At 41.3% G+C, this 144179-nt stretch overlaps 6 protein-coding genes across 9 annotated transcripts; 3 read left to right on the top strand and 3 right to left on the bottom strand.

Annotated features, from left to right (window-relative positions):
* Positions 1-1402: 1402 nt before the first annotated feature.
* On the top strand, positions 1403-28532 carry LOC133120106 (sterile alpha motif domain-containing protein 14-like). Of its 2 annotated transcripts, none has more exons than XM_061230225.1 (10): positions 1403-1576; positions 6082-6134; positions 14935-15092; positions 17338-17683; positions 18539-18626; positions 18899-18967; positions 20183-20342; positions 23022-23135; positions 24215-24370; positions 26393-28532. In XM_061230225.1, the coding sequence occupies exons 2-10, from the start codon at positions 6095-6097 to the stop codon at positions 26546-26548; spliced, it is 1287 nt and encodes a 428-aa protein (XP_061086209.1). In that variant the 5' UTR covers positions 1403-1576; positions 6082-6094; the 3' UTR covers positions 26549-28532. The 2 variants fall into 2 exon arrangements, with proteins under 2 accessions (XP_061086209.1, XP_061086210.1); XM_061230226.1 differs by having other exon boundaries at positions 17344-17683.
* A 1094-nt stretch (positions 28533-29626) lies between these two features.
* Positions 29627-57618, top strand: med24 (mediator complex subunit 24). 2 transcript variants are annotated; one of them, XM_061230143.1, is made up of 26 exons: positions 29627-29752; positions 32969-33168; positions 34317-34399; positions 34676-34714; positions 35014-35087; positions 38245-38465; positions 38644-38755; positions 39830-39980; positions 40597-40710; positions 40850-40903; positions 41168-41250; positions 41547-41633; positions 41947-42046; positions 43943-44085; positions 44977-45014; positions 45372-45454; positions 46630-46808; positions 46974-47073; positions 47649-47824; positions 48410-48674; positions 49132-49313; positions 49409-49502; positions 50224-50323; positions 54307-54387; positions 55015-55163; positions 55560-57618. In XM_061230143.1, the coding sequence occupies exons 2-26, from the start codon at positions 33039-33041 to the stop codon at positions 55674-55676; spliced, it is 2955 nt and encodes a 984-aa protein (XP_061086127.1). In that variant the 5' UTR covers positions 29627-29752; positions 32969-33038; the 3' UTR covers positions 55677-57618. The 2 variants fall into 2 exon arrangements, with proteins under 2 accessions (XP_061086127.1, XP_061086135.1); XM_061230151.1 differs by having other exon boundaries at positions 40850-40897.
* A 1584-nt stretch (positions 57619-59202) lies between these two features.
* Positions 59203-62706, bottom strand: csf3a (colony stimulating factor 3 (granulocyte) a). The gene is made up of 4 exons (XM_061232448.1): positions 62372-62706; positions 61167-61274; positions 60908-61048; positions 59203-60595 (listed from the first exon to the last, which is right to left on the bottom strand). The coding sequence occupies exons 1-4, from the start codon at positions 62474-62476 to the stop codon at positions 60407-60409; spliced, it is 543 nt and encodes a 180-aa protein (XP_061088432.1). The 5' UTR covers positions 62477-62706; the 3' UTR covers positions 59203-60406.
* Positions 62707-75165: 12459 nt separating this feature from the next.
* On the bottom strand, positions 75166-88054 carry LOC133122994 (26S proteasome non-ATPase regulatory subunit 3). 2 transcript variants are annotated; one of them, XM_061233326.1, is made up of 13 exons: positions 87721-88054; positions 87390-87452; positions 86774-86964; positions 85774-85911; positions 85086-85222; positions 83044-83234; positions 82793-82896; positions 81089-81203; positions 80640-80759; positions 77980-78083; positions 77163-77318; positions 76984-77034; positions 75166-75495 (listed from the first exon to the last, which is right to left on the bottom strand). In XM_061233326.1, the coding sequence occupies exons 1-13, from the start codon at positions 87875-87877 to the stop codon at positions 75418-75420; spliced, it is 1605 nt and encodes a 534-aa protein (XP_061089310.1). In that variant the 5' UTR covers positions 87878-88054; the 3' UTR covers positions 75166-75417. The 2 variants fall into 2 exon arrangements, with proteins under 2 accessions (XP_061089310.1, XP_061089311.1); XM_061233327.1 differs by lacking the exon at positions 87390-87452 and having other exon boundaries at positions 87721-88053.
* Positions 88055-99230: 11176 nt separating this feature from the next.
* lrrc3ca (leucine rich repeat containing 3Ca) lies at positions 99231-100037 on the bottom strand. Its single transcript, XM_061233119.1, has one exon. It carries the CDS (start codon positions 100023-100025, stop codon positions 99231-99233), a length of 795 nt encoding a protein of 264 aa, XP_061089103.1. The 5' UTR covers positions 100026-100037.
* A 26030-nt stretch (positions 100038-126067) lies between these two features.
* LOC133121225 (gap junction delta-3 protein-like) lies at positions 126068-131123 on the top strand. The gene is made up of 2 exons (XM_061230426.1): positions 126068-126189; positions 130135-131123. Exon 2 carries the CDS (start codon positions 130284-130286, stop codon positions 131121-131123), a length of 840 nt encoding a protein of 279 aa, XP_061086410.1. The 5' UTR covers positions 126068-126189; positions 130135-130283.
* The last annotated feature ends 13056 nt before the right edge of the window (positions 131124-144179 follow it).

Here is a 144179-nt window from a genome sequence, read left to right on the forward strand (position 1 = left end):
ACACGAGTGATATGACATCAATGAATGATGCCCATGCTCAGAGGCACTACCCTTCTGTGGGAATTGTATAAGAACTAACCTTCCTTCTGTAAAATAAAGATCACTGATTATTTACTGTTTTTGCTTCGTCCCCTCTTTCGACCAATTGTTGTAGTCTTCCACCTTTGAAATGAAGAGGCAAGGAAACAGTCCTGTATTTCAGGAAAAAAGTAACTAACAGGGACTTGGGCATAGGAGAAAGAATTTGCTCATCTGGAGATCTCATGTAAAGAAGCAGCACAAATGTCACACGCAGTGGTGCATGCCACCTTCCTTCCCAAACATAATAAGTGTCCATGTTCAGTGCCTGGAATGTGAATCTGAAATACTCAGTTTTTATATGTTTTCAGTCTCTCTCTGCCCCAAGCCCCTGTAGTGTGGAGTAATTACAGCGTGGCTCCCAGGACACTCAGTGCAGCTGCTCGACGTGCAGCCTCTTGTTTGTTTAGTGCGGAATTGGCATCTGTAGATGGCGCAGCTCCAACCAGTCCCTGCCAGAGACTGGAGGAGGAGGACGGAGGCAGGACCAAACTCCATAGCTTACCATGGGCGGGGCCCTGAATCTACCAACTCGGGCTGCTTTAATGTCGCTCTGGGGAGAAGCGTACACTCGTATGTAATGTGACAGGGAGGTGTGTGCATGCGTGTGAGAGAGAGAGAGAGAGAGAGAGAGAGAGAGAGAGCGGGAGTGTCAGGGGAGGATAAATCAATTGACTTTATTAGGCCTGTAAATTGTCCCCTATGCAATCCTATGCCTCTAAAATTCTTCTTTGTCTCTCATCCATTCCAATATAGCAGATTATAATCCTGATATCAATGATAGATAAATAGATTTATATGTTCTATATGTCAACCCCAACTCTACACATGCCAGGAAAGTGTTATTTTGCGATGTGGGATGCATCACTGAGATTGAGTCATCTCTTTGGCTATAAACCCAAGCCATGCCACTCTGATTTAATACATTAAAGAATTAAAGATAATAGGATAAAATGAAGTCACTGAAACAGCATGTGGCATGCAGAGTCCCTAGAGTGAGGGCCATTCGCTTCATCTGTCTATTCTCCTGACTACTTCACATGAATGCACTGTAACACAGGAGGAGCCCTCAGCTCGGAATTGTCCAGCCTGAAAATCAGCCGAAAGGTATTCAGCACTGTTCCCAACTGTACTGGGTCCCTCCCCATCTCCCCACCCCCCTAATGCACAGGGAGCAGCTTTAAACGCTGCAGCCCGGCTAGCGATGGTCGTCAATGCTGGGCTGGGATTAGACCTTTCTGACTGTGCGTTTCTGCCTCCGTCTCGCTCCCCTCCTCCCCCCTCTCCTTTCTCCTTTACTCTCTCTCTCTCTCTCTCTGTCTCTCTCTCTCTCTCTCTCCTCCCTGTCCTTGGGTGAGGTCCCTGGCAGTGCTTGTCTGCTGTCGTGGGATCGGCAAGCCGGGTTTGCCCAGCAGATACATCCGAGCACAACGTCTCCAGGATACAGAGCAGCAGCGGGGAGAGCCATGCCGTCCCGCCGCGCAGTCTAAGCGCCGAGGTGAGTTTGACGGCTTCTCGATTTATCCCTAAACATTTTCTGTTTGCTTCCCCCTCACCTTTGCTCTCCCTGGTTTCCCCCACACTTACCTTCTCTTTCATTCTACCTTATTCTGTACAAGAGTGATGCAGGAGGGTTTTTGTATTATTGTTTTTTCCTCTTTCAAGTGAAGGCAGCAATGAAAAAGGCTTTCACTAAATGTCAGACTACTAAGATAAACTTTAAACCTTAAAGAAACTCCACTTCCCTTTCTGCATCCAAGCCTAGCCATCAAAGCAGCATGCGGTGTCTTTCACCCATTCAATGACTGTTCTGAGGAAAAGTAATTATAACCAGGAGATTTTCTGTGGGGTGTGAGACTATGTCTCTCTCTCAGTTGTCGGTCTTGCTCTGAACTCTTCCGCCTCCTGCTGAACACATGTTGTATTCTTTTAGGCTAATGCTTATTCTCATTTGCAACATCTGGCAACCTCAAGCAACAAGCAACTCTCACTAGTAGCTCGTACCCGGAGTGTGCAATGTGCTAACAGGCTTATGGGCTAACGAGACACCTGTGGTGGGCACCAGGACTCAGACTGAATGGCGATGTGCATGCCAGTCTCATTCAAGCCATCATGCTGCGAGCGTGTTGCACTAGTGCGTCTGTCTGTACCTCTATGCCCTCTGTCTGCATTACTACTCCCTTTGTCCCTCTCCCCATCTTTCTCCAATCTTGCTAATCAGTTGTTCCCTGTGTCTCTACGTACTTATCAGCCATTTTGAGTCCCACGAAAAAACAGTGGCTGATTGATTGCATCCTGCCGTTTCACGCCCGTTAGCTTTTTATCACCCGGGACGGTTCAGGCATCAGAAAGCATGCAGTTTCTGTCCCCGTTTGTCATATTTGTGGAGTCGGTTTTGTGACAACAGGCAGAGTGCGTCGCCGCTATGTCAGCGCACAGGCCCCCCATTTAAGCACCCACTACTCGTCCCCTGAGGGGTCAGGGGAGGGGTTAGCATGCGTGTTGTATCTCATGAATGTTGAACCACAGCCTGTTCCCCGATGGGCACTCCGATGCAAGGCCTGGTGATTGAGTTGGAGCCTGTGTCAGTGTCAGTCAGTGGGAGGGCAGGCGGGGCAGAGACTGCCACTCATCAGGGTTCTCAGGTCCATGTCTGCCCAACCAGGGTGTGGGTCAGCCCCTCCATAAAGCACTGTATCTTCCTTTCTCTATCTCGTCATCTATCTAGATTTTAGCTCCATCTCACATCCGCTTATCCATATCTGTATGCAGCTCATAATAGTGCTTCCTGGTTATCTTCCAGTTGGCTTGGCTAATATGGAAGGGCCAACTGGGAGATAACCAGGAGAGAGAACAAAGATAGATAGGCAAATTAAGAAAGAAAGGCACAGTGTGTTATGGGTACTCGCCTGTCAGTCAGTGACCAGTCCACCCTCTGCCCACCTGGTTGTGGGCCATATCTTGCTATGCCACGCCTACCACTCTTGGTGCTCTCGTGCATCGTCCCGCTGCCAGGCCCATATGGACATGATGCCAGCAGGTGGTGGGCTGTGACAGATGGCTTATCTCTCCTGCGCTGCATACTCCCTCACTGCCCGCCACCATGCCGAGCAGCCCTTGTGTGTCTGGGCTGTCCACTGGTCCACGGGAGAATCCTCGAGGAGAGTCCGTATCCATACCCATGGCTTTGTTTGTGGTGCAAGGTTCAGCATTCCTGCTCCATTGTACCAGATTGCTTTCATTCCTGCTGCATTGTACCTGACTGCTTCATTCCAGCTGCATTGTACCAGACTGCTTCATTCCAGCTGCATTGTACCAGACTGCTTCATTCCAGCTGCATTGTACCAGACTGCTTTCATTCCTGCTGCATTGTACCTGCTGCACGGCTAGAACTACTAATAAACATAGAACGGCTACTACTATTAAACATATCTGATGCAAGGTGTTGCTTTAAGTAAGTCAGTCTGGTCTGGTTGGTAACTGAACAATTCCAAATATTATCTTCTCATTGACCCCTATACTCAATGTGTTACTCTTTACTATAGCTGCTTTATAGTTCAAATTACTCATATTAACCCCTGGATAACTGGGAGATTTGTTTGGCAAAACAAAACCAGATTGAAAATGTGTCTCATGATGTGTTCCAAAACTATGTTCGCAGCAAACAGATAGGCCTACATTTGAATTGATTTTAAATTAACGTTCCATTTAGCTTGCCAACAACACCTTTTTAATACAAATGGATTCAACAAGAATGCTAGCTACTGTAGCTGTGCATTATAACCGCCAAATGTTCTCTTGGCGTTGGCTCCCCTGTTGTCAGCCATTTTTTGTTCCTGCACTATCTTTTCAAACCTTTAGCTAACATTAGCTAACATTCCTGCCGAACAGAAAAAAGTTTGAATATGTTCACGTGCTACCCAGTATTATTGCTTTAATATGACTAGTGTGTTGATTTAGTGAACCTTGATAGACAAATACATGATGATAGATTCCACTGGAGAGACTGTATCAGTCAGTGTTGTGTGCAGTAAGTATAAATTGATTGACAGTCCTAGGTTTTCAGTAGGTACATAACAATAGCACCCTTTACTGGACTCCTAACGGTCAAGATAGGAATTGCAGAAACGAACAACTTCAAACCACAACACTATTCCCACAGTCTATGAATATAACGCATAATATAAGTGTTATTACAGTTCAGTGCTCTCCTGCACTGTTCTGGAAAGCTGACAGTGACAAACGCAACACAGAGCCTGCCGTCTTTTCGTAGTGTCCTGTTAAGAAAATGTTCGCCGAACAGGTGACGTCATGAAATGTATATATAAAATCTTTTTTAAGTTTTCACTTTAACTAACCAACTATATTATGGGCATGCAAGTTATTTGGCTATGTAACTAGCTGGCTATATCTAAGATATGATAGTCTACCAACACGATGCAACTGTAACTTAGTTTGAGATAAGTAAAGGTTTAGCTAAACACGGATGATTGAACACGTAAGGGGATAAAAAGAAACGTGGAGCTGCCCAAATTGCACTCCAGACAAGCGATCACTGAAACTCTTTATACTATTACTTATCTGGTTAGAAAACAATACCAGTTCGCTATCAGTAACAAGCAAATTAGCTGTGACTAGTTAGCTTCCCGAATTTACAAATATCCACCTGAGGCACGACACTTGTACACTATGCATCGCTACTATGTTTGAATTGCCGATATTTTATCTTAAGTGGATATTTGTAAATTTGTCAAGCTAGCTATAGCTAATTTGCTTGTTGCTACCAATAGCAAACTGGTATCGTTGTATAGCTAGATATGTACTCTTCGCTTGGATAATATAAGCAATAAAAGCGCCAATTGGCTGTGGCAGTTAGAACCAATCTAGTTGTTTTATAACTAGATATGTATTCATCGCACCTGGATAATAAGCAATAGTCTACAGAGTTTCAGTGATCGCTTGTCTGGAGTGCAATTTGGGCAGCTACATGTTCCTTTTAGAATAAGCCCCCATGCCATTGGCTGTGACAATTAGCACCAATTTTCAACCAATGAGCTGGAATTATTGTACAGCTATACAATATTTTGATACAGAGTGTCAGTCCATCAACTGTATGTGTCAACTGTATATTTTGAAACCTGAATATAAGGATTATAAGCACAGGCAGAGGGTGAGTCAACATGTCAGTGAGCCTTTTTCAATAATAGGAAGTGAATTATAATGGTCTTGTAACAATGTTTTAACACAGTGTTAACTAGTGTACCTTTAAGGTAATGGGACCTACGGCTCACTGTTTCCTCAAAGTGGATACTGTACTCCAGAGAGGGTAAGCGTTTCCTGCTTGGAATGTACAACCCTCTGCATGGGTCCCTTCGCTCACGCGGCGTCCTCTGCGATCCATGTTTTATGGAAAACGGGTCAGCAGGGGAACAGTCAGCTAAATGCCGGAGATCGATAAAGATGATGGGCGCTGCGCAGCAGGCCCTGGCCATTAGACATGCTGAAAGCTCAGGTGCTCATTTACTGACCGCCGACCCTTATAGAACCCGCTCTCCAGTACTGCTGCAGTGAGTGTTTGACATTTTGATGTCAGCTCATCAAAATGAAATTTCTGTCAGAAACTCGCAGGAGAAATTTATATGAATTATTTCCATTATAAGTTCAAAAGAGAAGAGCAATGATGTGTTTTTATCATGAAGCTGTAAAAAAAGCGATGATTCTTTGAAAGGATATGATGTCTATAAGAAATGCAACAGCACATGTTTTTTTGTTGTGCTGATTTGCTCTTGATATATATACAAAATCAGTGGGCCTCTGTACAGTGAAATTCAGGTTAAGTGGGTGACAGTGTCATCTTAGAATTAGCCAGATCCTTCGCAGCAACAGGACTCCAGTACAGTTTCATCCGGGTACTCCACTATAATTCAATATTAATGTAGTATTTCCCCCTCTCTCTCTATGCCCCCCTCTCTCCCTCTCTCTCTCCCCCCTCTCTCTCTACAGAGTGCACTGCACCATGTCTGCCTCACAGGCTGAGGAGAATGAGCATGTTTTTGGTGAGTGCCCTCCACCCTCTGCCCTCCTCCTCCACTCATGCCTGTCTGTGGCCTCCTACATCCAGCCGCTCAGTCCTCCAGGTGAAAGCTTTGTAAGGACAGGCTGGTTCAAAGAGCAGGGAAACATGCACCCGTTTAGGCCTCCTTGACCAGTAGTGAAGTCAATTGGATTACAGTAATAACAATGCAGACCTTCCTGGAACATAGAAGTGCAAGTGGCCAGCGGTAACACCACAGCCATCTGTGCCAGAAAAGCATTTCCCTGATGCACCAAGACCCTGATGCACCAGAAACTAATTTATGTTGCTTTCTTGCAGTTAAATTTGTTCTCAAGTAGTGCTATTAATCCTATTAAAGATATGAATCCTTGTCTAAGATTATAAAACTGAACCTGAATAGGAAAAACATGTGTGTATACATACACTCATCAAGCACTTTATTAGGAACATTTTTACTTTATTACACCTATTTATTCATGCAATTATCTAATCAGCCAATTGTGTGGCAGCAGTGCAATGCATACAGTCATGTAGATATGGGATATGGGTCAGGAGCTTCAATTAATGTTCACATCAACCATGTGAAAAAAATGAGAATGGGGGAAAAATGTGATGTGATTTTTACCGTGAAATGATTGTTGGTAGTTGGTAGTTCAGACCTGCTGCCATCTCAACATGGTTTAGCTGGTTGACCAGTTCAGACCAGCTCCCAGCTTGACATGGTCTGACCCGCTCAAGCTATGTTTTGAAACAGATGTGGCATATCCAACTAGACCAGCTTATGACCAGCTTGCCCAGCTCAAATTTTCAAGTTGGTCAAGCTGGCATAGCTTAATTGTACAGCAGGGTTCATGTAGGTTGAATGTAGGCTTGAGGCTATTGATTGATGCCACTCCAGCACATTGGATGAAAATAAGGTTAAATTGGTTAAAGTGAAGGCTTGCATTCACTGTTGCATGTATGCGTTTCGTTCCTCTGTCCTGAACCTTGACGATGTATCTACCATCCCCCTCTCTCCATCCTCAGGGGCATACCTCTAGGATGCGAGGAAAGGAGTTACGGGTCAGGGAGGTCACCCTAACAGGGTTTGGGGGTGGCGGTGGTCTCATTTGCTCTCCCCTCCTGATTTATTTACGAGCTGTGAAGGATGCAATAATGGGGGGTGGGGCGGGTAGCTACAGGCCAGTCGATATTTAATGGAAGTGGGGATGTGGGGGGCTAATATACCAGGGAGCAATAATGCCTTATGAAAGCTTTTACAGAGTCAGCAAAGTGCTCTCCTGTCCACAGAAAAGTCGTCCAAGGCTGCTGCGGTAGCACCCCATACCGTGGCGGCGTTTACCAAATGCACAGAATATGTGAATGCAAACACCACACTGGAAATCGCGTTAAATATCTTCTCTTGTCAATTGACGAGTGTAACAGCTCTGGTTCAACTGCATTTACTGTCTGTTGTTCTGCAGCGGATTGGCGGCAGCATGCCTGCGCAGATACTGCTTGTTTTATAGATCTCTTGTATTTGTGATAGACGCCCTGCGATGGCGAACGCGACCGGGAGGAGACTAAATAGCGCTGCAGTATAAATGACAGGTGTTTCAGATGGCGGCTCTCAGTGGGGCTGTGCCCTCCCCCGTTGTGTCAGCCAATCTGGTCGGACAGTCAGCCTGACTCAGGACTTCACAGGACTTAAGACCTCTCTGCTTCTGTGTCAGTGTCTCTCTATTATACTGAATGAATATGTTTGTCATGTAATGGAACCTAGCAGCTCACAGTGGGACTGCAATGAAGGTTTCTCAGGGTGAGACAAGACAGACTCTCTGCAGAGTATCTACTTGTTTCTCTTTGTTAACACCCACTGAAAAGAGATTTACTCTTTTTATTAGCCTGTTTTGACTTTTTTGATGTTTGTATTTTAATAAAACCTTTGCAAACAGGATTTCAGAGCTGTGCTCCACTCTGTGCTGCACAGTACTTGCCGTGCAGACTGGAGTCTTTTTTGCTCTTGGCATGGGCAGATTCATAATTTCCTGTGATACTGATATTAGTGGGGATAGAACAGAACATGTATTGAAAAGCAGAATCAGACAACATCACGCTTAGATGGACATACATCGCCTCTGCTTGCAGAGAGCTTCTAAACATTAAGGCCTCCACTTTGTTTCCCAGCTGCCACTTACACCAATTAGACAGACACAATTTCACAATTATCCAATTACTGCCAATACAGGAGTTACTCAATTTTATAGCTACATGTAATAGCTATAGGCTACAGGCATAACGGCTATGTTCTGTCTTCCAATGTGCCTTTAGGGGATAGGGGATAAGCGAAGGGTCACTCAGTTCATCTGTCAATGCATCATACATCCCAGCTTCAGTTTCTGTTCCACCTAGTTTAGCATCTAAAGCTTATACATTGCTTTTATTGAGCTAATATTACTGTGGAGTTGTACAGAGAGGATACACTAAATAGAATTGGATTAAAAAGGTTCTGGCCTAGCGAGACAATAATGCACTTGAATTGCAGCTGAATTCTAACCAGGTTCTTGGCAAGCCATCCAGTGCTAATTCTGTCCACTGGTTTACATGAACCACATTTACATGCACCATGAACTTCTAGAATTAGTTGGAATTTAAAGACAGTTATTACACAAGACCTCATAAATAGCTTGTTAAGAATAAAATATTCAAAAATGAATTCCAAATGTCAAGATAAAAATTATGGGCTAGAAAGTTCCAATTTCAAAACTGGAAACTAATTGAAAGTCATTAAATAACAAATCGTAAATGCTTAGTTCATTTTCAAGCACTTAAATTGCCAATCAGAAATGCCTAGTAATAATGCAAGTAACTGGAAAAGGTAATAGGACACATGTAAAATGCAATAAAATGGGCAGAGAATTAAAGCATAGTTCTGAAAGGAAATGGCCACATTAAATGGATAGATTTTATGGCAAATCATGCAAATGGTCAAAACCTCAATTATAAGTACTTATCATCTGTGGATCTAGATGTGGAATATTTTGTTCCTTTATTATTGTCAAAAATTGTGTCTGATACGTGCTTATGCTGCTGTGCTAAAAAGTGCTAAAAACCTTGAATTATTGATGTCCTATATTGGATTTAAATTGGATTGAATGCAAATATTCTGAATCGGTGTTTTGAATATTGACTGCATTCAAACATGGTTAAACATGGTCATTTGTTATTTTGTTAATTATTTTCTTTGCCAGTCAACAGTCATGTGATTAATACCCTATAAGCACACTGCAAGGTGCATAACCTTGTGAATGTGGTGATATAGACAAATTGCTAAGATGTTAATTAACAAGCTCAAGTCTCTGCAAGGGATAAACATAATGAGGATATACAGTGGGCTCCAGAATTATTGGCACCCTTAATAAATATGGAGAAAAGGCTGCATGTATTTAAATACATTTACTCTCATGTTTCAATGTTTTTTATTTAGTAATCACTTTTTTTCTGAAAACCACAGGCACCATAATTATTGGCAAACAAAAATAAAATCAAACAAAGAGAAATTGGCAACAGACTTTTACTTTCATTTAGTTAAGCTAAATCTAAAGGAACTATATTGTGTCATTCCATGACTTGTTTCACTAGAGTATAAAAATTAAGTATCAAGCATGCAAATTCCTGTTGTCAACCATCAGCATGGGAAAATCCAAAGAACTGTCAATTCAGAAGACACAGATTGTAATTGACCATCACAAGTCGGGTAATGGGTACAAAGACATACATAAACAGTTAAACATACAACTTGCAATATTAAAAAGGCGTAAAACATATGGAATGGTTGCAAACTTGCCAGGATGAGGATACAAGTGCATATTATCCCCACGGACAGTAAGGAAGATGGTGAGGGAGGCCATAAGGGTTGCAGTTTATGAATTGCAGTGATTGGTTGTGTCTTGGGGTCACCAAGTCTAAAAAGAAAAACATAAAATAGAACCTCCATAGCCGCAAACTCTTTAGAAGGGTGGCATAAAGACAGCCCTTACTAAGCACAATAAACAAAACCAAGCATTTGGACATTGGAATAATGACTGGAAGAGAGTGCTATGGTAAAGTATGGAACAAAATATGGCTAAATGGAATGCATACAAGAAGGAGCACCTCATATCTACTGTCAAATGTGGTCATTGATGTTTTGGTGACGAACGGCACAATGAATTCAACAAAAAAGCTGGAAATCTTGGCAGATTTTTTATTTATTTGAAAAATGTAACAATTTATTCCATTGAATCATTCATGAAGCCTACTACCTTATGCATGTTGGAAAAAAAGCTTATGGAGCTTTAAGGAAGTCCACTGTAGGCCTAGAGCTCGTCCAAGGGCAAATTTTATAGCAAAACCATTTTGAGATAATAGGTGACAATCTGTCCTTTCCTGGCAAAATATTTAGGTCCATGTGACTACAAAGCACAACAAAGACTGCAAATTGTGGATGACTGTGACTATTACTCTGCTTTAAATGAGCTTATATCTTCAGATTTTATGATTATTATTACACAATGGTGATTCGCAGAATTGTCTCAAATACAATTCATTCAGAAAATGAATATTGTGCACATATTGTGTCATAAACTCTACCCAGGAATCAGATGATTTTTTAATAAAGGTGGAATTGAATTTGGCTGCTGGCAACTATTTTGCAGTCATGGCTCACTAATGCCACAAGGCACACCTTGTGCCTGTAAGAATGGAAATCCCAGACCTCAAAACTCATGGCTAACAATCTACTGTAAAATGTACAGAGCCAATATGGCCATGCATATGTATATATAATCAGCTTGTGTGTTAGTTACAGATGGGTATACTGCAATTCTACACACCTACGGTGAGGTCCAGTATTTGGACAGTGGTACAATTTCTGTTTTTTTGACTCAGTCCTCCAGCACATTAGATTTGAAATGAAACAAATAATATGAGGTTAATGCTGTCACCGTTAATTTAATGGTATGTACATTCATATCGGGTGAACCGTGTAGGAATTACATCCCTTTTTATACATAGTCCCACCATTTTAGGGGACCAAAAGTAATTTGATGGAAATGGATGTAAATGCCCTCAAATTGAAGGTCACAGTCAGCACTTTAACCTCATATTGTTTTATTTCAACTCCAATGAGTACAGAACTAAAAGAACATAAATTGTGCTACTGTCCAAATACTTACAGACCTCACTGTATATTCCTCCACCCTTTCAAAATGCTATATTTTGGCTAGTATGACAGAAGGTGAGCTCATAGCATCGCCCCTGCTGTAGAGCTATGCATTTGTTCCAGTTGGCAGCTGAGGAGAGGCAGTGTGCAGAAGGCCATTAACCCATCAGAAACCAGCCCACTTTGTCCCTGATGAATCGCCTCCCATCACTCACACTGGTAATCTGCCAGGGCTGACAGCTTAATAGAATCTCCCTCCTGCTCCACAGTGTCAGCGGGGTTTATGGGTCGTAACTGAGAGCGGCGTGAAGTTCTGTGGCCGATGGGCTGTGTGTGCGTCCACGTCGTTGGATCGGGCACGTCCGTATGCGGCTCACGTAGCTCGAGTGTGCTGGTCTGGCGAGTGTCTGTGTCTGTGTGTGTGCGCGATATGTTTATATGCAGAAGAGCTTACGATACTACTTTGTGCCTGGTTGTTGATGTTCTGGCATGGGCATTTACCTGTAATCAACTTCTATTTCTGGTAAATCATCATCTAGTTTGCATTTACTTGCATTTACTAACTCTCATTACATGAATAAGTACTGTAAGTGTTTTTAATAAAGTGCTCAGTCAGTGTATCCACAGTATGTACACCTACTTATTCATGTGATTATGTAATCAGCCAATTGTGTAGCAGCAGTGCAATGCATAAAATCAGCGCTGATTATCTAGTTGCCTAGTTCCTGTCAGCTTTGACCAGTCTGGCCATTCTCTCTCATTAACAAGGCGTTTCTGCTCACTGGATGTTTTTTGTTTTTCACACCATTCTCTGTAAACTCTAGAGGCTGTTCTGCATGAAAATCCCAGGAGATCAGCAGTTTCAGAGATACTCAAACCACCCTGTCTAGCACCAGCAATCACATTCTTTCCCACATTCTTTTATTTTTATTTTTTTATTTAAATCTTTATAAATTTTCCACAATTTGTTGCACAACTATTCAAGGAATGACATACCAGAGACAGAGAGTACAAGCATATACAGTATCTCATACAATACCGATGCATTCTACCTTACATACATGTGTTTATCTTGTTAATAATCAGTGAAAATAAAAACAGAAGGTTACATACAGTTTCCATCAATTCATATTAGTACAAAATCTTCTCTTAAAGGAATCACATAGTCAACCCACCTTTCCCAGCATTTCAAAAATGTGTCAATTTGTAAATTTACTGAGAAAGTGATTTCTCATTTCCATCACATACGTTTCTATTACAATATCTAGCCAGTTATCAATATTAGGCCTTTCAGGAAGTAACCATTTCCGTGTCACTGCTTTTTTACTTGCTGCTAAAAGTATGCCCATTAGATATTTATCTTTATTCCCCAAACCAAGGGATATATTCCCCAAGTATAGAGCTTTTCTTTCAAAGGGTATTTTCATCATGAATATATTTTGAAGGGCTTGACGTATCTCTGATAGAATATCACCTTCTGTCATATTTTGGGGCAAGACCAAAATATGTGGTGGTGATCAGCAATCATGCATTTTTTCCACATTCTGATGGTTGGTATGAACATTAACTGAAGCTCCTGACCAGTATCTAAAAGATTGTATGCATTGCACTGCTGCCACAGAATTGAGTGATCAGATAGATAATTGCATGAATAAGTAGGTGTACAGGTTTTCCTAATGAAGTGCTCAGTGAGTGTATATGCAATACAGACCTGTAACATTTTTTTGGGCTCACTTGATCTTGCCTGGTGCAATTGAGCCAACCAAGAGGAGCAGAAGGTGGTGTTTGCACTTTTCGAGAGCATTTCATAGATCCAAATACACCAGGCAAGCTCAGTGAAGTGTAGAAAAGTATTTGGATCCAAAACAATGATGCATTTGACCGGGTTTGATGCAACATCATTATTATCACTTAAAGGTACAGTAGGTAATCTTGGACTCTTAATGCTCAAGAGCACTCCAAACCACAACACTGTTTATCCCTCATCCCTTCTCTGTGAACACGGTGATGGTGAACATATAAAATAAAATAACGAATAAAAGGAACGTGTAGCTGCCCAAATTGCACTCCAGACAAGTGATCACTGAAACTCTGTATACTATTGCTTATCTAGTTATAAAACAATACCAGTTCGCCATTGGTAACAAGAAGCAAATGAGCTATTAGTTAGCTTGCCGAATTTAAGAATATCCACACTCAACGCTTACACAATCGCTACTATGTTTGTATTGCCTCAGGTGGATTTGTACATTTGTCAAGATAACTATAGCTAATTTGCTTGTTGCTTCCTATTGCGAACTGGTATTGTTTTATAACTAGATATGTATTCTTCGCGCCTGGATAATAAGAAATAGTCTACAGAGTTTCAGTGATCGCTTGTCTGGAGTACAATTTAGGCAGCTACACGTTCCTTTTAGAATAAGCCCCCATTCCATTGGTTGTGGCTATTAGTTTTCAATCAATGAGCTTGAATTATTGTACAGCTATACAATGAGTGTCAGTCCGTCAACTGTATATTTTGAAACCCAAATTTAAGGATTATAAACACAGGCAGAGGGTGAGTCAACATGTAAGTGAGTCTTTTTCAATAATAGGAAGGGATTTACAATGGTCTTGTAACAATGTTTTAACACAAAAATCTTACCCATTGTACCTCTAATGCTATGCAAATACATTTGTCATCTCTTCAAAAGACATTGAATGGCAAAGATCACATACCTCTGTTAAAGATATCCAGCAGACAGTGACTGATGGGAATGGCCCTTTGAAAACATTCTCCAAAGAATAGGTTGTCCAGAGCACTCATTAAAGCAGCCGGCTCAAATTGGTTTTTACCCCATTTCCTGGTGATAGAAGGGCAGCAGTGACCCCACAGCCCCCTGCCTCCCTGACACCAGGGGCCATCAAATAAGCAAAATTCAACGCTGTGTCTCTAAGGTCTTGGAGGCCGGGGGGGAAATTAATTGAATGTCAGCCCCTTTCTGAAAGAGCACAAAAGAGTGGGTTTGCCGCTGTGATAAGACAATTATTTGTTGTGTTTCCAAAGTGTCGGTTTTTATACTTTGAACTTTATGAATTACAAGCTGAATTACAAGCTACCTATTATTATTATTATTATTATTATTATTGGCATTTGGCAGACACACTTATCCAGAGCGACGTACAGTTGATTAGACTAAGCAGGAGACAATCCTCCCCTGGAGCAATGCAGGGTTAAGGGCCTTGCTCAAGGGCCCAACGGCTGTGCGGATGTTCCGTGTCCCAGTCATTTACCTTAACCACTACGCTACAGGCCGCCCCCAAATGTGATATGTCAATCCATGACATATGGGATACATTTCATGGGATTACAGTATTTAATTATACTGCAGTGAGATCCTTTTTCATAAAGAAATTATTACAACAATGTGTAATTTTTCAATGTTCATTAAACTGACTAATATTTAAAACTGACTAGTATTTAAAATTTTGGGACTAAAGTTCAGCTAAACCAAATTGACCTTTGTGGATTTCATATGTTACCTTTCAGCAATGTCTAGACATTAAAGATATTAAACTAAATTCAGTCAGGGACAAAAAAGGAGTAAGCTGATATTTCCTGTGATGAATTGCCCTTCAGATTTGAATGAAGCCATTCCAGAGACTGAACTACTAGACAGTAGTCTGCAAAAGGCCCGGGCGCAGCTGTCCGTGAAAGCCAGAAGACACCGCCCATCTCGGTCACGGCTTCGGGACAGCGTCAGCTCTACAGAGGGAGATGAGAGTCTGGAAAGAAAGGTGTGGAAATAACAATGGCAGGTGACAGCATCTCAATTTGTCACCACATGCACGTTCAGACCAGCTCCATACTCAATATGGTTTGACCAGCTGAAGCTATGTATTGAAACAGCTGTTAGATGGGAATTTCAAGCTGGAAATAGCTGGATTTTATACCAGGGATACATTGCAAACACAACCTCTATAAATGCAAATAGGAGCTTGTACTTTTCATCAACAGCAAAAGAGCTTACAAGTCCATGGGTCAAAGGAAATGTCCTGCAATCAGTACTAAAAGAGGCAGTGCTGCAGGGAGAATTCCAGAGTTGAAAACCAGAACCCACACAATGTTCTCACAATGCAGCAATGCACTGGTGATGTTATAACATTGACGAATCATGCCAGTAACTTTGTGAGAACAGCTTGTGCTGGCTGGGAATGAATTTGACAAGGATTATAATGAATGCACATGTTCATGGGCTCTGTACTGCCATGAGCACACACAGGCCTGAGTCACAGTGCAAACTGGGCATTCACATCAGTGGAACACAATTTGCTTCATTCATCTAGCCACAGGGTGGGGTTAAATCAACTAGGGTTCCTTCCTTGGCCGACAGGTGTATTTGCTCTTTCCAGTGACTTACCAGGCATCCAAATCTTGCAAGTTGTCATCAGTTGAACAATATGTCTCCTTTAATCACTGCTAGATCTCTGGTAGGATGTAAAATACTCACAAGCTCATGCAAATGTGCTTAAGCTGCTGTTCTCTCTGTCCTGTTGGACAGAGAATTTGTTATTGGATTTATTTATTTTTGTTGTCTATGTCAAGCTTGGTGAAAACCACAAAGGAACAAAAAAGGTTTGAAGCAATCATTTCTGAATGTGCCACAGTAGGCCGGCTGACTCATATACAAATATACAAATCCTCCTGCTCTGTTGGCGGTTTGATTCCTGGCCACCCACGGCACCGTCCGAGTTTCGATTCCTTCTAGATATTTTTTTTTCTACTTTCTGCCTGTCTGGATAAAGCAGAAGAATATGAAAGGAAGGTGAAATATTATCTCCTTTTTAAATATAAAAAAAAACACTTTCTGAAGAATATCTAACCACCATGCCTGTATGCCAAAATAACACTTTAGTGCATTACTGCAGCTATTGGGTTGACCAGCTTGTCTACTGTATCTCAGATGGGATGTTGGATGAAAGCTTCAAATAAATGTCTAATACTTTTCAGTGGTAAAGGCCATCTCCTGATTCCTCTGTAATTCTTAACATGCCCATACAATGGATGTTGACCTTAGAAGATGAAAGCTGTGTGTGTTCAGAAAGCACAAAAAGTGATGTTCAGAGAGTGAACTGCTCAGAGGGTGATATGATCTGAATGTGCTCATTGCATTCTCAGAATCTACCAACTTTGGATGTCTATTGAGAAAATACAACTGCCCATGTGAAAAACAGCATACTACAGCATATAGTGCAGTCCGTAAGTATTTGGACAGTGGTACAATTTCTGATCTTTTGGCTTTGAAATTAAACAAATGACGATGAGGTAAGAGTGCAGACTGCTTTTAATTTGAGGTTATTTACATCCATATTTGGTGATCAGTCCGACTGTTTTAGGGGACCAAAAGTAATTGGACAGTTTGCTTCTGAGCTGTTTCTGATGATGTTCCAAACTATTTATTTAGGTAAGTATATTGTTTACGTATGTATGTCTCTGACTGTATGTTTTCTTAATTCTTAGCATCATAATGGCTTCCTTGGCCAAATGGCAATAGAAGACTCCAAATGCAATCAAAAGCCTAGAATCAAGACTAGATACTGAAAGCTTTCTTATACCTTCACTGTGGAAGTGATTGAATACACCTGACTAATCAGAAACAGCGCTAACATGGAGGGACTACACAAGGGATGTAATTCCTACAAGGCTGTAAATACCATTAAAGGATAATTCTCAAATTGTAGCACTGTCCAAATACTTACGGACTGCACTGTATGTGAAGAATAACTATATAAACTTAAATTACAAATACACTATAGAATAGTATACAGCACTTTGTTGATGTTTGTCCAAAACAAGCCAGGTGTCTTAATGTTAACCGTTTCATGATACTCATGTTTCTAACCATTAGCTCACTTTTATATGAAATTATTGGGAGTGTATTGAATTACTGAGCATAAAGTAATGGGGGAAATATGTTTAATTAATGTAATTAATGTCACTGATGAATTAGTGATTCACAGACTTGTGTCTTCATCCCGGAAGTCACAGGACAGCTATGGAAGCTCTCTGCACAGTGTCCGCTCTCCCCTCCACTCGACCCTGCGGGGGTCGTCACCCTCCCCGGACTCCCTGCTCTCCTCCTCCTCACCCGTCCTGAGGAGCCCCGCCTTCACCTTCGACACCGCCTTGGTCCGCCGCGCCCCGGAGGAGAGCGAGGCTGGGTCTCCCGTGCCCAGAGGACGCTATAAACAGCTCACCAACACTTCATCCCAAGAGGCCTTGTGCTCTACCCCGACCAGCTCCCCGTCAAAGTCCTGCCCCAGCTCTGAGGGCTCGCCACTCTACATCCGCCAGGAGCAACGGCCGGAGAGCGATGGTCACGGGGAAGGTCGGAACACCGCTCTGTGTGGTGGCTAGGGGGTTAAGTGTGCTGCCCAGTGGTTGCAGACTGGATGGGGCACTGACCAGACCTGGGTCAAATATGTATGTAACTGTTTTGGATTCAAATACTTTTCTATGCTTTACTGAGCTTATCTGGTCTATTGGAACCTATGAAATACTCTCAAAAATTACAAACCTTCTAGGTGGCTCAATTGCACTCGGCAAGATCAATCGAGCCTGGAAAAGTATTTGAATGCAAAATGATTACGTATTTGATCCAGGTCTGCTGCTGATGTACCCTTCAGCAAGATTCATAATCTAAATGGCTTGAGTATACACTCAATGAGCACGTTATTAGGTATTTATGAGACTTATTGGTTTTCTGCTGCTTCTAGCCTTAAGAGGTTTGATGCATTGTGTGGTCAGAGATGCTCTTCTGCATATCACTGTTGTAATGTGTGACATTTGATCTGAAAAGCAGAAACAAATTTAGTTGCTGCCACATGATTGACTGATTAAATATTTGCATTAACAAGCTGGTGTACAGGTCAACCTAGTAAAGTCCTCAGTGAGTGTATATTTCGTGCCCTATAAACAACATATTTATATTAACTAATTTTAGTAAAAACTGTCAGTTAGAACCTCATAATTCTAAGGTCTCAATCTGATAAATGCATAAAATTAAGTGCTCAGTTTCAGCTACAGGGTTGATGTCAGGTTGAACATGCTTGGGTGAGCTCAGTAGTATGGTAGACAATGTGTCTCTTAAAACGTGTCTGTATTGAGTCACAGTTAGCTTCAAACCATGCATAATGATGAGCTGTAAATGACCAGTCATAACATAGAGGCATTTGTGTTTCAGATGATGCCCATGACAGAAGCCTGGTAGAGCCAGACAGCCCGACAGTTATCCTGGACAAGAAGACTAAGAGGAGATTCCATGATCTGGGGTCAGAATTTGTACAGTATACTCTCTTTCATAATGCACAATTAGGGAGCCTTAGCTGTTAGCCTTAGCTCTTTATCAAACTGTTTGGAGCAAGCAAACATTTCATGTGAAAAATCTTTTTTATTGATTATGGATGTATGAATAAAACTAAACTATTTAAATCCAAGCAGCTATTCAGTGCACTTATCAGTATGAGAAAGGTAATGAAATAGCAATATCCATATTGATGTTAGTATGCTTTTTCATGAAGGACTGATTCCCCTGTCCTGACAGGGTTACCCTGCGGCGCTCTTATGGAAAAGTCAGAAAGGAGAAGTCCAACAGATTATCAGTGGGCAACCGGTGAGATTCTCTTATGACATGGCATTTAAACAAATTACATTACATTAGTTATTTTTCAGTTAGTTTACAGTTGATTTGACTGAGCAGGGGCTAATTCCCCCTGGAGCAATGTGGGGTTAAGGGTCTTTCTCAAGGGCCCACATTTGCTCAGATCTTATTGTGGTTACACTGGGGTTTGAACCACCAACCTTCTGGTTCCCAGTCAAGCAAATTAGCCACACTAGTTAGCTAGGGTTTTTGAAAATGTAATTTCAGTTTTAATTTAATTATAATTGGTCCATACAACAAAGGATATTTTAAACATTTACAGTGTCTGTAGCAACGTTACACCTCCAGAGGTTGCACTTGCACATGAACAGAATATTTTATACAATTATTCTTTGAATAGTTTAATTTAAACCTATATTCTGTATCTAAAATATTCTTCTGTCTGAGTCAATCAAAAACTCTCAAACTGAAATCATATATTTTTTTAACTCTATGTATTTACTTATCTATTTGAACTATCCCGAAATGTATCTGGATCTGAAACACATTTTATTTATGTCAGTGAAAGTACTTTGTAAGAGATGCTTTTATTGTTATCTTTTGGATGGGATGCTGTGTTATTGAGGGGTGACAGTCCTAAGAGAAAAGTCTGTGCCTTCCTGGTTTCAAACTCCCATAAAAAACAAAAATGCATGGCAGGTGGGGTGCCAGTAGATTACCGTACATTTATGGTGCTAATGCTATGCACACTTTACTGCTATAATACTTGAACATTTTTAGCGACTGTATCAGCATTTATTTTGCAGTATCAGTCTTAATCTTGTTGCACCCCCACATGACTCTGGGAAAGTGGGTGCTTCTCATTTTACTAGAACTAATGTGTAAGACTGTTAAAACATCTGATGGCACCATAGATTTAAGCACTTTTCCTCACATTACATTTTTAGCTGACAAACTCTGTCATTTCACTGCATTCCTCCATCCTTTTTAAATTGTACATACCGGTGAATGGTATGTAGAATTTACATGGTTCATGTCGAAAAAGTACAGATTTTTACTGTCTACTGTATAGCCACCTACAGTATATCCACACACCCTTTGTGGAATATCCTTGTTCCTTCCCTGTGTTATTTACACTGCACTGTATTATCACCTACAGTATATCCGCATACCCTTTGTGGAATATCCATGTTCCTTCCCTGTGTCTGGTCTGGTGTCCCTCGGCAGGGAGCCATCGGAGAGCCCTTCCCGGTCCTCCGGGCCTCCGTTCGTGCCTTTCTCCTGGTTCAGCGACAGTGCCAGGGGCTCCACCTCCTCCTGCAGCACAGCCTCCTTCTCCCCAAAGGGAGGCACGCAGAGCTGCAGCCCGCGCAAGTCTAGCTCCCAGGTATCCATGCTTCTCATTACTGTACAAAATGTGTGTCCAGTTGGCACTTTTTATGTATTTTATCATTTCTGAAGTAATGGGAATACCCAGAAAGTAGTACATGAAAAGCCATTGTTTCCTTCATGGATTTATGAACGTGTCCAACTAAACACATTCATCAATCTATGAAGAAAACAATGGCTGTTCAAGGCAGATTTATACTTAGTGCATCCAAACACAAAAGGGTATTGAAAAAGAAAGTTGAATGGACATTTTTTCTTACAACTCTATTTTAAAAAACAAAAATCAAACAAGCGAAACTGGTGTAAAAATCAGCCTCTGTTTATATCTCTAAGGGACTGTTCTCATAGGCCATGGTCATCTGCTTCCAACAGCCGTTAGCTATTTGTCAGAGGCGGCTGCTCACTGGGACATGTCCAATCGTTTCTATGGTGACATTACCAACAATAATGGAGAGTACCAAAGCCCTTGTGGTTGTGTATTGTTAAGTCAAGTGGCCAATTGGTGAAAATTGAAAAAAGTGCCAAGAGGCGGAAGCATGGCGGCAAGATTTTGATTGTGTTTCGCAAGCGTCCCGTTAAAAATATAGGCGGTTCGGTGATAGTGGCCTGTGAGAACGACCTCTAGGCTCCACCATCCAGTTAGCCTGACTGGCTGGCCGATACCTTTGAGCCAGAACACATATGAGCTGTACTAGAGGTGAACACCAGGAATCAAGCACATAGGCACTGGGGAAAAGACAGGCAGAATAACATCCCATCATGCCTTTGAAATCTGCCATAAGCTCTGACAGACCTCTTCACCATCCTATTGACAGACAGTTGGATCCTGTAAGTCTGCATTCCACTGTTTTTGGTCCTAGGACACCACTAGCTAGTTCAACAATCACTCAGAATATGTGATGTGATACCAAGTCCTCCTGAATGGATGCTTTGAGAAGATTTAAACACAGGCATAGTCTAAACTTAGTCTGAGCTAGCAGAACTACTGTGGCATAAACATAAACATTAGTACCGTGACTAAGGTAATGTTATTGTTTATATGGTCAGTTTTGAATGTTATCCATATTAGGCACATACATATTCAAGACACACAAAATAAATTAAAATGTACATTAAAATTCTATATTAAAATGTTGTATTGCTCTCGGCAGCATTCATTTTATTAATCATCCAGACATGCAGTCTATATACTTTTATAGGGCTTACATTTATCTCAAACAATAACTCTCAGGTATTAAACAAGAGGCTTTACAGCATAATCATTCCTGGGTCATTGTTTATTAGAAATCATGCTCTGCCCAGAAATCGAACCTCAAAATGGCAATAATGTATCTTCCAGAGCACCACAGCCCTGCAATAGACTTGTATCAGTGCGAATTCTGGGCAATAAAAAGAAAATAAGAAAATAAATATTGAATCTTCAGGTTGTTGTACTTTCTCATGAAAACAGCTGCCATCTGTCATACAATGTGCATTTTGGCTTTGCTCCACCACAACCTTCTCAACTTTCTCAACTTCATTCAAGAGCCCTTGCATCATCTTGCATTTTAAAAACGAAGGATTTATGCTTAAGAGAAATGTATTGCGGAGCCTTTGGGTTGTATTTTTTCTTCCTGCTTTCCAATGTAAGGCTCTTACTCATGGTTGGCATAGCAATTAGAGGCTCCGTTGAAAAACAAAGGCCGTTTAACTCCCTGCGGCTGCCTGGCCGGGGATAATGGCTTGCTAATAAGCGCGGTATCTGGGGAGAGCCGGCTGCTGTTTCTGTCCGGTCCTGGCTACATGGCGGTGGCACTGGGCCTGCTCTGTCCGTGACCCCAGAGAAGGAGACAGGTCAAGGGGGTGAATGTACGGCAGCTTTCCCTCCGTAGCAAACTGTGAGGGTCCCACTGCGTGCTCAAAGACGGATTAAAAATCCGACCCTGAAATGAGAATCACTTGATGGCTGTGCAGTCCCAGCTTGCAAAATGATTAGCTCCATCACAGCTGTTTTGGAATGGGCACATACTTACATGGAGAAATGAGAAGTCTTTCTAATTAAAACCCTATCTGACAATCCAGGTCTAGTTTACTTGCTTGTTGAGTACTGTAATTAATGAGGACAGATTTGGTCATTCCGATTCTACTGGAGTGTTGTGTCTCTAAAGTCATCGATTGCTGAGCACTTTGGACATAGATAAACACTGCAGTGATGAACACTGAAATATGTGCCCACCTTATCCCTTGTAAAACTGCTCATAGTTAATTGCTGCTTGATTTTATTAATCCCATTATGTTCATTGGGGTCATTTCGGATACAAATGTGAAAAGGTTGGTTGTAATAAATAAATTGTGCTCGGTTCTGGTGAAGAAGTCTGTGAAATATGAAAATCAAAAATGTCTTATGATACCCTGTACTATATATTTCAAATCGGTTAGCTGAGATTAGCCTTTATTGTTCTTTTCCTTAATGAATCTGTATGGCAGAAGGAGTAGGCTATGCGGTATAGTTTTACAGCAAAAGATACGTTCCAGACGAGCCAGCCAAGAGGAACAGAAGGCAGGGCTTGCACATTTTGAGAGTATTTCATAGGTTCCAATACACCAGACAAGCTCAGAAGCATAGAAAAGTATTTGATTCCAGAACAATTTCAGACATATTTGACCCAGGTCTGGTTGGCTCCTCTCACTGCTCCAGGAGTCTACTCTCAGTGATGAAGTTAGCCCCCAGAGCCCGCGAGTGTCCGGCGGGTCAGTGGAAGAGTCCCGGTCCTCACACCCTTACAAGACCCTGTCCCAGTCTTCAGATGAGGTGAGTGCCCACCGGAGGGATTGCTCCACCCTGCTGTAAAATCCAGCAATGCTGGCTTGAAAATTGAGCTGGTCATGAGCTGGTATATGCTGGTCAACCAGCTAGGGCTGGAAGCTAGTCTGAGCTTGTTGCTGGTCAACCAGCTATGAGCTGTTTAAAAACATAGCTTGAGCAGATCAAGCCATGTCAAGCTGGGAGCGGGTCTGAACTGGTCAACCAGCTGAACCATGTGGAGCTGGAAGTTGGTCTGAACTGGTCAGAAAAGACTGCCACCGCCTAGCCGAATGGGAACCCACACAGCAGGTCAGAGGAGGCTAGTCAGACATGCCGGTGTGACAATGAGGAAACTGGTCATTTCCAGTAAACTCCCTCCCGGCTGCTCTGCTCCAGTAGCTCTCCGCCGATGGGTTTCCTTCGCTGTTCCTCGCCTGGCTGCCAGCACCTGAGGGGTAGACCCCTCGTGGCCCGAGGTGGAGGCCAGAGCCCGTTTATCAGTCGGCTGGCTCCTCTGTTGCTCCCGCTCATTTTAACACGACTGTAATCGGCTATTTCTGGGCCCCTGCAGACCGTAGCTGTGGAGCAGGCTTGTAGTAGCTGCCAGTTTCTGATAACAGCGGGGAGTTGTTTTGCTACCACCGCAACTTGCACTGCATGATAGCACATAAAACTCATGGACGTGGCCTGAATCACAACTATGCTGTTTTAAACGTAATTTAGATATGATGTAAAAAATCGCCCCTAAACTCTGAGTGCTGCAAAACTCTGCAGTCATGGAAATTTAGGGCAATATAGAGCATTTTCAGACAGCAATAACAGTTCGTTGTTGCTAATTATTTTAGACTATAATCCTATATCCAATACCTCTGAATACTGGGGTGTCCATTTTAAAAGTTGAAGCTATCTCTAAAACCTGTCGTTCTAATTAAAAAATGTACATTAAATTACTGTTACTGGGACCTCAGACCTCAGAAGAGTTCAGTCGAAGTCGTCAGTCAACGGAAATTTCAAAGGAATGGTGGTCAAGCTGTTAGCCATGCTAATTTAGTCCTCCTTGGTCACCCCTGGGTCCTGTTCTCCAGCTCCTGGACGAGCCGCTGTGCCTGGTGTCCACCTGGAGCACCCAGCAGGTGTGTCAGTGGCTGAAAGGTTTGAATATGGAGCAGTACATCCCAGAATTCACTGCCAGAGACATCGATGGGGAGCAGCTGCTGCAGATGGATGGCAGTAAGCTCAAGGTGAGAAGGGCACCCTGCGGTAAGATACTGCTGGTCGAGCTGGCTATGAGCTCGTCATCCAGCTATCGACTGTTTAAAAACATAGCTTGAGCTGGTCAAACCATATTGAGCTGGGCCAGTGGCCACACAGAACTACAGTCCCACAGCAATACCGGCCACTTCCTCACTCTGTGAAAATGTGCCGAGTCAGCCCTAGAGACATGCCTTCAGACATTTATTGAACAGATGGAGAATTGCACCGCTAATGCAAGTACGTTTTTTTCGCTAGTGCATAAACCCAGAGTAAGTAATTAGATACATGTACTGAGCATCAGCCAGCCTTTTAAGTGCCATCTTCAGTACTCATGGTACAGTGTAAAAAAAATTGATAACACTGCAGAATTCCAGCAATGAAGGTGTCTGCTGGTTCTATAATGGTATGAGGTCTTTTTATTGACATGGCAAAAATGTCAAAAAATGTTAAATGACCCGTCTTCACGAAACCCCAAAAATAACGCAATGCCAGGCACTCAGGCAGTAATGGCCACATTTAGCGGTGCAACACTATATTAAGTGAATTAACATTGGTGCTTGCACTTTTTGTCCACTATCTGTACCTCCAATTCCATAATTAATATGTAATACCATACCATTCAATTTTTTATTGCTACAATTAATTTGCCCAGGAGCCACGCTCATGGAGGTTAACATGTGATCCTTGCTTCCATTTTTCATATTCCAAATTTTGGTAGCCATTTTGTACTGCTAGTGTTTCAAAGTGGTACAATTGCAGTAAAGCAGATTCTGCAAGAATACAACAACAATGTCCTGCCAAGATTCAGGAATCAATATGTTCAGCATTTATAGCTCACCACACCAACGATAATTTCAAGGGGCCTGTCAATGCCATTGAAGCTGTGCAGGTGAGTAAGAGGTGTGTATAACCAGAACCTTCTAGTCAGACTAGAACTCATGACCCCCCTACCACAGAAGCAGATGGGTCCACTGCTGTGGCCAAGTAAAGCTACAGTATACACTGAGCAGCAAACAGGCTCCTCCAGAGCGTTGGGTCTCAGCTGTTTCAGTGCACTCAGTCTCTTCATTAATTCTGAAGAGCAGCTGCAGAGCTGGGTGGTGCTGACCTCAGGAAGCAGCCCCCCCCCGGTTGATTTAAAAAAATCCATGTCGAGCAGAGCTCAAGGAATCAAAATTATATGGGTCAGCGCCAAGCCTGGAGGGGCAAGGTCAATTCAAGCTGCAGCCAATCTGCCGTCAGGGGGCAGCGGCACTGCAGTCTCTCTGCAGGGTGGAGCCCAGCTAACAAACCCGCAAGTGTGCCCGAAAGCAGGCGCGGTGCAGGGGCCCTTAAAGCAGGATAGATTACGGTGAATTAAAGTTTACGGAGTGTTTAATGTTTACATGTAAACCATCACGATGGCTGTGCTCTTATTTAACCTTATTTATTATTTATTTATATTATTTATTTCACTCTTATTGGGTGAGCTTGGGAGACAAATGCTATGCAAGACTGCTGATGATTTTTCACCTTGTCCTAGACTTCACTTCCTATTAGCATCTCTGAGGGTGGCCTCAACCCAATACAATGACTTGAGTGTTCAAGCATTATGGTGTTATGTTGCCATCTATTGGTATTTACTGCACACTGCACAGCTCTTGAAATGCTGCAGGGATATTCATATTGATTATCTATAACATTTTAATATATCCTTCTATGTCCTTGTTAGTGTATACTTCTTATATGTGTAATATGCAGCACAGAGAGCTTTAATGCAGTGTCATGGTTTGACCTTGACCAAAAATAGAAATAATGCACTCTTTACTGGAAGAAAAAGTACTGACATAGGCTTAATCTGGATAAACCATGATTTATACTTGTGTATGCTATATTGGCTGTATGCCTTGTTGTCCTAGCAGTCTTTGCTGAGTTTGGTCACAGATTGAAAGGCTTGCTAAAGGAGTGCTAATAGACACAGACTGACCTTGTCTGTCTGTCTCTCTGACTATGTAATGTGTGTCACTCAGGGCCTGGGTGTCAGCAGCTCATCAGACCGCAGTGCACTGAAGCGCCGCCTCAAAGACATGCATGCTGCTGCGGAAAAGGAGCGCAAGGCCCAGGAGAAGCTGGAGAAACAGAAGGAGAAACAGCGCAAGAAAGATCAGGAGCAACGCAAGAGCTAGAACCACCACTAGAGGGCTCCACACAGACACACGCATGCACACACGTACACACACACACGCAAACACACACACACACACACACACACATACACAAACACACATGCATATGTATTATGTAGTATACACACAGACACATAGCTATTCAGTGGTATGAACGGGAAACTACTCAGCTCTTCCAATATTGCAGGAATATTTCTATTGAATATCTACTACATTTAAATATATTGTCCTTCTTAGGGTACACCTTTTATATACTTAATATACAGCAGAGGGAGCTTTAATGTAGGTTGATAAGGTTTGACCTTTGCAAGAGATAGGAATATGCACACTTTATTGGAAGGAAAAGTGCTGATACAGGTTTAATCTGGATAAACTATTATTTATACTGCTGTACGCTGCATTTTGCTGTATGCCTTCCTGTCCTGACGTCTTTGCTGAGTTTGGTCACAGACTTAAAGGTTTCCCAATAGACCATTCAACAATACCCCTAAAGACCCCTGCCATAGGCCGAGACATAGTGTATCTCACAAATTATGACAACTACAGCCAACATTTTCCCCCTCCCTTTCTTTCTTCTTTTCTTTCTTTCTTTCTTTCTTTCTTTCTTTCTTTCTTTCTGTACCATGAACATAACAGATAGAGAACAAAACGCAATGCAATTTGTCACTATGATGTATTTTTTGTTACTTCCTTTAATTACCACTAATTTCAAGCTATAATAATAGTGTATTATCTAAGAATTATAGAAAAGTTAGCTGTTAATGGCCTTTGTATATTTGGAGATTACCTGTTGCCTTTTTACTTGAGGTTATTGTTAAGCAACCAACATGGTGAGCTTAGCTCTTCTGTATATGAGCAAAGTATGGTGGATATAAAACTCTTCTGTGAATTACTTAAATGAATCTGGGCCAAATATTCAGATTCAAAATCTAAATAAGAGAAGAAGCCATTGAATGTTAGTAAAACATGAATAGCTGACTTACTGTGAACTGGGTATCCCCCTCTTAATGAAAGTTTACAAGGCAGTCCTTTGTGGAAAAGGTGAATGTGTCAAAACATAAAATCCAGTACATATAAGGAATATATTTGAATATATTTCAAATTATATGAAGTTGTAGATTCCATTTCACTTGAATTTATGCTCTATGGTAAGGACTGTATTGCAAAATTCTTCCATGCGTTGTGAAACAGAGTGTACAATTTACGTATGTAATTGCGTGGTTGAATTTGAAATAATCTTTTATTTCAAAAATATTCCTTATATTTAATACTTTACCATGTGATGTTACTATCAGGAATCAGGATCACACATTGTATATGAGGTGTACTGTAGAAGAAATGTACTGTACTGCTACTTTTTAATTGAAGAAGAATGGTCCTAAAGTTATTTGAAAGTTATTTATTTATGACTAACATTGTGTGATTGTTTTCTTTGCTGTTGTCACTGTTGTTGTGTTTGAAGTTGAAGTGCTGTATTGTGCAAAGAATGCATGTTGATGAAACTTTGGGAACAAATTTCCAATGTTTTCTCTATTTCCCAACAAGTAGACTGTAGAAATGTGTAAGAATGCTGCATCATTGTTCTGCATTGGTTTACTTGTTTTAAAATCAATTTGTAGTGCTGTAATTATATTACAATCCCATAATGTATTTTCCTTTTGACTGAGACATTACATTTTACAAATTACAAATTTGTTATGAGAATGTTAACTGATCATATTAAAGATGTAATAGGGCCTCAGTGCTGCAAGTCTCTGGTTGAACAGAATTCTTTAATGTTTGTAAAACAACAATAATAGATAGATGCAAATGTTAAAATGTAGCAACCACGGTTATCAATACAACTAATGTCTAATTAGGCACATTTGCTCAAGTTTTTTTTTTAACCCAGAGCTCCCATTATACAATATTTTAAACCATATCTGCTTTTATGCAAGATTGTCTTTGTGCACTTGTATGAACAAAGACCAATTTCTTAACTTTTCCCAGTTTTGTGTTGTGAATTGATTTATTCTGCATCTGTTTAGTTTGTACAATATTTGTCAGCTCATTAAAACTGACATGGCCATCTGGATCTGAAAAAAGATTCCCCCTTATGGTAATTTTGTCCAGTTACTGATACTTCAGATTTAGTAGACAAAACGCTGCTTCAAACGATTCCCTTCAAGACCAATCGCACCATACAGTAAATAAATATTTTTCTTCAGTCACAATACAATGATGTCAGTGATGCTATGTGATCAAGTATTGTAGATTTACTTACATTTATAACATGCCTATTGTCTAACTTCTTTGAACTATCCGCGAAAATGAATCAATGAACAATGAATCAATGAACGAAACACGACAAATTGTATATTTCTCGTTAGTTCCAAATGATCTTTAAAACAGCCTTCAAAACCAGAAATATTCATTGCAGTGATTCTTTACCTTACTGAGAAAGAACTCAGTGCCTGCTGACCCATTGCCCAATTTGCAGGGCCAAATTGTTTTGTTTTGGTTCGTTTTCTATACGGTTTTCATCCTCTGAGATTGTGTCTAGGACTGACAAATAATTAAAGATCGTTTGCTATACTTAATTGCATAAAGATTTACTGATCATCCTACACTTAAATCAATTTACTTTCACATTATTCCATTGAATAATCTGTGCCATCACATTATTTGTTATTTTTTCTATTATGAGGTACAATTCTAAAAATAAAATAGATCATGGTTAATGAACTCACATTTTTCCACTACATCCTTTTTTAGAGAACTGAACTGCCTGCTGGTTGAAAGTTAGTGTGGAAGGTTTGTAGAAAATTATTTGTGTGATTATGAGAGATAGAGAGCAACAGGGGGGAAATGCGTGGAAATACAGTAATACAAATCGACGTGTTTCGTGCATTGGCCGATACTGTCTTTTTCTTCTTCTTTGCGTTTTAACGACAGCTTGCATCCTTCATGTCGCCGATACTGTCCGTCTGTAATGTTACTAATAAAGAGCAACACTTTCAAAATCCCATTCATGTTTTTATATGTAACCAATCACATTATCGTATATTCAGGGTAAATCTTAAGAACCAATCAGCGCCAGGGATGCTTGAGACGAAGATGGCGTTTTTGTGTATTTGCTAATGTTCTACCGCCTATGTTGCTAATGCTATTTGCTGTTAGCGTTGGCTGAAAGACGATACAAAAGCGACTAAGACGACTTTTGAGGTAATTTTGTCCCTATATTTTATACAAGATATTGCTCACTAGCAGTCCTTTTGAATGATGCGTTCTTAAGTTGCACGACCAGCTTACTTGTGTTTCGGGGAACAGAATACAAGCTAGACAGCTAACCATAACGTTAGCTAGGCTGATTCGTTCTGTCACATCATATTCAATAGGCAGCCACATTAGCTAGCTTCAATTTCCCCCAAAAAAAGTTAAGGCGTGTTGTGTGGTTTGCTAGATCGCTTGACTGTACATTATTTTGTGGTGGGATTGGAACATGACATGACTATAATGCATACCACGCTGTTAAGAAAATGTTAGCCTCACCGGTTGTTCGAGGCACTTCAGTCTTGCCAAGTCAACGTCAGCTAGCTAGTTTCTTCTGTGAAATGTAATGTTGATCCGCTATATAATTGCTAAATTACATATCAGACTAACTGGTTGGTGTAGCATATAGAATAAAAGTAATTATACAATACGGCACTGATCGCCAGTTGGCTCATTGCATGGCTCATTGTCATGTATTGAGCCAAACCTTAATTCAAAAAAAAAAAGTTGAAGAAGGAATGGTGGTAGAACTTAGAAATTTCATGCAAACTTGATTGATCAAGAGATTTGATGGAACAAAATTAGAATACAAATGGACAATTTGAGATTTGTAACAAAATAAATCACGTGTCCTTAAACTGCATATTGTCAGATTATAATGGAGGGAATTATTAGACATTTTGGTTTCACCATGTAGAAATTAGAGTGTATACGTAGTCCCTCCAATTCAGTGCACCATGACGTTTGGGACACAGCAATGCTATGTAAATGAAAGTAGTCACGTTTAGTATTTCGTTGCATACCCTTTGCATGCAATGACTGCTTGAAGTCTGTGATTCATGGACATCACCAGTTGCTGGGTGTCTTAACCTCCTAAGACCCGCACTCTTTTCTGGTATGCATTTTTAATTTCTCTTTGCTATTTGGGCTTATTGGGACCTGATAAGTATAAAAACTAAGCATCATCTTTTGACATGATGTAGTTTTTGAGAAATGATGTCCACATATGTGGACTCTCGGTCTTAAGAATGAAGTATTATGGTTGTACAGCCCAAAATGTGGAGTCCACGCATGTGTACGCCAGGTCTTAGGAGGTTAAATAAACATACTATACATTTGACATTACATTTGAGTAATTTGGCAGAATAGTTAAAAACTGAATCAAATCAATATTTTTTTGTGACCACCCTTTGGCGTTAAAATTGCATCACTTCTCTGAGATATAGAACTGCAGGACAGCGTTGGCTAAGACAGTCAGCAGGGAGGTTGTTCCAAGCATGTTGGAGAACTTGCCACAGTTCTTCTGCAGGCTTTTTTTTGGCTCCTTGCTTCTGATCTCAGGCAGCCTTGATCAAGTTTTTATGTAAAAAGTAATCAATTGCTTACAGTAATATCTTTGGGCTGTTTCGCCCATTCCTCTTTGCATCACCTCTGAAGCTCCATCAGATTGGATGGGGAGCGTCGGTGCACAGCCATTTTCAGATCTCTCCAGAGATGTTCAATTGGATTCAAGTCTGGGCTCTGGCTGGGCCACTCAAGGACATTCACAGAGTTGTCCTGAAGCCACTCCTTTGATATCTTGGCTGCGTGCTTAGGGTCGTTGTCCTGCAGAAAGATGAACCGTCACCCCAGTCTGAGGTCAAGAGCGCTCTGGAGCAGGTTTTCATCCAGGATGTCTCTGTACATTGCTGCATTCATCTTTCCCTCAATCCTGACTAGTCTCCCAGTTCCTGCCGCTGAAAAACATCCCCACAGCATGATGCTGCCACCACCATGCTTCACTGTAGGGATGGTATTGGCCAGGTGATGAGCGGTGCCTGGTTTCCTCATGACGCCTGGCATTCACGCCAAAGAGTTCAATATTTGTCTCATCAGACCAGAGAATTTTGTTTCTCATGGTCTGAGAGTCCTTCAGGTGCCTTTTGGCAAATTCCAGGCGGGCTGCCATGTGCCTTTTACAAAGGAGTGGCTTCCGTCTGGCCACTCTACCATACAGGCCTGATTGGTGGATTGCTGCAGAGATGGTTGTCCTTCTGGAAGGTTCTCCTCTCTCCACAGAGGAACGCTGGAGCTCTGACAGAGTGACCATCGGGTTCTTGGTCACCTCCATGACTAAGGCCCTTCTCCCCCGATTGCTCGGTTTAGACGGGCGGCCAGCTCTAGGAAGAGTCCTGGTGGTAACGATATTCTTCCATTTACGGATGATGGAGGCCACTGTGCTCATTGGGACCTTCAAAGCAGCAGAAATTTTTCTGTACCCTTCCCCAGATTTGTGCTTCGAGACAATCCTGTCTTGGAGGTCTACAGACAATTCCTTTGACTTCATGCTTGGTTTGTGCTCCGACATGCACTGTCAACTGTGGGACCTTATATAGACAGGTGTGTGCCTTTCCAAATCATGTCCAATCAACTGAATTTACCACAGGTCGACTCCAATTAAGCTGTAGAAACATCTCAAGGTTGATCAGTGGAAACAGGATGCAGCTGAGCTCAATTTTGAGCTTCATGGCAAAGGCTGTGAATACTTATGTACATGTGATTTCTTAATTTTTTATTTTGAATAAATTTGCAAAAATCTCAAACTTTTTTCACGTTGTCATTATGGGGTATTGTGTGTAGAATTTGGAGGAAAAAAATGAATTTAATCAATTTTGGAATAAGGCTGTAACATAACAAAATGTGGAATAAGTGAAGCGCTGTGAATACTTTCCAGATGCACTGTATAATAAAGTTTAGGGTGCCTAAGACTTCTGCACAGTAGTGTACATGGCAACAAATCCCACCATTTTGAAGGGTTCAGGGATTTGCTTTTTAAGGGGTGAGGGAATCATTTCTCACTTTCCCCCAAGCTTGCCAAATTTGGATTCTTCAGGGTTTTTTTATTCACCCTGGAATTGTCCATTATGAAGAACTGTGTGACAACCTATTTGTAATTGAGGGATTGTTTGATTGATTGATCCTTGCTCATTGAACTTTGAAAATCTGCTGCCACACAGGTTTCAGACTACCAAATTGTGCCTTTGAAAGAATTTTGTGTCAGTTTGAAAGTTTCAGTTCCAGTAATCCAAAAGCTGTAATAATATTTCACATTTTTAATCCCCCACCACCTCCCCCAACAATTCAAATACTGTAATCACTCACTGTCTGCACTGTGTTTGTCTCGTGCAGTCTCCTGGGCTTCTGACTCCCTGGAGGATACTTTGGCAGTGCCGGTGGTCTGCACGGGGTTCTCAGGAGGATGAAGGTAGTCAACCTCAAACAGGCCATTCTGCTGGCGTGGAAGGAGCGTTGGAGTGACTACCAATGGGCCATCAACATTAAGAAGAACTTCCCCAAAGGAGCCAAATGGGACTACCTCAACCTGGCAGGTCAGTGTGCGCTGTGGATGAAGACATCTGGCTGTTTTTGTTTGCGATTCTTCATACGAGTGACACCCGGAAAGGGTGTTCAGTGTTCCCTTAATGATTGCAGTGTTCTCTAAATGTTGTCCAACTGAAAACTGGCATGACAGGAATTAGTATTGTGTATGGTGTCTGAAGCTAGATATACCAGCCGTAGAAATTTCATTTTGGGACAGCGGCCTAAGTACCGTATTGTAATTACTGGTCCAGTACGTATCGGTGAAAAGTGACGCTGCTCAAATTGGCCCACTGCAAACAATGTCAATGTAGTATTATAACATCAGCCCCCCTCCTCCTCCCAAAACTCTCAGCTAAGCAGCCTTCCCCGGAGGAAGTCCATTTCAGTTTTGAAATCTGCTGGCCCAAGCCTTAAAGAGGTTTTTGAGCCATGAGTATTGGCCTCTTTGTGATATTAAGGACAAATGAAGAATGCATGGTTCACTTGAATGCATACATATGGTGGCGGTTTGATTATCTCAGAAACTGCTGATCTCCTGGGATTTTCACAAACAACAGTCTACCTTTATTAGGTATTCATTAGACTTATTTTTTTATGTATTAAACTTCTGCTGCTACTGTAGCCCATCCACCTCAAAGTTCAGTGTGTTCTGAGTTCAGAGAGGCTCTTCTGCATACCACTGTTGTAACGCTTGGTTATTTGGGTTGCTGTCTTCCTGTCAGCTTGAACCAGTCTGGCCCTTCTCCTCTGACCTCTCATTAACAAGGCATTTTCCCCCACAGAACTGCCATTGCTGGATGTTTTTCAACCAATTCTGAGTAAACTCTAGAGCAGGGGTGTCAAACTGAATTCCCAGGGGGCCGCAGTGTCTGCAGGTTTTTGTGGTTTCCTTTCAATCAGCTGCCAATTAAGGCCAATTAAGGCCTTGAGAAGAAGGCATGTGGATACTTTAACCAATCAATGACTTGAATGAACCCAGAACGCCCCAAAAACCAGCAGACACTACGGCCCTCCAGGACTGGAGTTTGACACCTGTGTTCTAGAGGTTTTATGCATGAAAATTCCAGGAGATCAGCAGTTTAGCCCTTTAGTGATTTGTAAGTACTGCAGACGACAAAATAACAGCTGTAAAATGTGTGCATGTCTTTCTGTACAGAGGCTCTGCTGGAGCAGGCCATGATTGGCCCATCGCCCAACCCGCTGATTCTGTCCTATCTGAAGTATGCCATCAGTTCCCAGGTAAGGAGGAGAAAGGGTCCTCAGAACTGTGGCTGACCTCAGTGCTGAAGGGAACTGGAGGTGGGGAGGAGGGGGAGTAAGGGATCTCTGTATCAGTCACTACCTTACACCAAGGGAGTTAAGAAGAGCCGTGAGAAGAACTCTTGAGTTTTGAGAAATAATGATATATGCTGTATTATTGGTCCTTAGATATTTCACTGAGGAGTGTATGCTGAATGACGCATTTGGAAGACCTCACAGTCCAAGTTAGTCTTAACGAGAACTTCTCTCCCACAGATGGTGTCATATTCCAGTGTGCTGACGGCAGTAAGTAAGGTGGGTACAGATTTGAAATGTTAATTTATTTTTTTACATTTTTTTTTCTCCTCTCCCCTTGGCACCAGGGTTGGGGTTCAATTCCATTCACATAATTTGGGAAATCAATCAGAATTTGGCACAAACGGGAGAAAATCCCTGTAATGCTCTGTGTGTTTTTAATAAATGAAATGAAATTTGGCATTTTGTGGAATGAGATGGATTTTTCCCCAACCTCGGTCGATACTCGGTCTAAGTTGCAGTCCTCTCCACCTGAAATAGGTCAGAATGACTGATGGCTGCCATTTTGTTTTCCCCAGTTTGACGACTTCTCCCGGGAGCTGTGCGTCAAGTCCCTGCTGGAAATAATGGACATGTTCTCCCATCAGCTCAGGTTCGTCCAGTCATATTACACCCAATGGCACTATCTCATGCAGAGGTTCCTGTGCATGATAATTCCACATACAGCAGGGATCATCAACCCTGGCCCTCGAATCCAAATCCAGCCCTGATTTTCTTCTCTCCCGGGTAATTAGTGCTACTGATTGTCCAGACACACCTGACTCCCAGGTATAGGGAAGGTGGAAAACCAGAAGTTCTTGGTCCTTTGCTGATCCCAGACATATAGCTTGTTTTGGGTGAAACATTACATTACATTACTTTTATCCAGAGCGACTTACAACAAAGTGCATAACCATAAGCTGGGTCAAGTGTGCTGAAAACCCTAGAGGGAAGTGCAGTTCCAAGTACTCGAAGTGACCATGTAAGCCAGTAATAATTAACACTTGGTCTCATGCGCTGGTCTGCCTGCTGACTTCCCCCTCCCGGAGCATACATTGTTAGCCCCCACCTTTTGGCACACATGCCTGTGGCGGAGAGCTAGAGAAGGATTCCTGAAGGAGCCTTGCTGGGCCCCCACATTCCTTCAGAGTTAGAGCACAGGAATACTGGAGATGGCATAAAGTTGTTTCATGATAATCCCAGGTCAGAATATAGTAATGTTTGGTGTTATTCTGATTGCTTCAGTGTGACTGGTGTAATGGTCTAGTTTTTGTAACAGTCTACCTTTGATATCATAACCATTCAGGAGCCAAGGGGAAACTGGGCAAAAGCTGTCTCTATAGAAGCCATTTGTTTTAGCTCCCTGACTAAGGTCTCACTGGTGGGAGTTTGGCGGTAAATTACAGATGGGTGACCCGTTTTTACGGTCAAGAACTAAGGCCTAGATTTTGGAGATAAGGAGAAGAAACCAAGCAATCTGGGGTGTCTCCTTTCCTTTCATTCATCCAAATCAGGTTTATCCAAAAGGTATATTACCATGAGAGGCACAAATACATATTTGCAGCATAATGCAGTTCTCATGAAAACTCCCAACTACAGCATTCATAGATATGATGGGGCGGCCTGTACTTAAGGTCATGAAGGGCTGCCATTTCTGAGGGGCCTGAGAGAGTCCATGTGATCCTTGTATTATTGCATTAAGTCTTATGTAATGGTAACAGGGAGTGCATGTAAAATGGATAATCAGGAGGGAAGTTTCATGATAACTGCAACATAATAAAACATAAGGGTAATCTGTTGGGTATGGATGTGATCCGGTAAATACAAGGAATCGGATGAGATACATTTCATACCAAATGGAGTTTAATAAACCATAGTTTCAGTTACTCAAGGGAAAACCTACACGTCCTCTCTGGGAATCATCTCATTTTCCCTACTTAACAACCCCCAAGGGTGGGGGTCTAAATTCCAGATTTGACCACCCCTCCAGGTTGATTTATGGCACTGCCGCCTGGTTCCAAACATATGATTTGGCATAAAAGCAAGGGAGACGGACCAATCTGGGAAGATCGTATTCGACTTCCCACACAACATGTCTTCGGTATGTATGTATGTATGTATGTATGTATGTGTAGCAGTGGAAGATCGTATTTGACTCCCCACACAGCATATTGTACGTAAGTATCAGGAAGATCGTAATCGGATTCCCATACTCTGCATGTTCTACTCTGTTTGTGTGTAGCCAACACAGGCTAGGTATGATGATTTACTCTTATCTCTATTCTTAATTTGTGTATCTGTAATTGACTATTGGAATTCTAAAGCTAATAACCTACCTCTCTGCGAATAAACTATTTTGTTTGTAACATGCGTGATCTCCATGACTTTCATCTTGTACCTTTTTCAGCCTAAATTACAACTGAATACTTAGGGGAATGATATAGACCAGAGACCGACTGGTCAGTGGCTTTGTATTATTCGTGGTAGTTCTAAGCTGAGAGGCCGTCAAGTTCGGCCCATGGAAGGATTGGTGGTGCATGGCTCTTGTAATTTGGTGCGAAGGGAACCCATAAGCGTTACGACGCTGGTTCCTGTCAAATTAGCTCTAAGGACCCCATTTAATGTATGCCGACCTGGGCTCGCAACTATCATGTCAGTGTAGTGCATGTATTGTGTTGGCTAGACCCTCAGCCTCTGCGTTTTCCGCCGAACTGAGATTTCAGCAATAAATGCTAATCGCGGGAGCATATATTGAGTAATGGTGGCGCTGGTAAGAGTCAAGTGTAATCACTCCCGAGGTTTGCGTATGTTTCAAACCCAAATTTTGAAATTCTAATCTTAAATGGAGTCAGATAAACGAGTAAAACTATAGTAACGACTAAGCTTACAATATGGCCCCGTTTGAGAACGGAGATTATTGTACTGATCCGTTTCAGGCCAGCCGTAAGCGGGATATGGGGCAGGTCAATCCATATCCGACCCGTGGCAACGGACCCAGTATATTCTTAAACGTAATTGTGCTCTGTTCTTGGACGGAGGATAATAATTAACGCTACTAATATTCTCCCAGCAGCACCAGAAGGGCAAGCACGCATACCCCTTCGGCCCTCGCTAAATTCCGTCATTGGGTTTGCGTGGGGTTTTACAACCACATGGATAAGAACTGGGAATCTGTTGGGGAACAAACAAACAAACAAACAAAAGCTGCAGTGAAACAGTCTTGGTAAAAGCATCTTAAATATACAATATACAATTACTTTTTATTTTATAAATAGGAAATGCATAGCAAAAACAAGTATACACAAGTGCGAGTTGTAACTACGATGAACAGTTTACATGGCCCTTTTGAAATTCTGGAGGGGTAGGGAAGGGTGCAGGCTGAAGAGGTGAATCTTCAAATCTGTGCCTGAAGGTGAGAGTCTTTGCTGTTCTGACCTCCACGGGAAGGTCCTTCCACCACCGTGGAGCCGGCAGACATGACCGAGAAGTCTGTGGCAATTCTGATGCAATTTTATATAATTGCCATTCAGTCTACACTCATTAACCCATAACGACTAAGGAAAAACAAATTAGATTTAATACATTTGCAAAAATATCTAAAAACATGTTTTCATTTTGTCAATTTTATCCATTTAAAACGAACTCTACAACACAGTGTACAACAGTGTACAACAGTGTACAACAGTTTCTGAAGCCGCTGTCAGCACATACTCTCTCACTGTAAGTGAGGAACAGGGTAAGAGGTGGTTGTGCTCTTGTCTCCTCTCCAGCTGCCACGGGAAGGCGGAGGAGTGCATGGGGCTGTGCCGTGCCCTGCTGGGCGTGGCCGTCTGGCTGCTGCAGGGCTGTGCCTGGTACTGCAAGCGGCTGCGGGAGCAAGGCGAGGCCGCGGGGGAGGCCAGCCTCAGGGCCTGCCAGGAGCGCCTGGAGAGCCTGCTGCTCAGCACCAAGAACAGGGCCCTCATCCACATCGCCCGTCTGGAGGAGCAGAGTCAGTGCTCAGCCGCCGTGTGTGTGCGCGCACTTCCGTCCGTGTGTGTGCGCGCACTTCCGTACGTGTGTGTGCACGCACTTCCGTACGTGTGTGTGTGTGTGTGTGTGTGTGGGGGGGGGGGGGGGGGGGGGGTTTTAGGTTGTTTACAGGTATTTTCTCCTGCTGTGTCAATTAGCTTCCTGGTCCAGTGTCGAGCAAGCTTTGTCTCGAGTGTCAGAGAACCTCAGCGGGCTGTCCAATCAGACACTCAGAAGCAAGCTGGAGGAATGCCTGTCATTGGTGAAGAGGTAAGCAGACAGGCTCTGGTTTGTCGATTCTTTTTTATGAGCTAGCATGCTCATTGTTAAATGTATAGGGTTTGTAGTAGAGGTGTGAACGGTTAACCGTTTACAACTGACTTGTAAACGGTTACAAAAAATTGATAACCGATAGCCGTAAGCTCAGTTAAAAATAAATGCATGTTCATCACAAGGCATATTATTGCGGTTCTAAACTATTCTTAACTGGCAATCGACAAGCTTCAGTAGTTTGAGAAAGTATTAGAGTTATCAAATCATTTTTGTAGCTGTTGGTTGACTTATGGCTTATTGTAACGCTATGTCGTTTCTTAAGGTTCACAGAAGATCCGTGTTAATTTGTTGACACGCAAATTCAATTATAATTTTAACCACTGCATTTAAGAAAATGACACACCTAAACTCCACGGATTTATGCAACTGTGAGGTTACACTGCACAATGTCAATGTAAATGTCAATATTTAATTTGACAATTAGGCTGACTTACCATTATCCGACTTAATGTTGACATTTAACTATTGAGATGGCCCAAAATAAAGTTTGAAAATGCAATTACATTTCTAAAAAAAACCACCCCTAGTGGTCATAAGCAGTATTAACCGGTTAACCGTTTCAAAAATATGATTTGTCACATCCCTAGTTTGTAGTTAATTTGGACTGCATTTTATCGTTGCTGGAGGCATTATGTTTCCGTCTGTCCCATTTGCGATATCCCAAGGATGCCTTGAGGGAATTTCTTCAAATTTAGCACAAACATCCAGCCCTGGGCCGTTTCAACTTCAGCATGTTCACAGAGAAGGGGTGGGATAAACAGTGTTGTGGTTTGAGCGTATTTTTTGCTGCAATTCCTCTCTTGACCGTTAGAAGTCCAAACTGACCTATTGTACCTTTAACTAAATATTCAGGTTGTAATGAGTAAAAATATTAAAAGTAACACCAATGAGTCTGGACAGACAGGGATGTAAACTGCAACTTGACTGGTTGGCAGAGGCATACAACCAGGCGGCGGTTATTTAGGATCGGTGACCGTGGATTAAAACTTGGTGCCCCCCTTTCCCCTTCAGTATCCCCCAGATGTTGACAGTGCAGCCTGACCCTCCTTTGCACACCTCGTTCCCTTCAGTCCACGCCTTCATCGTGCTGGAAGGCACCATGAACCTGACGGGCGAGACGCAGCCCTTGGTTGAACAGCTGATGATGATCAAAAGGATGCAGGTCTGTTGGAGGCAACTGTGTTGGTTCATTATTTTGAGAGCTTGCACTCTTGAACGGCGATAAAACGATAATGAATCGAGACCATAGAATTTAAGGTTTTAACTGACATTTTTGACAAAGATGAGTTAGTGTCATAGATATGATGTTTATTGGGCACTAAATATATGTGTGAAGGTTACACAAAAATACTGTTCAAAAGTGTGAAAAATAAAAGCAAAATTAAAAAGGTTTTATCTGCTTAGAAGCCCATTCACTTTGAAGCTCAATATTTCCAAACCACTCCGAACACAGGTAGAACCTTGTAACGAAATGTTGGATATTTCTTGAGTGCTTTTAAAAATTCTTGCGGCCAGGTCAAGCCTTCTGTAGTAGTGAGCTTCGAAACTTCAGAGACCACATTAAATTTTGCCAGGAAAAGAAAAGTAATTCCCGTCTGTCGGGTGTTGATCTGGAAGGGCCGTGCTGAACAAAACCACATTGCGTTATCTCAGGGAATCTCCATGGCCTTGGTCCAGATTGGCTGTCGTATCAGCACCCATCAGAAAGGACGTGGTGCTGGTGTTGTGTTCACTACCGCATTGGCTAGGATTACAGGGAAAACGTATCATCCCTACAGCGCATCCCAGCCCCCCTGTTTGTGCTGGAGATCTGGAAAGCCTGCTTCACCGGCCTAATCGAGTCCCCCGAGGGCACGGAGGAGCTCAAATGGACTGCGTTCACCTTCCTTAAGGTTAGTGTTCAGAGCGCGGTCAAACCTGGAACCAAAGCGTCTGCACTTCCCTGCTGCATATTTCTGGTGAGGGTGTTCTGGGACTGTTTGTGGCTTCTGATGGAGCGTCTGCCTAATCTTCTCTCTTAATTTCTCTCAGATTCCCCAAGTCCTTCTAAGACTGAAGAAGTATCCTCAGGGAGAGAAGGTACAGGTAGAGTTGTGTTTACTTTTGACACTTATTGCCTTTTTATGGGATCAAGCTTCACTTCACTTTCTGGGTTAAAAAATGAGTAAAAATAATATGTATATTTTGGATGATGTTTATACTCTCTATTGTGACTGGTGTTGAGGCATTCAGGGGTTTATCGGCTAAAGCTGGCAGATCGTCAGAAACTTAAAATAAGAACACAGATAAGAACTGTCTGTTTTTCAGAATGAGCTTTTTTTGCGTTCAGAAACCTTTTGTCTCTCTTAGGACTTCATGGAGGACGTGAATGTGGCCTTTGAGTTCCTTCTCAAACTCACACCTCTGCTGGACAAAGCTGACCAGAGGTGCAAGTAGGTATCTCTGTCAGAGAATGGGCAGGGCGTAGGTGAATCCATTTTATCAGTTTGGGGCTCTCTGACAGTGTTGCGGTGTAGTATAAATGTTTAGGGAACTGGCATGTAACTCTGTTGCTGGTCCGATTCCCATGTTAGAATCTTGTCCTCTTGAGCAAGAGATTAGTGCCTGAATTGCTTCAGTGTTATCCGCCTGTGTAAATTTGTTATATGTAAAAAGAAAATCGCTGTGTAAGGCTACGAGTACTGTAATGTAAGGCACGTCATGTAATGTCATGTCTGTCGTCTTGCAGCTGCGACTGTCTCAGCCTGCTGCTCCAGGAGTGCAATAAGCTGGGATTGCTGTCAGACTCCAACACCACCAATCTCACAGCGAAACGGTATGGTCCCCATTTTGTAGCTGTGAAGGTTTGCTCATAAGAAAGCAAACCTTCAACCCATCGCCCAAGTCCAGCACTGACCCCTTTTCATTCTTCTCTCCCACTCTTTTGCTTCTCTTCTCACTCCTCCTCACGCCACCTCCTGTCACTCCTGCTTTCTCTCTCCTCAATTATCAATGCTGTCTCCCTGCCTGTGGTTGCTCTGTCTCTCTCTCTTTTTGTCTCTCTCCCTTTCTTTTTGTCTACCCCTCTCTTTCTCTCCCTCTCTGCCTGTCCTTCCTCGTGCTTTCTTTTTCTTCAGGGCTGAGGACAGGGAGTACGCCCCACGTCTGAAAACAGCAGAAAACGCAAACATTCAGCCCAACCCGGGCCTCATCCTGCGGGCGGAGCCCACGGTGACCAACATCCTGAAGGTGCTCCTTCTCCTCCACCTCCTTCTCCTCCTTCTCCTCCACCTCCTCTGCATAGGACCGCGCAATCGCTGCTCCTCCCTCGCTCTGACCCAGCAGTCGCTGCCATGGGGTCACTGCCATGGGGGCGGCCTGTAGCATAGTGGTTAAGGTATATGACTGGGAGCCACAAGGTCGGTGGTTCTAATCCCGGTGTAGCCACAATAAGATCCGCACAGCCGTTGGGCCCTTGAGCAAGGCTCAACCCTGCACTGCTCCGGGGGAGGATTGATTCCTGCTTAGTCTAATCAACTGTACGTCTGAGAGCGTCTGCCAAATGCCATTAATGTAATGTTCTCTGTCTTACTGTCGACTCAAGAACTAGTTCACACCAAGGGGCTTTCAACCTATTAGTTTTGCCAATTGATATGAAGTCGCCCCCCTAGTGATGCCTATATTTTCTTGAGTTTTGTCATGTGCATTTGGGAGGAAGACGCAGCTAAAAAGTGGATTGCTGCATTTTATTTTCGTTTATTTTCGTTATGTTAGTTTATTATTTTTGCCCAGAACCCGTAATGGGGAAGGGTGAATACTGTTTATTATTCATTTTGATTTATTGGTGTTGGCGCCCTCTATCTCTCCATGCGGCAAACAACGGGGGAAATTTAGGAAGTGTGCATCTCCCTCCCAGGGGAGTCACATGGTGTGTGACGCCTATTTTCCAATTGGACTCCGTTCATGTTTGACTGTAAATGAAAAATATTTCCACTCATATACAGATGTTCAGTCTTTTCCCCATTGGTCTCTATTGCCGTTGCTGTCTCTATACATTTTAGACCTAAGAAACCCGGTGAGCCGAGTTAGTCTTGTAATTGACTTGAGTTAGCCTAACTACGGGCATGACCTGTTGTGACGTGTTGGGTAACACCACCAACTACATGACCTAAATTGCGTCACTAAGTTAAAAATAAACCTGGGGAATTTCAAAGAGTATTATTGGCTTTCTTTACCCAAATTACTTGCTTCTAAGAAATGCTTTTGGCTTCTGCCATACAATATGGAACAATATGTGCATTGCTCTTGGGAAACATGTAGTTTTGGAACATTTTCGTGGTGTAATGATTAAAGCTCATGGAAACACCCATGTGAAACCCATGTGATTACATGTGAAAAGCACCTCATATTGTGGCCATGTGATTTTATTGTAGTTTTTTAAACAGATTTTTATGATTTTCAAATTTCAAGTTATACAGTTTGCAATGATTAATACAAATAAAAAAAATAATACATAAATTGATTTAAAAAATATTAGAGATATATCGGTCGGTCGAAACCATCGGCCTACCAATTGGCCCATCAGAGATACATCAGCATTGGCCGATATGTTAGCCGATATACCGATATTTTGAGGCTCAAACAATAGTTCCTTTATGTAGGCCTGCCCCGCACAACACACCACCACATTCCCTGCTACCATTTAATTACCATCTATTCATTATTTTCATTTTTTAAGATATTTACAATGCAGAAAAGCTGTGCTGCACAAACCTGCCCCTGTATTTTGCTAGGATCATTGAAAAAAAAGTGTGTGTTTATGTGTATATTCTGCATGTGTCAAGAATCTCGGCCGATCCATCGACATATTAAAACTCAGAAAGGAGAAAGGAGTTTCTGTGAGGGCCTGTCTGCATAATGTGAATATATAAATGGTTGGCATTTATATAGCGCCTTTATCCAAAGCGCTGTACAATTGCTGCTTCTCATTCACCTATTCATACACACACTCACACACCAACGGCGACTAGGTGTTCATCCAGCTCACAGGAAATTGCTGTGAAGTTTTTTCCGCCTGGGGAGGAGGACCTCCCTCCCCTTAGTGTCTGTGGGTACCTCGCTGATTCCCGCTCTCGCACTCCGCAGACCGTGGACGCAGATCACTCCAAGTCTCCGGAGGGGCTGCTGGGAGTTCTGGGACACATGCTCTCCGGGAAGAGCCTGGACCTGCTGTTGGCGGCTGCTGCGGCCACCGGGAAGCTCAAGTCCTTCGCCAGGAAATTCATCAAGTGAGACGCCTCGGCCCCTTCACACAATGCTTATCCCTGCTTTACTGAGCTTGTCTGGTGTATTGGAAGCTATGAAATATGGTCTCGCCCTGATAGTTTTGTTGCCGTCAGAGTCATTTTGTTATTTATTTATGTTATTGTTGTATGTCAAATGGCGGCACGGATGGTGCAGTGGGTAGCACTGCCGCCTCGCAGCAAGGAGGTCCTGTGTTCGAATCCCCATCGGCCGGGACCTCTCTGTGCATGTTCACACAGAGTTTGCATGTTCTCCCCGTGTTTTCGTGGGTTTCCTCCAGGTACTCCGGTTTCCTCCCACAGTCCAAAGACATGCAGGTTAGGCTGATTGGAGAGTCTAAATTGCCCGTGGGTATGAGTGTGTGAGTGAATGCTGTGTGTGCCCTGCGATGGACTGGCGACCTGTCCAGGGTGTATTCCTGCCTTTCGCCCAATGTATGCTGGGATAGGCTCCAGCCCCCCTGCGACCCTGTTCAGGATAAGCGGGTTCAGATAATGGATGAATGAATGAATGAATGTATGTCGAATCGCAAACCCCACCATTTGATCTTCTTGGTCGCCTCAATTGCGTCAGGCAAGATCAATCGAGCACATTAAAGTATTTGAACCAAAAACAATTCCGTATTTGACACAGGTCTGGGGCTTTTCGCAAAGGCCACCCGGAATGTTGGGAGGGTGTAGCAGTGGCAAGGCATTGCAAATTGCGATAAATGCAATCAATAAATGTGTAAATTAAGGAAAAAAACTTCAATGGCCAGTTCCACATTGTGTAGTGCTCTTCCTCTTGTAACCATGTGGCTCTCTCAGCCTTGCAAGGAAATGCTGAAAGATGGGCTTCTTTGTCTCACACACAATTCACTTCTCTTTGCTTTTCAGGCTCAACGAGTTTCCTAAGCACATCAGCGGTGAAGGATGTGAGTATTTCCCCATTGCGTTGAATCATCTCTGCCCATTTTAGAACTCATTCTGAAATTCTTTTGGCATGTTGCAAGCAGCGCCCATTAAGGATTCTGGGTTTTCTTCTGCCCGTAATTTTCATTTCACTGAAATCGTGACCTGAAAAGAAGTTGTGGTCAGTTTCTTATTGATGCAGCCCTTGAAGAGCCCTCCTTAAACTGGTGGGAAAAAACTGCCATCATCATCAGTTTGTGTGTGTGTGTGTGTGTGTGTGTGTGTGTGTGTGTGTGTGTGTGTGTGTGTGTGTGTGTGTGTGTGTGTGTGTGTGTTCCAGTGCTGATGTGAGTGTATTGTGCTATCTGGTCTCCCCACAGCTAAGTCGGCCTCAGTGCGGGCCCTGCTGTTTGACATATCCTTCCTGATGCTCTGCCACGTGGTGCAGACCTACGGATCAGAGGTCAGTCTCATTGCAATTATGTCACATGGCCTCATCTTTCCATGACACTCCTCTGCAATTCATCTGAACTGAATGTGTCTTTTAATGCTCTTCAGTCCCTGAGCGGTATAAATTTCTCAATCTCATCTCATGCATTTTGCAAGTGACACCATCTATAAACAGATTTGTTAATTTCACAAAATTGGCCTGCGGTCACATCGTCACAGTTTCTGTGGTATTACACTTGAGTGATCCGCGTACAGAGTCCATCCAGCTGACATTGCTGCAGGTTATTTCTTTTCATGTTACTTTTCACTTTCAGGGAGATTCTATTTACTTCTCTTTTGACCCGATATTCTTTATTGAATTGAATTGCGTTTTAATAAAAATAGTCCTTAAGATGTAGTTATACTCTTTAATGTCCTTCATGAGTATATTCTCTTTAATTTTCACAGTCTAGCCCTACTATAGCTTTTCTGGTCCGCCAAATCCTCACTCTATTGTTCAAATTTTTTCAATGTTTTTTATTCAGTCGTCTTATTTTTTCTGAAAACCATAGGTGTCATAATTATTAACACCTAACCACCTGACAACATAGCTATTGTAAATATAATCAAAGTGAAATTGGCTGTACAATTTTACTTAATTTCATTCACCTTGGTCTAAAGTAACTACTGTATATTGTGTCATTTTTCAGTTCCTTTTTCACTAGAGTATAAAAATGAGGTAATAAGTATACAAAATTGCTTTGTCATGCATGAGCATGGATCAGAAGAGTCTGGTAATGGGTACAAAACAAAACACAGTTTAAGAATTGCAGGGATTGGTTGTGTCTTGGGGTCACCGAGTCTCATCCATAAAATGGAACCTCCATACCAGAAAACTCTTTGGAAGAGTGGCTTGAAGACAACCCTTACTTCAGTACAATAAACAAAACCAACCTTCTGGAGTTGGAATTATGACTGGAAAGAGAGTGCTATGGTCAGATGAGATGGATAAGCACCTCATACCTACTGTCAAATATGGAGGTGGTTCATTGATGTTTTGCTGCCAAGGTTCCAAGGGTACTACTTATCAAAGGTGCCAATAATTCTGAACCTGACTGTTTATGCAGATTTCACTCATTTCTCATCTCATTTTACCATTCAGACATTTAATTGCCAAAAGTGAGTTACCTGCCCCACAAACCCTTGCAGGTGATCCTGTCTGATCCTAGCCCCTCTGGGGAGACCCCGTTCTTCGAAACCTGGCTACAGACCTGCATGCCGGAGGAGGGGAAGACCCTGAACCCGGACCACCCCTGCTTTAGGCCAGAGTCCGGGAAGGTGGAGAGCCTGGTGGCCCTGCTCAACAACTCCTCTGAAATGAAGCTTGTGTGAGTGGCCATTTTCTGCCCCGCATGTCAGGTTCATGGGTGAGAGGTTAAAGGGTCAAGGCTTTGATGAAATCCTCCTTCTTCAGCATGTGATAACGGAAAGCCATTGTTCCAGGTGGACAGTACTTTTGTTTAATGTTGACCTCCTTCCTCTCTCTGTCGCAGTCAGATGAAGTGGCATGAGATTTGCCTTAGCACACCGGCGGCCATCTTGGAGGTGCTGAACGCCTGGGAGAACGGGGTACTTTCGGTGGAGTCAGTGCAGGTGCGCCTCATGTCTTCTGCCGTCTTCCCCACCGTTTACGTTCTCCTAACTGAATCCCGAATCTGTGTCTATGCCTTTTCTTAATTTTCCCAGAATTGGTCAGTAATAAAAAGTGTAATAAAAAGGATGTAATTAATTTTCTGACGCCTATCAATTAGGCCATAGCGTATTGGCCGTCCTGTTGTGATTTAGCATGTCGGTTGACTTGAGTAGTTCCTAATGGCATTCTTAGCACTTTTATTCAAGGCGCTTTACAATTGATGCCCCTCAATTCATGACTCTCACAACAATGGTGATAGGCTGCCAGGCAAGACCAACAAGCTCGTTGAGAGCAAGGGGGTTAGGTGTCTTGCTCAGGGACATGTCGACACACTCAGGGCTGATGATCAAACCGGCAACCTTCCGACTACTAGCCGACTACTCTTACCTATTAAGCTCAAGCGACCATTTGGCCAGCAGACACACATGGACACCAGAGCCTGCACAACGTATCTTTCGTGCGTGACTGTAGTAGCCTTTCTGGGTCTCACCCTTCCCTCTCCCCTCCTCTCCACCCCTTCACCCCCGGGTTGCAGAAAATCACAGACAACATCAAGGGGAAGGTGTGCAGCATGGCCATCTGCGCCGTGGCCTGGCTGGTGGCCCACGTCCGCATGCTGGGCCTGGACGAGCGGGACAAGCCCCAAACCATGATCCGCCAGCTCATGACCCCACTGTACGGGGAGAACACGCTGCAGTTCTACAACGAACGGTAACTGAGTTGCCAGGAAGAGAGTCTGCTTATGCCCAACTGCCACACCAAGTGTTCGCCATTTTTAATCTAAACTTGATGAATGAGTTTTTTACGCCTACTTTTTTTGGATTCGGATCATTTTCTGTGCTCTATTGATAAATAAAAGAAATGAAAAGAATTGCTTTTATCCAAAGCGACTTACAGTTGATTAGACTAAGCTGTACAGATCTTATCATGGCTACAACAGTGCTTGAACCACCAACCTTCCAAGTCCCAGGCATGTACCTTAGCCACTAGGCTACAGGCTGCCCAAGACTGATCTTACCTGGTGCACCCAGGTGGACCAAAAGGTGGCATTTGCACTTTTTGAGAGTATTCCATAGGTTCCAATGTACCAGGCAAGCTCAGTAAAGCTCAGTAAATCTCAGTAAATCTCAGTAAAGTGCAGAAAGGTATTTGAATCTGAAACGATTACATATTTGACCCTGATCTGCCTGGAACCTGAACCGGTGATGTCAGTGTGTCTAACGATACCAAGCAATTTGAGCCATTCTAGAAATGAATACGAGCGTAAATCCGGACCGTGGGGTAATCCTCCTGCAGGGTGGTGATCATGAGTTCCATCCTGGAGCACATGTGCGCGGACGTCTTCCAGCAGACGGGCGTGGCGCTGCGGCCCCCGGTGGAGGGCCAGGAGCCCGTGCCTTACCGGAACCTGCTGCCGGCCCGCGAACCCATCCGGGAGGCGCTGGGGAAGCAGTTCAGGGCGGTGCTGCGGAAGGGCTGGGTGGACAGCCGCGCCCTTCACCTCTTCGAGAGCCTGCTGCACATGGGCGGGGTCTTCTGGTTCACCAACAACCTTGTCAAGGTCAGAGCCCTGGGGAATGGGGCGCCGGGACCAAGTGTGTTTGTTATTTAAATTATATAGAGTTCATATAGTAACAGCATAGTGTTCATGGAGTAACAGCATTGAGTGCATAGAGTGGGGCCCTCCCATTCAAAAACATTAGCCACAGGCACACTCAGTGTGCATCTTAGTTTATTTCCTATTGCTCAAGGTGTTTAGAATTCTATCACAATTGAAAATAACATTCCAGTAACTGGCAAATACGAAATTGTTAATATCATCTTCTTTTTTTTTAGTTCTATTTTAACTTGCCTGGTATGAATGGGTGGGAACACAAGGACATGCGTGTTGATATCCAACATGCTGATGCGTGTGCGTGTGCGTGTGCGTGTGCGTGTGCGTGTGCGTGTGTGTGTGTGTGTGTGTGTGTGTGTGTGTGTGTGTGTGTGTGTGTGTATGTGTATGTGCCTGTGTCCAGGAGCTGCTGAAGGAGACGCGTCAGGAGTGGGCGATGCGGGCGGTGGAGTTGCTCTACAGCATATTCTGCCTGGACACCCAGCAGATCACCCTCACCCTGCTGGGCCACATCCTGCCCAACCTGCTGACCGACTCGGCGCACTGGCACAGCCTGGCCGACCCGCCGGGCAAAGCCCTGGCCAAGTAAGGTTGCATGCATGCCTGCGCTTCCCTCTCCGCTCCGAGCCCTCTGGGCCTCACGCTCATTCTCGTCTGTCCGTCTGTCTGTCTGTCCGCAGGCTGTCCGTGTGGTGCGCTCTCAGCTCCTATTCCTCCCACCACAAGGGGCAGGCTTCCGCCCGCCAGCGCAAGAGGCAGCGAGAGGACATCGAGGTAGGACATGCATGTGGACAAACGCACGCTAACGCAGTTACTAAGTCATACAATGTGTTCAGTAAAACAAATGCAAGTTTCTGTGTCTGTATTTGTTAAAGAGCTGAGCCATACTTTGTAATGGATACAATCCTTAAATAAAGTAATTATTTTGGAATTATTTTGCCATTTTGGAAATGGCAGTCATCCTATACCCAGGCTTCAGTGGATGTGCATGATGGTTAAACCAAGATGCACTGGTGTATTAGTCACCTGTTTTTTATGGTTAAAAAAAGATGTAATTCATACCTGTAGAAGACTTACTTTGGAAGGTTATTTCCAAATTGAATTTTGTGTAGTTTGTGTCTAACAAGTGTCTACAAATTCTGAACTGTAGAGTGTGCTGTTGCTCCAGGGGGTAAATACATACAATACAATACAACACAGTTGATTGCATTGTGTTTTCACTGTCTCCAATCAGCTAATTTGCAATTTCAAGAGTTAGCTTGGGTAACTTTTTCATACTTTGCCATACTGCTCTGGAGACCTTTGATCTGTGAACGCTTCGTTGAATAAGTAAAGGCCAGGATCTGATCTAGCTACTGTGTTTACAACTCTGTTAACGTTAGCTTGTGTCCTGCATTAGAACATATTAGAGGAAGCATGCAATGCAAAGTAATATCAATGTATTTACACATAACTGTCAGCTCTAAAACCATTGGTTTGATCTCATTGGCCGCAGGATTACAGCAGCTTGTTCCCATTGGACGATACACAGCCATCCAAGCTAATGCGACTCCTAAGCTCCAATGAGGATGAGCCGGTCGTCCTCTCCAGCCCAGGTGAGAACAACAACCTCACAAAAACTACTTCAACAAAGGCAGCCATTCCCCTTTGTTTACGTAAACTTTTTCCATTGCTGTACTGTACCGTGAAACCGAGATTATCGGTTCATTTTAATGGGCATTTTAAAGAACTACTATCTGCGTGGCGAAAAACATTTTTTTGTACCATCCCAGATCTCTCTCCTAGGACGTGTTGCCTAAAAATACATCATTATATAAAGTGAGAAAGCATAGAGGAAGGAAAATTCTAGCGAAACTTCATTTGATCCCCATTTTTCGAAAGTGTTTGAAGTTCATTTTGTGTCATGCTTGCGTTTTTGTTCATCGAGTCTATTCCGTGACCGCATCAAGAATTCATTATGCAAGACCGCGAGTGATTCACTTGCGTCTTTCCACACTACCTCATTTTCCTTGAATTCAGTGTTTTTTGTGGGCAAGATAGAGAGATTGTATTTTCAGTAAGTTTCACAGGAAGTCGCTGAGCTCAAAAATTAAATTAATAAATAAATAAAGTAAGAGAAAATGTGCATATGGGCAATTCCAGCCTTATGGATGTGACGTTTGGACACAAAATTTCAAACAAGATCCCTCAGAAAAATGTCTCGTCTTACATGATAAAATATTAAAGCACATTATAATAGCACCCACTTGGCTGAGGGGAAAGGCCAAAAAATGATTTAATAAGTATTCTTAAACCACAAAAAATGTGACAAATAAGATGTAATGCAAAAAGACAGGTATTTTGGGGAGACTATACACTTTCAGAAAACAGAATCTTAAAGTCTGATGCAGAAAGTTTGATATCCATGTAATGTAGCAGGCTTGGCTGAACATAAATAGCAATTTCTAAAATATTTGTATCTTCGTCTTTGTTTTTATGAGAGGATACCAGCGTTATGGATGTGACACGGCTTAAGTGCCCATTGTTTGACAATCTACTTCTCAATCAAATTTTATCATAACACATTTGTTGTCATCTGAAATGGTTCTGAATGTCAGTTTTGACATTGATAATGGTCATAATCGACTGGGACTTAATACATTTAATTGGGTTAATAAGTTCATTAATTTTTTCATGCTCTGGTTGGCATTACTGTGGAATTGCCCTCAGGACAGGAGGGTCGGTATGGCTTAAATTCACCTGTGAATTCTGGAGGCCTCCACCAACCTGATTTCATGAAAATTCCTGATGGATTTCTTGGAAATGGGCGCTGTAGGGTCGGTATTTTTCCTGTTCTCAAGCTGATCGTGTATGGACTGCTGAAGGCAGTGGAAACTGGCCTTAACTCTCTGTACTATTCTCAAACTAGCACGAAGCACGAGTGTAGGTGCCGAGTGCCAACACTCACTCTTGGACGAAGATGTGCCAAATTTCTGCCATTGCTTAAGTTCAGAGAGCTAGCCCCTCTGGGCGATGTCCGGAGGAGACTTCCCATCTGACAACATTTTCTGCAGTCGTCCACCTCACAGGGGTGGGGAGGCATTGCCCAGGGTTTCAGCCAGGATTCACTGCTTTGAATGCTCGACGCTCCCAAAATCATTAATTATTCATTTCATTAAGTAAAACGACATCCTGTCTGGCGACCCAGACCTCTGGAGACGAAAGACCTTCGTGATAAAAACATCATTATGCAAAGTGCCTTTAGATTAGGGAAACTTTGTGAAACTTAAGGGAGTTATATTTTGTGCTTTACTGGTTTCTGAAGAATATTAGTGTTAATTCTTCTGTTGATGCTGTGGTCCACATTGTCATGGAAGGGGAGAAGAGGATGTATGTATGTATGAGAAAGTAATGATGAGTAAGTTCAGGGTGAGAGTGAGTACATTATGTTAGGGTAAATTCTATCTACATGATTGCTAGATCTTGAATGGCATTTCATCTTGGCGCAATGGACAGTAGTCATTCAGCAAGACTTGTCCATTTGACATGTCTTCCATTTGAGCGTGCCAGATCTTGTTTCCCACAATCTTGTCATTTATATTTACTTAAATAAGTATCAGTTTCCTGCTTTAGCTTGTAATTCTGAAGAACGTCCGATCGGCATGAACGGAAATGCAGTTTTGTGAAATATGTTGCAATTGCTACAGGCAGTTTAAAATTAGTGTCAGATTGGACTTCCCTTCTCACTGATGTAATGCTGTAATCCCAGGGAACTTAAGTGTCTGATCTGCGATTAGCCCTTTGCCTCTGTCAGATAAGAGTGTTTCTGTCCCTAACTTCCTGCCATTTAGGCAGAGTGGGAAATTAGCTTTTTGGCCAAATTTGTCCAACCACCCCAAGTTTTTCCGCAACACACCAAACAAGGATTAAGATGCATAACAGAAAAGGCATATACATGTTTAGTAGCTCAGATAAACTAACATTTTTACAGGAATGAACCATTATACTTTGACATCCAGTATAGCTTAACCCCCGCTACAAAAATACCTAGGTAAAGGAGCTGTCATGCGGCCACTTCTCATCAAGCATTCTTTGTTTCTATATTTCTTTCTCATCTAGATTGCTGTCACTTTGTTTCACTGGCACAGGTCGTTTAACATCAGCAATGTACCTCTACAACGCACTTGGTAAATTTAATACAGGGCGCTGCACTCAGTGGTGTTGGTTTCACACTATAGCAATACAGATATTTTAGTCCTAGAACCCTCTTAAAAGCTACAGTACAGTCCAGTGAATACGAGGTTTAACGTACAGACTGTTAGCTTTAATCTGAGGGTATTTACATCCATGTTGTGTGATCCATGTAAGAATTACATTCCTTTTTATACACAATCCCTCAATTTTAGGGGACCAAATGTAATTTCACAGTTGGCTTCAGTTCTTTCGAATTAGTCAGGTGTTTCAGTCATTTCCTTAGTGCAGGTGGCAGGTGCAAGAGCTTTCAATATCTAGTCTTGATTCTAGGCTTTTCATTACCTTTGGAGATAGTCAAGGAAGTCATAATAAGGCTTTATAAGAAGTCATAATTAAGGAGACATAAAAAAGTCATAGATATAGGCCCAAAAATAGGCTTACTGAGGTTTCATAAGGTTTGGAGCATCATTATGCAGAATGAGCACTGGAGTTGCATTGGGATGAACCATCCATTGGTGTTGGAGGTATTTGATTGAACTTGAGGAGATAAGATGCTTCTGTACACTTCAGAATTAATTCCTCTGCTGCTATCAGCAGTTACAGACTATAACACCCCCACCACCATGTTTCACACCATGTTTTTTGGTCGTCTATGGACAGTGCCTGCCTCCTGAAGAGTGTTTCTCATTTGTCAGACAGATGTTTTGCGAGAAGTCTTCAGTCATCAACTCTAGAGGTCTTCCTTGGCCAACCAGCCCCTACTAAGTATAAAAATGAAAATAAAAAGTCCTTAGTCGACTAATTTGCATCCTCCATGGTTTCCTCTCAGTTTGCTGTATATTCCTTTAAAGACGAACTGAAACATAAGTTAGCACCACTATCTTCCACTACATAAATGCCAGTGACAGTTCTTTTGGGGAAATCTTTGCAGGGCGGGGAGTCAATTTCACTCACTGAATGAGAAGGGGGATGAACAGTGGCCTATGGCTCTGGGCGTAAGAATACACACCACTGATATTAATTGGAGGGGAAAGTGAAAAAAACTTTGGTGTGAAAATACACTATATCCTCTGGCTTGTGTATGTGGCTTCTCAAATATTTCCTAAACTGATCAACATTGACTGAACCATGTTCTTTTACGAATGGAACTTAACCATTTTGCTGTTACTATTTTTGCTTAACTTTACCAATAAAGAAATCTGTTTGTTTTTGTAGTTGTTAAGCTGCTACTCTTTCATTCATTTAAAATGGAAGTTGAAAGCACTTTGCTGCATGAAACATGCAAACTGTAGACTTTGTTTGAACTTGCGGACGAAAGCACACGGGCACGGTTGAGAGTGTGCCCCCCTGCCCCTCCCGTCGGCTCGGCAGATGGTGGCGTCACCGTAACCTTTGCCCTTTCCAGGTGACCGGACCATGAGTAGTTCCCTGTCCGCCTCCCAGCTTCACACCGTCAACATGAGAGACCCTCTCAACAGAGTCCTGGGTAAGAGAAGCACCCAAATTCCACAAATACCGTCACGGTTGTACAGAAGCACCACACAAATGTACGGAATCTCAAACCCCGTTTACACTTTGTTGTTTCATGTGGCTTCAATATCCAGAGAATATCCGGATCAACATAAAAATACAGGTGTGACACCCAAGACCCACGAGGAGCAGATTTAAATCCGATCACTCAAACCACTTCAGGAGCCGGTCTGAGATGCATTTGAGAGAGATGCTATTCAAGTGTAAATGCATCCCTCTCTCCAAAATGCATATGACAACCGAAACAACACAAAGTAGAATGTAATGCGGCTTAGCCGTCCACCAAACCGGAAAACACGTGTAACTTCACAATGACAACAAGCACCGAGCACACGTGCAGTTGAAGTTTGAGCAAAACTAAATAGCTCACACGCAATACGGACAAAATTCCTTTCAGAACAAAAGTCAGAGTAGTTACAGAAATCAAACTGTTTTTGTTACCGCTAGCTGTTGTATGAAACAGTCTCAACACAGCCGTCTTCAGTTAAATCATGTCCGGATCTAGATACAAGTCACGTGAAACGACCAAGTATAAACAGGGTTTCAATATTTGTTCCTTACTTTGTCTCTGGTGTTACTGCAGCAAACCTGTTCCTGTTGATCTCCTCCATCCTGGGCTCGAAGACCGCCGGCCCACACACGCAGTTTGTCCAGAGCTTCATGGAGGAGTGTGTGGAGTGCCTGGAGCAGGGGACCCGCGGCAGCATTCTGCAGTTCATGCCTTTCACCATGGTGAGAGACTGCTAATCGCTAGCTAGCGCCCTTGCTCACATTTACAGAGACAATTTACAACTTACAAATGTTAAGCGTCCTCCCTTTATGGTTTAATTGATTTGGCCGAACTGAATTTGGTCTTACCATGTACATTCCCTAAAGCAGTGTGTGAAGGAGGACTGCTACAGGGCGTTTAAATTAAATTAAATGAAACTACCTGATAATTGACCGAGCGGAAATGGGGTCAAAGTCTGGACGTCTCAAGGTCACGAGTCGCCGCTGTTGTCTAGAGCTGTATGTTGTCAGGCAGTAGAGGGGCAACTCATTATATTACACTACTGGTACAATTACTGGACCAATGTGACCCAAATCTTTACCCCAGTCTGAGCCCTGAGTGTGTGTCCTTGTGCCCAGGTGTCGGAGCTGGTGAAGCTGCCTGCCCTGGCCAAACCAAAAGTGGTCCTGGCCATAACTGACCTAACGCTGCCGCTGGGAAGAAGGGTGGCAGCCAAGGCCATCGCCGCCCTGTAGAGCCCAGTGACAGCTTCTCGATTTCCTCAAGCAACCCCTGTTCCTGTCACAAGGTCATCCTCTGCAAATTCAGAAGCGGGTTAGAAGCAGAGCTCCACTCGACTCCCTGCCATTGTCTCAATAGTTACGTGCTGATTTTTTCCATTATTGTGAACAAAGAACGTTGTACTTGTCAGTTTTTTTTATTTATTTTTTTATAAAAATTTTATGGGAATTATGTGCTCTGGTATCATTTCCAAAGCGGCATCCAAAAACTGGAGAAAGCTGTGTTTTTTTGGTTTGTTTCTTTAGTTTTGTTTAGTTTTTTTGTTTTTTTCACAAAGCATAATCATACCGTATCGCCACGATGTCATAAAATGTATTGGAGACATATCTAGGGTGGGGAAAAAAAACTCCAACTCATTTATTATTTTCTCTTAGTGTGAATTGAAGAGGGCTATCCACATGCACAAAACAAACATCTTGAATGATTCCCTAGAAACGGTATGAGGGGGTTAATCTTTTACAAATTTCTCCTCCTGACAGAACCTCAAATATTCTCTAATATACTTCATCAATCCCTTTCACATGTAAAAACCTGAGCTCAGTTTGGGCATGTTCATGTGTCTGGGCATGTACCTGTCTGACATTCATTATAACTGGGATACAAATTCAAGCCTTAAGTAACAAATATGCTTAATGTTATAGCCGCTACAGTTAAATATGAGCAGGGCCTTAAAGTTCTGAAGTACATAGAGTATTAAATTACATGAAACGTTATCCAGGGTTTCGTTTACCAAATTCACTCCCTCTATACCTCAGCTGATACAGTGTAGCTGCCTCTCGGAAGATGGCGGAGTTTGAGTTTGATCATTTAAAAGGAAAAGCCCTAAGAATTGACACATCTTCTTGCAACTAGCGGAGTACTTTGCAACCAACAAGAAAATGGGACATTCCCCAGGAAATCAATGCCACCATAAAGCACATGAGTATTATGGTACAAATTATAGTGTCATTAATTGATTTTGCAGTTTTTGCTAGAATTGTTTAAATCCTCACTTTGGTAGTGGTTGTACTCGTTTTAGTAGCTGCAGTATTAGTAATAGTACTTTTTGCCTAGGCTGCATTTTAGTCTGGTTTATTCTCTTGCATGCATGTCACCCTCTATAAGTTTATGCCATAAAACTTCATACTTCTACTTACAATACTTTTTGCAAATCCAATATTTAGGGGTATTTTCTCACTCACTGCTTTTGAACTCTTGACTGTTGAAGAGATATTCAATGGGTGAGAAACTATTTTAAAAATATTATACTTATAACTGTATTTCTCCCAGCAGGCCTTGTCATATACTGGTCAGAAATTGTCCCACATTAATTGACACCAGGCCTACTTCCATTCTGGATTAAATCACAATGACAAATAAAATCATGGAGTTGAGGTAAAATTAAGTTTAAGTATTTGAATAAATGAAGGTCTGTACCAGTTGGCATAAAACTTGCTAAGACTGTATTTGATCATGAGTATTGAGCATACCGGGTATAACCTCTGTATTTAGCGTACCGGGTATAACCTCTGTACCGACTACAAAGTCAGTGTGACCAAACACATTTTCCTTAAAGCATGAAAAAAAAAAACCCATTACAAATGCCACATGATGTCAATTCTGTCACAGGATGTGATGCTGTTCTTACGGAGGTGAGATCCATGAATGGAGCACGGGGCTGAGTTTCACCGCAGGAGCTAGCCTGAAGGTCATGTGGCAGGTCATATGTCTGTGATCCCATGTGATCTATGATGACAGGAACCCAACTGGAGGTTTCCAGAGAATCTGGCAACATTCACTTGCTGTATAACCAAACTGTATTGAACACGCATTTGAACATTTGCATATCACAGTAGCATTTCCAAATACTGTTAAAAAATAATTTGTGAATAAAATCTGAGGAATTATTTGTTTAAATTGGTTTCAGTTCTATTTTCAGTTTCTATTATTTATTTCAGTAAATAAGTCAAGTAAGTCATTTGTAGTAGACATCCTCCCCTGACCACAAGGGTGACTTCCCCTTTCCCTTACGCAGTGAAATACTGTGAAGAAGTATTTCACCCATTCCTGATTTCCTCTATTGCATTTGTCACACTGAATGGTTTCAAATCTTTTGAAAAAATGTCATATTAGACAAAGGGAAACTTGAGTAAACATAAAACACTTTTTTTTTTAAATTATGTAATGAAAAAAGTCATCAAACATCTGTATCTCCGATGTGAAAAAGTAATTGTGCCCTTAAACTTAATAACTGGCCGCACCACCTTTGGCGGCAATAACTGCAACCAAATTATAATTTCCTTCTTATCAGCCTCATGTTGCTGTGGAGGACTTTTCACCCACTTGTAGAACTGCTTTAATTCAGACAAATTGTTCCAGTGTTCCAGATCACTGTCTCGCTGCATAATTCAATTACACTTAAGCTTCTGCTCACAAACCAATGACCAGACATTCTCTTTAAGGATTTTTCTGGCAGAATTAATGGTTCCTTCAATAATGGCAAGTCGTCAAGGTCTTGCAGAAACTTTGTGGTTACTACTCTACTCTGAAGTTTCAATATGAGTGAGGTTTAGATTTAACTGCCTTGTGTTTAATCAACTGAATCGAATTATCATTTCAATTTGGTTTGTTGATTGGGTAGCTAAGGGGCAATTACTTGTTCACATGAGTGACAAGTTTTTTTTTTTTTGTGGTTACCCAGGTTCCCTTTGTCTAATATTACATTTTGTATAAAGATCTGAAACCATTCATTCATTCATTCATTCATTCATTATCCTAACCCACTTATCCTGAACAGGGTCAAAGGGGGCTGGAGCCTATCCCAGCATACATTGGGCGAAAGGCAGGAAACACCCTGGACAGGTCGCCAGTCCATCGCAGGGCACACACACTCATACCTATGGGCAATTTAGACTCTCCAATCAGCCTTACCTGCATGTCTTTGGACTGTGGGAGGAAACCGGAGTACCTGGAGGAAACCCACACAGACACAGGGAGAACATGCAAACTCTGCACAGAGAGGCCCCGGCCAACGGGGATTCAAACCCAGGACCTCCTTGCTGTGAGGCGGCAGTGCTACCCACTGCACCATTCGTGCTGCCTGAAACCATTCAGTGTGACAAATATGCAATAATCTAGGAAATCAGGAAAGGGACAAATATTTTTCACACTATATTGCTTTGGTTTACATTTTATTTAATTAGTTAACTACCTCCTGCTGAAAATGGATTGAAATACCTGCTGTTTCTGTAATCCGTTTAAAAATATACCTGTGAATACCAGAGTAAAAACAAATTGCCTATACTTTTGTCTTATATTCATCTTCATTTTGATATCAAATACAAATGTCTTAAGTATATAGTAAATTCACTCTACTGTTTTTGGAGACTACTATTGTGCACTCATTATGGAAATGTGGATATCACAAGCTACATTTCTGGTTTGCATCTTTGCATTTCTGTTTTGAAAAAGGCTTTGAGATTTACAACACAACATTCCACATGCAATTAATAGTTTTATTGATAAAATATAACAATCTTAACAAAACACGTTTATCAGCATCCATGTATTAATTCCTATTTCCTAAATATAAAATTGCTAAAATAGTTATCAATATAATCCAAATAAATATATCATGGCAATTTCACCATTTCATAGAGGATGTGTTTTTGTTTAATAAATTACCCATTTAAATATACAATGTGAAAAATAACCTGGCATCTCTCAGCCCACGGGGCTAAGTAACCGAAGAAAAGCAAGGAGTAGATACTACTGACAGCTTTGAACATTACCCACTGGGCATTACATACACTTATAAAAACATCAGAGCAGTACCTGTACCAGATACATGTTAACCCAGGGCATTACACAAAAATCCGATTAGTATCCTCAGTACAAGAAAGGGAACATACTGAGTTGAATGTCTAAAGGTGCGTGAAGTCACACACTTAATGCTAACAGTGCTTTCACATTCACCATTGTTTCAACACAACATAAAAACCCATATGCTGAATACTTTATTCTGTAAATGGTTTTCTGTATGTGTCTTCCATAGATATGGAAATAGCCTACATGGCACAGTGCTCATCGGTATTTAAATTGAATATTAATTTCAATATTAAGCTGCTGTAATGTTTAGACTGACAGTCTGAAAAATCATTAAAATACAATTGCATAGGTGAGCATAAATAACACTAACTGGCAGCATATTAAATAAATAAATACATATAGATAATAAATAAATAAATACAATCATAAATACATATAAACATACAGGCAAATAATAAATAAGCTATAAACAAAAACTTCACCGAATCACCCACAGGACGGCTGATGGGTAGGGATTACAAGCTGATTGGCATTTTGAGTGGTCTCAGGTTCAACTGATTAGCAGTTTGGCAACTAGGTGATTCAAGCCATTTTTTTCAAGTATAAAGGACAGTTCACTCCGAGCAAGAGTAGCAAGCTTTCAGCATAATAATATGTAATACACAGCACACTAGTGGCAACTGGTTTTCCCCATACTTGGCAGTATTGTATAGGACAATGGTTACGGAACTGTAGGGGCATCGCAAATTATTCTTTAATCAGACATCGCAAATTTGAGTCTCAGGTGGGAAGCCGGCGACCGGCAAGGTACTTAAACTTGCTCTTGAACAGAGTGTCTGCTAAATGGCTATTTATCTCTGCACAGGCAGCCCGACGCCTACTCGTTCAGATCTGGGTCAGTGTCGGTCATGTTGCGTAGGCTGCGGAAGATGTGCTGGGAAAAGTCCTGCAGCTGCAGGAGGGAGAGATGGGCGGCCACCTGCACCTCAAATCCCCCACTGAGGCGAGAGGCCAGGCCAGACCCGCCGTACTTCATCCTGGTCTGGAACCGACCCAGATCCTGCATCTGTGAAAACGCAAAAGACGCTCAGACTTTCACGCTCCGCAAGCTTGTCTGCCTCCTTCCATCGCTCCATAAATATCATGATACACGTGCTCGCCCAGCCACTGGCATTATTGTAACGTAAATCATAAAAACTTATCAGTCTGGATTCCTGTAATGTACCTTCATGATCTCATCCGTCAGACCTTGACCGAGTAAATTATTTTGAACATTTTGTAACACAAACGCAGTTTCATACACGTTTCAAAGAGGTCCTGGTACGTGTGTTTTGTACGGTAGAGGCTAGAGGCTTCGAAAAGAAGGAGCAGACCTCACCTTTGTGATCTGCGCCAGCAAGTCTCTGACGTCAGCCTGCATGTCTTTCATCTTTTCTGGGTTGGACACTCGATTGTGGAGGGTGCTTAACACGTCCTGGTACATCTGTAGCCCTTCAGAAATACGGCTCAGGCACATTTCCTGTAGACGGCAGCACAGAGGTAAAAATATTTAACAATAATTATTTACAGTTTTCTATACACCTTGTGAGGTACACACATCTAGAACTACAGTAAGCAGATCTAAGCTCACCACTCACCAGTGTGAACTCAGCAGATAGACCCTTCAGCAAAGGGGCACGGGGGATTCTCAGTAAAGACTCCATGTATTCCAGATTGGACTCAGGGGAGGGGGGAAGAGTCAGGTTCTTTGTGGAAGAGGAGGAAAAAAGGCATCATTAGTGTGCTGTCCACATACTAAGCAGTCAGACCACACCACACTGTCATGAATTAAATCCAGCAGAAAGGAAACATTCTTGAACTCTTTGTACAATGCAGACACTACTAAATTACATAAGTATCTACACTGCCCAAAATATTTTTGCAATCGGCCCTTATTTATCTTGCTTGTACGAGAATTGAATAAGACAGTACTTACATTCCTCCCTACATTTAATGTTTTGTAGTTGGCAAAGAACAATGGCATTGTCTAAGCACTAAACAACCTGCTCCCCTTTAGAACATTCCAGATGGGCTCTTAGTTGCCAGGTTTTTTTTTCTTGTAAACCAGAGCAATAAATTATGCCTTGGCTGCCGTATGCAGCTTCAAGCTTTGAATGCCTGATATTGGGCCTGTGGTCGCTTGTCTATTTAAAAAGGCAGATTGTATGGTTCTTTGAAACGGTAGAATGTTCATAACAGCAATACCAGATATCATTTAGTTCTTTGCTGGGGCAGCCAAGTGTAATGTTTCAGCGTAGTAACTCGAACAATACATGGTTAAGAGGGATATCTAAAAGGGCACGGTTTTTCACCATAAGTTAAAATTCAAGAAATAATTCATCTCGGTTCATTTTGCTCTTTCGTTTCCAGTGGCTGTCAAGTACCTGATCAGAGGCAGAGGAACAAATGAAACTAGAATGAATGGCAGAGCATGCACCATCCTCTCAATTTGGTAACAGTGAAGATTGTGACGCGTAGCAGACTATAGCCTAGCCTACTATGGAATTAATAATGTCTTGTTGCATGTTATGACCGAGCATGTCTAGACTCTAGACGAACCGCTTCACTCACAGGACTCGACATCAAGCAAACAAGCATTAAACTGGGCTATGCTGCCAGCAATGAATTTTAGACGCCCGTAGCTCACCTACTGAGTTAACAACGCAAATAGGCTATTATTCGCTGGTATTTCCTAATTCGTTTAAATTACTAAAACCAGAGGAAAAGAATGAAACAATTTCTGCATAAGAACATATACTTTCGGTGAATACGCGAACATTCTCAACCGCTGTAGCCTACTCACCTTATGATTGACGCAGGACTTGTGCGTGTCGGGTATGTCTTTCAGTATCTTGTTGACCAAATTCTGACTGTGTTCCACAACTCGGAGAAAATCGGGGTGTTCCATTAGTATTCGGTCTTTTACGGAGTATTCTGTCAGTGGAGCGGCGAGGACTGCTGCGACCAGATAGCAGTGCAGGAAAAAGACTGTAGGACAAACACGACGTTATCTCCACCGGTAACGCACGATTGCTCAGCAACCGAAGCGCTGTTAAATTAGCACAGACAAGTGTGGAGGCCTTAGAAGAACATGAGTGCACGCTATAAAAATAGTGCACCCCGATTCTGAACAGCGCGGCCGCCAAATTCAGGGCGGAAGAAAACGTACAGCAGTAGGCTGGCTACATTCGTTTTTAGTTCTTACTGGAGACAGCTGCTCATTGGCTGATTACAACAAAACCAGACTCTGCAAGAGATAATGTCGCATTAGGTCACTGAGGCAGGAAATCCTCAGGGCTACCCTCACCCCCCACCCAGCATCAGTCTGCTTCGCCAAAAAAAAAAAAATATATATATATATATATATATATTACAATAAGTGAAGAAACAAATTATAACTGCAGTAATAGATAGGAAATATACTCACTGTAGAAGTTCATTATGCTAAATTCCAAGATGTAATGGTTTGGTTGTGTCTGTATGTCTGGTTCTGTATGTCTGTATGTTACAGTGAATGTAATTTTCATTAGAAACTTATTTATACTAGAGTTTGGGACTTTCCTTGTGACTCACTCAGAAAAAAATCACAGTGGGCATTTTTTTTATGTAAAAAAAAAGTAGGAACATTTTGATAACTAATATTAATGAACTACTAATTAACTTTTACAAGCAAAAAAAAAAAGATATAAAGAATTGTGTATTGCTAGCCAGAAGTACCATTTTATGAAGGCCTACATATAGGGTGCCACCACAGTAAGAAGTGTTTGTATGTATCTAGGCACCTTTTCATACCTTGAATGTGTGCTATGTGTAGATGTGTCAAAGAGAAGGTAGTTTTCAACAAGATCCTGCACTTTAAGAACTAATAATAATAATAAAAAAATAAAAAATAAATAAAAATAATAATAATAATAATAATAATAATAATAATCATCATCATCATCATCATCATCATAATAATAATAATAATAATAAAAATATTATTATTATTATTATTATTATTATTATTATTATTATTATTATTATTATTATTATAATGTGTATAGCACCTTTTATACATAGGATGCATCATGAAGTACTTCACAGAACATAAAAGTGAACATAACAATTAACTTGTTGTTTTTTTAACAGTAAAACAATAATAAGAGAATGTGTCAAATATACAACAAAAAGCAATAAAGAGTATAAAAGAAATTATATATATATTTTTAATTACTTATAAATGGCAATAAAACATAATAAAATAACTAGAAAATGAAATAAAGAAAAAGATTTTGTATGTACTCTGGTAAGGAGTTCCATAATTATGGTACATAAACTAAAAGCACCCTACCCTCTGCGTTTGACAGTAGGAGTAACTAACAAGGTTTTTAAAGTGCTCACTGAGGCTGATACAAAATCTAACTTTGTCATTATTGTATTCAGCCGCTAAACAGTGCCTTAAATACTAATAAAATAATCTTATCTTCCTGAGACGCAGGAGAAACAAGTTTCAGTATTTTTGTTTTTGACATGATACAAGTGTTTTGGATGACAAAAACACGTTGCAGTGAAAATATTTTCAAATATTTTCTTTCATTTGAATTGTATGTCCCATGTTAAGAGAAAGGCAGTACAGAGCTCAGGGAAGCCAGTTATCTCAAAATGCACAACAATCATACTCGCTTACTGGCATACATTAACTAGCAAGACAGATGTGGGATACATTGTGTTAAATGTGCTTTGTGGAACTAAACATTTATATAAAAATTAATTGAATCCATGTCTCATGAAATATAAATTACTTAAAAAAGAAACACAATTTGTAACAGTAAGAATGGCAATACTAGTTCCAAATTTTCTTTTCCAAAGCTGTTTAACACATATTCCATGAAAACATATTTTATTAAATCATTTGAATACATATTATGCAAATATTTAACATTTACGTTTCCATTTTTTTCATTTGGCAGACGCTTTTAATCCAAAGCGATTTACAAGTGCATAGGTTCTTCCACGAGTTAAAAGCATCAAATCCATACATAGCAAAACACGCATGAAGAGCTATTCAAACAAAAAGGCAATAGTCATCATAAGTGCAATTATTTCTTTATTATGGGTTAGGGTTAGAGAAGTGGGATATCGGAAAAGGGGGGGGGGGGGAAATCAGGAGGGAGGATGAAGGTATAGTCTGAAAAGGTGTGTTTTTAGGAACCAGGACGGAAAACAGGAGTGAACATGCAGCCTGACTACCTGGTGCTCGTAATGAGGGAACCACAAGGCGACCAGAGCTGGCAGACTGGAGTGGTCTTGCTGAGGTGTAGCTGGGTGGCTTTCTCCATCAGGAGATGACGGATATGGCATAGATTATAGAGGAAGAACCTGCAGGTTCTGGCAGTGGAGGATATATGTGGAGGAAGGGTGAGTTATCAAGGGTCACCCCAAAATTCTGGGCCGTATGGGAGGAGGATACTACAAAATCTTCGATGATCAGTGAGAGGTTAATTGTTGGAGCTGTACTGGGCGGCCTGTAGCATAGTGGTTAAGGTAAAGGACTGGGACTCGCAAGGTCGGTGGTTCGAATCCCGGTGTAGCCACAATAAGATCTGCACAGCTGTTAGACCTTGAGCAAGGTCCTTAACCCTGCATTCCTCCAGGGGAGGATTGTCTCCTGCTAATCAACTGTATGGACTCTGGATACCAAATGCCAGTAATGTAGAGAAGCTCAGTCTTGCCCAGGTTAATCTTCAGGTGGTGGGAAGTCAGCCATGCAGAAATATCAGCCAAGCAGGCAGAGATCTGTGTGCTGACCTGCATATTGGGAGGGAAGGAAGGAAAGAGTGTCATCAGCATAATTTTCTTTTCACATACTGTAGTTGTAATACATTTAATTCCTTTATTTATTCCAGTATTTCAGCATACAGCCAATTAACCTTGTCTTTTTGCACATTTTTTTTCCAAAGCAATAAAAATAAATAAATAAATGAATGTAGCCACAAGTGAGGATTTGGTGGAAGAGGCCCTTAAAGGCCTAAAGGATCTGAAGCATAGGAGAAACTTAAGAATATAAAAGCAATATGACATGTTGCTGTGCCATGGTACTCATTCTACAGAAATAAATGTTTGAATTTGGAAATACTTTCAGAAGCATGCTCAGTGGCCTCTCACAAGTCATGTTTTGTGAAAATTAGATGAAACTTCAATGAACCATGACTATTTATGTGACTGGCCACATCCCATCTCAAATTCAATGGCTTACAGCTCTTATTGTCCAATATAGCTGGTTTACAGTTACTGAGTATGTTTAGGTACAATAATGCCATTTACTATGTTTGGCCCAGATTGATCAACAAACTAAAAAACATTGGAGAGAAAACAATTTAGCATATTAAGCAAAAAAAAGAATATGGCAGACTTTCATGATATTTGGCCAGCAAGTACAGGTCCTTCCAGGGAAGACACACTTCAAATCTGGTGTCAATTGGTGTGGAAGTTATGCATTTGAAAGTGGTGAAATTTTGAGTTAATGGTTGGTATTTATATAACATTACATTACATTACATTAATGGCATTTGGCAGACGCTCTTATCCAGAGCAACATACAACAAAGTGCAAACCCATAACCAGGGACAAGTGTGCTGAAAGACCCTAGAGGGAAGTACAAATTCAACTGCTACCTGCACAACAAAGATAAGGACCAGGGCCTATTTGATTTTTTTAAACAAACAAACAACACAAAATTATGAGCAAACCCCTTATGCACCTTATGCTTCTCATTCACCCATTCATACACACACTCGCACACCATCGGTGATTGGCTGCCATGCAAGGTACCAACCAGCTCGTCAGGAGCATTTAGAGGTTAGGTGTCTTGCTCAGGCACACTTCAACACACCCAGGGTGGAATCGAACCGGCAACTGGAACTGCCAGACAACTGCTCTTACTGCCTAAGCCAATGTCGCTCCTGTGCCACCATGTGCACTATTTGGGAAATATTACATGTACGTGTATGGGTACCCTCTATAATTATGAACCTTTATGCCAAGTCTCTGGCATATACCACCTCACAAATTGCACAAACTTCAGGTGAGCAAAAAGAATATTAATCTCTTCAGGCTTGAACCACAAAATATATACCAATATTATGTTATAAGACTGAATTTTGTCTGTATGGTGGCATATGAAAAATTCATGGAATTGCCTTTTTAAAGAAAACATGTGTCTGCTGTGTAATGCTCTGAAGGTATTTGTAATATTGCAAGTGTTAATAAACTATTAAACATAATGAATTAAAACTCTGGCATGGTATGTTGAAGTGATGTAATATAATAAGACATTCTATGCAACATAAAAGAAAACACCATTTTGATCATATTTTACGACTATAATTATTTGACAGAACATGACATGATAAAGACCCTTGTGAATGACCAAAAGTTCAAGGTCATCTATAAACCCTGTTTTCTAACATAATTGTTGGAGTTCAAATCATAATCTCTCATTGGTAGCAAAACAACAATTTGTCATTATAATTTTGTAAAATAATAATGATCATTTTGGATATTTTATGTTGGCTGATACATGGCCTGACAGCTCCTAAATCACACGCAAGACCACTCACAAACTCAAAATGGTTACATATGTAATTTGTCCCATGTTACCCATGCAGTATACAGATTGTGCAGTAACTGTATGTTTGATATTCAATACTGCACACTGACCATTAAATAAAGCAGTACTGTGCCATATTAGTACTAGGCTATTACAGTTTTTCTCCATTGTCCAGAGGCATTGTTGGCAACTGTGGTCAAAGACTGCAAATTCAGTGATGCAATAATTGCAACTTTAAATGCATTCCCTGAAATCTTAATGATTTTTGGTTCTTTTCACAAAATTCTCTTCACTTTTCAAATCGAAAACCAGTTTTACTAAACATTTAGTATAAATGCAGGCACTAAGTACAGAAAGAGATTTCTTGCTCACAATATTCTCAAAAGATGTTTTTTACTGTATAGGGTTCAAAGAAGATCATATGCTGGTGGGTGACAGCTGAACAGCACACATGCCCTCTGCCTGAGAGAGATAAAAGACAAATAATTCAATACAACATTGTCCTTCACCACTGCCAAGTTTGGCCACTTCTGACCACGTTTTGGAGAGAACATGGTACCCAAGAAGAATTTTGTGATCTCTAGGTAACATATTTTATGTTTAATGAACATGATGGTGCAGTAGGTAACATTGTCACCTCACATTATAGGCACCCTTAATAAAGATTGAGATAAACTAAAATAAATAACATGGATAAGGATCTATATTATGTTCAAACATACAAAAAAACTATATATTATTTCAATACATTTACTCTGATGTTTTAATGTTTTATTTAGTAATCTCTCTTTTTTCTGAAAACCACATGTGGCAAAATGATTGGCACCCCTAAAAATTATTGTAAATAAAATCAAGCAAAGTGAAATTGGCAGTACAATTTTACTTAATTTAGTTAATTTAGTTCATCTCAGATGGTAATTGACCATTGCAAGTCAGTTAATGGATACAAAAAAATGTATAAATGGTTAAACACCACTTATCACTGTAAGAGCAATAATACAAAGGTGTAAAAATATGGAATGGAACAGGAAGAGGATGCATAATATTATTATCCCCAGGGACCGTAAGGAAGATGGTGAAGGAGGCCATGAATAACCCAAGGATCGCAGTTTAAGAAATGCAGAGATTTGGTTGTAAAAACCAATAAAGTGATGACACCATAACAACACACTCTTAGGAAGGGTGGCAGCAAGGCAGCCCTTACTGAGTTCAATAAACAAAACCAAGCTTTGCCAAACCTCATTGGACTTATGACTGGAAGAGAGTTCTGTGGTCAGATGAGACCAAAATTGAACATTTTGGTCATACACACCATCGACATGTTTGGGGGGAAAATAAAATGCATACAAGTAGAAGTACCATATACTGTCAATATGGCCGTGGGTCATTGATGTTTTGGAGATGTTTTGTTGCCAGTGGCCCAGGGGCACTATTTAAGATCAATGGCACAATTAATTCAACAAAGTACCAAGAAATCTTTGCCAGGGGTGTTAAGCTAGTGGATGCCAATAATTGTGGAACCTGTTTTTTGGGGAAATATTTTTGCAAGACTTTGGTTGATTCCATTGTGAATCATTAATAAAGCACACTGCTTTACACATGGAAAATAAAGCTTATGTCAATAACTGTATTATTTTTAGTTTACTGATATATATATATATATATATATATATATATATATATATATATATATATATATAGCAGTTTGATATATAGTTTGTGTATATTTACCAAGGGAGCCAATAATTCTGGAGCCTGCTGTAAAAAAACAAGTTGAGATTACACCTTAAGAATGTATTATGTGTCAAAGGAATTATAATGATTAATTGTGATGAAATCAAAGAAATGCCAGAGAGTGTTCAGAAATGCCAAAAAGATCTGAAAGCTGACACCAAGACTGAAAAAAGTATTTACAAAATGGATGTCTTGAACCACTCCACTCCCACCTTCGGGTAGTTCCTCAATTAAATGGAGAAGTATATTTCCTTTGATATTGAAATATTGCCCATTTCGATGGTTGGGAGTCCCACAGGGTAGTGCATAATTATGTAGTAGCTACAATTCCTAAAATACCAGACTGCAGCATGACAAAGCATTTGTGATGGAAGCCATGAACCTGAACTAACAGAGAATGATGGAGGGACAGGCCAAAACTCCAAAATGGGCATTCCAAATTGGGGTTAAAATGGTTTATCATGACACAATTATACACTGTTGCTCCACTTCCCTAAAGTAGGTAGCCAGTTGTGAGATTATACTTATCTCAATACCATGTACCAATATCAGTGCAATGCCACAGCTATTGACCAATGCTGTAGTTTCTGGCCCAACGAAGTCTCCATTGTTTCCACTGAGAACCCTTTTGGTATGTACCCTGTGGATACAATCTGCTTAACAGGGAATGGTGACAGCTTTAACATTCCTGACATGAGTCCAGTAGATTAACACTGATAGACCCTTTTGATGTTTGGTCTTTGGCTTTCTGTTATAAACATTTTAATTTGAATTGACCCAGCTTTGAATTCACATTCAGAGCTATAAATGACAGGCCCTTAGGTTGTTGGTATAGATGTAATGCATTTGTTGTATCAGAAGGTCTTGCAATCGTCACCGCAATCCATTGAAGTGGTTTATACTTGCATAACTTTCTATTTGCAAAAATTTCCCTAATTTGCACTTCCCCCCCAACGCAGACTTTACTCACATGGTGCGTTTGTAGTTTCCTTGATTTGACACCAAAATCCAACTACCCAAATTTCAAATTACAAGTTTCCGTTTGATACAACCATGATTATGCTTATGACTCCTGGCTTTGAGATGCATTGGTTTCTGTTTTTCTTTCAAAAAGCTTCTGCAGGTAATCAACAAAAATAAGCGTTTTTAATAGTTTGATAATCTTGTCAGATAAGACCCAAAGTGAGATTTTTGCCAGCAGTGGGTGGGGTGTCAAAAGGGCACTTTTGTTGATAAGAATGAGAAAGGTTTGGTGAAATATGGTGCCAGATTGTATGTTGTATGTAGGGTTGTTTGGTATCTACTGACCCTGGGGTTACAGTCAACAGAATCAAGAATTCCAGCAAGGAATTAGGTATGTTTGGCCAAAAACCTGCCAAAAAGATTTTATTTTTAAATGTCACACCTCTCCATGCAGTTAAGGTCACCCACGTGTTTTTGCCCCTTCATTAGGGCACAGTGATGCTATCAGCTCAACAGATCATCATTGAAAATAGACGGAAGCTTCCATCTATTGTGTTGAACATTACTACACCCTGAAGACATACTGCTGAAATGTGTTAGTGACTTTCAAATAAAACAAACCTTTGCTTAATTGCATGGAGGGAAGTGTTCTATTTTCTTTTTTTAACCCTCCTATTAGGTTAAATTAAACCCAGCAGAAAAATGAAAAATATGACATGTAGTGTGTCACCTTCTTATTGTCTCCCAAATTACTAGCCTTTTTTGAACCTAGGGAACAGTAATGAAACGTTGGCACCTGTGTGGGAAAGTGCCACCAGAATCATTCAAAAAGAAATCTGAGAAGAAAAAAAAAGGTTGTATATTTTCTTACATTTTATAAAGTTACAGGGGGTCAAAATAACACTGCCCAACACATTTATATGCCAAGTTGGTACAGGACTTCACATAAAATTATGTTTATTGCATTTTTACTATTTAATACCACCAAATTAGAAAATTAGAAAAATCATACAGTATCAATATAAAAAAGGGTTAACTGATTTTTAAGAGATGTCAAACACTGAACGGGGTTAAATGGACACATTTTATTTACAACTCTGTTCTATTGTCATATAATAATATAATCCATAGCATATGGATCTTTTAGCAGAAGCAAGTTGTTTTGCAATAGTGATCTCAGCCTGTAGGCATGAGCCCAAATGAACATTTGTGGTGTGAATTAAAGACAGCTGTCATCAAGTGCAGACCAAAAGATCTTGAAAGATTCTGGCAAGAAAACACTTTAGGGGAGACCGGGGAACAACCAAACACCTGTAGGTTTTTTTATACACACACATTAGAGCAAATATTTTGTAATCCAGAAAGAAGATACATGTCTTTGCTAGGACTATGGACCATTGTCATAGTTCAAGGACATTCTGGCGATTACAATTCAGTCAAAAGCAGCGCGAGTGAAACTGAACCAATGTGCCCCGACTATGGGGCAAGTTTAAACAGCGTCCAAAATGTCGGAAAATGGACTGGAAAAGGCTTTATTTTTATTAAGTCAAAAGCTTTTGAATCCAACATTTCTTCCTGCTTACATTTTTCATCTGTAATTATCAAAATAATAATAATTGCCATTATGTTATGGTATGTTAAGAGCAAAATATGAAGAGAGAACTCTCCAAGATCGAAAGCATAACACCTCATCTATGAAACACTGTGGTGGGGGTGTTATGGCCTGGGCATGCATGGACTATACTGGCTCACTTATCTTCATTGATGATATAACTACTCATGGTAGTAGCAAAATTAATTTTGAAGTTTATATCGTATCAACTCAAGTTCAAGAGAATGCCTCAAAACTCATGGGCCAGCGTTTCACTCTACAGCAAGACAATGATCCCAAACATACTGTTAAAGCAACAAAGGATTTTTTCAAAAGTTAATTTTTAAAAAATTCTTCAGTGGCCAATCACCCAATCAGATCATACCTTTCATATGCTAAAGAAAAAACCTAAGGGCCCCCAAAACAAACATGAGATAAAAATGGCTTCAATACAGGCCTAGCGGTCAATGAATCGCAGATTCAAGCAGTCATTGCTTGCAAAGGATATGCAACAACATACTACACATGACTCCTTTCATTTGCATAACATTACTGTGTCCCAAACATTATGATGCCCTGAAATGGGGGGACTATGTATAAACACTACTGTAATTTCTACGTGGTGAAACCGAAATGTATAAATAATTAAATCTGAGAATTCGCACTTTAACCACATGTGATTTTTCTTTATTACAAATCTCAAATTGTGGTGTACAGAGACAAATAAATAAATGATGGGTCTTTGTCCCAAACATTATGGAGGGCACTGTGTATTAGTTCAGTATATGAAGTTTAAGGCAAATAACCCACTTCCATTAACCAGTCAAACATATCCCACAATTTCATGCCACATTTATTATTATTATTATTATTATTATTATTATTATTATTATTATTATTACTATTACCAGGCTTACTTCTTATTTATAAACATAATGAATAATACTAAAACTATTGTGACTTAGGCAAATACTTGTTTTATGGGAAGTCAATTTATAATATGTCATGTTTTGGCCGAACAATTTTTCACCACCACCTTTTTTCACACAAGCCAGAAAATTACATACCCAAAATAAAATAGTCATGGTTATTGAACCGTTTTTAATAATTCTGGTCTCTTCTGAAAAGTAACCATTTGGGAATTTATTTTCCAAGAGATCAAATCACTCTAAATATTACTGAAACCAAATAATAAAAGAACAAACACCATGGAAGATCTTTCTCACCAAAACCATTTTTTTGGAGTAGCATACATTTTGGTTTCAACATGAAGAAATTACAGCAATGTTTATACATAGTCCCCCCATTTTATTTGAGACACATGGCCTCATAGGTGTCTGGAATTGCTCAGGTGTATTTCATTGCCTCCTTAATGCATAAGAGAGCTCTCAGCACCTAGTATTTCGTCTTTCAACCACCTTTAGAAACTATAATTGCTGTTTATCAACATGAGGACCAAAGTTGTGCCAATGAAAGTCAAAGAAGACTGAAAAGACTAAAATTGTTAGCAACCTTAGGCTTGCCATAATCAAGTGTTTGGAATATAATTAAGAAGAAAGAGAACACTGGTGAGCTTACTAACTAAGGGACTGGCATGCCACAGAAGACCTCCACAGCTTATGGCAGAATTCTCTTGATAAAAAAGAAAAAAACTAAAAAACCTGTCCAACAGATGAAAACTCTTCATGAGTCAGGTGTGGATTTGTCAATGACCACTGTGCACAGAAGACTTTATGAGCAGTAGGCTACACTGCAAGATGCAAACCACTGGTTAGACACATTACATTATTGGCATTTGGCAGACACTCTTATCCAGAGCGACGTACAGTTGATTAGACTAAGCAGGAGACAATCCTCCCCTGGAGCAATGCAGGGTTAAGGGCCTTGCTCAAGGACCCAACAGCTGTGCAGATCTTATTGTGGTTACACCAGGATTAGAACCACCGACCTTGCGTGTCCCAGTCATTTACCTTAACCACTACGCTACAGGCCGCCTGTACAAAATACAGGATGGCCAGGTTACAGTTTGCCAAGAAGTACTTAAAAAAGCAACCACAATTCTGGAAAAAGGCATTGATTCCATGTATAAAAGATAAGAGTTATGATGATAGATATAAGATGCTTAATCTCTTTAAGTTTAGGAACAGGAGATTGGATTGAGGCTTTTAAATTCATTAAAGGGATTAACAAGTGAACTATAGGTGAACTATACATGTCCAGGGCATGTTTCGTTATCAGAACGAGAGGGCACAACTGGAAACACAACTTCTTCTAAAAGATGCCTGGAGGAAGAAACACGATCAGAAACTGTTATAGTTGCCCAAGGAGTTACAAAGCACTAAATGACAGGGTTCCCAAACCTTTTCCGTTTTGTATTATTTTGAAACTGTAAAAACGAAAAAACGAATCTTGCTTTAAAATTTGAATAAATATTTAACATACCATTTTGAGGTCCCATTTCATTCTGTTCACTTAGATATTAATTGCAAAAGGCTTTTTTGGAAATTTTTTCACACTACCGTATCTTTTTACATATATAAAGTCTGAATAACTTTTTTGCCCATGCCTAACATTCAGTGTTGACACCGTTAGAATCATAATTTTGTTGCCTAAAATGCTTGTCATTTTCCACTGTGACAGCCTGTAATAGGGAGAAGTGAGGTTGTCCGTATTGATTAATTGCTTGCGCACAACTAGAGCCAGTTCCACAAAGCAGGATTATGGAGTTGGCCATATAACTGCACTGTACAAAACCCAGACCCCACACAAATCTGGAACATAGATGTAAAAATATGAAGTAAAAAGAGCCGTTATAGGTTTCACTATAGTAATTATCAGACTAACTCAGCTATCTTGCATTGTGGAAAAGGCCCTAGGGACGGCTTGGCTAGTACTCATCAGAAAATGATGTAGGTGGGCTCATCTTTTCTCTGTAAACCAGAGATGGTAACACTACCCATGTAGGCAGTAGTTTGGATGTGTATGCCATGGAAAAAACGGCCAACAATCATATTTCCTCCGGACAACCGCTGAGTAAACAACGAATGTTCTATCGATTCTTGACCTCTGTGGATTTCCAAAACAAATTGATTGAAAATTTCTTTTTCATTTGCATATATTTGCAACCTACATATCAGTAGATCAAAACAGAATTTTCAGTTTAGATTTAAAATACTTTTTCAAAGTATGGAAAAATTCAGAAGGTACTATGTAAGCCAATGTCAGCATATCTACTCCTGAATCCACAAAAATCACAAAACCAGGTAAGTATAAGGTGTAGAAAACATTTTAATTGCAACAATCCATCTCGCCTCTGACGGCAGCATCCTTTAAGGATGGGTAACAGGGTCCCGGCATCTTTTGGTTTGAGGGAGTTACAAACCATGGCGAACAGGAAACTTGCCTTTCCAGTCCCCCTCTACCCCACAACCTTATGAAGGGATTACACTCAAAGTTGTAGTGAGGAAGACATGACATTGCATTCACAATTATTCCAGCAATTCAAAATTTCTTAATGAGGGGAAACAATTGGTTGAAGGATATGTATGGGCAGTACAAACTGTTTTCCACCCTAGCTGAACTGTTGCTGAGAGACAACTTGATCAGACAACAGTCAAATACTCAAGTGAAGCATGAAGGTTTCCCTGAATGTTTCACTACTACGTTATGTGGCTACAGTATAACAATAAATATATCTTGGACATGAAAGAACACAGACTTCTTGAGTTGTTGTAGTTTAATAATGTAATTTGACATGCGACTTTATAGTCAAAACAAACAAGTTCAATTCTGCTATCAATGACTAACTGGCACTTTGAAGGCTGACAGTGGATTGACAGGTTGCAGCGGAAAACCACTAATTCCAACAAGTCAAAGATCAACTGAACTGCTCTGGCAACCTGTAAGCAGCACAAACAGATGTGTTTATTGAAAAGCCAAGAAAAGGTGTGCATGTTATCACTCCACAGGATCATGGGAAACTATCATCGTCATCCTCGGCCATCTCCTTGGCGAACTCCAGGTCTTGCTGCTCCCTCTCCCGACGCTCCTGTGGAACAAGATGCCCTCAGAACCAGGCAAACCGTACACCAACAAATCACTCACCCCCATTCTCAAATTTTCATTTTGTCAATGTGAAAGAGAGCTTAGCATTGTCACATTTTCCCTCCTACAACTTCTAGCGGGGGTTCAGGCTGGGAAATTCCATTTACTACCGGCCAGCAAACACCAAGAAAGTTTTCAACAACACTGCCATCATGTGGTCTCTTAAACTCTGCCCAAATTATTTAATTTACCAACTCTGGTCCCTTTCTTTCAGCTGAATTTTTCAGCTCCTGATATCTTAGCAGGTTCAATCTACACAGGAGCAAATAAGGGGAAGTTACCTGTTGAAAAGGGGTACAACAGCATGGACCTGCTAAGCTTAAAAAAAAACTAAATCTACTCTCCATAAATCAAGCTTCATGAACTGAAACAACTATCACTCTACATCAAGGGTCGCAACTCCCTGGAGTCTCCCCTGTGTATGTTGGTTTTTGCTCCAACCTTGAAATATATGAACTGAAATACATGGAGCTGTTACTTTTTCGAAGGCCCTTTCCCATCGCAGTACTGTATGGCACCCAACTGCGTAGTTATTCTGTGCTAAGCTGGTCATCGGAGCCGGATTTCATACTCCTCCCATCCTCTGAGCATGGAATGTTGCCTCGCCAAGCCTGCCTGTGAGACCTGCCGCACCCTGCCATTTCACCCCTCACATTCAGTGTATTTTACATTGATTCACAGTCCAGAGATACCAAAAAAGAAAACATTCATTTTAGATAACCTAACCTTCCCTTAATAAATGGCATTTTGAGATGTTTAGGCTAGGTAAAACAAGTATTTTATCTTTTGGTCACTTTCTTGGTTATCAAAGTTTGGTGGACAAAGAGAAACAGGAACCCCTTCCAGGAACTACCGAGGTTCCTGGTACAGATGGTTCCCTAACTCTTTTGTGCAATGGAAAAGGGCCAGTAATGTCTAATGACAGATATTTCACCCTTGTAATACCACACTATGTCATATCGCAAAAATAGGGATAGTCATATCACAAAATCCTTAATCAGATCAATTTTCAAATAGCCAACACTTTCATTGTCTGCATTGTGCTGTGGCAAATGATTCTTTTTGAAAGGGGTAGCTTCTTTATTGACATTTATGGACCTACAGTTGAAGTAAACTGGTCAATGAAACTGAACCATTCATCAAAAACAAAGAATTCAAAGACAATGAAAATGGAAATAACTCACACCTGCACTGTGTTAAAAGTATGTTATTATGGAACTTAAACGCACCTTAAACAACCTTAATTAGGAGACTGATTGGAACAAAAAACACTGCATTGACACTCCATGACTGTAGTTGGTAATCACAGTGGTAGAGTGGCTGACTTCCGTGTGCATTTCAGTGAAAGACATCGCTGTGCACCCACAGTAAATGGGACAGATCTGTTAGTCTAAAGGACAGAGGCGCGCTGAGCAGCGGATGCCTCCCGTACCTCTGCAGACTCCAGGTCCTTGTTGTACGATTTTGGCGGAAATCTCATTGCCTGTGGAATGAGAAGGGCAAAATACAAGTTTCAATATTTCTTTGTGGTTTTGAAGGGTCAAAAAGAGAGAAGAGATCAAAAGCGTCACAACTGTTTGTCATCTGTAGAGCAGTGAAAGGTGGGGTTACCTTGACGGACATGTTGTGGATGTCCAGGCAGAAGGATATCCTCTGATGGAAGGCCAGCTGTGGCTCCCGGGTGCCGTAGATGTCCATGGTCTCTTTGGACTGGACGTAACCCTTCTCGTGGTTGATGCTGGCCTCAATCACTCCATCACGGATTGCCTGGTGTGTGAAGATAAGTTTACTCACTGCCCTAATATCTCTGCAGGTATTAAGGAGAACCTTATTCACTGCCCTGCATTCTAATACCTCTGCAGGTATTAAGGAGAACCTTATTCACCGCCCTGAATTCTAATACCTCTGCAGGTATGAGGGAGAACCTTATTCACTGCCCTGGGTTCTAATACCTCTGCAGGTATGAGGGAGAACCTTATTCAGTGCCCTGGGTTCTAATACCTCTACAGGTATGAGGGAGAACCTTATTCACTGCCCTGGGTTCTAATACCTCTGCAGGTATGAGGGAGAACCTTATTCACTACCCTGGCTTCTAATATATCTGCAGGTATGAGGGAGAACCTTATTCACCAGCCTGGCTTCTAATATACCTGCCGGTATGGGGAAGAACCTTATCTACCACCCTGGGTTCTAATACCTCTGCAGGTATGAGGGAGAACCTTATTCACTGCCCTGGTTTCTAATACCTCTGCAGGTATGAGGGAGAACCTTGTTCACCTTCTAATATATCTGCAGGTATGAGGGAGAACCTTATTCACCACCCTGGTTTCTAATATATCTGCAGGTATGAGGGCGAACCTTATACCTGCTTCTACTATACCTGCCGGTATGGGGAAGAACGGGGGAATGGGGGCGCATTACGCATTACCTTGGCAACGATGAACTCTGCGTCCTCGGGGCTGTCCAGTTGCAGCTTTTGAGCGATGTCAGCGAGAGAGATGCGGGAATAGGACAGGCTAATCATGCGCACACCTGTGGAGAGTGAGACAGGATAATCTCTCACAACAAGGCTGTCTGGGTCAGTCAATGACCATTCTGAATTTTGTACAGTATAAACCAGGTGTTCCCAAACTGGATTATCACTTGACTGGTGTATTTCTAAAGAGAATCCCCACTGGAATGTTGAATACTCTACTGAAAATAAGGGTGGCACCTAAGCTCCATTTCTACAAGATAAATGGCACTTTTGTAAGAAAACTATTGAATTACACTTTGTAATACATGCATAAAAAGTGCCCTCCATAATGTTTGGGATAAAGACACATTTATTATTTGCCTTCTGTACTCGACAATTTGAGATTTGTATTTGAAAAAAAATCACATGTGATTAAAGTCCAAATTTTCAGATTTTATTATAGGGCATTTTTATACATTTTGGTTTCACCATGTAAAAAATACAGCTGTGTTTATACATGGGGGACTATGTATACAAACTGCTGAAAGTTCTACACGTGACACCTAAATGTATAAAAATGTCCTCTAATAAAATCTAAGAATGTGCACTCTGAACGAGGACCTCTTGAGCCTGTACTGAAATTCTTGCTAAAAATCCTGGGCCATAGTTCTGAGGCCTATAACCGCTTTTGGAAAAACAGTTAAGGTCAAGATGACAACAAAGTTTGCGCTGGATAAGCCACAGGCCTCCTATGCAACAGCACTCATAAATGAATAGCTTACAAAGATGATTACTGGAGCTCAGTTAACTGGGACAAATACTGCATAAACGATAAAGAAGCTTATGGATCTGGAAAAACATGATTTGGAGGAAACCCTGTGGTTACTCTTTCTGTGAAGGAGAGCATCCGGCCTATATCCAGTGAGCACCTTCCTTATCTATCCTCTGTCATTAACAGCTCCTTTCCCTATGCTCCCCTAGACTTTAAGATGGCTTGTATTTCCCCACCCCTTAAGAACCCTACTTTACACCCCTCTGGGGTCATCAACTACCTGTATCACTATTGCCTATTCTGTCCAAAACTCATCATATTTCCTCCATCAGCACAACCTGTTTGACCCTCACCAGTCGGGCTTCCGAACTGGGCACTCAACGGAGACTGCGCTTCTGGCTGTGACTTTGCCACAAGTGCCTCATCCCTCTTTTCTGTCCTGATCCTCCTTGACCAGTCTGCACAAGACATGCTCAACCACCACTCTCTCTCAACTCTAGCTGAGATGGGCATTTCTGGGACTGCTTTCTCTTGGTTTGCTTCCTATCCAGCAGCTCAACCAGGACAAGTCAGTGTTGCTCTTCATCCCTTACAAACCCTCCCTACTGCAAGAATTCACCATCATCATGAATGGTACTAGAGTGGCTGCCTCATGCACTGCTCAGGTCCTGGACAACCAGCTGGACTTTAATGAGCATGATACAGCAACGTAGTCCCGCAGATTCCTTCTGTACAACATCAGGAGGAGCTGTCCTGACCTGAGCACGTATTCCAGGCAGCTACTCATCCAGGTTACAGTGATCTCCCAGCTAGATTACTCTCATCAGGCCTAGTGCTCTCTATTTAAGTCTACCATCCTGCGCCATCCAGCCACTACAGATCATCCAGAATGCCAGCCGGGTCTCCATCCTTCCAAAGTTCTCATACATCATGGCTTAGACCACTTACAAGTTGCTGCCTGGGTCAGATTCCGACTCCAATTGCTGGCCTACGCTGCAGCCAACAAGTTCCTTCCTGCAGGACATATTTCAACCATACACTCAGCTCAACCACTCCACTCAGCAGTTGGGCAATTTGCACTTCTGGCCACCCGCGTCAGTGGTTCTCACTTGTCCCGACCACAGAGCTTCTCCATCCTAGCTCTCCAGAGGAGGGCATCTGAAGGCATCTCTTCAGACTGTACCATGCCCAGTTCTAACCTAATATCATGTACCGCCTGTGTCTCGAAGCTTGGCCTAAATCAGTTTCACCCTTCTTCCCTCCATTGGAATTGGTACTGCATGTGGTGAAACCTATGTCAGAATAGATCCCATGCAATTTTAAATATGGCGGGTCTTTATTTTATTTTTTTAATATGAAAAACTCACTATATCACTATAGCCGTGATAGACATGATCATGGTACGTACCAAAACACCGGCACGTACCGAAAACTGGTTTAATGTTATGGCTGATCGGTATATGTTTTTGGCTTGTTGTTCTTTCATTAACAGAACTTCAATCTCTGCTGTTTTTCTTTTTCCGACTATCTCTTTAAAAAGCCAAAATTCCATATATGGTGTTTTAGGGGCATCAATTTATGCTACTCCCTACACACACGTTTACCATTACTTGGTTTTTATCAAAACACACACCTGGATTTTGAAAAAAGCTGTCTACGCGTCCTTCATGAATCTGGCGAAAGCTATTAGTTAGTTTCCTATCACACATACATTCGCACACAGATTTCTGAAAATATTGATAATTATATATATATATATATATATATATATATATATATATATATTAAAAAAACGTCAGCTAAATTAATTTGAGTTAAGCACGTGACAGTGACGGGGCTCCGGCTCTCGAGAGGCACTCACCTGTTTTGATGACATTGTGTCTCAGGCGGATGATGAGTGTGTAGGTGCCATCTGTCTGGAACTTCTCTCCAAACTGGTCCAGGGCCTGGTTGAATTTGGCGAGATTTCCCGTCCTCACGGCTGTGACAGTACATCAGTCACATGTCATGGACACAGCAGTTAGCATGTAAACACAGCACACCGACAGCTGCTGGGATCGCGGGGCTTTGAAGCCGGATACACCAAATGCTATAAATGTGAGAAATGACAGCTCATATGCAATAGTCGGGGGGAGTAATGTGTATTTGGACCAGACCTGCGCAAAAAAGTCTTCTTCTGGTCCTCTTGGTGGGCTCAATTGCACTAGGCAAGATTAATCGAGCACAGAGAAGTATTTGAATCCAAAACAACTACGCATATGACCCAACTAAAGTGGACAGTTAGAGGCAGTGGACAGGTGGCAATCTTACCCTGGGTGAGCAGGAAGTAGGGCATGAGGGACCTCTTGAGGGAGGGCTGGCGGAACTGCAGCCGGTCAGGAATCTCTCCCAGCAGCAGCTCCACCACGATGAGGAGCTTGTGCACCTGCAGCACAGAGAGAGGGCTTGGGGAGGAGGGCCGTTACAGCAGGGCGCGGTCAAATCCACGCAAAGCGTGGGACTCTGAGGGCCACACTGTAGGGCCAGTGGCCCGGTCCCTTTCAACATGCACACGGAAAACAGGCTGAACAGCTTTCAGAAATGAGCACAGCAAGTGTCCAGAAGGTTCTATCTACAGACAATACAGTTTTGAGATAAGCTGTTGAAGGCAACATGGCAATGCTTTGTGTCATGTATTTTTTATGTTCAGTAAATATCTCAATAAAAATGTTTCCAACATTAAAATCCATTTTGCACATACTCGAAGCATACTTTATAAATCTGCAACAACAATCCTGAAAAATACATGTGCCCACCAAATTATTGACGTCAAAAGATGCCAAGTTACAACTTAACTTTCACCACAAGGTTTCAGCACTCAAAGAAATAAAACATTTTTTGGGGGGGTTTACGTTTTTGACGCAAACATCTGACCTTCCAATTAAATGCTGCTGAAATGATAGAAAAGCGTAAAGCGGGCATTGTGCGCCGAGGCCGCTGGAACAGGCTCAGGGTGAGGAGCTGAGAGGAGCTCAAAGCTTGTCTCTTGTCTCTTTCAGTGGAGCTTCACCCGGCCGCTGCATCCTGCCGTTAGTGTGAATGGCATAAAGGGCTTTCATACCGCCTCCCTCGCAAGGACGGTCTGCAAACGTGTCCCTCCCCTTCCCATAACGCACTTTCTCATAGAAACCAGCCATGTAGCGTTTCCTAGAGGCTCTTAAGAGCTATGCAGCCTTCACAACCTGACTTTGAATGGATGTAATATATCTATATAACATGTGACATGTGATAGTAATAATAATACATTTTCATCGTATTATTTCAAATTTTACAGGGACAATCTAAAACTACTTTATATTGCAAATGTAGTCATGTACACTCCCGATTCTGTTATCATCCACTCTCAAAAAAAAAGTTATTTATACAAAAGCAATGATTTGAACCAATGAGACAACAAGGGGCAAGATCAAAGGGTCAGTGAATAAACATACAGCATGCAAACGATGAAGTTGCACAACCCGCACAGGGGAAAACGGGAGTGGCGGTAACACCCTTTCACTGGAATCTCTGTGAAAAGCCAGAGCAGTGAGCATGTGCTTATAAACCTGTTCCGAAGGCAGTGAGGGTTTGAGACGGAGATAATCATGAGGAATGTTCTGTATAACACAGCATGAAGACCCATCATCCTGTGCTGTGCAGGCGTGTGGCCGGCATAGCTACGAGCCCAAAGCGGTTTGACTGTAGCATACAGGAAGATCTCCGGGGAGACGGGACCTTGTGCGTATAAGTGGTGACCTTTCGTTTTTTTCTCAGCCTCATTATGACTGACAAGACAATTCTAGTCCAAATGAAAACAGTTCATTGTGACTATTTGGTGCAAAGAGGAGATGACCATCATCATTGCAATTGATCAGTATAACCCTTTTGTGCACTGTTTTATAACGGGCATGTGTTCATTTGAAATCCACCTAGCTATAATCTAGAGGGGAGAGAAATAGTTGCCGTGGTAACTTGTCACATGCGCGCTGTGCTGACCGTCTGTTTGAAGCCCACGGCGGTGTGCTGGGGGGCCTTCCTCAGGGCATTGGTGAGTGTTCTCCTGGCCTCAGAGTACTCCAGCTGGATGGCCTTGATGCGACCTGCAGCAGGGGAGGGGGATAGTGCATCACCCGGTTCACCCCCAGCAACATCTGTCTCTCCTGCACCCACAGCTCACTAACACACTCCAGCTACAAGCTGACCGGTGTAGTAGAGGTAGCGGGCTGAGCAACTGCTCTCTCACTGACCTGTGTAGTAGAGATAGCGAGCCCACTCGTTGTTGTTGGCCTGCTCAGGGAAGACCGACTTGGACACCAGCTTCTCGGCCTGGTCGTAAAGGTTGAACTGCAGGTAGTTGCGGAGCAGCAGGTTGAGCAGGGTGGCCTGGCCGTCAGCGTCATGCCGCAGGGTGGCGGTGCGGAGACGAGCGTGAAGGAAGCTGGTGAACAAAATGGGGGAGTGGGTCACTGAAAGGGATCAAACACTATTCCAACAGCAGCCAAGTGGCTAAGGTACATGACTGGGACCAAGATTCTGGTCAGGCCCAAACCGGGGTCAAATCCATAATTGTTTTTGATTCAAATACTTTTCTGTACTCGATTTATCTCGCCTGGTGCGATTGAGCCAACCAAGAGGACTAGAAGGCAGGGTAATTGATATTCATTTTAATAATATTTGATTTCATACTCAAATACACCAGAAAAGGTAATTTACTTATCCTTACCTGGGTTCCAGCAGCAAACTAGAGGTGGGCTGATATGGGCCCATCACAGATGTCAGTAACAGCGTATATTTTTTCCGATATGCGGCAAAATGAAAACTTTAACAGAACATATAACGCAGAAAAATGCAAAAAATGGTGTCTTCGAATATTTTGTCCAGCAGAGCGCGCTCCAACTCCATTGTTTATAATTCTCTCAGCACTGTCTGCACTACTTGTAGAAGTCAAGCAGTGTCTTCACGGGAAATTGCTAACTAGTTTGTGAAATTAATATTGAAAAGTTAATAAACAATGACAATTTCTCAATATACATTCCCCTCCAAATGTATTGGAATTCCTTCGTTTTTGTAATAAACAGAATGCATTTGGGGTTGAGATAAAAAGCTGAACAGGAGATGAGGCGGCCTGTAGCGTTGTGGGGCGGCCTGTAGCGTAGTGGGGCAGCCTGTAGCGTAGTGGGGCAGCCTGTAGCGTAGTGGGGCAGCCTGTAGCGTAGTGGGGCAGCCTGTAGCATAGTGGTCAAGGCACATGACTGGGACCCGCAAGGTCGGTGGTTCGAATCCCGGTGTAGCCACAATAAGATCCGCACAGCCGTTGGGCCCTTGAGCAAGGCCCTTAACCCTGCATTGCTCCAGGGGAGGATTGTCTCCTGCTTAGTCTAATCAACTGTACGTCGCTCTGGATAAGAGTGTCTGCCAAATGCCATTAATGTAATTAATGTCATGTGGTTCATCTTTTCTAATACAAATGCACCCATCAATCTAACAGGACACATCTGGGCAACAAGAAACACCTGTCAGTCAGAATAATTTTGTTCACCTAAAAATTGGGTGGTCTGATACAAAAGCTAATGTGGTTTAAGTTGTTTAACAAATATGCACAGGCTCTGTCAGTCAGGGATCGAACGGCCTCAAACAGAAAAATACAACCAACTTGCGGGCACATCATAAAGTAAAACATAAAGAAGGCACGTGATAAACAGCACAACCTAAAGAAGACAGAGCTGCATCAAAGCCCACACTCAAACAACTGTCTGATAGGGGGCGACATGGCTCAGGCAGTAAGAGCAGTCGTCTGGCAGTCGGAGGGTGGCCGGCTTGATCCCCCGCCCGGGCTGTGTCGAAGTGTCCCTGAGCAAGACACCTAACCCCTAAATGCTCCTGACGAGCCGGTCGGTGCCTTGCATGGCAGCCAATCGCCGTGAGTGTGTGTATGAATGGGTGAATGAGAAGCATCAATTGTACAGCGCTTTGGATAAAGGCGCTATATAAATGCCAACCATTTACCATTTACCATTTGATAAGACCAGAGTGGACCCCAACCGATCCAAGAACAAAGGACCAGGAGAAGTTAATCATGGAAATGATGGCCACTGATATCCTGCCCTATGCAATTGTGGAGGGTGCTGCATTTATAATATTACTGGCCAAAGCAGAGCCCATGGTCTTGTGTTTCTGCAATTGTGTGCGTGTGTGTGTGTGTGTGTGTGTGTGTGTGTGTGTGTGCGTGTGCGTGTGCGTGTGCGTGTGCGTGTGCGTGTGTGTGCATGCATGCGGGGTGATGCCTCACCTGCGAACAGCATCCAGCTGGTTGAGGAACTCATAGACGCGGGAGTGGTAGTAGTAGCACTTGGCAGCCACCAGGTCCAGGGCTCTGCGGTTCTGAGAGCTGATCTTCTGGAGAAGCTCATCAGACACCTTCTGAGCCTGTAGGAGGGGCGGACGGGACACCACGGAAGGAGAATCATAAACGACATAAACATGGCCATTCCTTTCAAAGACCACTGCACTTGTATCTGAGATTCACAAATTGGGTTCAGTGCACACTTATTTATGGGATCACTGTAATACACATATACGCAAACCAGTATGGGAAGATCAGCTGGCTTTTGCGTTTTTATTTAACCAGGAAAACCCCACTGGGATTTGAATCTCTTTTTGAAGGGGATCCTGACATATACATACAATTACAATGAAATCACAGTGATAGCTCTTCAATGCACTTCAACTCATCTCCATTGCATCATTTCAATGCTGACTGGTTTAACCCAAATCCTTACATTGACAGTTTAAACAAAGTTCTTATTCGGACAGGACAGAGTTGACTGGCGTAGCATGATCAGACCAGATGATGACAATATTAACCAAGCAATATTCCAGGACTGCAGGACTCAATGAGACCGTAGCACAAGCAGCAAACAACATGGCGTTACCAGCACTGTGGTGTTTTAACCAGAAAATAAACAGTGGAGCCTCACCTCCGTGTAGCGCTTGTTGTTTGTGAGGTAAACCACCACGAGCAGCTGTAGGTAGGCCTCCACCTCAGGCAGCAGGGGTGCAGCAGCTGCCTTCCCTGTCCTGGGCCGGAACTGAACATCACCCTCCATGTCCATAGGCTGAAAGCACAACGCAAACGCTCAGGAAAATGAACCATGTGAATGCTTTAACAGAAATCCAAGAGAGCTCACTGATTGACTGATGAAGAATTGAAGACCGCCGTTTGCACCACAGGGCTGGAAATTGAAGGCTCTCTGTAGAACTCCACAACCAAGGTCTACTTCTAATATGAAAACTTGACCTGAATCGTAAACTCAAAGAACAATGGGCCTCATGCAAGAACATTTTCACATTCTTATCTTACCTTTCTCTAACTTTGTTCATAAGACTCATACGAGTGTACCATGCCAGATTCAACAAACGCTTGTAACTTCAGAAGAATGTCCGAAATTAGTCAAAAACATAGGTTTGGAAAACAGCAGGCTAACTACAGGATTTGGACGGCTCGTACATTTTCTTTTTTTTAAGAAAATTGGAGAAAGCGCCTAGTTGCCTTAAATCACATGAACAAGCCATTTAAGAACAAATCTGTTCATATGGCTGGTATGACGGCCAATCACCGGCCCAATTTACAAAGACTTTTTTTTTTTTTTTTTTACCTTTTCCTCTTCAAATTGTATTTATCAGTGCTCATTGCCGCAAACTCTCCTATCCATACAGGAGAGCGCAGACACGCATATGTCCCCCTCTACAGCTTGATGTCATGCATCACTTATTATCAGAGCACAGGTCAGCAGCAGTGAGGCTGGGACAGGGAAGAGTCAGAAGAGGACGCTTCGTGTGCAACATAACAAGTGGATGTGCTGGAGTACGATCAACCAGTGGGGGGCGCCGATTCATAGTGAGACACTTCTGTCCCAAACGGCTGAAACCCACAACTCTATGTCACCGTGAGGGAAACGGCTGGAAGAGAGGCCTCACCTCCTCCAGGAAGCCCAGCAGGAACTCTTTTCCAGCAGCGTTAGAGGTGTAGAAGCCGGAGACAGCCTTGTGCAGGACGTTGGGGTTGAGCCTGCGGCTGGTGGAGGGGAGGGCCCGCAGGGCCCGCAGCACGAAGCGAGGCTCCTTCCCAGACACAGCCTTCTCAATCTGCTTCACATGTTCTTTAATGTCTGGGTCAGAGGAATAGGGTAGGGGAGAGGCCATAAAAGCACAGCCACAGGACAACCAATGAAAACAATACAGCCATGCCTCTGCCTTTAGATTTTGTGAAACATGCAAGACACAGCCTGTTATGAGAATTAAATTATCTCCTCTGTTAATCGGTCTTAAATTACTTTTGTCAATGTCAAGAGAAAGCCATTCAGATAGTCATGAACACATGTTCATAAATTACTGAACCAAGTTCAATTTCTCTCAAGTTCAATTTGGCTTTAAATACGTCTGTAATAGCGTCATTCAGGAAATTATCTTTTAAAAGAAATGATGAATGATTCAAGTATCAATAAACCAAACCTAATGGGATATAGGACAGAGGAGAACTATAATTACATTACAAACAATTACTTATGCAAGGGTTAAACAACTTGTGTTTTACCTGATATGACTAATTGAAACGATTTGCTTTTAATCACACTTGAGTCGTCCTGATGCACGGCCCCTAAAATATACACAGACGCAATTTTTTTTTTTTTTAACAATCGCTGAATGTGGGGCAATATAGACTTAGTTAGCGAGAGAGCAATAACTACACTACAACTACAGCTAACGTTAATACAAACAGCATGAATCAGTACTTTTGTGATGACAGACGCAAGGTGAGGTGCGCGGCGAACGCACTGGCAATGCAAGTCTTTTGAATAAATAACGTTACGTTACGTTATGTGATGTGATATCCGTTCATCCAGGCTTCTGCTCTGCCTTCTTACCATCAAGGGTGAGCGTGTCAAGCTCCTTATGAGGCTTTCCCGCAGCTGCAGCATCTTCCTCCGGCATCTCCACATCCTGAGGCTCGGGGCCTGGCTCAGGTTTTTTCTCGGCTTTGGAGTCACGGGGCTTTTCTCGCCGTTTCGTGGTTTCTTTCATTTCGTCAATAGCGAATTCACTTATTAATTCTTTATAAATGTTACATGTGATTGTGCACTTTTATTCTTATCAACGTAGCTAGCTAGCTACATAGTTACCTTTCCTTGCTAGCCAGCTAAATTCTGCAATGAACAGAATAACAAGCAAGTCCGAATGGGACGCAAAGGATTGTGGGGATAAGACCTAGAACTAGTGGAGTTAGGCAAGACTGAAGGATCGCAGAGTGAATCGCTTATTTGTACAATAAAAAATACTATGACCTGCTCCATAAAAATCAGTCGCATTGACCACAAAACATATTTTGAGTTTTAGAACCTACTCGAAAGAGGAGAATGTAAGCGTTCTAACGATACCAAGGTTACCTCTGTAGGCTAATCGAGATATCAAGCTTACTTAGTTATTGCTAGAGAAAAATGTCTTATAACTTGTGGCTATAACTTGTCATCTTACCGTAAATCCTCAAATTGTGGCCGGGGTCTTTTATTTACTTAGGCTGCACAAAGCACAGGCCTTTATTTGGAGCAGGCTTGTATTCGAGGCAGGCCTTTATTTCTTATTAGGCTTCTGTTGTATTCTTAGAAATAAAGTAAAAGGCTACACTTAAAGTGGGCCAACACTGTTCAACACTTCCTGTAACCGTTCAGAAATCAATTAGTGTAGGCTAATCAGGAACACCGTTTGGTAAGTCATAGTGTCAGTCTTAACAGACTTAGTTTATTGCAAATATTCTCAAACACAATAAATCACATGTAAGTCCAGAATCCAAAAAATAACAACTTGCCAGACACGCCTTCATGAACAATAACACATTAGCGTAGATAACAGCAAGTTAAGGATCTTTTTTTCCTAAAGTGCGTTTTATTGTGAGACATGCGTTTCGTTTGGAGCAGCATACCGGTAGGCTATCAAAAGATTTTCGCTTTGGTTTGGGATTTACTTTTGGACTGTTTGATTCTATTGCTAAATGTTGGGACTGATGGGCACTGAAATCTGGGGGGTATTTGATGGTTCACTGTTAAGTTTTATGTAGTTGAAAGAGTGTTGGGATTTCCACCCGTCTGTTTATTGCGAGCCAAGGCAGCCGCTTTCATTCATTCATTCATTCATTGAACGTGCGCTGTGCTGTACATACATGGAAACCTTATTGCGTACCAAGTAGCCTAAATTGAGTTAATTTTTTAATTTTGCCTGATTTACTTTTTATTAAATTCGTAGGCTGGAATGCCTCGCGGCAACAATTGTGTTTAAATGTATACGGCTTCAGCCTTTGGCAAGCTACTCAGAAGGGGGCGGCAAGCGACTGGTAACTTGAGAGCAACGTGTTGGAGACCCATGGTGTAGGACAACGACTTTTCATTGGCAACAGTATTAAACCAACCAACAATATAAAATATTGAGAAGAGCTCTTTTATTTCATTGAGTTAAATCGAAATGTCTTCTAGTGCTCATGGGCTGATAGCCCTATTGGTATGCAATATTACCCTGGCTTGTATTTGGGGGCCGGCCTTTATTTGTCCGAATCGACCACGCCCCCGGCTATTATCCGAGGCCCGGCTTCAAATAGAATCCCGGACACAATTTGAGGATTTACTGTACGTGTTAACCCTTTAAAACTATATTTTTAGTCTGAACATTTACTCTTGACATTAAACATGTAGATCATGCAAGCAAATGCAGCTGATGTGGTTGTTTGTGACTGGTGAATGATGACAAGCCTCCAAACAGTGCACACCAGAGGTGTTACTTTCACTTTGACATCTTATGTTTAAATTTGGCATTAAGACATGCAGATTAGGGAAAGCAAGATAATGTTCTACAAATTGAAGATGAAAGCCTAAAACAGCCAAAAATGTCTCACTCAAAAAGACATTATTTTTGTTCATATACTTTATTAGGTACACTAAGCTTATAAATGCAAATATTAAACTCCATAGTATTAGAAGTAGCAATAGTCCACCAATTGGATGCAATTTCTAGTTTATTTTAGCGTTATGGAACGAGAACCCGTGGATATTGGCACAGCAAAAATTATGGAATCAGCACACATAGAGGATGTTCATCCAGGCTTTTTTACTTCATAGCAAATAAACAAATCACAGATCTGAAACAAAACTAATTTTGTTTAACAGCTGAACATTCTGGCTTCATGAAACATACCTTAAACAAATTAGATGAAAATATTTTAATTAATGACATACTTTTTTCCAGATAAAGTAGAGGAAAAAAAATGGAATCACTCAATGTTGAGGAGAAAATTATGAAATCACTTTCATAATTTGTATTTCTAAAACAAATACCAGCACAAGTCTGAATATGCAAATTAGTCTGCAGTTAAAAGGGAGTGTTTGCAGACCTAACGAGCTGTTGGACTTGGCTAATTGAAGGGAAACATGGCTCCAAGAAGAGAGCTGTCAATTAAAACAATGGAAAGGATAAGCAAACTCCTTCAAGAGGGAAATCCAAAAGATGTTGGTTGTTCCCAGTCAGCTGTGTCAAATTTGGTGCAAATCTAAGCAAAATGGGAAGGTTATAAAAGGAAAATATAAGCAATAAAGAAAGAAAACTCAAAGCAATATGAACAAATGAAAAACAAATGTTTGCTCACTCACGGTAGCTTGCTGGTGAGTTTGGCAGAACAATGTAACAGTTTACCAACGTTACATAGCAACCACCTGGCACTACTTACTATTATGGGGAACTACTTTCTTGTCAAATTTTCTTGCAATGAAATTGTTAATGAAAATGGTTTTAATTGGATTGTGTGTATAATATCTATAACCATTTTATAAAAGCAATAACTCACTCCAGGATGTGGTATATAGTATATATAATTAGCTATCTATTTTTACCTAGGCAGAAATAATAATCAATAATACTTATGCTGGGTTAGGATACAGCCAAATAATATTTCTTTGTATTATTTTAAATGTGTAATCATGCTCTTCAGATTCCTTTCGAGAGACCAATCAGGCTATACATTTTGTTCTTTAGAGCAGTGGTTTTCAAACAGTGCATGCTGTGTGGCATGCTGTGTTTGCCTTGGAATTCTGAAGGAACCTTATTTATAACTTTACAATTTACAAAGAGCCCACGCCTGAGACCCCCTCAGAACAAGCCGAGGGCAACAGTGGGAAGGAAAAACTCCCTGACTAACAGTAAGAAACCTTGAACAGAACTAAGCTCAGAGGGGAAGCCCATCTGCTTCTGGCCGGCAATGGGCAAACAGTGAGTCTTAACAGTAATGTTATATGTAATATATAAATAAAATAAATAAAATCATACAGATACAAATAATACATTATGCAAATAATGACTATGCAAATAATAATTATGCAGATGACAAATATAGATGATTAATCGAGAAGGTCCGGAGCCCAGAGCAGGGGGAGGAGGGCAAGATTACTATGATTTTAAGTTGGTGTGTCTTGAGGTTCTAGTTTGATATCTGGTGTGGCTTAGGCCCAAAAGGATTTAAGCCACTGCTTTAGGGGCAAATGAAAATACATTTCAACGTATGCTTATTCAATTATTATGGATCATTCTTAATTACGTGACAATTTTCTTGACGATGACATATTGGAGGACAAGCAGCCATAGCAACCCATTCATTTTTGTGGTCAAATATGGGGGTTATACCAGGTATAGATGACATGGCATCCATTAAAAATATGATGGTGCCCAGTCAATATCAGTTTTCATATAAAGGTTGGATGGTTGACCGGTAACAGAAGGAAACAAATATCTAAGGGGTGGGGGACTTCACTCAGTGGTAAAACAGTGGAAATAAGCTAACAATGTAACCAGTTTACAGTCCTATAGCCTACACCTACAATCACACAGTCACTCACTAATGGCAAAACACAGCATCCTTTTTTGGTAACACCATGGCAGGTTTCATTTCATGGGGGTTTCATTTATGGATATGATATTTCAGTAGTGATCTAGCTAGCAAACTAGCTATGATGCCAAGTGGAAGATCGATTATCCACTCGTCTTAGGATATAACCAGTTAGGATATACTGTATAAATAGTCAAGGTGCCACAACATTTATATGCTGATTTTGTTGTAAACTAGCTCGTAGCCCGCTAGTTTGGACTATACGCTTGGTAAAAAGCTCTGGTTATTTTGAATGTGAGGCCCTTGGGATTTTTCAGGTCTGGTTAGCTTGAATGTGAGGAGTTACAGTCCCTTTAAAAAGTATTGGAACAACAAGGCCAATTCCATTGTTTTTGCAAAACACTGAATACATTTGGGGTTGAGATAAAAAGATGTACACGTGACAAGAGTTCAGAATTGCAGCTTCTATTTCCTGGTATTTACGCCTAGATGTTTGTAGACCACCCAATTTTTAGGCAGTTTTTTTTCATCCTGCTGCTACTATCATCATGCTGCTACTATCACCTACTGCTACTATCATTTCACCCTATCCACATCATCAATAAAGATTAGTGAGCCCACTCCTCCGCTGTGTCATGTCCAAGCCATGACACTTTATCCACTGTGCTTCACAGATGATTCTGTATGTTTTGGATCGTGAGCAGGTCCCCTCTTTCCCTGCACTTTGGCCATTCCATCATTTTGGCAGAGGTTAATCTTGATTCTTACTGCTGATGAGTGGTTTGCTTCTTATGGTATAGCCTCTATATTGCTGCTCTCTAAGTGTTCTTGGAACGTTTGATTGAGATACCTTCACCCCTGCCCTGTGGAGATTGTTTGTGATGTGACTGTCTGATGTTTTGGAGTTTTCCTTCACAGTTCTCACAATGTTTCTGTCATCAAGTGCTGTTGTTTTCCTTGGCTGACCTGTTCAATGTCTGTTGCTCATTACACCAACGGTTGCCTACTTATATTGCAAATCCACCTTGCTCTTCTTTCTGTTCACAACCTTCTTTATCCCTAGAGGGTGATAATATTTGGCAAACGATCTCTCTCCTGATCAGCACGATTTGAGCCACCATAAACTGCGCAGAAATTAACCATAATGAATCTGTGTTATTGCTGTATTTATATTTTTAGCAGAAAAATACATTGTCCTCCAGTGTAGCAGAGGAGTCGTGGTTTGTAATGTGTATTAAGAACGATCCATACAATACGGACCTGTACAATATAGACCATACCATCCATGCAATATACACTCCGTGACCAATTTATTAGGTAGACCTGTACACCAGCTTGCTAATGCAAATATTGAATCTGCTAATCATGTGGCAGCAACTGAATGCATAAAAGCATGCAGACATGGTCAAGAGGTTCAACTATTTTTCAGACCAAATGTCAGAATGGGGAAGTAATGTGATTTAAGTGACTCTGGTGCCAAACAGGGTGGTTAGAGTATCTCAGAAACTGGTGAGCAGCAGTTCTGTGGGCAGAATATATACCTTGTAGAAACTAAAGAGGTGAGGCCCCTCTTCCAGCCATTTCCCTCATGGTGACACAAGACTGGCCTCAGACCTGGGTCAAATATGTTAAATAGGTAATGGTGCCTCCTGTCTCAAACCTTTTTTCAGCCCGGGGATCTGGATCCAAGGAACACTGTAGTCACATCTCCATGCAACACATCTTAAGAAATTACATCATACTGATGCAGAGATATGTTATGTTATGTAATCAGGTCACCATAGTTAGTCTTCAAAGGAACGAGAGGAATGAAGGGGGGTCAGGGGATAGGGAAAAGTGGTTTCCATGGAGACAAGGGGAGTGCTGGCATGTGTAGCTGTGAGCAGGGGGTTGAAAGTATTGGATCAAGGCTCACCATGTGAGGGGAAGACAGTCCTGAGCTATGTCATCCCCCACCATTGTGGGGCTCTTGGAAGTCTGCCATAGAGAAACTGGGGCCCTACACACAAGACTTCAAGAGAACCCTCAAGACAGGATTTGTGGTGTGTGTGAGTGTTTTTGCGTGTGTACTGTATTTCGTGTGGGTAGAGAGCGTAGGAAGTGGCTGCATCTCTGCAGTAGCTGACGATCAGCACCCTGCCGTCCATTGGCTGCCACTGCCTGTTCCTATCACCCCCCCAACTTCAGTAAGCTTAGTCCTTTTTGCACAGTGACCAATGTGAATTGTTGTGGACTATATTAGCCAAAGGAAGCCCTTATAGGTGTGCAGGTGAGTCTGTGCTCAAGTGGTTCTTGCATTTGAACTGTGAAGTGTAGTATGAAATACAAAAGCAACATGGGCCTACAGAATTGCCAAGAGTTCTTTCTTTCAAAGGGGAATTTGAGAGGCCTTGGATGCCTCTCACCACTATCCTCTGTCGTGTAGTTCCAAGGGTGGTAGAGGATGGCAGGGTGGGGTAGGGTTGCAAACAGAACTCATCACACTCTCATCCACTCTGCCCAGACTAAATAGGGAATGTCCCCCCACTATGTGTCCTTGCCCTTTAAAGGCCCCCATTCTCCAAGGTGATGTACCTGGAGACATTTTAATCTGCAACTCAATCTGGTGTAGCCTGCGTTCTGCTTGATTGGATGTGTCACCCTATCCACCCCGTTGTGTCCCATTACTCAGCAGTGGTAATGCTCACACCAGTGTAACGTGTCTGGGAGGCGGGGCAGTTCCTGCTCCAGCCACGGCTGCAAGGCGAGTCTCCCTGAAATGTGAATTACCTGCGGCTAAGTGGAGGACGCAGCTGGGGTTGCATTACTAGCGTAACCCCTGCATGTGGCAGGAAATGTTAGCAATGAGGGGGTGGTGGTTACCATCTATATTTTAGCATTGTGGAACTCTGCTTGTCACAGATGGTTGCTGCTTGAAATTACTGGTAATTACCTTAAATCATTTCTTCATTGTTTTTGCGAAGCAATCAGTTTTTGTCATTTTTTGTAGATTTAGTCTGTGGAGGACCTAAACTTCAGTCCATGTCTCTATTGGAATGTGCTATTTATTTAGGATTTTTTTCTCAGCCGTTTATAAATCCGGTTTCAGAACTGTGATGCCAACAAAAAACTAACTGTAATACCATGCACAGTATACCATGAAATGATGTGAAGTGACTATATCAGAAAGTCATTATAGCCATTCATAAATCACTACTGAGTACTCATGCTCTAGTACACAAGAACCTTGAATCTCTTCTGTAGAGCAGGCAACTGCAATTATTTAGCATGTATTTGTTGTGGAAGGCAAAGAGGTTGTCGCAGTGATTGTGGGGGAAATCCTATTAAAATGAATCCAAGAGAAGACTCACTATCAGGAATCAGAGTGAAAATTATGGTGACAACAGAGGCCTTAAACCATGTGCTCTAACAGCCTAGAAGTCCCAAATTCTGCCTGCAGGGTGCCACATTGGGCACAGATGTTACTGTGTGACTCATTGGTGAAAAAAGGAGTCAATATTCTGTCAAACGCAGTTTATTGGCTTACTCTATTTAAAGGGCACCTTGGGCTGTTTCTGAAAAGAAGCGCCAGTTTTATCAACTGGAGCCTGATGAAAAAAGTCAATATCAGTATCAAAGCAGCAGAACCGAAGGATTATCTTTCCCTCCCTACATGACTGCCTGTTCCTCTATTGGCCTGAAATAAAAGGTCTGAGATTCATTTTTAAATGCTTAGATTCTCTCCACAGAAATACATAAGGAATTCATTAATACTGTCTAACATCAGGCAGGCACACACCAGCTGACTTTTATCACATTATCTTTGTTGAAATGCCAATAGGACACATGCTGATGGGCTGCGCCTTCCCAATTAATTTCCTGCTTCAGTGCTGCTTTGGTAATGAAAATGAATATCAGTTTTTAATATGTGTGGGTTTGGTATCACACTGTGTCCCTTCGTATATATATATATATATATATATATATATATATATATATTCAGTCAATCTTTCCACAATCTGGACCTTCGCTGTGTGAGAGAGCTGGTCGTACGCAAAGACATCCGGTGAAGCTGACAGCCATACTCTTTGCACTGTCACCCTGTAAGGCCACCTGTTACCTGATCGAGGGTGAACAGCACTCGGCGAGCTTGACAGGGTGGTAGAGGACCTGAATCGTATTTCAAAGACAATATTATTTACACGCACTACAAGTGCAGAGCATCACAAGCCAAGGAGGTTTCAAGGCCCTGCTGCATGAAAACAAGTTGGGAGAGCACTAATGAAAATGGAGTTTCCTCTTCCCTGGGGCCAGTCATTTTCAGTAGCATGGTTTATTTTTAGCGCAGTAGCTGAACAAGCAAGCTTTTGTCCGTTGGAGTTTGGTATCCTCTGGGAACACCCTCAGCAGACGGCACAACTTGCAGTATGAGGCCCAGGCTGCCTCCGAGCAGGGCTCAGGGCAGGGAGGCTTTCAAAGAGGGAAAAATAAAGAATAGTGCCATCTGACAGGTAATCCCACAGTGTGTTTAGTTAATCCCAGTGTAAAGTAAGAGTGAAGTAAATGGCTGCTCCCAGACAACTGCTTTTCCAAGGGACCTCCACTTTAGTGAGACATCACAGCACTGCATCTCTCAATGCTGCCATATTTAATTGTGACTAATTAAGTGAGTGTCACCCAGTAAAAAAAAAAAATTCCATATACTGTAGGTATAAGTATGTGTGACAAAAAGATCAATAATGATGCAAAACTGATTTCTGGGCCCTGCCCAGAAGACAGGAACATGTACTGTACATCCCATGCACATAACCATACTCTCAGTTATGGGGGTGAAACAATACCAATGGTACACCCTTAACTTCATTATCATGTGCCGAGATCCTGCTGACCCTTAACTGTGTTGACTTTTACAGTTTAACTGAGGAGGCCAGACCATATATAAACACAATCTGTGGTCACAGTGAGAATTTGAGCTGGGAGTGGTTTCCTGTTCTAGCCCAAGCACTTAGAACAACTCTGACCAAAGACTGTGCTGAAAGGGTTTTCTGTCCACAGGAATGGATGAGTGCATTACATATTTAATAGCATTCTGGTGTCACAATCAGAGCCAGCAGTACAGACCTACTGGCACACGCTAATATCCCAAACAGAGCTCTGAGCAAGCATAACTAAGTCTTTGGAATCAGGATCCACAGAGAGGGATAGGAATTATCGAAAGCTATATTCATTACAACCTGTCCCTTAACTGTAAACCTGATGTATGAAAAAGGTGAGAGCAACCAAAAACATTTGATTTCAGTGGGGTGCATTGAAATGAGAGGCTTTTAACATGTTCACCTTCCGTGTCTTGTCTTAAATGCCTTAGAAATGGCAGTTAACTTTCATAGAATGTGCTATAGGATGAGCCTGAGGGAAATTATGTTGGAAGTTTTTTTTTTAAGGAAAAGTACTTTTCAATTCAAGTATGTGAAAAGAAAGATGTTATTTAGGAAATCAAAAGATCTCATATCCTCTCTGTATTTCTTGAATCCAGAAATATATTTACAGTAGTATGCAAAGATTTAGGCACCCCTAGTCAAGAGGCCTTTTACAATTAATATCTACGTGAACAGAAGAGATCCTTATCTCTAAATGGCACAACGTTAAACATTTCTTCAAATTCTAAAGCAAATTCTAAAGCAAAATGTATTATTTTTTAATTTTTTTACAGTTTCAAAATAATACAAAAAGGAAAAAAGCCTTGTGCAAAAGTTTGGGAACCCTGTCAGTTAGTAATTTGTAACTATAGTATAACAGCTGTAAATGCTTCCTGTAGCCAGCTAGCTCTTTCAATTCTCACTTTTGTAATTTTCCTGTTCTTCCAGGCAGAATCTCTAGCTCACAAATATTCTTTGGCTTCCTTGCATGTACGGCATGTTTGAGATCTCTCCAAAGCCTTCATCCGTCTAGAGGTACTTCAATGTATGCTTTGGATCATTGTCTTGCTGGAATACCCAACCTCTCTTCAACTTCAAAGTCTGGACTGACATTTGAACATTAGCCTCCTGAATTTCTTAGTTTTTTGGTGAAATCCATTCTTCTTTCCACGAGCACAATAATTGCCTGTGCCCTCAGCTGCCACACAATTCCAAGGCACCCTGGATCCACCTCCATGCTTCACAGTTGGCAAGGTATCTCCACAAAGGCTTCACCCTTTTTTCTCCAAACACTTTTGTGGTTGCCAAAAAGTTACACTTTCATTTTGTCAGTCCCAATAGCACACTGTTCCAAAAGGCTTCAGGCTTCTTTCACATACTTCAGATGCTTAATTTTGTTTGAGGTGTTTCATTCTGGCAACTCCGCCATGTGTCTGACAGTGGAAATAACATTGCGAGAGTTTTTTGTAGCCTTCTCCTTCATTCTGAAATTGTTTAGAGGAACCCACGGTTGATAACACCAGACAGAAGTCACTGCATTTGGATACTCACAATATGGAGTTCATACTCACCTGACTCATTGAAGCCAAAACGACTAAATCACCTGGGTCTGGGCCTTAGTAATCATCTTTTTTTTTTTTAAGTAACAAAGACTAATCCAAAAGGGTTTCCAAACTTTTGCACAGGGCGCTTTTCCTTTTAAAAAATATAATTTATAAGCAGTAAAAAATGAAAATAAAAAGCAGTTTTGCAGAAAGGTCTCATGTTTAACCATTTAGAGGTTTGATTTTGATCACATACAGACACAGATTCATTGTAACAGACATTTAAACCAGGGGTGGCCAAATGTTTGCACCCCACTGTATATGAATTTTTGAGACAAAAAAAAGGATTGGGCAGAAGAAAATGTTGTGATCCGTACATGCAGTGAACACACATTTAACTTTCTCAAAAATATAGTCCTCTCCCTCAAACTGGCTAGCCAATTTAAACATTTTAAATACAGAATTATTTGACTTTGTCAGCAAAATGTATTAGGACTGCTTCAAAGTGGCAAAAACTAAAAATACTAATGAAACGTAAAAGATAATTACAAAGATGAGCTGAAGAACGTGTTAGTCTCATAACTTATATTCTTAAAATACTGCTTGGACATGTTTTGTGGATAACACATTTACATATAGGGGTTTACTGATACTATACAGGATCACATCAGCCTTTCTCCTGTGGATGGTATCTTATTGCTGTTTGATATGATGGAGGATATTTCAACCATCTTCTAGCAAGGTCTTTTTTCAGAGGGTCCATCAAAAAGTATGAGCCTTTGGTTAAAAAGAGATTTTCAAGGACTTGACTTCCTCAAACACATGCAGCAGGCAACTCACTCAGCTAGCACTGGGTCTTGGTAGACTACTACTTATGAATGAATTATTAATCTGGAATAGACAGGCCAAGACTACCTCAAAGCAAGTCCTGCGGCAACCATACCTCCTACATTAGACTGAAGAATAACTAAATTTGGCGAAAGTTGACCCTTGCCACTGCTGTTGGCTGCCTAAACCACCTGTTGCCTAAACCACCTGTTTCCCAATCCTTGGACATCATCCAAGTTCCCCAGGCCTCACACCACAGTGCTTATGGTGGAAGACTCCTCTGACTTCCCCTGCTTGCTGGGCAGGGACTTAAGGTACTCTAGGTGGCGGCGGGCATCCTCCTGGTTGTGCCGAACATAGTACACCAGGTAGGAGATGACCATAGTGAACCAGCCAAACATGGTCACCAGCATGGCCACGTCAGTGGTCTTCCTCAGCACTGCGCATAGGTCCAGATCCTTGTCCAGCAGGAAGGGGGAGCCCTGAGCTCCGCTGTCCTCAGGGTCGGCAGTCTGGCACACGATGCCAGCCAGTGAGGCAGGCTCCAGGCTCATGTGGGGCATCACGTTCTGCAGGTTGCAGTCGCAGTGCCAGGGATTGTGGGTGAGGTTGGCCCGTGCGTGAACGCCCTCAAAAGCCTCCGAGTTGAGGGTCATGAGTTTGTTGGAGGAGAGGTCCAGGAACTGCAGGGAGCCAGCCAGACCCTTGAAGGCCCCAGGCTCCAGCTGGGCCAGCTCGTTGTGGGACAGATCCAGCTCCTTGAGCAAGCGCAGCTGCAGGAAGGCATTGGCGGGGACCCCGGTTAGGAGGTTGAAGTCCAAGTAGAGGCGGCGGGTGTCGTTAGGGATGTCGTGGGGGATCTCTGTCAGCCGCAAGTTGCTGCAGCGCACGGTCTTTCCCCCGGCCTCGCTCTGGGAGCAGTAGCAGCTCTTGGAGCAGCTGGTGGCTGCGTGGTGGAAACAGAAGGTCATCAGCACCAAGCTGTGCAGTAACAGACACATGACCACCGAGTGGCGCAGTAACCAGTCTGCCAGCAGTGGCATTGTGGGATGCAGGCATACTCCTGGGAGGACTGAGCCCCCAACCACAGAACACAGGTCAAATTCCCCTTCAGCTGGTCAGCCTAGAGAGATGGAGAGTGGGGGGGGGGGGGGGGAGAACAATTCATTTATTGGCATGGTACAAATTACATCCTAGAATAGCTGCAATTCTGCCTTGTCCCTGTGAGTGATAGCAAAAGCGCCCATGAGCCAGAGCATGTTATTTTGTGCACAGATGGAGACTAGCTGGTCTAATTGCTCTGGAAAGGCAGAGGGGATCTATCTGTCTTGTTACAGCAGAGCCTGCCGTCGATGTTGGATTTACACAGCTGTACAGTAGGGATAAAGCACTTGAATCCAAATAGGCAATAACAGCCAAACATTCTCCCTTCGTACATTACAATTGACATCATTGCAGTGTTTCTCTTTTAGCATTAACTAATTCTGGTACAGCATGACAGGGGACCTGCACAATATGCTTAGTTGCAAACACTACAACAGAAGGAATACTGCCTGTCTAATGACCCGTGTTATGACTGTTTTTCTCCTCACATGCAGTACATTCAGCATGGAATCTGAAAATAATTTCCAATACTTTTTGTGCCTTACATCTCTGAACTCTGCTTAAGAGTCTTGGGAATAATGTTGGCATTTGGGCATTCAATCCAGACACAATGGTGAAGAATCCTTCTGAGACCACTCACTCAGAAACCAGGTTGTTTTATCCGGAGTGCGCTCAGGAACTACTTGTTTGGGTTCACTGTAATTAAAACTTTTTATTTTACGTGTAAGCCTCTAAAAATAGATGCCTTACCATCAGAACACAGTTCATTAATATCTGAGCAGCACAACAACAACCAGTAATCCTGTTACTAATCCCCTTAAAAAAACATTTCAAGGTAATGCAGTGCTAATGCTGATTGCCGTATTCCGATACAAAGCAAAACAGAATCTTCATGAAACAAAGATGTTTAATTTGGCGTCCTCTGATTCAGCTTCATTCCATCCCCCTCGGATGCCCCTTGGTGCAAATTCCTGAATAAGAGCACAGCTAAGTAAATTTTTCAGTTTTGAAAAATGGCTACAGACCAGGTGGTATCCAGTTATCAAGAAGAAATCGATCTGAAAGTACTTTTTAGCATCATATATCGGTGGGAGTCTTCCATGGAATGTTTCTAATAAGACTCAATGTGATTGAAAATTTGAGGACATGCCAGAGAGACTGGGTTCAAGCCGAATGCTCAGTGCAGACTTTGAGACGACCTTATCAGTGGGGCCTGTAGTATGCCTGGAGATGAGCTGAGATATTTATCTGGAATTTTTCATTATGCCAAAACAAAATAGGACATTATTTCAGGCAGAACCTGGGGAGGGGGATGTTGGAAGAGATAAGAAAGGATTGAGAGCTACTGTAGATGTTAATAAGTAGGCCAATGCTGAGCAAAATCAGGTTCATTTGACATACGTGGGTCTGAATGTCACCTCCATATATCCGTACACCTCACTCATTTTTTGTGATTCTGGGTAAGTTAGAAGACATTGTTTGACATTTAACAATATTTTAGTGGTCTCGGTCAAGATCCGCAGATACACCATCTAATGATCTGGGTCAAAAGCATAACTGTTTTCGATTCAAATACTTTTTGGTGCTTGATTGATCTTGCCTGGTGCAGAAGGCAGGGTTTGCACTTTTTCTGAGTATTTCAAGCTCAGTAAAGCGTAGAAAAGTATTTAAATCAGGGGTGCCACCACCTGCCTAAAAGTAGTATGGCTAGTGGTATCTAGTCTTGATTCTAAGCTTTTGATTACCTTTGGAGTCTGTTATTAGCATTTGTCAACATAGGGACCAGAGTTGTGCCAATTGACAGTCAAGGAAGCAATAATGAGGCTGAGAAATAAGAACAAAAAAGTCAGAGACTGGACTTTAACCTCATTGTTACATTTCAAATCCAATGTTTAATTTGTGAGCAAAAAGAACGGGAATTGGACCACTGTCCAAATACTTACGGACTGCGCTGTAAATGCTCACCATTTTTATCAGTGATAATAAAAATAAGTTCTATTCTTATTTGTGTTTCATTATTAGAACTTGCTAGCTTGCTTCTTCATAAGTGAAAACCTAAAAGTACAATACAATGCTTGAAATTCCCAACACACTCCAAAAGGGCATCTGGTAATGTAAGAAACTTACTAACACTGACACGCACACATTACGACAGTTGCCTTTAAGTAGCACAAATTATTTTTTGTGGTACACCTGCATTTGCTGTACATTTCTTCCACAATATTTTGAAATCAAAACAAACATGGAACCCATACAGCTTGCGACAATTGTGCTTTATGCTTTAATTTGCATGGGATCTTTAGCACTCAAGGAAACATGTTCATTCAGCTCAGCCATCATAATCGCTGGCTGTTATATTTACTTCCAAACCCCACCTCCCTTCCTCTGTCACAAATTTTAAAATTTCATTGGCTACTGGAAATTCCCCTTGCAATTTGTGTCTGACAATCATAAACCACAGGATAACCACAAGTAATGGCAATAAAAGTATTGGGCACCACTAAAGACTGGCCCAAGGTACTTAAATTCCTTCCCTCAGTGACGACTGGAAGGTAACTAGCTTTTAGTGAACAAATAGTGACAAATGAGCAAACTAGATTATCTTAATAACATAGCTGCAGATAGATTTGATCAAAATACATAAAATAAAAACTACCTGCGAAGACTTATGCACACATGACCTGTGGTTGGCATTTGTCTTGGACAGCAGATGCCTTCCAGTCGTTATCATAATTTATTTTTCAATTTATTTACTTAATCAAATTAAAACTTGGACCGGAAATGCCTAACATTGCCTCAATAACCAGGCACTGTGTTCTGTTGGCGCTCAAAAAAAAAAGAAAGAAAAAGATCTAGCCCCTTTCACCAATCATTCGCAATGCACAGGGGATCGACCAGGATTTGGACAGGTGGATGAGGGATACGATTATTGAACAGCCACACATTCACATAATTTACCAATGACAAAAATGTTTTACTTGAGAACAAATAGTTGTATGGCCAAGCCATATTTTTAAGTATGGTATGGCGAAGGCTATACTGGCCATACTTATGGAAGCGGCCTGGATTTGAATCCAAAACAATTAGACATTTGACCCAGGTCTGCAGGTTCTGCATGAGCCCCCTACCCTTCTATTGCAGTGTGAGGCTGAAGGAAGTAGACTGTGATCAGAGAAGGGAAACAAAAGGTGAGTACAGAAAGTGACAGTGACAGGAAAGATTTCATGAAAAAAGCATGAGGGATGTTCATGTGGTACAAGAAAAACGAGGCAGCTTTGAGATGAAAAGAGGTCAGCATTGAGAGGGGTGTAGAGAGAGAAAAATGCATTGGAAAGTCGGGGACAGTGTAACATGGGTAATGAGGGAAGTGAAGGGAGTCTGGAGGATGAAAGGGTAATCACAGATGCAAAAAACAGGAAAGCAACAAGGATGAGAGGCTGTTGATCTGGGGTCATTTTGGCAGTTTGCTCCAAGGCCATTATCCACCCACGATCAACGGCTTCTCTAGTGCTGTTTAATGATGTTACTTTCTATATTTCTGTTGCCCTAACAACCTCTGTCAGCACCAGCTTTTCAACGCACGTACTGTATTTATTAATGTAGAACAGGTTCACTTGGAGCATGATCAGATAACTCACTCAAATAAACATGGCGATTAAAAACACAAGCTATAACGTGCCGGTTTAAGCCCATTTGTATGTGTTCAAGAGACTAAAAAAACGGAACAGAAGTTAATTGTTCATTGCAGTGTCAATGTAATGAATAAACGGGGATGATTTGGATTCTATCTCTGACGTTGCTGATGCCTTTTCCCCAGACAACGGTTTAGTCTTAACATCTTTAGCCTTTAGTGCCCTGCAGATTCCACGATATCGATCCGCTGTCCGGTGTGACTTGTGCTGCTGCAGTGTGCACTGTATGTGGTGGGGATGACGAACATTCAGTCCAGTTTCCCATTCTGCCTCACGCACCACTTAAATTACAGTGTAACCCTAATTAAAGATACACTTATGTGAACAGTATATGTTAGTTAAAAGGTTATAAGATTGTGAAACCAATCCTTTAGATCATTGCACAACATACAGCAAAATGTTAATTTAAATGTACGTCATTCTATTTAATTTTTAACTAAAAGTTTGTGTAGTTTGTAATGTATCCGGCACAAGCCTGTAGCTACTCGTATAGAAACGATTTGCAAACAATGATAGCTTGAGAGCTTCTCGTTGCCCGCGCGTTCCCTCTATACGAACAACAACTAATTATTCGCTGGCTGATTATAAGTCCGCCGAATAATTAACAACTGACCTTGTTCCCTTCACCTCTAAGGATAGTAAAATCCGTTTAATTTACTGTTTTCATTTGGTTGAACGATTCCATTGAAAAACAGTGATGGGGCTGCAGATCATAAATTAACATGAGCTTCGATCCGTGTTCGTCATTGAAATTCACAATCAATTTGAATCACTATTAACTATACTAATTATTAATATTCATCCTTACAGGTTTTTATATAGTATATATATTGTAGTGAAAATTAGCCAATTGCAATAGTCATTTTCTATAGGCTATGTCACTGGTAGTCAATAAATATATATGTTTTGCAATATTGCAATATTAACGACAACACGTTCTGTTATAGGATATAATATGTGTTAACACACTGGGGTTTGTGTTTCTCTTACCGGTAGCAACGTTAGCTGGCAGCTTATTTTTCCAGAATTTCCAACCAGAGCAACAGGCTTTCACGGGGTCCGCAGCAAAACCCCTTGCAAAGAAAAAATAGCTTTCCTGATAGAAGCAAAATAAGCACATAGTCTACATTCATACTAAGTTGGTATTTTCAACTCAGACACACCATGGGCGAAACACTGCTCCTATCTCCGGCTGTCGACAGACAGCCCGGCGTGCGCTTTAGGCAGGGTTGGGTAGGTGGCAACCGGCAGATCGCCTCGTTGCTGAATGCTGCTGGTAAAAAAAAAATATATAGTTTTTTGCTTCTTTACATACGTTGCTATCAAGTAAGTTAAATTCATATATTCGATGTGTGTCCTTTTAAAACGGCATAATGCGAAAAAATATGTCAGTTTAACAAAATAAAGTTCACCCTCTCTTCGTGCATCTTCTCGGAACCGAGTTGAGTTTCTTGCCTATGTTCTTGCTTTTCATTCCTTTTTGTGTCGGTCTGGATTCCAATTCTTATCATTTAACCTTCTTGAAACTGTTCCAAGAAATCGGAGGAAGGCAGGAATTAGTATGTTTAGTCTTTCCCAGTCACACTGCGCGTTCTACTCACTTCACCCAAAGCTTCGCGAATAGGCTGCAGGCGGGTTGGAAACGCACCCATCGCCGCTTAGCAGTGCTTCTAGTTTCCACGCAACCGGCAAACTAGGCAACACTCCGGGAGCAGTCGGAAATAGGAACGAAATGCTTGAGCATTGATAGCTACTGCACTGTGCAGAGCCCTGCCAACTGACAGATCCTTTAAAAAAGGCACGAGACCTGTCATTGCACTGCTGCTAGATTAGGTAGCCTGAGGCGGGTGACTCAAAGGGAAGGACATTTCTATGTTTATAACCAATCAAATTAAACTTTTTGGAGAAAATTCTGCAGCAGTGCCAGGCGTTGCCAGTAGAGAGCTGTTTTTTGGAATAGCTATAATGTTCAGTGAAATAAGCTCAGCTTGAATTTCACTTTAATTTCAGACATATTCGACTCATATAAACTGCTTATTATTTTAATGTGTGCCCTAAATATTTCATAATCTAATATCGATTTTTATAATACAATGCATATGTAATACAATCATATCTATTTCTATGAGCATTATTGAGTTAGTGCCGACTGCATCCATATTGTGTGGCTCTATTGGCTTTAATGAATGTGGATATGCATTTCAACTTGAAAGCTTTGAGTGTGATTAATCCAAATGACATATTGGACATCTCTGACTCAATATAGATGCAGCAAGGCAGTCAAAAGCCTAAAATCAAGACTAGATACTGATCTTACTCCACTAAGGAAGTGATTGAACACACATGACTAATCAGAAATACATGTGAAATCCCAAATATTATTCTGATCTGAAATGGGGGACTACATATGAAAATTGCTGTAGTTTCTTAAACCAAAATGTATTTTAAAAATGCTCTGTCCTAAAAGGTGATAATCTGCATTTTAGCCACTGCACTTTAAATTGTTTGATTACAAATATAAAATAGTATATTTGTACAGAGTCCAGAGTGAAATAAAAAAAGGATGTCCTATGACGCTCACTGTATATGTATAATTGAAGTTCAATATGAACTATTTTGAATTGACATTGGTGTTCTCTCTAGCCATATGAATTTATGCTAGTTGTACATTGCAAAGTGAATTACAGAGTGAATTAGACGTACAGTAGCACAAAAAAACGTTTTATAAAATATGTGTGTTATACATCAAGAAGATAACAGGTAAAATTAACCTGAATATACTTAAGCATTAGCAGCTGAGAAAAAAAGCCTATTTCTGTTTTATTGACCAGATTTAGTCAGATGCTGGTGTGATCCTATATCATTTAGGTGTTAAAGTAGGCCATTTAGCCCAAAGCCATTGACATTAATATAATCAGCCAGCCTGGATATTATGGTAGGTCTCTTCCGGGTTTATGGAAACGACTGCAATTTTGTGACTGTCACTGCTGCATGACCTAATGTTCCAGGCCTCTCTTCCTTCAGCTCATGTAGCCATTATGATCAATGTAACCACCAACCATGATTTGTGTCCTGCAAGGGTACTTAGATCATAGTATATATTCAAGGATACACAATCAGGTTCCCTCTAGTATCACCACAGGTGTGGAGGTTGTTTTTGGTCCCACTCTTTACTGTAACATTCCTTTGACAGTGCTGCAGTGAATATCTGGTTAAAAGTCGCAGAGGATGCAGTAGTGGCTATGCAAATTGTTAATTGATAATACATACTTGCTCACAGAAAACTTGCTTGAAGTCTGTTTTGAGACTACCAGCTAGTTATAAAGTTAATTTATTTGTATTGCAAGCCAATGATTTGCTGGTTGATATATATTAAAGTGAAATCAGTTTCTTAATTCTTAGCCTCATAATGGCTTCCTTGAGTTTCACTCCATCCACCAAACTCTCCAGTCTCTACATGCCTGTAAGCTCCGGGACCCAGCACCAAAGTTTCTCTGAGCCACGCCTACCCCCTCCTGAGTGTAATGCTAGTGAGCCAGGTTCCGTTTGGTCCTTCCTCTCACAGTGCACTTTAATGTTTTGGCTGCAGTCTTCTTCATTCCCTAACAAACGTTCAAAAGTCGCCTGTCTGATAATGTTGTTGGCTGGGAAGGCACATGAGTGGGGAACAGCCTTTTGGCACTCTGGGGCTCCAGAATGTGGTGACATTGACTCCATGATGAAGAAGGTCTTTCACTGGCTGGCTTGGTCACTCTCACTGAAGTTGACTACATCACCAGCCCCATGGAGATCCTGGTGTCTGGTAACCATCGTGACGAGACGTCCTATGTCATGAAGTCCCCTCACGTTCCCTTGGTGCTTGGCAGAACCTAGCTACTCCAACACCCCGGCAGTCACTATGAATACCTGGTCATGTTGTTTGGGTTGACCAATGCTCTGGCTGTCTTCGAGTCTATGGTGAACGACATTCTGTGGGACATAGTCTCCCAATTCATCTTTGTCTCCCTGGATGACATCCTGATATTCTCGTCCCCACTCGAAGAACACTTACACCATGTACGGCTAGTTCTCCAGCACTTTCTAAAAAACGAACTGTGGAATTTGTGGAACTCACTAAACAGAAAAATGTGAGTTCTACAAGTCACTGTCCAGTTCCAGTTTTGTGGACGTGCCTTTTTTTTGGTTTCTGACAACATGTTATTTCCGTGTCATCTAATACAGACACCTATTCTGCCGAGTTCTGGGTTGCCATTGGTTTCCTCGGTCCCGCCACCTGATACTCTCTCTCTGTCGCTTTCTCTCTCTCTCTCACACACACACACACACACACACACACACACAATTTCACTATTACCCAGGAGTTGGAGGATCTGATAATCATATTTCATGTGCAGATTACTGTTGTCTTGATATGCTGTGGGAAGGAGTCTGTCAGTGCTGCTGACCTGTTTCACTGGCTTCCTGGCTGCCTGCCTGCTGCCACTAAGAAAGCCCGATCACTGCAGTGGCTCTGGCAGGCTAGGCTACGCCATAGACAGGGGCATGCCTCATAAGAGGAGGATGAAACAAAACAGGCACCCAATCAGTCTATTACCTGTGGGGGGAGGGATTCAAGGGATCTGAATTCATTTCAGGTCCAACCTTGCAGCTGCTGATCTCTCTGCACACACACGTACCAGTAAAAATATGCAGCCCTTGTGTGCCTGGGGTTTTCCCTCTAATTCCAGTGTTGTGTAGTGGAAAAGGTTCAGCATCTGCTATCTTGGCATCAGTGGTATAGTGTACCTTATCTAGTTGGAGGATGGACTACAAACAAGTTTCCAGTAGCAACTAATTTAGGTTAGCTAGCTTATTTGTCGAGTGAACCAAGGTCCCAGTTCAGTTGGGACAGTGCCAGTTTTGAGCCGAGTATCCTGGTATCCCAACAAACATCGGAAAGGTTTTAAAATGCCCCAGGTTTTTCAACAAAGAATGTCCATCAATCATAGCAATCATTGTTTGTTGTCAGAGCGATCTGTGGTGATAGGTGTTTCCCTCAGGAACCAATCAACCTTGACAGCTTCATCCAAAACAATGGCAATGACAAAATGTATGAGCAACAGGGAACTAAGGGACAAGTCTAGCTTTGTACAGTAAGTAGTAAATAATGCTATGAACTGCTCCCACTGCAAGTCTTCATTTCCATTAGTTCACTGTAGTAATTCTGACAGCAGTGACTGTGTGCAGATAAGAACATTTAGTAGATGGTAGCTAGAGGCTTCTGTGCAAATTCTGTTCAGTCCCAGTTTGGAGTTAAAAAAAAAATCTTTTTGGGGTTTCATCTGGCCTATTATTGTACCTAGCTAGATTGCTACAGTACCACTAGTTGGCTAGCTAGTGAGCTCAAAATACAATCTTGATATTTCTATATTGATGTTGGCTGCATTCCAAATGCCAATCTAGGCAGTTAGCTCTGGCTCTGCTAATGAATAACAAATGAATCTGGTAAACTAATTAATGTTTTTTAAGGTTTTTAAATGTTGGTTTGTCTGAACATTTGTGCTACAGTGTAACTCCATTAAGTTTAGTCTTTTATCTTCTTTTCATTTGGGAATCTCTCTCAAAGATTGAAAATGCAAGTGATTAAAGATTAAAGGCATTAAAGGTTTTTTAAAAAGATTTTCTACTTGGCAGAGTGAGATAATGTAGCTACAGTATGTCCGTTTCCTTCTTGGGAAACGTGATATGGATTGGATGAAGGGAGAACCTCTGTAAGCAGGCAAAATGGCAGGAAATGCAATTATTTCCCATTACGTTTAGTGAGAGAAAGCTCTTGTGAGTGGCAGACTTATTCAAATATCCATGGGGTATTTGCATTGTATTAAATATTCACTCAGTGGGTACCTTTTTCAAGGGAGAAATACAAGGCTTTGGTTTTATAAGTTTTACTGTGGTAACTGCAGTCCTACAGCCTGTTGCTGAGCTGAGTTTTATACACGGGCATTTCCATTGATTTAATGAAGATAATTAGTAGCACTTTATCTGCTGTTGGCCATGTAGCAGGTCAGTAGCAGGTCAGCTCCTTCTATTCAGACAGTCAGAAATATCAGCTGTTCGGCTTACATAAGGGTTTCCTAACTACCCTCATTATCCTCAAATCAAATCAAAATGCCCTGTCCAATCCAGAATGAGAAAATAAAGCTGTGGGGTCTGAGCACGGGCTGACAATGGATTGAAGGAATGACTCTCCGTCTATGGAGGCTAGTGTGGAGAAGGGCAGACCATCGACCATGTGGCCTCAGGAGGCTTGCACTCACCGTCCAAGCCTGTTATCTGGGACCGCCCTGAACTGTACTGTCTGGCGCGCATTCCCAGAGGTTCTGACATTTCAGAGGATTGCATAGCGTCTGTGTGTAAAAAAGACAGAAGGAACCAGGCATCAAAGGTGCAAACACCTCCGATCAAGATTTCTCAGTGTTACATTAGTGTAAAATTGCACCGCGTCATCCCGATCAATCTTGTCGCACAACTAAGGTTTCTGAGGCAGGGGGGTTGAAGCAGAGGCCAGGTCGATCGATAATGGAATGGTAATGGGGTACCCGAAGGACAGAGAGCACCAGAGCACCTATGTTGAAAATGTATTTGAAAGTGTGAGAGTAACTGAAAGAGTTGAGTTGCAGACTTATGAGCTCTGACAATTTGCAGGGACCTTTTTTAGCTGCTGTCTCTGATTGAGCTGTCCCTGATTGTCGTCCAACCAGTAAATTTCCCTCTGTAGTCACATGGCACTGCACAGCATAATGCTCACACCCCTATGATCATTTCTTTCCATGGTAGCTCGCGATAAACAGCCTTGCTATATCCCCAAATCATTCACCTTATCATTCACGGCCAAGACTGGTGAGGAAATGTTTGCACGCAAATACTATTACTAATACAGCAGATACAAGTTTATTTGTAAGCAAAAATTGTGTGAGAAATGGCTGGATCAACAAGTTTATTGCACTGCCGAACATGTCAAAGAAGACATCACACCCGTACAGTATGATATACACCCCCTCCTTCTGAGGTTCAACCCATGCTTCGCCAGAGTGATTTACACAGCTGGTCATGTGAGGCCACGGCTGGATGTTGGGCTACAGGCAATGATGCCAGCATGAAAGACACCTGTAGCTAGAGAGCCTGGTGATGGATAATGACTTCTGAATAGCGTTGAGTGGAAGGAGAGAGGCAAAGAGAGAGGGGTTCAAATGCAAAGCTAACGCAAAAGGCCAATGCTCTTATCCAGGCTGAAATGAAATGCACTCACTTAGCCATTAAAACCTGAGTCATTGCCTCCATTTTCCCTTGGATAGCACCCTGAATTGTGCTGCCAAATTTACGCCTGACTTTTGTTTATCCATAGCAAGGGGCTATACACTAGTGACGTCCCTAATTAACTGCACTGAACCATGTGTTTTCCTACAAAGGCCACCTGTGATTGCAAATGACATGGCTTGTGCACCTTCTACAGGCTGTATACACTTTCACTCAGCTGGGTGCCAAGTCAGAGTGCACTCACCCTAAGAACATTAGAGGTCCTCTGGAAATTTGAGCTCAACACTCTACCACCTTATTCCAAATTCACCAGCTGCCACACTACTTGGCCCTGGCCGTCAGGCAGGACCGGCTCATTAGCAGTGTCCCTCGTCTCCATCCCAGGTCAGGTGTGGAGCAGAGAGGCTTTACTGCCAGACTGGGCGGAATGACTTTGCGTGACTGCACTCAGGAATAGAGGTGAAAATGATGGAGGGAACAATGGCACTTGGAAAGTGGGGAAAGACAGGCCCTACTACGGTTTCCTCCTGCCCTTTGGAAAGGTTCAAACTGCCTCCCTCTCTATTGTGTTGGCCAGATTTTCCCACGTAAATATACAGAGGCTGCTGGTAGATTATAACTGATACTGGGTGAGGTTTACACTCAAAATGTCAAAGGCACCTCCCTGCAGCCAGCACCCAACCAGTACAGGTAATATCCTGTAAGAAAAAAATCACTCACTGCTGGATTTTGTGACGCTCGGTAGTATTGCTTCTGATGCCTAGAATCGCAAGGATTATAATCTCTTATTTTCCCTACTGTGTGTATGAACAGAGCGACATATGAATAGTCAAGGAAGCCTAATGTTAACATATTAGTGACCTACAACAAATGGTTAATGTCTACAAACTATTTCTACAGCTTTAGGGAACATTTGCTTTTGAGTTAACATTTTGAAGAGAATGTTCCCCAAACAGTCTACAAGAGGGAACTACAAGAAAGACTGACAGAACTTGCATGGAACTTTGACACAACCTTCAACACCACTAACTCATGAATCAAGTCATAGCATACGACTGAAGAGGTTGATATTCTGCTGTAATTGGTCAGTTGCTACATTTGGCTTTAATGACAAAACTAGTGATTTGAAGTTATCCATTCAAATCAGTTCACTTATTTCCTGAGATCGGATATTTCTTTAATGTAGGAGGGCTACAGGGGTACAACTAGAATAACGCACAACAGACAGTGGTATATTGTGATTTTATCACAGCTAAGGGACATGGTTCGGCCCGACACACAGTGGAGGTGGAGAGTGGTAGAACGGGCAGAAAAAATCTCGCAACCTGATTGGTTAATAGCAGTGATAAAATAACTATATACCACTGCCCCTTTGTACCTAAATTATTTACTTCTTCCTTATACTCCCTCACGAATGCTCCATTCACAGAGTGAGTGCCTCCTTGTTATTCCTAGAATAGCTATAAGTACCATAGGTGGCAGAGCCTTTTCTTATCATGCTCCTCTCCTGTGGAAAAAATTGCCTGCTCATGTTCAGGGTGCAGACATTATCACCTTATTTAAAGCTAGGCTTAAGACTTATATATTTAGTCTGTCTTGTAATTGAGGGGCAGGAGTAGGTGGCTAGCATAAGCTATATCGTCTTTGTGGACTTAGCAGTCAGTGCTGTCACTAGATCATTGTTGGTAGTGCTGTGTTAAGCTGAACTGGTCATGAACTGGTGGTGACTGTCTCATGCCTGCCCTTGTGGCCACTGCCTCTGTTTCAATTAGTTATGCTGTCATAGCCTCATTCGGCTGGGGTTTTCTGGCACCTGCCCAGAGCCCTAGCATTAAAATGCACAAACTCTTGTTTGTTCAATCATGGTAGCTTGTAAGCTAATTTAACTAGCTAGAGAGTTTTGCAGAACAACGTTAGAGTTTACTAACTTTGCATGGCAAGCGCCCGCCACTATCTTGAGCAACAGGGAACTATTTTCTTCTTTAAATTATTGTAGTGACATTGTTAATAAAAAACATTGGATTGTAAATCCAATTAATATTGTAAATTGTTTTATAAAAGCAAATTAAATCACAGCTACGGGGGTTGCGACTCTCCGCTGTGCGTCGGGCCTAACAACGCCCCTTAGCTGTGCTAAAGCTGTGACATTTCAATGTTCCAAATATGAAATTCCAGATTTTTGAACATGGCTAGCTTTCCCAATAAAACAACAAAAGGCCCATCATAATTATGAATTTTAAAAAACGGAATAACAAAAAATAAATAATAATTTAAGACCATTTCTTCAATATTGTGACTAAAAAAAGAATATTCAAGGTTTATTCTCTCTTTCTTGGAAATGTTCAGGGGAAGAATCACAGTTACCGCATTTTGGTAACCTCAGTTACAAAATCAATATATGATTTTAAATAAAATCAAAGGACTTTTATAATTTTTTTGGTGTTTGGATTAAAAGGTAAATACTTCTAATTTTTATGTCTCGGTGCTACTACATAAGCATAGTCCTTGGAGTATTTCAAACTCCAAAACTAGAGGGTCACTAAATGGGTCAGGTTGCCATCGCAATGTCTGCATTCACACAAACAAGGTCTGCTGGAAGGAGAGGACGAGCCACCAATCTGCTAGTTGACGCACACGCTCCATATTCATAACAGAGCAGCCCGTCGCCTGGCTTTAGTAATGAGAGTGGGCTTTACACCATGGTGACGGTCTAATTAAAGGCAATTTTAGCATTCCCAGTGCCTTGGCTTGATTACGTGTTGTAGTCTGTGCTGTAGTCGGATGTAAGAAAGAGGGGTGAGTCAAAGGGAATGGTCTCGCTTCACAGTTTACCTGAAGCGCATCTGTGGTTTTTGGCACTGGGTGAAGAGCGGCTCCATTTCTGTTTGACGTTCGCTGTACCACCGGGCATCAGCATACTTTCACTTTCCTTGCCTCTGCCTTTTGACAGCAGACATTAAGCAGCTCCAGAAAGCCCTAAGACAGCTATTGTCAGATGTACGCTAATCTCTTAAGATCTGCCACTCCAGCCAGACAACATCAACATCAAATACTGAAATAAAGACATCAATAAATAAAAAAGGGTGTGGGGTTTGTGTGTTTACAGGATTGAATGTGTGTGTGTGTGTGTGCCCGAATTGGCGGAACCCTCCCCCAAATACACCAAACAGCGGAAGTATCTGTGAGGCAAAGGAAATGGGTCTAGCCTTACTGTGTGCTACTGGAACAGGATTAATTCAATGTTATTACATTACATTACATGGCATTTAGCAGACGCTCTTATACAGCGCGACGTACAACGAAGTGCAGATCGAACACAGGAACAAATGTGAAGAGGACCCTAGAGAACAGCATGATTCCGAGTCCTAGCTTGACCATACTGATACAATTGGATCAATTGGAGCAATTCTATTTTAACCTTTCCTCTCTGCTAACAGTTATACATAGAAGACTGCAGATGTCCACCAGAAGTGTGGCTCTATAAGGATCGGCATCAACCTTGGTAAACCCGAACGTGCCTCTAGCTTGTACAGGCTACAATGATAGAATTGTGTATCTTGTGATCGCACTAGTGTATTGGCAAACAGCCATGACCCCAGGGTAAGCGCAGTGAGACTAGCACTGAAAGTGTTTTCCTACAGGCAGAGGCCAGACACCTGTGTTGGCCCAATACACCTGTCCCTCAGGATTACCTGCACAGCGCAGGGTGTTGCTGACCAAAAACATCCATTCTGCTCTCCGGCAAGAAGTACAGGGAGCGAGCTGGAGCCTGAGTTGACCCAAGCAGCCTGCCTGCCCGCATCCCATCACTCCCCCCCCCCTTTCTCTTCCCCCATCACTCCCCCCTCCTTTCTCTTCCGCCACCCTCCCTCCCCAGTAATGCTAAGATTCCTAGCTCATCTGTATCCACTGAGAGGATCCATTAAGGTTTCTGAAGCAAAGGCGGGCATCTGGACGGCCTCTCTCCCTCACCTCGAGAGTGAGCCGAGGACAGTCTGCAAGCTGCGGTCAACCTCATCACTCTCTTCCTTCTTTACTTATTAACCGTTCATCCCCCTTTCCGTAAGCAGCTTCTCCTTTTCCAGGAAGCACGCCGTGGCAGGCAGTCTCATCTGTCACAAGTCCACTGCACTAAGCTGTAATATGTTCATGCACGGTAGGGGTATTGCTCTGAAGCAGTGCAACTATTGATTAATTCAATTTGTTGTAAAGAGGCACGTCATTTTTATATTCATAGGAAAATGATTTAATTGACCAATACTCAGATGTTTCTTTTGGTGTGTGTATGTGTGCGCTCACCATGATGACTGATGGACAGAATGGATAGAACAGTTGCTAGATGCCAAGAGGCAACTGACTAAATTGGTTCATAAATCAGTCATTCATAACCAGAAAGACACTGAATTAATTTTGTAATTTGATGCCAACCTTCTTACCGTTTCATCTAAAATAGTTACATTTATTCTCCTTAATACAGTATTTTAGATGTCTGCAACATATTAGCTTCTTAGGAGTGAAATACCTTTCCTTACAGCCACTATGACAGCATAGCTAATCGAAACAGGGGCAATGGCCAACACAGCCATGAGGGCAGGCTTGAGACAGTCACCACCAGACCATGACTGGTTCAGCTTAACACAGGACTGCCGATAATGATCCAGTAACTTTGATTCTTTCAAAGTTCATTCAGAGTGTGAGCACTGAACTAAAACAGAATACCATGCACTGTTAACAGCTAAATCTGTAGGAGCTAAACCACATAGCTACATGTGCAGACCCACTATCATGAGTGCTCCAGCCCCTTTGCTTTTGACAAGCTACAGGAAAAAGGAAAACCCCCTATAGCAATGCCAATTAGGGTTGAGATGAAAATCTACACAAGGGTCAATCTCCAGGGGCAGGGCTGGGCAGCAATGCTCTATAGTAATGGATAGAGTAGAATAGGGGGTCCCATGTTCAAGGAACCCCCTACGTAGTAGTAGTGGTCCTACGTTAGCCTACCAACTACGGTTGCCAACTGTCCCATTCTATCTGGGAGCCTTCTGGAATTTTCCTTAGCCTCAATACTTTTTTCCATTGAAACAAATAAACTGAAATAAAATATTAATAATGATGTAGGTAAATGTAGCAGTATTTCATGAATTAACAAATTAGTCTTTTTTTTCTTTTTTTTTTGGCTTTCCCCATTTGCCATATAGCTTGCGGTATTATAATTAAACTGAACCACTCAATTTTAACTACAAATCATGTAGATTCAGATAAATTAAGTTTAAAGTATTTTAAATGTCTGGAAGAATGAAAAAACTGTTTTGCTAGCTATGCCTTCTAAGCTACCCTGAGAAATGTAGTTTGAAGGCAATATAATTACAGTGCCCTCCCAATGTATATTGATATATTGTTTTTCTTGATTTGCCTCTGTACTCCAAAATTGTACCATATGTATGGACATGTGATTAATGTGCAGATTCTCAGCTGTTATTAATTGTATTGTATTTTTATACATTTTGGTTTCACAAGCATGAACATCAGCCAGCCCACCTATCAGCTCAGAGCAGGAGCTGAATGAATGAATTCACAAGAATTTGACTAGATGGGTTGATAGTGGACACTAATGATCTGAATGTATCTTGTGACCAAGCAGGCCTCTTTCTCCCTATATTATTTTGCACAAAAGGTTGATTTAGCCTCACACTGTAACATCTACACTATAAATCATATTTTATAATGTGAAGCATCCATTAATGAGACTGAACAATGACAACCATAGGGAGACTCGGTGGACTGGGAAACCTCAGGTACCCAAGTGAAGGTCGCCATCTGTTGGACAATAATAGCATTGACAGTAAATCTGGCAAAGTAGGTTTTACAACATAATCCTCAACTTGAACCTGGGAGCAGCAGCTTTGACCAGAACATTGACCTCAAGTTCCTAAAATAAATAGGAGACAACTAGCACACAAAATACCCATGAAATATACACTCAGTGAGCATTTTATGCTTAAACCACCCTGTCTGGCAGCAACAATAATTGCATGGTCAAAGTCACTTACAGCACATTTCTTTCTCATTCTGACATTTGGTCAGAAAAATAGCTGAACCTCTTGACCACTTCTGCAGGCTTTGATGCATTTAGTTGCTGCCACATGATTGGCTGAGTAAATATTTGCATTAACAAGCTGGTGTACAGGACTACCTAATAAAGTGATCACTGAGTGTATGTATTTTAAAATGTATTTTGAAATTGTAATATTGAATTTGAAATGTATTTATATAACAAATGATGTACATTTCAACTCTCTTCACGATTCAATGGTACATTGAGTGCGCTATGTTTGTATTGAATTTAGTCAGTAGATTAATTACATTTTATAATAACAAATTATTTGATTTCATGGGCATATTTAGAAACATTACAAACTCAAGGCCCTTATGTATGATAATATTAATTATAACATAGAACAATATAAATGACAAATTACAACATGCACTTGTGGTGGTACACACACCTTCACCCACATTTCTATCATTCAATATTCATATTGCATCTAAAATTGTACACCAAGCTGGCAAGACATGTATCCAAGTGGTTATTTTATAAAATCTGTCAGCAGACTTTCAAAAGGGAAGATAGAGAAGTACATCCTATGTCACCTCTTAAGTCTTAAAAATTGATAGACACATTTTTCATTCATTCATATTTTACAGAGCCTTCTTGTCACTCTCACTGGCCTACATTATTGGGCATAGTATTATATCCAGTTATTAGACATATGCGTATAATTGCTTTACTTAAAGTACAAGTATTTGAATTTCAGCTACAACCATTGATTTAATTTGTTTATCGGAGTACATTTGGGTGAATACATATTGCATACATGTGTCCCAGGTCTGGTCTGTAATATCAGTACCCAGAGATGCAAGGTTTCTCTCCAAACTTCTGTCACACTGAGCAATCTCATAAGAGAAGGATAATTTTCTAAGCATCTTTTAAGTATTTTCATAAGCATCTTCCACATAAGCATCTTCCGCTGGGTTGAGAGTAGACGGCGTAGTTCAGGAAGTTCAAATATAAAGGCTCCTCGTCTTTATCTTGGTGTGTCAGACAAGCACTCATGCAAATGTGTTTCATCTAACCATTCCCACAAAATAGTATCCACAGAGGTTACACACAGATCTTCAGATATTCTTGAAGCAGACTAATAAACAACAGATTATTCTGCATGCCCTGTTGCCTTGATACCATTTTTGAGCAGCACCTTAAATTATTCATTTTCTGTCCTGACTGCCTTTAGCGTATAGGTATCCTCCTACGGAACTCAAATTTTGGCTTGCCAATCCTCTGTCAAGACAACAGTGACTGTGCTCCCTCCACAAAACAATGCAATTGATCAACACATCAAAATTCTGAGATCCGGTGTCCCTAATATACGGCAATATACTGATACTGTTGTCCATTTAGGGAATACGAAAGTGGAGACAACAATTAATTAATATAAGTAATGATGTCAATGTTTTTACTGGACAATGGTGAATGAAATTACTGAGTAAAAACGTGATAAATTAACCATATACTTCCAGCAGTAGTGTTGTTATGGCAAACCATAAAGGGTTATTATAATGATTTCTATCTGTATATTTAAAGCAGTTTACTGTAGGTTCTAAGGTCTCTATTCTCCCTAATGAAGAAACATTGAATGTCAACATGTCTACATTGAATGTCAATGCTGCTAGAAGTATTTATCTAAATTTTAATAAATACTTCTTGCAGCAATGACATTCAAAGTCATACAGAAATAATACCCAGAAATTGCAATATTACACAAAAATTGTGCCACTTGGCCTGTTTAAGTTAGACAGGGAACCAACATCTTTAGATACCTCTCATTCCAGACAACACATTTGCCTCAAGGAACTGTAAAAGTAGACCTTTCTACAGGTCAGGAAGTGTTTGAAAGGCAAGATGGGCTAGACATCTGCCATGCCTCTGCAGGTCATGGTGGGATCAACAATATTATTAATATATTGAGCCTGCAAAGCAAGTAGACTTACAGTAAATCATAATCATGAGACATCAGGTCTATCACAATTGAAACACTCCACTCTCAGACAAAGAAACATGCCTGAAAATGGGATGAAATATACATACAGTGTCAGGGTCTGTGTTTTTCATTGTTTAGGTTTTGTCTAAGTTGTTAGCATTTCCGTGTATTGTTACCCTCTGTGCTTTCCGTAGTCTGTCTGTCTGCCCATTCATTCCCATTCATTAGTTTTCACTTCCTGATTGTTTCCCACACCTGATTGCCATTCTTTCTTGTTATCTATCTTATATAAACTCCCCTGTTTGTTCAGTTTGTTGCCAGTTTGTTATGTGTTTGTTCCATAGGCTCCAGCATTTATTTCTGATTGACTTTGGTTTTGACCTGAACTCTGTTTGGCTATTCGGTTTTTGATTTTAGATTCTCCTTCTGTTTCGACTGCCCATGTGCTATTGACCTTTTGCTTGTGACCAACCACTTATTGGATTACCCCTGCTAAACTGTTTGCTTATGCACCGACCCTTTGCCTGGACTCTCGTTTTTGAACTGCCTGATCTCTGTCACAACTGTTTGCTGGATATCGGTCCCTGTCTGATCTGTTAATTTAGGCTTTAACGTTAACTTCTGTGGTCTAGCTCTTGGTTTCAGTGTGCTGAAGCCTGACATACTGTATGTTAAACATTTTACCAGTGTATTTGAAAGTGGGGAAGAACCTGATATGCCTCACTATGCTATTACTAATACAATGTAGGAGAGGTACTGCAGTCTGAAACACAAAAACTGCCGAATGATCAGGCCAACCGTTACGACACCTCCTAGTAGCTGAACGCATTTACACAGACTCATTATGTTCCACACACTTGATCACACACTTGTTAGGTCAGCACTCAAATACGCAAATGTTTATGGTTTAACAGTAAAGGTTGGCCATTGCTACTTCAGTAGACCAATTCTCAGATTGGTGAGAGCTGGTAATGTACTAGGATGACACTTCATGTTGTCCCTTTCTTGCTGGAATGGCATCTTCAAAAAGCATGGCAAGTCCTGATCTGAACTTGATCTGAATCATAGTGTGGTTCACGATAGTACCTTGTGCATTTCCACATCCCCAGAGTAAATGAGGCCAAGAAGGACCTCTAATTGGCAGCAAGAGATCTGCTCCAATCAGCAGAGGGTAGGCAGCACCCCCTGGTCCCAGTGCTTTACATGATTCAACATTTTCTGGAGATGCACAGTTTCTATCCAGGTGTCTGGGCCTTCCTCGACAAAAGAAGGAATGAGCTTTATCATTTATTTAGATTGAAGGCCTCACTTATTTCATAATTCATCCCTGACTTCTTAAGCACTCAGGATTCTGGCTCTGTGTATGCCAGGGGAGTCTGGCAAAGAGAACGATATGAAGGTACAGTGAACAGGCAGGTTCTGGCTCTTTGTCTACCTCCAGCTGTCTGCCATAAAACAGAGACTGAGGAGTATTATGTGGAGGCAGAGGAAGTGGTGGGGCAGAGGTAACTTCTAACACCAGCGAGAGCTGCATGTTCAACATGCCTACATGTTTCCTGAATGAGGAAAAACTAAACTTTTTTTTATGTCATTTACCACACAGTACAGCTCTACTACTCACACTTTTCAGTGATACACAGTTCACCCCAAGGCAAACCAGTGATTAGTTGCACTGATGTGAAGCACAGTATCCTGCAGAGGGTTCCTCCATATTCAGCTATGATCCATGAAGCTGAAAATACAAGTCACTTTCACAAAAGGAGCTCAAAACACTATACGCCATATTAATGGTTCTGGCAACACTGGTGCCTTTTCTTGTCCACATCACAGCGTTGGTTGTTGTTTTTACTTAACCATTTTTGTGTGGATTGTGATGCATGCTCAGAGTCATTGTCCTGCTGGACAATCTACCGATGACCAAAACTCAGCTTCCTAGCAGAGGCAACCAGATTGTTCACTAGGATTTACTAGTATTTGAATGAATTGTGCCATTAATCTTAAATAGTGCACCTGGACCCCTGGTGGCAAAACATCTCCAAAACATCTCCAAAACATCAATGAGGTGCTTCTCCTTGTATGCATGCCACTTTGTCACCAAACATGTCGATGGTGTGTATGACCAAAATGTTCAATTTTGGTCTCATCTGACCATGAACTCTCTTCCAGTCATAATTCCAATCAAACTCAAGAAGCTTGTTTTTTTTTTTACTTTGTGACCCCAAGACACAAGACACCCTTCTTCCCTCCATTGGAATTATGTGGTATTGTATGTGGTGAAATATATAGAGGAATAGATCCCATGAATTTCTAAATATGGTGGGTGGTCTTTTTTTTTTATAATATGAAAGATTCTACAGGTCCTGGAGCACCTGTTAAGATAGACGTGATCATGAACACCAGTGCGTACCAAGATATCTAAATAACAAATAACAAAACAATTCCCTATCTGATTGTATAAGTACACATATCATAGAATGAAATATTTAGTGTTTATAGACAAGTTAATACAGTTTAAAGCATTTTTAACTGCAGGTGGTTTTAATGTTGTGGCTGACTGATGTACTTTTAATAACGCATCTTTGTAACATTTTGTATTGGGTTTCTGCCTGCTCAGTTATTATCCAGGTGTTTCTTCTTGGCATCGCTAGAGGGCGCTCCTGTTGGGTTTTTGGTCTCCAGCAATCTGCTGGCTGATTGATTGCAGGTGTTCCTTGCCTATTTCATCTTCATTCTTCCTGGGCTCTAGGCTTTTGGGAGGACGACCATCTCTTCAGCACTCCACCAATCAGGCCGAAAGCTCAGACTTAAACCCCATAGAACATCTGTGGAGAGACCTGAAGATGGCAGTTCACAGATGCTTCCTGGCCAATCTGATGGAGCTTCAGAGGATCTACCAGGAAGAATGAGATAAACTGCCCAAATCTGTGAAGCTGTAATTGCTACCAAAGAGGCTTTTACAAAGTACTGAATTAATTAAGGGACTGAATATGTATATAGATGTCAACGTCCCAAATATTGCGTTAATATTTATAAGATAATAAAAACTGTGACATGATAAAACTGCAAGACGGCATTGCCTGATTGTTAAACAGACTTTCCACTGGCGAGCACAGCACTTTAGATTCGTATCTACCTCTCATTTGCAAAGCAGGGCCATAAAACGGCAGGTTCCCCCATGCCATGTGAACGGCTTCCAATGTGGAGTCAGAGAGTGACACAATAAAAGGCATATTCTTACAATCCTTGATACCATTTCTCCACGTCAAAAAATCATCTTCCAATATAAAAACAAAAATATACAATTCTGAACTTGCATGAATAAACAGCTTATCTTTTTTTTCTTAGCTCACTTTTATTCTACATCCAGTTGACAAAATATATAATATATATATAATATGAAATATGTAATACAGTACTGTGTAGAAGTCTTAGGTACCTGTATAACATTCTGTACAGAGAAGATTCTTTCAAAAATAATTCAATGAAAGGTCCTGAATAAACGTACTATACATTTTACATTACATAGTCAGTGAGCAGAATAGTTAAAAACTGAATCAAATCATTATTTATTGTGACCACCCTTCAGCATTAAAACTGCATCACTTCTCTGAGATAGCCAACGATGTCCTGCAGTTCTATAAGACAATCAGCAGGGAGGTTGTTCCAAACATGTTGGAGAAATTGCCACAGTTCTTCTGCAGACTTTGGTTGGGTCCTTACTTCTGATCTCAGATAGCCTTGATCAAGTTTTTATGTAAAAAGTAGTCAATTGAAATCAATTAAATACAAAAATGTCTCTGTAAAATTAATTATTTTGTAAATCAAATATTTGGAAATCTCAAATGTGTTCTTTTATACACACAAAAAAAATAAACATATATATATAATAAAATCTAGGGTGCCTAAGACTTCTGCACAGTACTGTATATTTATATATTATTAGAATATTTTTTGTTTTCTTTGTCCTTTACTAATAATGAGGGTATAGTTGTTTAACCTTGATGTACAGTGGTGTGAAAAAGTGTTTGCCCCCTTCCTGATTTCTTATTTTTTTGCATGTTTGTCATGTAACACTTAAATGTTTCAGATCATCAAACAAATTTAAATATTAGTCAAATTTAAATATTAGTTTTTAAATGAAGGTTTTTATTATTAAGGGAGAAAAAAAATCCAAACCTACATGGCCCTGTGTGAAAAACTGATTGCCCCCCCTGTTAAAACATAACTTAACTGTGGTTTATCAAACCTGAGTTCAATTTCTCTAGCCAAACACAGGCCTGATTACTGCCATACCTGTTCTCAATCAAGAAATCACTTAAATAGGACCTGCCTGACAAAGTGAAGTAGACCAAATTATCCTCAAAAGCTAGACATCATGCCAAGATCTAAAGAAATTCAGGAACAAATGAGAAAGAAAGTAATTGAGATCTATCAGTCTGGAAAAGGTTATAAAGCCATTTCTAAAGCTTTGGGACTCCAGCGAACCACAGTGAGAGCCATTATCCACAAATGGCGAAAACATGGAACAGTTTTGGAGTGGCCGGCCGACCAAAATTACCCAAAGAGCGCAGCGACGACTCATCCAAGAGGTCACAAAAGACCCCACAACAACATCCAAAGAACTGCAGGCCTCACTTGCCTCAGTTAAGGTCAGTGTTCATGACTCCACCATAAGAAAGAGACTGGGCAAAAAAAATGGCAGAGTTCCAAGACGAAAACCACTGCTGAGCAAAAAGAACATTAAGGCTTGTCTCAATTTTGCCAGAAAACATCTTGATGATCCCCAAGACTTTTGGGAAAATACTCTGTGGTCTGACGAGACAAAAGTTGAACTTTTTGGAAGGTGTGTGTCCCATTACATCTGGCGTAAAAGTAACACCGCATTTCAGAAAAAGAACATCATACCAACAGTAAAATATGGTGGTGGTAGTGTGATGGTCTGGGGCTGTTTTGCTGCTTCAGGACCTGGAAGACTTGCTGTGATAAATGGAACCATGAATTCTGCTGTCTACCAAAAAATCCTGAAGGAGAATGTCTGGCCATCTGTTTGTGACCTCAAGCTGAAACGAACTTGGGTTCTGCAGCAGGACAATGATCCAAAACACACCAGCAAGTCCACCTCTGAATGGCTGAAGAAAAACAAAATGAAGAGTGGAGTGGCCTAGTCAAAGTCCTGACCTGAATCCTATTGAGATGCTGTGGCATGACCTTAAAAAGGCGGTTCATGCTCGAAAACCCTCCAATGTGGCTGAATTACAACAATTCTGCAAAGATGAGTGGGCCAAAATTCCTCCACAGCACTGTAAGAGACTCATTGCAATTTATCGCAAACGCTTGATTGCAGTTGTTGCTGCTAAGGGTGGCCCAACCAGTTATTAGGTTTAGGGGGCAATCACTTTTTCACAGAGGGCCATGTAGGTTTTTTTCTCCCTTAATAATAAAAAACTTCATTTATAATATGCTTCATTGTCTCTGTCTAATATTTAAATTTGTTTGATCTGAAACATTTAAGTGTGACAAACATGCAAAAAAAATCAGGAAGGGGGCAAACACTTTTTCACACCACTGTATAATGATAGTGCCTATTTGAGCTCATTGTACTAATCACTGTCTGCATGTGTTTTTTATGTTACCTGCCCAACAGATGTAATTAACCTTGTGCTAATTCTGGAAAAAACAAGTGGCTGTACACTGTCCCTGTCAAATTAAGAAAGAAATCCCTTTCCTAGTGAGATCAATTAATCAATGAAGATTTTATCATTGCAATTTGCCCCTTTGGAACACATCCTTTTATCACTTTATATGGCTTTTATACAAGTCATTTCACAAGGGGTCCCTCATGGTTCAGTGCTTGGTCCCCTCCTCATCATCCTCTACCAGTACACCACCCCCCGTAACCTTCAATCAGCTGATGCCAATCTCTTTACCCCCTCCATAAAGACCAAGCATCGGACCTGGGATGACCCAGAATTTTCCATTGCCACCCCCTTTCTCTGTAACTCTCTTCACAAAAACATCCCACTTCCCACATTCATAAAAGCACTCAAAGCTCACCTTTTCAAACGTTTAATGTATGACTGCTTTTTTTGTCTTTTAAAACTTTGCTTTTTATTTTTATTCTTTGTTCAATTAAAGTGTCAATGTGTACCCCTTCAATGTGTACTCCTTCCCCTGAGTAGCCAGCCAAGGGCACAGCAACAACTCATCCAGGAAATCTCAGAAGAACATCCAAAGGCCTGCAGCAGCAGGCCTCTCTAGCCTCAGCTAAGGTCAATGTTCATGAATCCACAATAAGAAAGAGGCTGGGAAAAAATGGGTTTAATGGAAGAGTAGCAAGGCAGAAGCCACTGCCAACCAAGATTAAATCAATGCTCATCTCACATTTGAAAAATAAATTATTCCCAAGCCTTTTGAGATAATCTGCCATGTAACAGATGAGACAAAAGTGGAATATAAAATTTCAGTAAGAACATAAGTGTTCCACTGGTGTAAGGGAAACGTGTTGAAAACAGGGAAAGTTGACAGCTGAGGTTGAAGGCTATTAACTGAATGACTATTAGTTGGCAGTACAATGACAAATAAGTTAATTCAGTTAATAAATTGTGCCACGTTTAGTTATATGTACGGAAATTAAAGTGTATTGAATTAAAATGAGGGAGTGTGGTGGGGGCATGGTTAAATAATTGAATGATCACTTTTGGCGCGCAATAGCCAACTGTCCTTTTTTTCTTTTTCTCCTGAAAGGAGATACTCCTTACGAGGACGAATGTCATGACTGTACAAGTATCTGGTTAGATACAGCCAATCAACCATCTATTCATATAGCCAACTATTTCGTTTTGCTTCCAGTAAGCGAAAGCTCAATTTGTTGGCAGTGTATAGCAGAGCTGGGAGTGCCTCTACGGTTCAAAAGGCGAAGCGAATGAATCCCTGGCTCATTGAACTAATTGTCACGGAGCGCTCTTCGCACTTCAGTCAGCGCGCGAGCGCTTATACCTCGGAATTATCGTCAAGAAAACTTCACAAAACTACGCGAACAATATTTCTCGGCCGGTAATTCTAGTGACACTAGGGAGGTAAACCTTATCTTTTTGCTCCTTATAAGAAAGTATTCGTGGTCAAATTGTTTGACAAATAATAACGTAAAATTCAACTTTTGGAAAATGAAAGTACTTTGAAACTTGTTGGTATTATTATAGGTGGCGGAGATTTCATATATTTTAACTACGATTTAGTTCTATTATTATAATTATTGTTCCCAATATTATATAATTATATGTAATAGTTTATATTAATGTATTATGTTTATTATTTATTGCATGTCCTTTAAGCTTCATTACCTGTAATGAGCAGAACAATAATGAAAGCAATAGCAGCAGAATGAAACTCTAAAATGACTCTTAGTAGAGAGCATGCATCCGCCAACACAATGCAATTGACATTTACACGTCAGATATTCACCAAATGTGAATAATTACTTCCGTGCACTTCACATCAGGAGATTCAAGCATTACTTTTCACTTACTATAGTACCAGTGTTTTTCAGTGGTGTTAGATGATATGCTTTAATATTTGGATAATTCCAATAGTTAAGGTTCTGTTCCACTGAAAAAATCATTTTTTCTGTTTTTGCTGCAAATCATCCCTCAACTATTCAATTTATGGATAATACCACCTTTTCATTTATTATGCCATGTGTATGGTGAGATTAGTTTAATTATTTACCATTTCTATCTTTGGAGTTGATTTTCTCAAAACCTGATTTTGGAAGATATTACAGAACTACAGTGCATAGTTATCCTATCATCATGAAACTTTACAAACCTTCCTCAATATCCAGGAGAGTGTTTTTAGCCAATTCTTTTCTTGTTATAAGCTTTAGTGGCAGGTACAGCATAAATCACAAATCTCATTGTTAGATCCTGAAATTTCATAGTTTTTCTAAATGAAAAATCTGAAATTTATAGAAGAATGACTATGGGGTACTGGTGATAAAAACAATGGCTCAAAACAATCTTCAACCATGTCTTATTTAGAATATGAAATAATTGTAACAATATCTTACTTGGTTCAGATTATAGGCCATTACAAAAACGAAAAATGAGCTAATTTACGTATTTTGTCGGAATTCATATTTTCAAGTCCATACCTCATGATAATTGATGTGCCTCTGAAATGATCTGGAAGACCAAAGATGCGTTTTGGTGGAACATAACCTTAAGTAGTATACAGATGTTTCTGTGGTCATATGCTGTGTAACCAGAGGTTATCTTTACATGATGAAGTAAGTCTTTTGAAATACTGAAGTAAAGAAAGAACATTTGCTTATAAACACACATTTTATTGTCATTTGTATCACACTCTTAGGTATCCGGTATCATAGTAGTTATGTCTGACCTTTGAGTTCCACACATTGGCAAATTACATTTCATTGTTCAGGATCTTTGTTTCAAAAGGTATCATGCATTTGGTCATATATTTGCACTTTACACCTTGCCACATCAATGCCCTTTTGTCACATGCTTAAAGATAATACTTCTTGATTGCTTTGAACTGCAACAAGAAATGACAGGGCAGGATCTGTGCTGAAGCACTTGTGTTCAAAAAGCTGTGCCCCACCTAAGATTCAAATCCATTGGCCTAAAATGTATTACCCAACGGGTTGGTTCTTCTGTCAATCTGAGGCTTAAAAAAGCACACACAGTAACCAGGCACAAGAACATCGTACACTTTACACACAGGGCACCTGATTGAATGTTTACGGGCTGTGTAGCATAGAAAGTGAGGGATTGAGCAATGGTAAAAGAGCATATATCACGTGTAGAAAGCTGGTTGGCTGTCTGGAGGATGGACTTGTCTGGCAGAGCAGTGGTATGGTGTTTCAGCATATCTGCCATTCTTCATTGGCCTTTCTCTTCAAGGCGTCCCATTGTGAAGTCAGTGTGAAGTGTGAGTCTCCACACCGACAGCTGAGGCACTGGTGCTTAAAGAGAGATGCTTCCTGAAATGAAGGAACCCCGTTCATGCGCTCATCAAGAAAACTAAAGCTTTCGGATAAATATGAATTACTGCAGCGTTTTGATCCTCTCCCCACTGGAGCGCTACTGTTCTAGCCCTCTGCTGCTACGGGGAACAGGGTAGTCCATGGGGTAGCTTTATGGACTTGAAAGGAATGGCCAAAAATATTTGGAGATATTCTTCAGGTTTTATCATTTTATTAGGACCTGCCACTGAATGGAGAAAATTAGCTTGCATAGCCTGAAGTGGGTTTAGGGAGATGGTGGTCTAGAGTGACAGTGGTTTGGCTTCTCTGATGAGCCTTTCCAACTGACAGTCAGAGCCAGGCTCAGCTGCAGGGTACCTGGTTTTTGCTGGTGCCAGCTGAAGATAGGGGAGAGAAGGGAGTTAATATATACAGCTGTTCATTTCCTCCTGCTGTTATCTCAGGAAAATGTACGACCCTTTAGGGTGCTTGTACTTTCAGTTTGCAGTCCAGAAGCAAGCACACGACACGACAACCGCTGATAAGCATTGATTCACCGTCTTCTGCATTTCAGAATGAAATCTATATTAATATAAATATTAATATAACATAAAATGTATGTAAATAATAATAATAATAATAGTAATAATAATAATAATAATAATAATAATAATAATAATAATAACAATAACATTATAATTATTATTAGAGACAATATACAAATATAGAAATATACAACATTGACACAAGGATATTGCTTTGAACTGGGCATGAAAACTAAATATTACAATTACAACTTTGGATGTGGCTACTTATAGCCAGGGATCTTATTTAATGCCTGTAAAGAATGCTTGGTAGGCATAATGAGCATGGCTTAATGTATAATATAGAGTGATCATAAATATTGACATGCAAAGCAATTAATCTTCTGAGGAATGAATGAGAAGCCTGAGCAGCATGCAATTATATTAAGTTGCGACTAAATTGTGTTCTGCCTTAATATTTCAAATGTGGTGGTTTTCATAGAAGAATGACCTCGAAATAAATCAAGTTTGGGACTATGCCTGCTCAGTGTGCCAAATTTGAGTTGAATGCATGACTATAATGTAGTTACAGTATCATTTGTGAAGGGAATGAGGGAAATGTGGCATGGCTTATATTCTAGAGAAAGATGTCCTTTAAGCTTCATTACCAGTAGTGAGCAGAACAATAATGAAAGCAATACCCGCAGAATGAAACTAGAAAATTACTCTCAGTAGAGAGCATGCATCCGCCAACACAATGCAATTGACATTTCCACATGTCAGATATTCGCCAAATGTGAATAATTACTTCCCTGTACTTCATATCAGGAGATGCACGCATTTTCCTCAAATCAGCCATGAGATATGTGCAAATTCTGGCTGCTCTTAAACATTTTAATCATTACGAGACCGCACAGCCAATCGAAACTATATTTGTTTGGTGGCCAGAAAGGTATAAAGTTAATCAGTTCTTCCTTGCCCTGCGGCCAACATTTCTGTAATGTTTTCTGGTATTACTATACGTGAATCAATTTTTCCTTGCTCCTCCACAAAGTTTTGTAGTGTCACATGAATCCGTTCAGAAGTTATATGCTTTTCTTTCTGAAAATCCTCACCTGCTGCCATGTCCCCCTTGGCCATTTGATGTAAAAAGTTCACCCTTGCACCAAGCTTTTGACAAACTTCCATGCAAATCCATGCATAGCTTTAGGAGATATCTTGGGAGCAATTCAACTATATTATTATTGCTGCACTACATTGAGTACAGTACATAAGTAAAAGTAGTTGTCTCTAAATAGTTGTTTATAAATAAAAAAGGATTGTACTTCAGCTTTTAGAAGCATAGACCAGCTAATTCAATGATGGCGCTCAGACACCGGAGGTCTGAAAAGGCAGATCAAGCAATGAGCTATTTACAACAGTCACAAACGCAGCACTATTTGGTTTCCTGTAACGCAAAATAATGTTTGTTTAAATAACTACCGATTTTCAAACATTTTGAAATGTCTCTGCAGGAGGGAACTGGCTTACGAAAGCACCTTGTGGACATAGCAAACCCAGCGAGGGTTTTCGGAGTCAGACTGTGGAGAGGATCATAAGGCTGCCGCTGTGACACGCCGATTGGGTCTGCTTTGAGGGTGCTGTCTCTGCGGAGAGCTTCACCATGGCGGAGTGGGGCTTCCTCAGCGACCTGTTTGAGACTCTGCAGGTCCACTCGACTATGCTGGGCCGCTTCTGGCTGCTGCTCATGCTGGTCTTCCGCATGCTGATCCTGGGCACCGTGGCCTCGGACATGTTCGAGGACGAGCAGGAGGAGTTCGCCTGCAACACCCTGCAGCCGGGCTGCAAGCAGGTCTGCTACGACGAGGCCTTCCCCATCTCCCAGTACCGCTTCTGGGTTTTCCACATTGTGCTCATCTCCACACCCTCCATGGTCTTCGTCATGTACGCCGTGCACCACAACAAGAAGAAGTTGGAAGGACGCTGCCAGGACTCTGCCTCCTGCTTCCAGGAGGAGAGGCAAATGCGACGGCTCTACATTGTCAACGTGGGCTTCCGCTTGCTGGCGGAGCTGGCCTTCGTGGTGGCCCAGTGGTGGCTCTACGGCTTCCGGGTGGAGGCCCAATTCCCCTGCAGCCGCTTCCCCTGCCCCTACACGGTGGACTGCTTCACCTCCCGGCCCATGGAGAAGACGGTGTTCCTCTGCTTCTACTTTGCCGTGGGCGTGATATCGACCCTGGCCAGCTTTGCAGAGATGCTGCACATCACCTGCAAGTGGTTCTCCGTCAGGGAGCCCCGCTACAGCAGCCAGAACAAGAACAACCTGGCCCAGGAGGAGGCCTTAGCTCTGAAGGGCTCTGGACGCACGTCGCCCAGGGACAGCCGGAGCAGTGGCAACAGGCACAAATTTGTCTCCGTGCGCAGCACCAGCAGTGGAAAGTTTTCCAGTATTGGTCGCAAGAACTCCAAAACCAAGAGCCTCAATTCCAGCATAGCTGTATAATTGTTCCGTAATTAGGAACTGGCAATTCCTATGTACTATAAATGAATGTGCACAATGTCACTATGTCGTTGGTAATATATATTATATATTTGCATAATATATTACATTTTATAGATTATTGTGGAAATATATTTAATAATATATGCTCAGCAAGTTTACACTATTCTAAATTGTACTGTGTGCAGGAATTATGTCCTAATATCTGGGCATGTTAGAATTGATTCCTTACATTTTTAGCCCTTTTTAAGTCTCACGGGCCCAAATGTTGATAGAATGTCCATTGTTTACTTTCTCTGGAGGAATTATCTTTGTTCTTTGTTTCTCGTTGTATACTTGTACAAAAGTACTTGTACATAGAAATGCTATTATCCACGTTTTGTATAGACTCTCTTGAACACGATGAGTACAAGTACAACCGTCTCTGAACAGTATTTGTTGACTTAACTTTGTTTCAGTAATATTAATAATAATAATTCTGACTCTTGGAAAACAAACCACATAGAAGAGACCAGGATTATGCCTGCAGTCAAAAGGGTTCAAGAATAGTAACTATTGTATTTTGGGTATGTCATTTCAAAGCTTGTATCAAGAAAAGGGGCAATAATGAATGGGTTAAGGGAATTCACTGAAAGTTTAAATGGATTTAAGTGGGACCAATGTTTTTCTTTTTAAACATCTGAGCATGCAGACTAAGGCAAATGAAAGTGTGCTGTTCATCCCCTTAGTATTCCAGAAAAGCAGGAAAGGCTTATTTGATCTCATATTGAAAGGTATGTGCCAAAAAGTTAATAACAATAATCCTTTCTATTCACTCACACAGATGTCCTTACAACAGACAATGTCAGCAGTATTTATGTGGATGTCATATCAAATGTAGTGAACTCACTAAAAACACATCATATTTTGCTGTTGACCTTGTGAACTGAAATGTCCTCTGGAATGGTTCTAAACTGAATTAAAGTTTTGAGTTGCCTGATAATATTTTGAACCCCTTAAATGTCACCGGCCCAGGGCTGGGCCAGTGAGGGTTTTTTTGCATTCATTCCTTTTTTCAGCCTGCAATTTTCAATCAATATGGTAACAGGAAATACCATTTAAAAGCGTTTCAACACTTACGGTTCTATCTGCATAACTTATTTTAAAATGCCATTGCTTTAGCGACAACAGTTGTTTATTTTGTAACATGTGGGTGATAAAACAAATGTGAGGGAACCTCACTTTCTCTGCATTTTGGAAATCCATTACAAGAAGTAAGGTAATGTCAGTGTCCTTTTCAAGACAAATGCATAATAATGCATAATGGACCAAATTAATAATAGCTTCTCATTCTAAAAATGTGCTAACTCAGAGAACACGATGAGCCCAGGTACAACAGTCTCTTAACAGTAATTGTAATTTTGTTGCAGAGAAAGTGCGTTAACCCCATCCGTGTGTAAGTACAATTCTGTATAACTTCAGTTCATCAATGAACCGACTACAGGCATGACTAAAAAACGTTTTAGTTAATGACCTTACATTTCCAACAGTGTATAATTTGTTAGGCTTGTATGAAACATGGCATTTTTTCAGCTGCGCAACGAAACTGTAGCAATTTCAATATGCGCGTGGAGTCTGTTGTGCTGCTGGTGAACATCAAAATACATTATGTTGTTAGTTTTCAGTATGCTTATAAATAAGGAGCCAGCCTGCTTTTGATGGATTATGCCAAGAAAAGGGGCTATACTTAAAGGGTTAAGTGGTTCCGGTCATTTCAACTTGTGGTGGCTATATAAATGAAAAGAAATTTATGTAGCTAGTATTTTTTTTTATTTGCACTCGGACATTTCATAATTAGTCGGGCATGGACGTCTCTCTCATAACTGACCTAGGAGAACATTGGATGTGTTTGAGGCATTTAATACCTCATTACCGCAAGACTGCCAAGTTTCCTTAAATCCATAAATTCTGACATCCATTTCCAGCTTTCTGTGGAGGGCAATAATGTAACAATTAGGTATACAGTATAATAATATGCTGGTGTACTATGTACTATGAGATTAAGCATTAAACAGATAGGAGGAATTGCTGAGTACTGATACCAGAGACTGAATTGTGTCCTTATAGGCCCTCCTATAACCTGCTGATGCTTTCGTTTTGTCAGGAATGCTGCTTTACTGGACATACATGAATGTTTCCTCATTCTCCACAGTGCTGTTGAATAGAAAGCCACATAATGTCATTGCATTCTTTTCATGATTATTGTACATTCTGTTGAAAATGACTGTCTTGAGTTTCATGTACTATGGAACAGGTTAAACAAAAATGGTTTGACATAAAACTGGAGGCAAAATTATGAAATTATAGGAGAGTGTTGCAGTCTAGAATTACTCATGAAGACGGCAGCGAAATGTTTTCACTGTCATATACCAGTCCCCATGAAGCTGAGGACAGAAAGCATGTTCTGGAACGGTGTGTGGATCTTCTGAGTTCTGGCTCCAGTGTGTTGCACAAACTCAGAAGGAGGTGTCTGAGAACCATTTTTATAAGGCAGTTAGAACCAGGCAGTTAGAACTCAGGCAGTTAGAACCATTTTTATAAGGTCTATGGTCAGAACAGACTTGTTAGCCTCACCAAAGAAATCTTCGAAGATGCGCTCTTTCCGAATTAGGCTACGCCACGACCCAAATCTTCTAATAAACCTTCTAATGTACCGTACTGTGCAGAAGTCTTAGGCACCCTAGTGTTATGTTCCTGTTATCTGTCTGTTTATTATTGTTATTCTTGTACTTTATTATTTTTCATATTCATGTCTGGTGTTCTGTTTCTATTCATTTGTCTTTGCACTCGTCTTCCCCTGTGATGTCTGAGTCTGAATGTTTACAAGCTCGAGTCACTCCCCTGTCTGCATGCTCCACTATTTGGGTGTTTACAGTAGTTCAACCTTCCTTCCAATCTTGCATTCCTTACTTCCGGCTTCTTTTTCACCTGATGTTTATTTGTTAGACTCCCATGACCTAGTTTGTCTCATTCCCTTGTCTATTTATACCTGTCCTTTTCAGTTGCACCTTGCTAATTCGTCTTGTCCCGTTTTTGAGTCCTGAGCCCTTGAATTCCTTCCCCCTTGTTCTAGCCTCCTCATTCCTGAGCCTTTGCCCTTGTGGCATTCTGTCCTGGTTTTTCCTGTTGGTTTTTGTTTTGTTTCTGGATTTCTTGTTTATGACCCCTGCCTGCTCTTTTGACTCTTCTCATTGGATCACGCTTTTGGACCTCTGCCTTTTTTGGACTGACCTCCCGGTTTTTTAACTCTGCCTGTTTTTGATTACTCTCTGTCTGCCCCTTCATCTGCCATTAAACCTGCCATTTTTCTACATCCCGGTGTCTGCGCATGGTTCCTCTGCCCCGCCTCCCGTGAGACCTAGACTTTGTTATATATATATGTTTCTTTTTTTGTGTGTGCTATTATAAAAGAACACATTTGAGATTTCCAAACATTCTTTTTCCAAACGATTTCATTTTACAGAGACATTTTTGTATTTCATTTAAAAAAGTAACATATTACTGTAAGCAATTGACTACTTTTTATACTAGTTATACAGGTGCCTAAGACTTTTTCACAGTACTGTACATGTAATGTAAAGAGAGGTCAGCCATAGCAACAAAGCTATGACTTGTACACCCTATTTATAGCAAACTTTGTTTACATGTTTTATAACTCCAATTAAGCATGAATGAATTAGGATTACCTGAATTAAACATCATCCATTTTATTGTTGAATCAAGTTGCACTTTTTATATGAATCATTATACTATTTAATTGGCTTATTCAAAATATTTTGGCACTCTAAATCAAAGTAAAATATGAATGAAAAGCACAAAACCATTGTGTGCTTCTTTCTGCACACAATGGGAACACCTGAGAGCACTTAGGAAGTCTGCTTGGATCCTACAAAAAAAAACGGAAAAATATGAAAACTGATAAATCCCACATTATTTGTGGAAATGCATTTCTGAATGATTTACGGTCAAAATCGTTCGGCTCACATTTGGTAAATGAGGCCAAATGGCTTTTCCCATTAATTTGAAGACCATGTCTCATCAGTAGCCTTAATCTCTTTGATCATAAGTTCACGGCACAGAAAATAATTATGTGAAATGCGGTATTTTCACTCAATTGCAGAGGCTGGGGTGGAGGTTTCATACTTGCATTAACCCTATCAACCCTGTTGTGTTATCGACGTCCCAAATTATTGTTGCGTTCATATTTATTTTTATTTCCCAATTTGGTAGCCAATTGTACCCCATCTAATCCAATTAGAGTTAGATACACTGCCCACACCCTGTCCCTTGGCGGCCCGAAGGAGAGCAACACTCCTTCTTCAAGCCTTCTCGTCTCTTTGCTCATGACCATGATTCCGAGGCGCCCGAGGTGCTTTGTGCGGGGCAATCAGCTAACCCTGGCAAGTCCCTCCCTCTGGAGCAGCAGGCCAATTATGCCACTCCTCGAGAGCCGGCCAAACTTGGCTTTTGCAACTGCAATGAACATGCAACTGCAATTAACTGCAACCACAAGCCCGCTGCAATTTAGCCTGTTGCACCACCATGGACAGTCTAAGATGCATAGTTTGTATTATTTTATTTCTAAAATAATACAAACTATGACATTATAAACCGCAAAATACGGATGCTAGATTGTTAAAAAAGATGCTCGAATGAGATAATCAGTTTAGATGCTTATCAGCCCCTAATTTTCAAAGCAGGGCAATACAATTCCACCACCTTGCCACCCTCACAGTTTACAACCCTCACCTTTCCACAGACTCAGATAATAAAAGGTATATTCTAACAATCCTTGACACCATTTCTCTACACCAAAAATGTCAAAACAGAAAAAATATACAATTCAGAAGTTTTCTTAGCTCACTTTCATTGTACTTCCAGCTGGCATATTTCTGGTTTGGTAGAACTATAAGTTTGTTTTGTTATTAATTATTCTATACAGACATATTTATGGAACAAAATATCCCACTTGGTTATGAAGCTACGACTGTTTTCTGACTAACATTGACGTTTATTTCGTAATCTATTTCTGAGAAAACTATTTATTTGCTATACCTAAGCGATTGTCGACTTAGCAATGCATTTTACACAACAAGATGCAGTTTGTGTAATTTCAGTGCCGTACTAATGTAATACATGGTATGCTTCTTGTATGGGGTTTCCTACCATTTCCAACAAGGTATAATGTGTCATATTCAGGTTACAGACAGTTTAGGAATATCGGTGCATAGCAGAATGAATAAGCAGACGTGCATAAACATGCAACACGTTGCAAGGTTACTATTAAAAATCTGTTTTAATAGATAATTAAGCTTTTCTGATTATTCATGTGTCTGGACAAAAAGATATGTTATGTAAAGATTTGGGGACACTTGAGGACATCTGGGTGCAGTTTTGGTAAAAACACATGGAATGTGAGTGCCCGTCAATATCTTTACCAAATGTTGAATACAAGTTGACATCAAGTTTGTGCACAAATATAAAGTATTTCTGGTTTCGTCCTTGACTTAGATATTCAAACTATAAAAAGCTTTTTGTCATTTTTTTATTTGTGTATATTTGTTATATGTATTTTTTGTGTACACTATGTACACACTCTGACAGAAATTTGTTCTGTCTCAAATTTCTGAATGGTACAAGAAATGGTCCTTTTCTTTAATTTAAGTCGACCATGTAGTAAATTGTTTTTGAAATATTGACAATTTTATAGGACTAGTACAAAATAGGTGGAAAATGGAAAGGGTTATCCATTTCCAACAGTTTAACAACAGTTTCCTCTAGAGGGGGACAGTGAGTCAGCACCAACCCTAAATGGGACAACTGCCCAGATGGAAATTCAGTATAGCACAAACTAACACAGGGATAATTTAGTGGTGCCAGTGAATACATCCTGACAGCATTATGCAAGGCTGCTGAAGGAAACTGCAGTAAATAGAGAATATTGTCAAAGACCCTTGAGCTGATAGGAGAAGTATCCCCATAGCTGCGCCAATATGCCCCCATCATGATTACTACAACCCTGGGGGGATATTCAACATATTAATGTATCCTCCAGTTTGAGGTCTGGTGTACATCTATGATGGTTTCATAAGATCTAAATCAGGGCTGCCCGACCCTGTTCCTGGCGATCCTGTAAGTCAGGGTCGTCGAATCTTAACCAAAAGGGGCCGGTATACGTGCAAGTTTATGTTTTAGCCCAGCACTATAACACCTGATTCGACTAATTGACTAATCAGATGCTGCATCCAAAATCGCATACTAGGTGTACTGTTTACGATGTCAAAATAGTGGTGGAAGTGTGCAAACACTGGACACTATGCTAGTATAGTATCCCACAGTGTAGGTTACGACGGCTTGGGTCAGCAAAACAGTTGAACAATTTAAATGGAAGCATTACTTTAATTATGCTTTGCGGAATGTAATTAAAATCAATGGATATATTTGAGACATTAACAAGGCATTTTTGCCCGCCGAACTGTGGCTCACTGGATGTTTTTGGTTTTTCACACCATTCTCTGCAACCTCTGGAGACTATTGTGCGTGAAAATCCCAGGAGATCAGGGGCCTCATTTATAAACGTTGCGTAGGCACAAAAGAATGCGTACGCCACTTTCTAAGCAAACTTTGGCATTTATAAAAAACGAACTTGACCGGAAAATGTGCGGTCCTCCACGGAAACTCTGACCCATGCGTACGCACATTAACTGGGGAAATGAGAAACTGTGCCTTTAATGCTCGTGACGTAAGACCAGGAAAACGGGAAGTGAAACAGGATTTAAAAAGGTATAAAGATTTGCCGGGAGTTATGGCTGGGTATGGCTGCTGTAAGGACGTGCTTCGTCCCTGTTATACTTATTAAAGTGTTGTGTTGTTGAATCTCGCCATACGGGTTCTCTCCCTTCCTAAGTGCAACACAACATTTGGCGACGAGAGAAGTCGAAAATGATATACAACAGATACCACTGTGTAAAATAAATCGAAATTGATTGTTGTTGATTGTACTCTTAAAGGGTTCTGATTTTCTGCATGTTTACACTAGGACTCGGAACTATACTGTCCTCTCAGGTCCTATTTGCACTTGTTCTTGTGTTTAATTTGCACTTTGTTGTACGTCGCTCTGGATAAGAGCGTCTGCTAAATGCCAGGCAATGTAATGTAATGTAATGTAATGTAATGAAATATTACCTCTCACGTATCATATACGAAGAGTTAATTTGCAAAAACGGATAAAAGCCTCTCTTACAACGAATAAACAAACAGCTGTTTGATTGATGCTCCCTGGAGTGCCCAAAAAATATGATTTAGGAAGATAAATATAAACGGAGATGTTGTTGTAAAATAATCCCTCAAATATGTAGACGAATTGTTAAACAATACTTCATGTTATTAAATGTATTCTCATAAATAATATGGCTGCACTGATGCCGTTTACAATGCGTCAGTCGGGCAGATACGAGCATAGTTTCATATATTGTTATCATATTCATATATTACGTTTTATAATGTGTTTATTGTTATAAATTTTTGTTCGTTTTATCTCTTAATTTTGTAACTGTGTTTTCAATGGTGCTAGACAAATGACGTGTATTATTATTATTATTATTATTATTATCATCGTCATCATCACATTCGTTGTGCAGAACTGTTCGTCATTTACAGGATAATTCCCACACCTGTAGCTTTTCAGAGGTAATCAAATGGCTGAAATCCCTTTTCTTGGCCTTCTTTTCAGCGTTTGCCATTGTCGTCTTCGTGAAATGCATATTCACTAGGGGCGTTTCACTGCCTATTTATAGGCAACTGTGGGCGGGACATGAAGCAAAAATTGGCGTGGGACGTGCGTATGCACTGTTTTATAAATCAGACTATTGTTTTGCGTACGCACGTCCTAGGTTTCATGCTTACGCAACCTTTTGACGTGAATCCTAAGCACAGTTTTATAAATGAGGCCCCAGCACTTTCTGAGATACTCAAACCACCCTCTCTGGTATCGACAATCATTCCACTGGTCAAATGTCAGAATTTCTTCCCCATTCTGACATTTGGTTTGAAAAACATCTGAACCTCTTGAACATCTCTGCAGGCTTGTTTACATTTATTTGCTGCCACATGATTGGCACTAACAAAGCATACTTCATTCAACAGCTAGATTAAGGTCCTTGGGCGGCCCTGTGTATGCTGGTTTTCGTTCCAACCACAATTGTAATCCCAAAATTTTAACAAGCTGTTGACTTTTCTTATAATTTGCTCTGCTTTGAATTCTTAATTATCTATCAAATAGTTTGTTTTAGTGGCCACTTTCACCAATTTGGAGCTTCAGTTCAGTGAGATTCATCTCAGTCATTGATCAGTTAAATCATTTTCAATTCTCTTTTTATGTAGCCTAGTTGTTTTGAATACAGCACAATATGCACAATGTGAACAGGGGATTTTATACTTCATAGCATGTATAGCTATTTCTGAAATAATGTGGCTTAATAGTGCAAAAATCCCTCTAAACCTGAAAAGCGCCGAATTAAGGAAAATTAACAGCTTGTTAAAAATCCGAGATTGCATTTGAGGGTGGAACGAACACCAGGGTCACCTTCAGCCTGACAAAACGTCACGAAACAATGGAAACGCGCAAACCGTGGTTGGACTGACTGATGTTGGTACGGTTTGCCATGATGGCATCTGAGAAGGCCATTTAAAACATTGGCCTACGTCATTATTGATGCTACACCCCTGACAGACCCACCAAACGGGAGCAAACATACCTAAAAACCTGTTGCAAAGCATTGCACACTGTTGGGACGAAACATATTATTCAACCCAGAAACTGTTGCAAAATGTTTTCCGATTGACCATGCCCCAGTATACCCAGGACCGATGTTGAATACCACTGAGCTAGAATCAGTAATTAGTAATTAGTGGAATCAGGTGTGCCAGATTAGGGTTGTAATAAAAATCTACAGGACGGTATATCTCCAGGAACAGGGTTGAGCAGCCCTGGTCTAAAAACAAAAAGTACCATTACCAACTGCAATGTCCTCTCATAAGCACAGGGGGGCAGCATTGACAGTGAAAATTGTTCATGATCCAAAGAAAGGCAACGTGCAATCACATTTCCCATAACATTATCTACAATTTAAGATTAAATGGTTTAATAATCTGTAAAATAAGATTTTATGTACTTTTCAAAAGGTACAAATAGGAACATAACTCTTTTTTCAAAAATGTCTTTTGAGGTTAACTGTCATTTCTAAACACAAGAGCCTGAGGTCTGACATGTTGATGTTCCTATCTGATTGGCAGCCCACTAAACAGATGCACTGGTGATTGGTTTAAATGTAAATTGCTATGTTGCATATGTTTCCAAAAGACCAAAACCAAATCCACCTGTAGTGAACAGTGCAGACTTTTCTGTTGCTGTGAGAATGTAATAGGTTAATCTGAAACGGTTTGTTTTCTTTGATTTCTTATGTGCAATGTAACTGGTTTTGGCAATTATATGCAAGTAGTAGTAAAAATATTGATATTTCAACAGTGAGCCTTACCTAAATTAAATCCATTCAAATTTTAGAGAATGGTGATGTAAGGAAACTGAATTCATTTTTGAGTTGTAGTAAATGCTGTCTTATTTCATTTCTTCAGTGGTAAACATTGGGAAACCTCCTTTGGTAACGATAGTAATTAATTATTGCAAATACAGTGACAATGGATGATAAATGTTGTCTCAGATATAATGTCATGTTACCAGATTTAGTGAAAAGTCTAGGGAGACTGTTTATCTTTTTTGTTTTTTTGAAGGATTTAAAAAGAAATTTTCATGGTGAAAGAAAATTATAAATATTGTCAATATCCCAACAAACTTACCCTTAGTTCAATAGGTTTAAGTGTGATCCTCAATGTTCCTAAAGAATACATTTATCAGGTATGTAGAATGCACAACTGAAATATACTTGTCACATTACTGTAAGAAATGTAATTGTATTAAGTCCATTACACATGGACTTAATGTCTAAGTAGAAAAAAGCTCAATTCTGCATTTGAAGAAGAACTCATGGACATATCCTACACCAGTCATGTGGGGGGGGGGGTGTATTTCCTCGCGGTGCACACAAACTTTATTGCACGTGGTGAAGCAGAAATTAGTATGAGTTGACTACTGTATGTTGAGTCCTGCTCTTTAAGGTGCTCAATGCGGTTTTTTGCCCTCAACTATCGAAGCTAACTCTATTCGACCCTCTAAACTGAGAGTTGTTCCAATGGACCTATTTCAGTGAAGATTGCTTTTCCTCAAACCCCCTGGACTGAGTTGAAGAATATAAATTGTTATTGTGTAACACAAAGAGCGATACAAAGAGCCAGTGAACCCTGGTCTCCTGCATGAGAGGCACTATCCACATCCCCAAATTTGCTGGGAGCCAGAGCTGCCCTTTTGGCATATTTGCTCTCTTTAAAAAAATATATATTTTCCAATATTGATTAGCAAAAATGCTGGTGTGAGATTACAATTCAAGATTGAACTTTTGACATGACCATCTGCCCCCAGGGTGCTGTTGAGGGCAAAAATATAGCTAAACAACACGGGTAGACACTGAATCCACAGTGGCCTTGGGGCTTCAGTCCTCCAATACCTTATGGGGGCTGTGCCCCCCAACCTGATGTGGTGAAATCAAACCTGACTCAAGGCACTACCCTGGGTTTCAGCCCCACCCATATACATCCACTCTTCTGTTATACAATTCAAACGGTACACATGAGAACTGTTGGGGAGGGGATGAATTTGGCAGGGTCCCCCTCCCCATCCCCCCACAAACCCACCGGCCTGCTGCCTGGAAGCAGGGAACATGTTCCTCTTTGATGTGCGTGGGACAGAATTATGGATGCCTTTTGCATAAGCGCTTTCTTGCTGGAAAGGAAGGAGATTACCAGTCAAAACTTTCTTCTTTTTTGTTGTAATTCTCTGAGGCTCCTGTAGTTGTGAGCTGTCTGAGACAGAGAATGTAGGTCATCCATTCCAGTGGCTCCCTCCCTGGATTAGAGGGGTGGGGGAGGTAGGGGCAAATGGGCTTCCCACCCCTCCCTCCCTCTACCCGTCCCTGGCCAGGCCCCTCTGCTGCCATGCCAGCTTCTCCAGGGGGATTTTGTGAACATTATTCATGAGAAACACGACTGTATAATACCCTTAAATAAATGTGTAGTATCTTGCTATTGTTCCCCCAGGATTAACATAACTATCTCAGGTACAGATTCTTGCTTTGTGCTTTCAGTGGTAAGTCATCTATGTTTAGGTCTGTGTCCTTGCCAAGGTCAGAGGCTAACTATGGATTATTTCTGCTTACCACAAACCAGGGAATGCTCATCGTCCTGCTGGACATCAATTTTTCCACCTCCCCTGGTGATTGAATTTTCATATGATACACATGGGAAATGTAGTAACCATAGACAACTGTAGTTCCTTTAATCATTTTCAGCAAGCATCACTGTTCCAACCTTGATTTGTAGCTCACCAGAAAGTATTTATTTGTACTGGTAACTAACAGCTCCAACAAGGGTTACACATTTGCCGATGAGAATCATCTCATCTGGTCTGGTTCTTTCAGGTTCCTTGGCTTGCACTAGCAACTGAGTGGAGCCTAGTGGTGCATGGACACGCCCCCGATGTCGCCCTATAGAAGGCGGGGTTTGCACTTTTTTTGCACAATCAGACATTTTACTCAGGTCTGGCTCACACATCCAGCTCTACACACCGGCAAGGCCTGTTAGTAGACTCAGGGGCCCTCAACATCCTTCTCCTATTAGACCTGAGCGCAGCCTTCAACACAGTGAGCCACTCCATCCTCCTCCAAAGGCTGTGCGGACTGGGTGTTGAGGGCCCAGCTCTGGATTGGCTGACATCATTCCTCACCGACAGAAAATTCATCACACTCTCTGGCCATACCTTCACCACTTCCATTGTTACACAGGGCGTCACTCAAGGCTCAGTCCTCGGACCCCTTCTATTCATCTCCTACATACTCCCCCTTGGACATATCATACCACACTATAACTTGGACTTCCACTGTTACAACGATGATGCCCAGATGACCCACATTGAAACCTACATATCAGAAATCAAATCCTGGATGAATCACAACTTTCTCTAACTGAACAGCGACAAAACAGAACTCATTGTTATTGTTTCCAATTCAACCTTTAATAAAATCGGATCTATTATATTCAACATCAACAAAAACCTACCTCTACAGCTGTCTCCCCCTCCCCCCTGGTTCGCAATCTTGGACTCATTTTTGACCCTACGCTCTGGCCCTACACCCATGTCAGCTCCATAGTCAAGATTTCCTTTTTCCACCCTCGCAATATCGCTGAACTCTGACACTGTCTCTCCCCTCCTGCTGCTGAATCCCTCATACATGCTTTCATCTCCACCCGTGAGGTATGTTTGACGACTGTAACTCCCTCCTCACAGGTGTCAGCTCCCGCTCCCTCCATGAACTTCAGATGGTCCAAAACCCAGCTGCCCGTCTGCTCACCAACACCCAGTCATGGCAATATATCACACCTATTCTTCACATCCTCCACTGGCTACCCATAAAACAACGCATCAATTTCAAAATCCTTTCAAAATTTCAAAAGCCCTCCACTGCGCCCTCGCCCCTATCTGTCCGACCTCCTACTCCCCTACACACCCGCTTGTACCCTCAGATCCTTTTCCATCGGCCTACTCAACATCCCTCAATCCAACCAGTGTGCATGGCTATATTAGTGAGCATGGTGGCATATAACAAATACTACAGTGGTGTGCAAAAATGTTGGCCCCCCTGGTTTAAATGTCTGTTACAATGAATCTGTATGTGATCGAAAGCAAACAAAACTCTAAACGGTACAGAGTTAAACATGAGACCTTTCTAAATTTTTAAAGCAAGATTTATTTGTATTTTTATTTTTTACTCTTTATTCATTATTTTAAAAAAAGTGCAAAAGTGCAAAAGTTTGGGAACCCTTTTGGATTATTCTTTGTTACTTTTTAAAAAG

This window comes from Conger conger, chromosome 2 (assembly GCF_963514075.1).
Source record: "Conger conger chromosome 2, fConCon1.1, whole genome shotgun sequence".
Taxonomy (NCBI): Eukaryota; Metazoa; Chordata; class Actinopteri; order Anguilliformes; family Congridae; genus Conger; species Conger conger.

Coding starts and splice junctions, on each gene's coding strand:
- med24 (XM_061230143.1), top strand. CDS start 33,039: ATGAAGGTAGTCAACCTCAAACAGGCCATTCTGCTGGCGTGGAAGGAG. Junction 49,503..50,223: donor GGCAGCGAGAGGACATCGAG/GTAGGACATGCA, acceptor CATTGGCCGCAG/GATTACAGCAGCTTGTTCCC. Junction 54,388..55,014: donor CCCTCTCAACAGAGTCCTGG/GTAAGAGAAGCA, acceptor GTGTTACTGCAG/CAAACCTGTTCCTGTTGATC.
- LOC133120106 (XM_061230225.1), top strand. CDS start 6,095: ATGTCTGCCTCACAGGCTGAGGAGAATGAGCATGTTTTTG. Junction 18,627..18,898: donor AGGAGATTCCATGATCTGGG/GTCAGAATTTGT, acceptor CTGTCCTGACAG/GGTTACCCTGCGGCGCTCTT. Junction 18,968..20,182: donor AGATTATCAGTGGGCAACCG/GTGAGATTCTCT, acceptor GTCCCTCGGCAG/GGAGCCATCGGAGAGCCCTT.
- csf3a (XM_061232448.1), bottom strand. CDS start 62,476: ATGGAACACCCCGATTTTCTCCGAGTTGTGGAACACAGTCAGAATTTG. Junction 61,049..61,166: donor TATCTGCTGAGTTCACACTG/GTGAGTGGTGAG, acceptor TGCCGTCTACAG/GAAATGTGCCTGAGCCGTAT. Junction 60,596..60,907: donor TGCTGGCGCAGATCACAAAG/GTGAGGTCTGCT, acceptor GCGTTTTCACAG/ATGCAGGATCTGGGTCGGTT.
- LOC133121225 (XM_061230426.1), top strand. CDS start 130,284: ATGGCGGAGTGGGGCTTCCTCAGCGACCTGTTTGAGACTCTGCAGGTC.
- lrrc3ca (XM_061233119.1), bottom strand. CDS start 100,025: ATGCCACTGCTGGCAGACTGGTTACTGCGCCACTCGGTGGTCATGTGT.
- LOC133122994 (XM_061233326.1), bottom strand. CDS start 87,877: ATGAAAGAAACCACGAAACGGCGAGAAAAGCCCCGTGACTCCAAAGCC. Junction 85,912..86,773: donor TGCTGGGCTTCCTGGAGGAG/GTGAGGCCTCTC, acceptor TTGTGCTTTCAG/CCTATGGACATGGAGGGTGA. Junction 75,496..76,983: donor AGGACCTGGAGTCTGCAGAG/GTACGGGAGGCA, acceptor CTTGTTCCACAG/GAGCGTCGGGAGAGGGAGCA.